The following is a 130,280-nucleotide window of genomic DNA, read 5'->3' as shown; positions in this document are numbered from 1 at the left end:
CAAGCTTCTCCAGACTCTTTGCTGTGCTTTCTCTTGAAGGACAGATCTCAGCTTCCTATCACCTTCTGTGCTCTCTCAGAGCTGAGACAGCTGATTTTTAAAAGTTCCAAGCTTGAAGTCTGCTGGTTGTATACACTCACAAATTTCATCCCTTCTGATTTTCAAAGCCATAAGCTATGAGGATGTCTCTACGCTTTAGAGTCTCCCTGGTGTATTCGTTTCTTTCTGGCCCCTCTGTGACTGTGGTTCCCTCCCTCTGGTGGTCAGAAATATGGGGTTTTGAGCTACAGAGTCCTTGTCCTTCCTACATCTTTGATGTGATTTCCTCTCTCCATTTAGTTGTATAGTTTTGTTGGGAAATCTGAAGGTCCATTTCTGGGTGACTCTGGTGTGAGTGTTATCTAGTTGTATCTGTGGGATGAGGTGAGTTTAGGGTCCTTCTACTCTGCCATCTTCCCCACAATTCAGTTTATTTTGTCTCATAACAAAATTACGACTTCCAACTTTCTTTTCACTTCCATTTGCATGATAAATGGTTTTGTGTCCCCATTCCTTCCAATCTGCTTTATTTTTAGGTCTGAAGTGATTCTCTGGTAGGCAGCATAGAGATGGGTCTTGCTTCCTCTTTACAGTCTATGTTTTCTGATTGGGATATTTAGTCCTTTTTTGTGAAAGCAATCATTGATAAAGTATTTGTATCTCTCTAGTTTACTTCACAAGGAAAAGTGTGACAGGCTTCGCTCTGAGAAGGAGGTCTGCGTGGAACGCCTCTTTCAACTCACGGCTTGTTTCTGGCGGACGGAAGGCTTCTCAAGGGTGTGTACGGAAGCCTAGGGAAAAAGCGCATACACTTCACTCTCCGGGGGGAAAAAAAAGCAAGAACCCAAAAGCATCGGCGAGAAACCGTCTCTCAACGAACACCTTCTTTCTGACGAGACAGAAACATGTTCAACTCTGTGTGTGTGTGTGTGTGTGTGTGTGTGTGTGTGTGTGTGAGCGCACGCGCGTGCGCGACGTGCGTGAGTGAATCAGGAGAGTGCCATGTACTGACCTGGGAAAAGCAAGTCTGCGTATACGGCGACTCGCCACTAGCATCTTCAGGTATCCTGGAGAGAGAAGCATTTCCAAAAGTGGGTGTGGAAGCATCATGAAAGTGCCGTACGCTTTACTACCTTTCCCTGGACCTAACTCCGAGAAATGTCCTCCCTGACGATCGAAAAGAGCTGAGCCATCTCAAGGCTGCGTGTGATCGCACAGGGAGCGTTCCCTGGACCGAACTCCGAGAAACGCGTCGGGGTATAAGGCAGCTTTCAACGGACGTCTTCTTTCGTGAGCCCAGAAGGCGTTTGCATAGTAGGCGTGGAAGCGTCAGGAGAGCGCCGTAGACCGCCCTCTAAGAGGCAACCTCGCTTTTGCGAAGCCGTCTTGCACCTGACATCCTTTGCCTTGGAGACGGGAGCCTTTTATATAGTCGTGGTGGAAGCACAAGGAACGTGCCGTGCCCTGTCCTCATCTCTGAGAAACAAGGCCGCGCGCAATGGGACTTTCAGCCTAGCATATGGACGGGGTCATGAAGTCAGTCGAGATTGCAAGTGTACGTGTGCAGGCATAAGGAGAGTGCCCTATCCTTAACTCCTTGAAAGCATGACGGAGGGAGACCGCCTTTCAAGCCAACCCCTCTCCTGAGGATATATCGAAGCAGTTGAAAAGGGGTTGTGGAAGCACAACGCAAGGGTTCTATACGAACTCGGGAAAGAAGGTGGTGTAGAAGGCAGCTTTCCCCCGCGTCTTGGTTCAGGTTTAGGGAAGGGATACTCACTGCGCTTGTGGAAGCCTAGGGATAGTACCATGGGCTGATGTGTGAAAAGCAAGCCTGCGCAGAACGCAACGTTCAGCGCACATCTTGTTTCACGAAGAGAGAAGCCGTTTCCAATGTTTGCGTGGAAGCCTAAGGCAAAGTGCCCTATATCCTTACCCCCACGGAAAACCGCTGTAGGAAACCCGTCCTTCAACTCACAGCTTCCCTGAGGAAGTTTTTCTAAAGTGCGTGTGGAGGCCCAAGGAAAAGTGTGACAGGCTTCGCTCTGAGAAGGAGGTCTGTGTGGAACGCCTCTTTCAACTCACGGCTTGTTTCTGGCTGACGGAAGGCTTCTCAAGGGTGTGTACGGAAGCCTAGGGAAAAAGCGCATACACTTCACTCTCCGGGCGGAAAAGGGCAAGCACCCAAAAGCATTGGCGAGAAACCGTCTCTCAACGAACACCTCCTTTCCTGACGAGACAGAAACATGTTCAACTCTGTGTGAGTGTGTGTGTGTGTGTGTGTGCGCGTGCGCGCGCGTGCGTGAATAAGGAATGTGCCATGCACTCACCTGGGAAAAGCAAGTCTGCGTATACGGCAACTCTCCACTAACATCTTCAGGTATCCTTGAGAGAGAAGCATTTCCAAAAGTGGGTGTGGAAGCATCATGAAAGTGCCGTACGCTTTACTACCGTTCAACACCCAAACTCAACACCCAAAAAACAAATAACCGAGTCAAGAAATGGGCAGAAGATATGAACAGATATTTCTCCAAAGAAGACACACGAATGGCCAACAGACATATGACAAACGGCTCAACATCACTTGGCATGGGGAAAAAAGAAATCCAAATGACAATGAGATACCACTTCACACAGTCAGAATTGCAAAAATTAACAAGCGAAGAAATAACAAATGTTGGTGAGGAGAAAGGGGAACTCTCTTACACTTCTACGTGGGAATGAAAACTGGTACAGCCACTTTGGAAAACAATATGGAGGTTCCTCAAGAAGTTAAAACAGAGCTCCCTTACAACCCAGCAATTTTATTTACCCCAAAGCTACAAATGTAGTGATCTGAAGGGGCAACTGCACCCCGAATGTTTATAGCAACATTGTCCACAATAGCCAAACTGTGGAAGGAACCAAGACATCCATCGACAGATAAATGGATAAAGAAAAACATGGTATATACATATACAATGGAATAGGACTCAGCCATCAGAAAGGATCCATATTGAGCATATCGATGTGGATGGAACTGGAGGGTATTATGCTGAGCAAAATAAGTCAGTCAGAGAAAAACAATTATTATATGGTTTTACTCATATGTGGAATATAAGGAACAGCACAGAGGATCATAGGGGAAGGGAGGGAAAATGAATGCGAAGAAACCAGAGAGGAAGAAAATCCATGACAGGTTCCTAACTAATGGAAACAAACTGAAGGTTGCTGGAGGAAAGGTGGGTGGGGAGATGGGGTAACTGTGTGATGGGCATTAAGGAATGCACGTGATGTGATGAACACTGGGTGTTATACACAACTGATGAATTGTGGAACGCTACATTTGAAACTACTGGTGTACTCTATGTTGGCTAATTCAATTTAAATTTTAAAAAAGTCTATTTTGTCTGATATAAGTATTGCTACTCTGACTTCTTTTGACATCCACTTGCATGATGAATGTTTCTCCATCTCTTAATTTCCATCTGCAGGTGTCTTTAGGTGTGAAATCGTTTATATATATATATACAAACACTGTCATGCTCTTTTGCTTGGAGCATTTAGTCCATTTACATTCAAACTAATTATCATTAGACATGTATTTATTGATGTTTTGTTACTTGTTTCATAGTTTTTTGTGTCGTTATTCTCTGATCCTTTCTTCTCTTGCTCTCTCTCTCATGGTTTGCTCGTTTTCTTTAATGATATTCTTGGATTTCTTTCCCTTTATCTTTTGCATGTGTATTAGTGGTTTGGGTTTGTGGTTACCCCCTGGATTATATAGAGCCTTTTCAGTCTATATTAAGTTGAATGCTGTTTAAGTTCAAACCCACTGTTGACTCCTCCTCATGTGTTAGGGTATATGTTTTTCATATTTTACATACTTTTATTTTGTGAATCCCTTCACTGATTTTTACAGAAATACTTATTTTTACTGCTTCCTTGATTCATTATTGTCATACTCTCACTTACGATTTTTGTCCACTCATAGTGTCCCCTTCAATATTTTTTGTAGTTAATTTAGTGGTCATGAACTCTTTTAGATTGTGTGGCTAAGAAACTCTTTTTCTCCCCTTCTTTTCTGAAGGATAGGCTTGCTGGATCAATGATTCCTTGCTACAGATTTTTCTCATTCAGCTCTTTCAATATTTAACGCCACTTTCTTCTGTCCTGCATAGTTTCTGCTGAAAACTCAGCTGATAGCTCTATGAGCTTTCCCTTGCATGTTAACTGTCTTTTTTATCTTGCTACTTTAAATGTTTTTTCTTTATCACTACCTTTTCCCATTTTGATTACTATGTGTCTTGATGTGGACCTCCTTAGGTTGATTTTGTGGGAGCGGATCTCTATGCCTTATGGATTTGTATAGGTTTCCTTCACCAGATTAGGTTAAGTTTTCAGCTCTTCTTTGCTCAAATAGATTTTTCTGCCCCTTTGACCCCTTTTCGCCTTCTGGGATCCCTCTAATGTGGGTGTTGTTACACTGGATGGAGTCACTGAATTCCCTAAGTCTCTTCTCATTTTTGCATACTTCTTTTTCCTCTCATTTTTTCCGCTTGATTACTTTCCATTACTGTCTTCTAGTTCATTAATTTGTTCCCTGCTTCGTCCATCCTGCTAATTATTCTATCTAGTATATTCTTCATTTCATTTATTGTGTTCCGCATCTCTGATTATTTCTTTAATATCTCTTTGTAAGAGTCTCAATGATGTTCCCCCTTCTGATGTCCTCCTCTTTTCATTTCCCCAGTGAGTATCTTTATAATGGTTATCTTAAATTTTCTGTCAGGCATGTTCCTTATATCCATTTTGTTTAGGTCTCTTGCTGTGGCTTTGTCCTCTTCTTTCATTTAGGACATTGTCCTCTGCCTGCTCATTTTGCCTACTTCTCAGAGAATATCTCTCTGTTAGGAAGGTCAGATATATTGCTTGTTCTTGAAAATACTGGGCAGAACATACATTTTTAACTTGGTGATGCTGGTTCTCCTCTGAAGGTAATGCATAGCAACAACAGAGACTGGATCTGGACTGTGTCATTGTGCACAACACATGGGGTGTGCTGTTTTCACAAGATGCGTGCGTGTTCTGTAGGTGATGGGGAGACATATTGTTGTCAAGGATTGTGTGGGTCTTCTCAGGGAGGGTATCCAAAGCACTGGGACTGAAGCAGGTCTGGTAGCTGTGGGGATGGGCCATGGTTTATGCAAGTTAGTGATTGCTAGATTGTGCTTGGTCTTGCAGGTAGGTGTGTGTTTCTAATGAGGGGCCGTAGAGGGAAATGGCACCTGCCAGCTCCTTTGTTCCTGGACAAGTCCCTTAGCAAACTCTGAGTTCAGTAACTATGTCTCCCTTGTTTAATCCTCAAGCACCTTTCAACCTGCTTCACCCAAGCTTCTCCAGACTCTTTGCTGTGCTTTCTCTTGAAGGACAGATCTCAGCTTCCTATCACCTTCTGTGCTCTCTCAGAGCTGAGACAGCTGATTTTTAAAAGTCCCAAGCTTGAAGTCTGCTGGTTGTATACACTCACAAATTTCATCCCTTCTGATTTTCAAAGCCATAAGCTATGAAGAAGTCTCTACGCTTTAGAGGCTCCCTGGTGTAGTCGTTTGCTTCTGGCCCCTCTGTGACTGTGGTTCCCTCCCTCTGGTGGTCAGAAATATGGGGTTTAGATTCCTACAGAGTCCTTGTCCTTCCTACCATCTTTGATGTGATTTCCTCTCTCCATTTAGTTGTATAGTTTTGTTGGGAAATCTGAAGGTCCATTTCTGGGTGACTCTGGTGTGAGTGTTATCTAGTTGTATCTGTGGGATGAGGTGAGTTTAGGGTCCTTCTACTCTGCCATCTTCCCACAATTCAGTTTATTTTGTCTCATAACAAAATTACGACTCCAACTTTCTTTTCACTTCCATTTGCATGATAAATGGTTTTGTGTCCCATTCCTTCCAATCTGCTCTTATTTTTAGGTCTGAAGTGATTCTCTGGTAGGCAGCATAGAGATGGGTCTTGCTTCCTCTTTACAGTCTATGTTTTCTGATTGGGATATTTAGTCCTTTTTTGTTAAAGCAATCATTGATAAAGTATTTGTATCTCTCTAGTTTACTTCACAAGGAAAAGTGTGACAGGCTTCGCTCTGAGAAGGAGGTCTGCGTGGAACGCCTCTTTCAACTCACGGCTTGTTTCTGGCGGACGGAAGGCTTCTCAAGGGTGTGTACGGAAGCCTAGGGAAAAAGCGCATACACTTCACTCTCCGGGGGGAAAAAAAGCAAGAACCCAAAAGCATCGGCGAGAAACCGTCTCTCAACGAACACCTTCTTTCCTGACGAGACAGAAACATGTTCAACTCTGTGTGTGTGTGTGTGTGTGTGTGTGTGTGTGTGTGTGTGTGATAGCGCACTCGCGCAGCGCGCGTGCGTGAGTGAATCAGGAGAGTGCCATGTACTGACCTGGGAAAAGCAAGTCTGCGTATACGGCGACTCGCCACTAGCATCTTCAGGTATCCTGGAGAGAGAAGCATTTCCAAAAGTGGGTGTGGAAGCATCATGAAAGTGCCGTACGCTTTACTACCTTTCCCTGGACCTAACTCCGAGAAATGTCCTCCCTTACGATCGAAAAGAGCTGAGCCATCTCAAGGCTGCGTGTGATCGCACAGGGAGCGTTCCCTGGACCGAACTCCGAGAAACGCGTCGGGGTATAAGGCAGCTTTCAACGGACGTCTTCTTTCGTGAGCCCAGAAGTGTTTGCATATGTAGGCGTGGAAGCGTCAGGAGAGCGCCGTAGACCGCCCTCTAAGAGGCAACCTCGCTTTTGCGAAGCCGTCTTGCACCTGACATCCTTTGCCTTGGAGACGGGAGCCTTTTATATAGTCGTGGTGGAAGCACAAGGAACGTGCCGTGCCCTGTCCTCATCTCTGAGAAACAAGGCCGCGCGCAATGGGACTTTCAGCCTAGCATATGGACGGGGTCATGAAGTCAGTCGAGATTGCAAGTGTACGTGTGCAGGCATAAGGAGAGTGCCCTATCCTTAACTCCTTGAAAGCATGACGGAGGGAGACCGCCTTTCAAGCCAACCCCTCTCCTGAGGATATATCGAAAGCAGTGGCAAAAGGGGTTGTGGAAGCACAACGCAAGGGTTCTATACGAAACTCGGAAAAGAAGGTGGTGTAGAAGGCAGCTTTCCCCCGCGTCTTGGTTCAGGTTTAGGGAAGGGATACTCACTGCGCTTGTGGAAGCCTAGGGATAGTACCATGGGCTGATGTGTGAAAAGCAAGCCTGCGCAGAACGCAACGTTCAGCGCACATCTTGTTCACGAAGAGAGAAGCCGTTTCCAATGTGTGCGTGGAAGCCTAAGGCAAAGTGCCCTATATCCTTACCCCCACGGAAAACCGCTGTAGGAAACCCGTCCTTCAACTGACAGCTTCCCTGAGGAAGTTTTTCTAAAGTGCGTGTGGAGGCCCAAGGAAAAGTGTGACAGGCTTCGCTCTGAGAAGGAGGTCTGTGTGGAAGGCCTCTTTCAACTCACGGCTTGTTTCTGGCTGACGGAAGGCTTCTCAAGGGTGTGTACGGAAGCCTAGGGAAAAAGCGCATACACTTCTCTCTCCGGGCGGAAAAGGGCAAGCACCCAAAAGCATTGGCAAGAAACCGTCTCTCAACGAACACCTCCTTTCCCGACGAGACAGAAACATGTTCAACTCTGTGTGAGTGTGTGTGTGTGTGTGTGTCTGCGCGAGCGCGCGCGTGCGTGAATAAGGAATGTGCCATGCACTCACCTGGGAAAAGCAAGTCTGCGTATACGGCAACTCTCCACTAACATCTTCAGGTATCCTGGAGAGAGAAGCATTTCCAAAGTGGGTGTGGAAGCATCATGAAAGTGCCGTACGCTTTACTACCGTTCAACACCCAAACTCAACACCCCAAAAACAAATAACCGAGTCAAGAAATGGGCAGAAGATATGAACAGAATTTTCTCCAAAGAAGACACACGAATGGCCAACAGACATATGACAAACTGCTCAACATCACTTGGCATGGGGAAAAAGAAATCCAAATGACCATGAGATACCACTTCACACCAGTCAGAATTGCAAAAATTAACAAGCGAAGAAATAACAAATGTTTGTGAGGAGAAAGGGGAACTCTCCTACACTTCTACGTGGGAATGAAAACTGGTACAGCCACTTTGGAAAACAATATGGAGGTTCCTCAAGAAGTTAAAAGTGAGCTCCCTTACAACCCAGCAATTTTATTTACCCCAAAGCTACAAATGTAGTGATCTGAAGGGGCAACTGCACCCCGAATATTTATAGGAATATTGTCCACAATAGCCAAACTGTGGAAGGAACCAAGACATCCATCGACAGATAAATGGATAAAGAAAACATGGTATATACATATACAATGGAATAAGACTCAGCCATCAGAAAGGATCAATATTGAGCATATCGATGTGGATGGAACTGGAGGGTATTATGCTGAGCAAAATCAGTCAGTCAGAGAAAAACAATTATTATATGGTTTTACTCATATGTTGAATATAAGGAACAGCACAGAGGATCATAGGGCAAGGGAGGGAAAAAGGAATGGCGAAGAAACCAGAGAGGAAGAAAATCCATGACAGGTTCCTAACTAATGGAAACAAACTGAAGGTTGCTGGAGGAAAGGTGGGTGGGGAGATGGGGTAACTGTGTGATGGGCATTAAGGAATGCACGTGATGTGATGAACACTGGGTGTTATACACAACTGATGAATTGTGGAACGCTACATTTGAAACTACTGGTGTACTCTATGTTGGCTAATTCAATTTAAATTTTAAAAAAGTCTATTTTGTCTGATATAAGTATTGCTACTCTGACTTCTTTTGACATCCGCTTGCATGATGAATGTTTCTCCATCTCTTAATTTCCATCTGCAGGTGTCTTTAGGTGTGAAATCGTTTATATATATATATATATATACAAACACTGTCATGCTCTTTTGCTTGGAGCATTTAGTCCATTTACATTCAAACTAATTATCATTAGACATGTATTTATTGATGTTTTGTTACTTGTTTCATAGTTTTTTGTGTAGTTTTTCTCTGATCCTTTCTTCTCTTGCTCTCTCTCTCATGGTTTGCTCGTTTTCTTTAATGATATTCTTGGATTTCTTTCCCTTTATCTTTTGCATGTGTATTAGTGGTTTGGGTTTGTGGTTACCCCCTGGATTATATATAGCCTTTTCAATCTATATTAAGTTGAATGCTGTTTAAGTTCCAACCCACTGTTGACTCCTCCTCATGTGTTAGGGTATATGTTTTCATATTTTACATACTTTTATTTTGTGAATCCCTTCACTGATTTTTACAGAAATACTTATTTTTACTGCTTCCTTGATTCATTATTGTCATACTCTCACTTACGATTTTTGTCCACTCATAGTGTCCCCTTCAATATTTTTTGTAGTTAATTTAGTGGTCATGAACTCTTTTAGATTGTGTGGCTAAGAAACTCTTTTTCTCCCCTTCTTTCTGAAGGATAGGCTTGCTGGATCCATGATTCCTTGCTGCAGATTTTTCTCATTCAGCTCTTTGAATATTTAACGCCACTTTCTTCTGTCCTGCATAGTTTCTGCTGAAAACTCAGCTGATAGCTCTATGAGCTTTCCCTTGCATGTTAACTGTCTTTTTTATCTTGCTACTTTAAATGTTTTTTTCTTTATCACTACCTTTTCCCATTTTGATTACTATGTGTCTTGATGTGGACCTCCTTAGGTTGATTTTGTGGGAGCGGATCTCTATGCCTTATGGATTTGTATAGGTTTCCTTCACCAGATTAGGTTAAGTTTTCAGCTCTTCTTTGCTCAAAAAGATTTTCTGCCCCCTTTGACCCCTTTTCGCCTTCTGGGATCCCTCTAATGTGGGTGTTGTTACACTGGATGGAGTCACTGAATTCCCTAAGTCTCTTCTCATTTTTGCATACTTCTTTTTCCTCTCATTTTTTCCGCTTGATTACTTTCCATTACTGTCTTCTAGTTCATTAATTTGTTCCTCTGCTTCGTCCATCCTGCTAATTATTCTATCTAGTATATTCTTCATTTCATTTATTGTGTTCCGCATCTCTGATTATTTCTTTAATATCTCTTTGTTAAGAGTCTCAATGATGTTCCCCCTTCTGATGTCCTCCCTCTTTTCATTTCCCAGTGAGTATCTTTATAATGGTTATCTTAAATTTTCTGTCAGGCATGTTCCTTATATCCATTTTGTTTAGGTCTCTTGCTGTGGCTTTGTCCTCTTCTTTCATTTAGGACATTGTCCTCTGCCTGCTCATTTTGCCTACTTCTCAGAGAATATCTCTCTGTTAGGAAGGTCAGATATATTGCTTGTTCTTGAAAATACTGGGCAGAACATACATTTTTAACTTGGTGATGCTGGTTCTCCTCTGAAGGTAATGCATAGCAACAACAGAGACTGGATCTGGACTGTGTCATTGTGCACAACACATGGGGTGTGCTGTTTTCACAAGATGCGTGCGTGTTCTGTAGGTGATGGGGAGACATATTGTTGTCAAGGATTGTGTGGGTCTTCTCAGGGAGGGTATCCAAAGCACTGGGACTGAAGCAGGTCTGGTAGCTGTGGGGATGGGCCATGGTTTATGCAAGTTAGTGATTGCTAGATTGTGCTTGGTCTTGCAGGTAGGTGTGTGTTTATAATGAGGGGCCGTAGAGGGAAATGGCACCTGCCAGCTCCTTTGTTCCTGGACAAGTCCCTTAGCAAACTCTGAGTTCAGTAACTATGTCTCCCTTGTTTAATCCTCAAGCACCTTTCAACCTGCTTCACCCAAGCTTCTCCAGACTCTTTGCTGTGCTTTCTCTTGAAGGACAGATCTCAGCTTCCTATCACCTTCTGTGCTCTCTCAGAGCTGAGACAGCTGATTTTTAAAAGTCCCAAGCTTGAAGTCTGCTGGTTGTATACACTCACAAATTTCATCCCTTCTGATTTTCAAAGCCATAAGCTATGAGGAAGTCTCTACGCTTTAGAGGCTCCCTGGTGTAGTCGTTTGCTTCTGGCCCCTCTGTGACTGTGGTTCCCTCCCTCTGGTGGTCAGAAATATGGGGTTTAGATTCCTACAGAGTCCTTGTCCTTCCTACCATCTTTGATGTGATTTCCTCTCTCCATTTAGTTGTATAGTTTTGTTGGGAAATCTGAAGGTCCATTTCTGGGTGACTCTGGTGTGAGTGTTATCTAGTTGTATCTGTGGGATGAGGTGAGTTTAGGGTCCTTCTACTCTGCCATCTTCCCCACAATTCAGTTTATTTTGTCTCATAACAATATTACGACTCCAACTTTCTTTTCACTTCCATTTGCATGATAAATGGTTTTGTGTCCCATTCCTTCCAATCTGCTTTTATTTTTAGGTCTGAAGTGATTCTCTGGTAGGCAGCATAGAGATGGGTCTTGCTTCCTCTTTACAGTCTATGTTTTCTGATTGGGATATTTAGTCCTTTTTTGTTAAAGCAATCATTGATAAAGTATTTGTATCTCTCTAGTTTACTTCACAAGGAAAAGTGTGACAGGCTTCGCTCTGAGAAGGAGGTCTGCGTGGAACGCCTCTTTCAACTCACGGCTTGTTTCTGGCGGACGGAAGGCTTCTCAAGGGTGTGTACGGAAGCCTAGGGAAAAAGCGCATACACTTCACTCTCCGGGGGGAAAAAAAGCAAGAACCCAAAAGCATCGGCGAGAAACCGTCTCTCAACGAACACCTTCTTTCCTGACGAGACAGAAACATGTTCAACTCTGTGTGTGTGTGTGTGTGTGTGTGTGTGTGTGTGTGTGAGCGCACGCGCGCGCGCGCGTGCGTGAGTGAATCAGGAGAGTGCCATGTACTGACCTGGGAAAAGCAAGTCTGCGTATACGGCGACTCGCCACTAGCATCTTCAGGTATCCTGGAGAGAGAAGCATTTCCAAAAGTGGGTGTGGAAGCATCATGAAAGTGCCGTACGCTTTAGTACCTTTCCCTGGACCTAACTCCGAGAAATGTCCTCCCTGACGATCGAAAAGAGCTGAGCCATCTCAAGGCTGCGTGTGATCGCACAGGGAGCGTTCCCTGGACCGAACTCCGAGAAACGCGTCGGGGTAGAAGGCAGCTTTCAACGGACGTCTTCTTTCGTGAGCCCAGAAGCGTTTGCATATGTAGGCGTGGAAGCGTCAGGAGAGCGCCGTAGACCGCCCTCTAAGAGGCAACCTCGCTTTTGCGAAGCCGTCTTGCACCTGACATCCTTTGCCTTGGAGACGGGAGCCTTTTATATAGTCGTGGTGGAAGCACAAGGAACGTGCCGTGCCCTGTCCTCATCTCTGAGAAACAAGGCCGCGCGCAATGGGACTTTCAGCCTAGCATATGGACGGGGTCATGAAGTCAGTCGAGATTGCAAGTGTACGTGTGCAGGCATAAGGAGAGTGCCCTATCCTTAACTCCTTGAAAGCATGACGGAGGGAGACCGCCTTTCAAGCCAACCCCTCTCCTGAGGATATATCGAAGCAGTGGCAAAAGGGGTTGTGGAAGCAGAACACAAGGGTTCTATACGAAACTCGGAAAAGAAGGTGGTGTAGAAGGCAGCTTTCCCCCGCGTCTTGGTTCAGGTTTAGGGAAGGGATACTCACTGCGCTTGTGGAAGCCTAGGGAAAGTACCATGTGCTGATGTGTGAAAAGCAAGCCTGCGCAGAACGCAACGTTCAGCGCACATCTTGTTTCACGAAGAGAGAAGCCGTTTCCAATGTGTGCGTGGAAGCCTAAGGCAAAGTGCCCTATATCCTTACCCCCACGGAAAACCGCTGTAGGAAACCCGTCCTTCAACTCACAGCTTCCCTGAGGAAGTTTTTCTAAAGTGCGTGTGGAGGCCCAAGGAAAAGTGTGACAGGCTTCGCTCTGAGAAGGAGGTCTCTGTGGAAGGCCTCTTTCATCTCACGGCTTGTTTCTGGCTGACGGAAGGCTTCTCACGGGTGTGTACGGAAGCCTAGGGAAAAAGCGCATACACTTCACTCTCCGGGCGGAATAGGGCAAGCACCCAAAAGCATTGGCAAGAAACCGTCTCTCAACGAACACCTCCTTTCCTGACGAGACAGAAACATGTTCAACTCTGTGTGAGTGTGTGTGTGTGTGTGTGTGCGCGCGCGCGCGCGTGCGTGAATAAGGAATGTGCCATGCACTCACCTGGGAAAAGCAAGTCTGCGTATACGGCAACTCTCCACTAACATCTTCAGGTATCCTTGAGAGAGAAGCATTTCCAAAAGTGGGTGTGGAAGCATCATGAAAGTGCCGTACGCTTTACTACCGTTCAACACCCAAACTCAACACCCAAAAAACAAATAACCGAGTCAAGAAATGGGCAGAAGATATGAACAGATATTTCTCCAAAGAAGACACACGAATGGCCAACAGACATATGACAAACTGCTCAACATCACTTGGCATGGGGAAAAAGAAATCCAAATGACCATGAGATACCACTTCACACCAGTCAGAATTGCAAAAATTAACAAGCGAAGAAATAACAAATGTTGGTGAGGAGAAAGGGGAACTCTCTTACACTTCTACGTGGGAATGAAAACTGGTACAGCCACTTTGGAAAACAATATGGAGGTTCCTCAAGAAGTTAAAAGAGAGCTCCCCTACAACCCAGCAATTTTATTTACCCCAAAGCTACAAATGTAGTGATCTGAAGGGGCAACTGCACCCCGAATGTTTATAGCAACATTGTCCACAATAGCCAAACTGTGGAAGGAACCAAGACATCCATCGACAGATAAATGGATAAAGAAAACATGGTATATACATATACAATGGAATAGGACTCAGCCATCAGAAAGGATCAATATTGAGCATATCGATGTGGATGGAACTGGAGGGTATTATGCTGAGCAAAATCAGTCAGTCAGAGAAAAACAATTATTATATGGTTTTACTCATATGTGGAATATAAGGAACAGCACAGAGGATCATAGGGGAAGGGAGGGAAAATGAATGCGAAGAAACCAGAGAGGAAGAAAATCCATGACAGGTTCCTAACTAATGGAAACAAACTGAAGGTTGCTGGAGGAAAGGTGGGTGGGGAGATGGGGTAACTGTGTGATGGGCATTAAGGAATGCACGTGATGTGATGAACACTGGGTGTTATACACAACTGATGAATTGTGGAACGCTACTTTTGAAACTCCTGGTGTACTCTATGTTGGCTAATTCAATTTAAATTTTAAAAAAGTCTATTTTGTCTGATATAAGTATTGCTACTCTGACTTCTTTTGACATCCACTTGCATGATGAATGTTTCTCCATCTCTTAATTTCCATCTGCAGGTGTCTTTAGGTGTGAAATCGTTTATATATATATATACAAACACTGTCATGCTCTTTTGCTTGGAGCATTTAGTCCATTTACATTCAAACTAATTATCATTAGACATGTATTTATTGATGTTTTGTTACTTGTTTCATAGTTTTTTGTGTCGTTTTTCTCTGATCCTTTCTTCTCTTGCTCTCTCTCTCATGGTTTGCTCGTTTTCTTTAATGATATTCTTGGATTTCTTTCCCTTTATCTTTTGCATGTGTATTAGTGGTTTGGGTTTGTGGTTACCCCCTGGATTATATAGAGCCTTTTCAGTCTATATTAAGTTGAATGCTGTTTAAGTTCAAACCCACTGTTGACTCCTCCTCATGTGTTAGGGTCTATGTTTTCATATTTTACATACTTTTATTTTGTGAATCCCTTCACTGATTTTTACAGAAATACTTATTTTTACTGCTTCCTTGATTCATTATTGTCATACTCTCACTTACGATTTTTGTCCACTCATAGTGTCCCCTTCAATATTTTTTGTAGTTAATTTAGTGGTCATGAACTCTTTTAGATTGTGTGGCTAAGAAACTCTTTTTCTCCCCTTCTTTTCTGAAGGATAGGCTTGCTGGATCCATGATTCCTTGCTGCAGATTTTTCTCATTCAGCTCTTTCAATATTTAACGCCACTTTCTTCTGTCCTGCATAGTTTCTGCTGAAAACTCAGCTGATAGCTCTATGAGCTTTCCCTTGCATGTTAACTGTCTTTTTTTATCTTGCTACTTTAAATGTTTTTTCTTTATCACTACCTTTTCCCATTTTGATTACTATGTGTCTTGATGTGGACCTCCTTAGTTTGATTTTGTGGGAGCGGATCTCTATGCCTTATGGATTTGTATAGGTTTCCTTCACCAGATTAGGTTAAGTTTTCAGCTCTTCTTTGCTCAAAAAGATTTTCTGCCCCCTTTGACCCCTTTTCGCCTTCTGGGATCCCTCTAATGTGGGTGTTGTTACACTGGATGGAGTCACTGAATTCCCTAAGTCTCTTCTCATTTTTGCATACTTCTTTTTCCTCTCATTTTTTCCGCTTGATTACTTTCCATTACTGTCTTCTAGTTCATTAATTTGTTCCTCTGCTTCGTCCATCCTGCTAATTATTCTATCTACTATATTCTTCATTTCATTTATTGTGTTCCGCATCTCTGATTATTTCTTTAATATCTCTTTGTTAAGAGTCTCAATGATGTTCCCCCTTCTGATGTCCTCCCTCTTTTCATTTCCCCAGTGAGTATCTTTACAATGGTTATCTTAAATTTTCTGTCAGCCATGTTCCTTATATCCATTTTGTTTAGGTCTCTTGCTGTGGCTTTGTCCTCTTCTTTCATTAGGACATTGTCCTCTGCCTGCTCATTTTGCCTACTTCTCAGAGAATATCTCTCTGTTAGGAAGGTCAGATATATTGCTTGTTCTTGAAAATACTGGGCAGAACATACATTTTTAACCATGTGATGCTGGTTCTCCTCTGAAGGTAATGCATAGCAACAACAGAGACTGGATCTGGACTGTGTCATTGTGCACAACACATGGGGTGTGCTGTTTTAACAAGATGCGTGCGTGTTCTGTAAGTCATGGGGAGACATATTGTTGTCAAGGATTGTGTGGGTCTTCTCAGAGAGGGTATCCAAAGCACTGGGACTGAAGCAGGTCTGGTAGCTGTGGGGATGGGCCATGGTTTATGCAAGTTAGTGATTGCTAGATTGTGCTTGGTCTTGCAGGTAGGTGTGTGTTTATAATGAGGGGCCGTAGAGGGAAATGGCACCTGCCAGCTCCTTTGTTCCTGGACAAGTCCCTTAGCAAACTCTGAGTTCGGTAACTATGTCTCCCTTGTTTAATCCTCAAGCACCTTTCAACCTGCTTCACGAAGCTTCTCCAGACTCTTTGCTGTGCTTTCTCTTGAAGGACAGATCTCAGCTTCCTATCACCTTCTGTGCTCTCTCAGAGCTGAGACAGCTGATTTTTAAAAGTTCCAAGCTTGAAGTCTGCTGGTTGTATACACTCACAAATTTCATCCCTTCTGATTTTCAAAGCCATAAGCTATGAGGATGTCTCTACGCTTTAGAGTCTCCCTGGTGTATTCGTTTCTTTCTGGCCCCTCTGTGACTGTGGTTCCCTCCCTCTGGTGGTCAGAAATATGGGGTTTAGATTCCTACAGAGTCCTTGTCCTTCCTACCATCTTTGATGTGATTTCCTCTCTCCATTTAGTTGTATAGTTTTGTTGAGAAATCTGAAGGTCCATTTCTGGGTGACTCTGGTGTGAGTGTTATCTAGTTGTATCTGTGGGATGAGGTGAGTTTAGGGTCCTTCTACTCTGCCATCTTCCCCACAATTCAGTTTATTTTGTCTCATAACAATATTACGACTCCAAACTTTCTTTTCACTTCCATTTGCATGATAAATGGTTTTGTGTCCCATTCCTTCCAATCTGCTTTTATTTTTAGGTCTGAAGTGATTCTCTGGTAGGCAGCATAGAGATGGGTCTTGCTTCCTCTTTACAGTCTATGTTTTCTGATTGGGATATTTAGTCCTTTTTTGTTAAAGCAATCATTGATAAGTATTTGTATCTCTCTAGTTTACTTCACAAGGAAAAGTGTGACAGGCTTTGCTCTGAGAAGGAGGTCTGCGTGGAACGCCTCTTTCAACTCACGGCTTGTTTCTGGCGGACGGAAGGCTTCTCAAGGGTGTGTACGGAAGCCTAGGGAAAAAGCGCATACACTTCACTCTCCGGGGGGAAAAAAAGCAAGAACCCAAAGCATCGGCGAGAAACCGTCTCTCAACGAACACCTTCTTTCCTGACGAGACAGAAACATGTTCAACTCTGTGTGTGTGTGTGGTGTGTGTGTGTGTGTGTGTGTGTGAGCGCACGCGCGCACGCGCGTGCGTGAGTGAATCAGGAGAGTGCCATGTACTGACCTGGGAAAAGCAAGTCTGCGTATACGGCGACTCGCCACTAGCATCTTCAGGTATCCTGGAGAGAGAAGCATTTCCAAAAGTGGGTGTGGAAGCATCATGAAAGTGCCGTACGCTTTAGTACCTTTCCCTGGACCTAACTCCGAGAAATGTCCTCCCTGACGATCGAAAGAGCTGAGCCATCTCAAGGCTGCGTGTGATCGCACAGGGAGCGTTCCCTGGACCGAACTCCGAGAAACGCGTCGGGGTAGAAGGCAGCTTTCAACGGACGTCTTCTTTCGTGAGCCCAGAAGCGTTTGCATATGTAGGCGTGGAAGCGTCAGGAGAGCGCCGTAGACCGCCCTCTAAGAGGCAACCTCGCTTTTGCGAAGCCGTCTTGCACCTGACATCCTTTGCCTTGGAGACGGGAGCCTTTTATATAGTCGTGGTGGAAGCACAAGGAACGTGCCGTGCCCTGTCCTCATCTCTGAGAAACAAGGCCGCGCGCAATGGGACTTTCAGCCTAGCATATGGACGGGGTCATGAAGTCAGTCGAGATTGCAAGTGTACGTGTGCAGGCATAAGGAGAGTGCCCTATCCTTAACTCCTTGAAAGCATGACGGAGGGAGACCGCCTTTCAAGCCAACCCCTCTCCTGAGGATATATCGAAGCAGTGGCAAAAGGGGTTGTGGAAGCACAACGCAAGGGTTCTATACGAAACTCGGAAAAGAAGGTGGTGTAGAAGGCAGCTTTCCCCCGCGTCTTGGTTCAGGTTTAGGGAAGGGATACTCACTGCGCTTGTGGAAGCCTAGGGAAAGCACCATGGGCTGATGTGTGAAAAGCAAGCCTGCGCAGAACGCAACGTTCAGCGCACATCTTGTTTCACGAAGAGAGAAGCCGTTTCCAATGTGTGCGTGGAAGCCTAAGGCAAAGTGCCCTATATCCTTACCCCCACGGAAAACCGCTGTAGGAAACCCGTCCTTCAACTCACAGCTTCCCTGAGGAAGTTTTTCTAAAGTGCGTGTGGAGGCCCAAGGAAAAGTGTGACAGGCTTCGCTCTGAGAAGGAGGTCTGTGTGGAACGCCTCTTTCAACTCACGGCTTGTTTCTGGCTGACGGAAGGCTTCTCAAGGGTGTGTACGGAAGCCTAGGGAAAAAGCGCATACACTTCACTCTCCGGGCGGAAAAGGGCAAGCACCCAAAAGCATTGGCGAGAAACCGTCTCTCAACGAACACCTCCTTTCCTGACGAGACAGAAACATGTTCAACTCTGTGTGAGTGTGTGTGTGTGTGTGTGTGTGTGTGCGCGCGCGCGCGCGTGCGTGAATAAGGAATGTGCCATGCACTCACCTGGGAAAAGCAAGTCTGCGTATACGGCAACTCTCCACTAACATCTTCAGGTATCCTTGAGAGAGAAGCATTTCCAAAAGTGGGTGTGGAAGCATCATGAAAGTGCCGTACGCTTTACTACCGTTCAACACCCAAACTCAACACCCAAAAAACAAATAACCGAGTCAAGAAATGGGCAGAAGATATGAACAGATATTTCTCCAAAGAAGACACACGACTGGCCAACAGACATATGACAAACTGCTCAACATCACTTGGCATGGGGAAAAAGAAATCCAAATGACCATGAGATACCACTTCACACCAGTCAGAATTGCAAAAATTAACAAGCGAAGAAATAACAAATGTTGGTGAGGAGAAAGGGGAACTCTCTTACACTTCTACGTGGGAATGAAAACTGGTACAGCCACTTTGGAAAACAATATGGAGGTTCCTCAAGAAGTTTAAAACAGAGCTCCCTTACAACCCAGCAATTTTATTTACCCCAAAGCTACAAATGTAGTGATCTGAAGGGGCAACTGCACCCCGAATGTTTATAGCAACATTGTCCACAATAGCCAAACTGTGGAAGGAACCAAGACATCCATCGACAGATAAATGGATAAAGAAAACATGGTATATACATATACAATGGAATAGGACTCAGCCATCAGAAAGGATCAATATTGAGCATATCGATGTGGATGGAACTGGAGGGTATTATGCTGAGCAAAATCAGTCAGTCAGAGAAAAACAATTATTATATGGTTTTACTCATATGTGGACTATAAGGAACAGCACAGAGGATCATAGGGGAAGGGAGGGAAAATGAATGCGGAGAAACCAGAGAGGAAGAAAATCCATGACAGATTCCTAACTATTGGAAACAAACTGAAGGTTGCTGGAGGAAAGGTGGGTGGGGAGATGGGGGTAACTGTGTGATGGGCATTAAGGAATGCACGTGATGTGATGAACACTGGGTGTTATACACAACTGATGAATTGTGGAACGCTACATTTGAAACTACTGGTGTACTCTGTGTTGGGTAATTCAATTTAAATTTTAAAAAAGTCAATTTTGTCTGATATAAGTATTGCTACTCTGACTTCTTTTGACATCCACTTGCATGATTAATGTTTCTCCATCTCTTAATTTCCATCTGCAGGTGTCTTTAGGTGTGAAATCGTATATATATATATATATACAAACACTGTCATGCTCTTTTGCTTGGAGCATTTAGTCCATTTACATTCAAACTAATTATCATTAGACATGTATTTATTGATGTTTTGTTACTTGTTTCATAGATTTTTGTGTAGTTTTTCTCTGATCCTTTCTTCTCTTGCTCTCTCTCTCATGGTTTGCTCGTTTTCTTTAATGATATTCTTGGATTTCTTTCCCTTTATCTTTTGCATGTGTATTAGTGGTTTGGGTTTGTGGTTACCCCCTGGATTATATATAGCCTTTTCAGTCTATATTAAGTTGAATGCTGTTTAAGTTCAAACCCACTGTTGACTCCTCCTCATGTGTTAGGGTATATGTTTTCATATTTTACATACTTTTATTTTGTGAATCCCTTCACTGATTTTTACAGAAATACTTATTTTTACTGCTTCCTTGATTCATTATTGTCATACTCTCACTTACGATTTTTGTCCACTCATAGTGTCCCCTTCAATATTTTTTGTAGTTAATTTAGTGGTCATGAACTCTTTTAGATTGTGTGGCTAAGAAACTCTTTTTCTCCCCTTCTTTTCTGAAGGATAGGCTTGCTGGATCCATGATTCCTTGCTGCAGATTTTTCTCATTCAGCTCTTTGAATATTTAACGCCACTTTCTTCTGTCCTGCATAGTTTCTGCTGAAAACTCAGCTGATAGCTCTATGAGCTTTCCCTTGCATGTTAACTGTCTTTTTTATCTTGCTACTTTAAATGTTTTTTCTTTATCACTACCTTTTCCCATTTTGATTACTATGTGTCTTGATGTGGACCTCCTTAGGTTGATTTTGTGGGAGCGGATCTCTATGCCTTATGGATTTGTATAGGTTTCCTTCACCAGATTAGGTTAAGTTTTCAGCTCTTCTTTGCTCAAAAAGATTTTCTGCCCCCTTTGACCCCTTTTCGCCTTCTGGGATCCCTCTAATGTGGGTGTTGTTACACTGGATGGAGTCACTGAATTCCCTAAGTCTCTTCTCATTTTTGCATACTTCTTTTTCCTCTCATTTTTTCCGCTTGATTACTTTCCATTACTGTCTTCTAGTTCATTAATTTGTTCCTCTGCTTCGTCCATCCTGCTAATTATTCTATCTAGTATATTCTTCATTTCATTTATTGTGTTCCGCATCTCTGATCATTTCTTTAATATCTCTTTGTTAAGAGTCTCAATGATGTTCCCCCTTCTGATGTCCTCCCTCTTTTCATTTCCCCAGTGAGTATCTTTATAATGGTTATCTTAAATTTTCTGTCAGGCATGTTCCTTATATCCATTTTGTTTAGGTCTCTTGCTGTGGCTTTGTCCTCTTCTTTCATTTAGGACATTGTCCTCTGCCTGCTCATTTTGCCTACTTCTCAGAGAATATCTCTCTGTTAGGAAGGTCAGATATATTGCTTGTTCTTGAAAATACTGGGCAGAACATACATTTTTAACTTGGTGATGCTGGTTCTCCTCTGAAGGTAATGCATAGCAACAACAGAGACTGGATCTGGACTGTGTCATTGTGCACAACACATGGGGTGTGCTGTTTTCACAAGATGCGTGCGTGTTCTGTAGGTGATGGGGAGACATATTGTTGTCAAGGATTGTGTGGGTCTTCTCAGGGAGGGTATCCACAGCACTGGGACTGAAGCAGGTCTGGTAGCTGTGGGGATGGGCCATGGTTTATGCAAGTTAGTGATTGCTAGATTGTGCTTGGTCTTGCAGGTAGGTGTGTGTTTCTAATGAGGGGCCGTAGAGGGAAATGGCACCTGCCAGCTCCTTTGTTCCTGGACAAGTCCCTTAGCAAACTCTGAGTTCAGTAACTATGTCTCCCTTGTTTAATCCTCAAGCACCTTTCAACCTGCTTCACCCAAGCTTCTCCAGACTCTTTGCTGTGCTTTCTCTTGAAGGACAGATCTCAGCTTCCTATCACCTTCTGTGCTCTCTCAGAGCTGAGACAGCTGATTTTTAAAAGTTCCAAGCTTGAAGTCTGCTGGTTGTATACACTCACAAATTTCATCCCTTCTGATTTTCAAAGCCATAAGCTATGAGGATGTCTCTACGCATTAGAGTCTCCCTGGTGTATTCGTTTCTTTCTGGCCCCTCTGTGACTGTGGTTCCCTCCCTCTGGTGGTCAGAAATATGGGGTTTAGATTCCTACAGAGTCCTTGTCCTTCCTACCATCTTTGATGTGATTTCCTCTCTCCATTTAGTTGTATAGTTTTGTTGAGAAATCTGAAGGTCCATTTCTGGGTGACTCTGGTGTGAGTGTTATCTAGTTGTATCTGTGGGATGAGGTGAGTTTAGGGTCCTTCTACTCTGCCATCTTCCCCACAATTCAGTTTATTTTGTCTCATAACAATATTACGACTCCAACTTTCTTTTCACTTCCATTTGCATGATAAATGGTTTTGTGTCCCATTCCTTCCAATCTGCTTTTATTTTTAGGTCTGAAGTGATTCTCTGGTAGGCAGCATAGAGATGGGTCTTGCTTCCTCTTTACAGTCTATGTTTTCTGATTGGGATATTTAGTCCTTTTTTGTGAAAGCAATCATTGATAAAGTATTTGTATCTCTCTAGTTTACTTCACAAGGAAAAGTGTGACAGGCTTCGCTCTGAGAAGGAGGTCTGCGTGGAACGCCTCTTTCAACTCACGGCTTGTTTCTGGCGGACGGAAGGCTTCTCAAGGGTGTGTACGGAAGCCTAGGGAAAAAGCGCATACACTTCACTCTCCGGGGGGAAAAAAAGCAAGAACCCAAAAGCATCGGCGAGAAACCGTCTCTCAACGAACACCTTCTTTCCTGACGAGACAGAAACATGTTCAACTCTGTGTGTGTGTGTGTGTGTGTGTGTGTGAGCGCACGCGCGCGCGCGCGTGCGTGAGTGAATCAGGAGAGTGCCATGTACTGACCTGGGAAAAGCAAGTCTGCGTATACGGCGACTCGCCACTAGCATCTTCAGGTATCCTGGAGAGAGAAGCATTTCCAAAAGTGGGTGTGGAAGCATCATGAAAGTGCCGGACGCTTTACTACCTTTCCCTGGACCTAACTCCGAGAAATGTCCTCCCTGACGATCGAAAAGAGCTGAGCCATCTCAAGGCTGCGTGTGATCGCACAGGGAGCGTTCCCTGGACCGAACTCCGAGAAACGCGTCGGGGTAGAAGGCAGCTTTCAACGGACGTCTTCTTTCGTGAGCCCAGAAGCGTTTGCATATGTAGGCGTGGAAGCGTCAGGAGAGCGCCGTAGACCGCCCTCTAAGAGGCAACCTCGCTTTTGCGAAGCCGTCTTGCACCTGACATCCTTTGCCTTGGAGACGGGAGCCTTTTATATAGTCGTGGTGGAAGCACAAGGAACGTGCCGTGCCCTGTCCTCATCTCTGAGAAACAAGGCCGCGCGCAATGGGACTTTCAGCCTAGCATATGGACGGGGTCATGAAGTCAGTCGAGATTGCAAGTGTACGTGTGCAGGCATAAGGAGAGTGCCCTATCCTTAACTCCTTGAAAGCATGACGGAGGGAGACCGCCTTTCAAGCCAACCCCTCTCCTGAGGATATATCGAAGCAGTGGCAAAAGGGGTTGTGGAAGCACAACGCAAGGGTTCTATACGAAACTCGGAAAAGAAGGTGGTGTAGAAGGCAGCTTTCCCCCGCGTCTTGGTTCAGGTTTAGGGAAGGGATACTCACTGCGCTTGTGGAAGCCTAGGGAAAGCACCATGGGCTGATGTGTGAAAAGCAAGCCTGCGCAGAACGCAACGTTCAGCGCACATCTTGTTTCACGAAGAGAGAAGCCGTTTCCAATGTGTGCGTGGAAGCCTAAGGCAAAGTGCCCTATATCCTTACCCCCACGGAAAACCGCTGTAGGAAACCCGTCCTTCAACTCACAGCTTCCCTGAGGAAGTTTTTCTAAAGTGCGTGTGGAGGCCCAAGGAAAAGTGTGACAGGCTTCGCTCTGAGAAGGAGGTCTGTGTGGAAGGCCTCTTTCAACTCACGGCTTGTTTCTGGCTGACGGAAGGCTTCTCAAGGGTGTGTACGGAAGCCTAGGGAAAAAGCGCATACACTTCACTCTCCGGGCGGAAAAGGGCAAGCACCCAAAAGCATTGGCGTGAAACCGTCTCTCAACGAACACCTCCTTTCCTGACGAGACAGAAACATGTTCAACTCTGTGTGAGTGTGTGTGTGTGTGTGTGTGTGTGCGCGCGCGCGCGTGCGTGAATAAGGAATGTGCCATGCACTCACCTGGGAAAAGCAAGTCTGCGTATACGGCAACTCTCCACTAACATCTTCAGGTATCCTTGAGAGAGAAGCATTTCCAAAAGTGGGTGTGGAAGCATCATGAAAGTGCCGTACGCTTTACTACCGTTCAACACCCAAACTCAACACCCAAAAAACAAATAACCGAGTCAAGAAATGGGCAGAAGACATGAACAGATATTTCTCCAAAGAAGACACACGAATGGCCAACAGACATATGACAAACTGCTCAACATCACTTGGCATGGGGAAAAAGAAATCCAAATGACCATGAGATACCACTTCACACCAGTCAGAATTGCAAAAATTAACAAGCGAAGAAATAACAAATTTTGGTGAGGAGAAAGGGGAACTCTCTTACACTTCTACGTGGGAATGAAAACTGGTACAGCCACTTTGGAAAACAATATGGAGGTTCCTCAAGAAGTAAAAACAGAGCTACCTTACAACCCAGCAATTTTATTTACCCCAAAGCTACAAATGTAGAGATCTGAAGGGGCAACTGCACCCCGAATGTTTATAGCAACAATGTCCACAATAGCCAAACTGTGGAAGGAACCAAGACATCCATCGACAGATAAATGGATAAAGAAAACATGGTATATACATATACAATGGAATAGGACTCAGCCATCAGAAAGGATGAATATTTAGCATATCGATGTGGATGGAACTGGAGGGTATTATGCTGAGCAAAATAAGTCAGTCAGAGAAAAACAATTATTATATGGTTTTACTCATATGTGGAATATAAGGAACAGCGCAGAGGATCATAGGGGAAGGGAGGGAAAATGAATGCGAAGAAACCAGAGAGGAAGAAAATCCATGACAGGTTCCAAACTATTGGAAACAAACTGAAGGTTGCTGGAGGAAAGGTGGGTGGGGAGATGGGGTAACTGTGTGATGGGCATTAAGGAATGCATGTGATGTGATGAACACTGGGTGTTATACACAACTGATGAATTGTGGAACGCTACATTTGAAACTACTGGTGTACTCTATGTTGGCTAATTCAATTTCAATTTTAAAAAAGTCTATTTTGTCTGATATAAGTATTGCTACTCTGACTTCTTTTGACATCCATTTGCATGATTAATGTTTCTCCATCTCTTATTTTCCATCTGCAGGTGTCTTTAAGTGTGAAATCTTTTATATATATATACAAACTCTGTCATGCTCTTTTGCTTGGAGCTTTTAGTCCATTTACATTCAAACTAATTATCATTAGACATGTATTTATTGATGTTTTGTTACTTGTTTCATAGTTTTTTGTGTAGTTTTTCTCTGATCCTTTCTTCTCTTGCTCTCTCTCTCATGGTTTGCTCGTTTTCTTTAATGATATTCTTGGATTTCTTTCCCTTTATCTTTTGCATGTGTATTCGTGGTTTGGGTTTGTGGTTACCCCCTGGATTATATATAGCCTTTTCAGTCTATATTAAGTTGAATGCTGTTTAAGTTCAAACCCACTGTTGACTCCTCCTCATGTGTTAGGGTATATGTTTTCATATTTTACATACTTTTATTTTGTGAATCCCTTCACTGATTTTTACAGAAATACTTATTTTTACTGCTTCCTTGATTCATTATTGTCATACTCTCACTTATGATTTTATTCCACTCATAGTGTCCCCTTCAGTATTTTTTGTAGTTAATTTAGTGGTCATGAACTCTTTTAGTTTGTGTGGCTAAGAAACTCTTTTTCTCCCCTTCTTTTCCAAATGATAGGCTTGCTGGGTAAATTATTCCTTGCTGCAGATTTTTCTCATTCAGCACTTTGAATATATAACGCCACTTTCTTCTGTCCTGCATAGTTTCTGCTGAAAACTCAGCTGATAGCTTTATGGGCTTTCCCTTGCATGTTAACTGTCTTCTTTTATCTTGCTGCTTTAAATGTATTTTCTTTATCACTACTTTTTCCCATTTTGATTAGTATGTGTCTTGATGTGGACCTTCTTAATTGATTTTGTGGGAGGGGATCTCTATGCCTTATGGATTTGTATAGGTTTCCTTCACCAGATTAGGTTAAGTTTTCAGCTCTTCTTTGCTCAAATAGATTTTCTGCCCCCTTTTCCCCCTTGTCACCTTCTGGGATCCTTATAATGTGGGTATTGTTACACTGCATGAATTCCCTAAGTCTCTTCTCATTTTTGCATACTTCTTTTTTCTCTCATTTGTTCCGCTTGATTACTTTCCATTACTGTCTTCTAGTTCATTAATTTGTTCCTCTGCTTCGTCCATCCTGCGAATTATTCTATCTAGTATATTCTTAATTTCATTTATTGTGTTCCACATGTCTGATTATTTCTTTAATATCTCTTTGTTAAGAGTCTCAAGGATGTTCCCCCTTCTGATGCCCTCCCTCTTTTAATTTCCCCAGTGAGTATCTTTATAATTGTTATCTTAAATTTTCTGTCAGGCATGTTCCTTATATCCATTTTGTTTAGGTCTCTTGCTGTGGCTTTGTCCTCTTCTTTCATTTAGGACATAGTCCTCTGTCTCCTCATTTTGCCTACTTCTCAGAGAATATCTCTCTGTTAGGAAGGTCAGAAATATTTCTTGTTCTTGAAAATACTGGGCAGAACATACATTTTTAACTTGTGATGCTGGTTGTCCTCTGAAGGTAATGCATAGCAACAACAGAGACTGGATCTGGACTGTGTCATTGTGCACAACACATGGGGTGTGCTGTTTTAACAAGATGCGTGCGTGTTCTGTAGGTGATGGGCAGACATATTGGTGTCAAGGATTGTGTGGGTCTTATCACGGAGGGTATCCACAGCATTGGGACTGAAGCAGGTCTGGTAGGTTTGGGGATGGGCCATGGTTTATGCAAGTTAGTGATTGCTAGATTGTGCTTGGTCTTGCAGTTAGGTGTGTGTTTATAATGAGGGCAGTAGAAGGAAATGGCACCTGCCAGCTCCTTTGTTCCTGGACAAGTCCCTTAGGAAACTCTGAGTTCAGTAACTATGTCTCCCTTGTTTAATCCTCAAGCACCTTTCAACCTGCTTCACCCAAGCTTCTCCAGAATGTTTGCTGTGATTTCTCTTTAAGGACAGATCTCAGCTTCCTATCACCTTCTGTGCTCTCTCAGAGCTGAGACAGCTGATTTTTAAAAGTTCCAATCTTTAAGTCTGCTGGTTGTATACACTCACAAATTTCATCCTTTCTGATTTTCAAAGCCATAAGGGTGAGGATGTCTCTACCCTTTAGAGGCTCCCTGGTGTAGTAGTTTGTTTCTGGCCCCTCTGTGACTGTCGTTCCCTCCCTCTGGTGGTCAGAAATATGGGGTTTAGATTCCTACATATTCCTTGTCCTTCCTAACATCTTTGATGTGATTTCCTCTCTACATTTAGTTGTATACATTTGTTGGGAAATCTGAAGTTCCATTTCTGGGTTACTCTGGTGTGAGTGTTATCTAGTGGTATCTGTGGGATGAGGTGAGTTTAGGGTCCTTCTACTCTGCCATCTTCCACAGAATTCAGTTTATTTTTTCTCATAAAAATATTACGACTCCAACTTTCTTTTCACTTCCATTTGCATGATAAATGGTTTTGTGTCCCATTACTTCCAATCTGCTTTTATTTTTAGGTCTGAAGTGATTCTCTGGTAGGCAGCATAGAGATGGTCTTGCTTCCTCTTTACAGTCTATGTTTTCTGATTGGGATATTTAGTCCTTTTTTGTTAAAACAATCATTGATAAACTATTTGTATCTCTCTAGTTTACTTCAAAAGCAAAAGTGTGACAGGCTTCGTTCTGAGAAGGAGGTCTGCGTCGAACGCCTCTTTCAACTCCTGGCTTGTTCCTGGCTGACGGAAGGCTTCTCAAGTGTGTGTACAGAAGCCTAGGGTAAAAGCGCGTACACTTCACTCTCCGGGGGGAAAAAAAGCAAGAACCCAAAAGCATCGGCGAGAAACCGTCTCTCAACGAACACCTTCTTTGCTGACGAGTCAGAAACATGTTCAACTCTGTGTGTGTGTGTGTGTGTGGGCACGCGCGCGCGCGCGTGCATGAGTGAATACGGAGAGTGCCATGTACTCACCTGGGAAAAGCAAGTCTGCGTATACGGCAACTCGCCACTAACATCTTCAGGTATCCTGGAGAGAGAAGCATTTCCAAAAGTGGGTGTGGAAGCATCATGAAAGTGCCGTACACTTTACTAGCGTTCCCTGGACCTAACGCCGAGAAACGTCCTCGCTGACGATAGAAAAGAGCTGAGCCATCTCAAGGCTGCGTGTGATCGCACAGGGACCGTTCCCTGGACCGAACTCCGAGAAACGCGTCGGGTTACAAGGCAGCTTTCAACTGACGTCTTCTTCCGTGAGCCCAGAAGCGTTTGCATATGTAGGCGTGGAAGCGTCAGGAGAGCGCCGTAGACCGCCCTCTAAAAGGCAACCTCGCTTTTCCGAAGCCGTCTTGCACCTCACATCCTTTGCCTTGGAGACGGGAGCTTTTTATATAGTCGTGGTGGAAGCACAAGGAACGTGTCCTGCCCTGTACTCATCTCTTAGAAACAAGGCAGCACGCAATGGGTCTTTCAGCCTAGCATATGGACGGGGTCATGAGTCAGTAGAGATTGCAAGTGTACGTGTGCAGGCATAAGGAGAGTGCCCTATCCTTAACTCCGAGAAAGCATGACGGAGGGAGACCGTCTTTCAAGCGAACCCCTCTCCTGAGGATATATCGAAGCAGTGGCAAAAGGTGTGGTGGAAGCACAACGCAAGGGTTCTATACGAAACTCGGAAAACTAGGTGGTGTAGAAGGCAGCTTTCCCCCGCGTCTTGGTTCAGGTTTAGGGAAGGGATACTCACTGCGCTTGTGGAAGCCTAGGGAAAGTACCATGGGCTGATGTGTGAAAAGCAAGCCTGCGCAGAACGCAACGTTCAGCGCACATCTTGTTTCACGAAGAGAGAAGCCGTTTCCAATGTGTGCGTGGAAGCCTAAGGCCAAGTGCCATATATCCTTACCCCCACGAAAAACCGCTGTACGAAACCCGTCCTTCAACTCACAGCTTCCCTGAGGAAGTTTTTCTAAAGTGCGTGTGGAGGCCCAAGGAAAAGTGTGACAGGCTTCGCTCTGAGAAGGAGGTCTGTGTGGAACGCCTCTTTCAACTCATGGCTTGTTTCTGTCCTACGGAAGCCTTCTCAAGTGTGTGTACGGAAGCCTAGGGAAAAAGCGCATACACTTCACACTCCGGGCCTAAAAGGGCAAGCACCCAAAAGCATTGGCGAGAAACCGTCTCTCAACGAACACCTTCTTTCCTGACGAGACAGAAACATGTTCAACTCTGTGTCTGTGTGTGTGTGTGTGTGTGTGTGGGCGCGTGCGCGGGCGCGCGGGCTTGAGTAAATAAGGAAAGTGCCATGCACTCACCTGGGAAAAGCAAGTCTGCGTATACGGCAACTCTCCACTAACATCTTCAGGTATCCTGGAGAGAGAAGCATTTCCAAAAGTGGGTGTGGAAGCATCATGAAAGTGCCGTACGCTTTACTACCGTTCAACACCCAAACTCAACACCCAAAAAACAAATAACCGAGTCAAGAAATGGGCAGAAGATATGAACAGATATTTCTCCAAAGAAGACACACAAATGGCCAACAGACATATGACAAACTGCTCAACATCACTTGGCATGGGGAAATACAAATCCAAATGACCATGAGATACCACTTCACACCAGTCAGAATTGCAAAAATTAACAAGAGAAGAAATAACAAATGTTGGTGAGGAGAAAGGGGAACTCTCTTACACTTCTAAGTGGGAATGAAAACTGGTACAGCCACTTTGGAAAACAATATGGAGGTTCCTCAAGAAGTTAAAACAGAGCTACCTTACAACCCAGCAATTTTATTTACCCCAAAGCTCCAAATGTAGTGATCTGAAGGGGCAAATGCACCCCGAATGTTTATAGCAACATTGTCCACAATAGCCAAACTGTGGAAGGAACCAAGACATCCGTTGACAGATAAATGGATAAAGAAAACATGGTATATACATATACAATTGAATATGACTCAGCCATCAGAAAGGGTGAATATTTAGCATATCGATGTGGATGGAACTGGAGGGTATTATGCTGAGCAAAATAAGTCAGTCAGAGAAAAACAAACATTATATGGTTTTACTCATATGTGGACTATAAGGAACAGCACAGAGGATCATAGGGGAAGGGAGGGAAAATGAATGCGAAGAAACAAGAGAGGAAGAAAATCCATGACAGGTTCCTAACTATTGGAAACAAACTGAGGGTTGCTGGAGGAAAGGTGGCTGGGGAGATGGGGTAACTGTGTGATGGGCATTAAGGAATGCACGTGATGCGATGAACACTGGGTGTTATACACAACTGATGAATTGTGGAACGCTACTTTTGAAACTACTGGTGTACTCTATGTTGGCTAATTCAATTTCAATTTTAAAAAAGTCTATTTTGTCTGATATAAGTATTGCTACTCTGACTTCTTTTGACATCCACTTGCATGATTAATGTTTCTCCATCTCTTAATTTCCACATGCAGGTGTCTTTAGGTGTGAAATCTTTTACATATATATACAAACACTGTCATGCTCTTTTGCTTGGAGCATTTAGTCCATTTACATTCAAACTAATTATCATTAGACATGTATTTATTGATGTTTTGTTACTTGTTTCATAGTTTTTTGTGTAGTTTTTCTCTGATCCTTTCTTCTCTTGCTCTCTCTCTCATGGTTTGCTCGTTTTCTTTAATGATATACTTGGATTTCTTTCCCTTTATCTTTTGCATGTGTATTAGTGGTTTGGGTTTGTGGTTACCCCCTGGATTATATATAGCATTTTCAGTCTATATTAAGTTGAATGTTGTTTAAGTTCAAACCCACTGTTGACTCCTCCTCATGAGTTAGGGTATATGTTTTCATATTTTACATACTTTTATTTTGTGAATCCCTTAACTGATTTTTACAGAAATACTTATTTTTACTGCTTCCTTGATTCATTGTCAACGTCTAGTGCGTTGGGGTCCCTGGGTAAGGGTCGCGAAATCACCGGGACACAGGGGATGCAGAGCAAATGCAGCACTTGCAACTGCATGCTGTCGTTTATTTTCCACACAGCTATATACTTGCAGCAATCAGGTAAGCATAACAATATGTACTTTCACACATAATGGGATTAAACGAACATCCTTGAAGAAAGATACATTAAAGAATTCTCTCAGCCACCCTTCCTCTGGAGACAGCATGTTGTTGTCCTAAGGAGGGACGCCTCTAATCTAGGCAAGAGCCACTTCTTGCAGATCCAGGCATTCAGAACTTGCAACATGAGATAAGGGGAAGAGAACATTTTCTCCTCCTTGCTCAGGTTTGCCTGGCTTTCCTAACTCTCACTGCAGTCCTTGAATTACCCTGGCTCGCAAGGGGCCTGCAAGCCTATGCCATCTCATTTCCCCCTTTTTTCTTTTTTTTTAATAAAATTGCCTTCCAGAGGGTGGCCATAGAATTCTGGGACGGTTTTATATAGCAGAAATGTAGCAGCGTAAAGCATAAGATAACAACTAGCAACACAATGCCCATTCCTCCAGCAGTATGCCCTAAACTCTGAATGATACCTTTTGGGTCTAATCCCTCAAGTTGTTTAAGGAATATTCTGGCTTAAATTCTATAGAACTATTAAAACAAGAGTATAATCGGCATTTGATACAGTTAATTCCTTTATCAAAGCTAAAATTCCCAACCAGAAATAGATATGGTAAAGGCACACAAGCAGTTACATTCATTTCTTTAGAAATAGTGAAATTATAAGTTGATGCAGAGTTCGCTGTGCCAGAAAAAGTTCCATTGTAAATTCTAACAGTCTTAAGCGCGGCTGCAATTTTCCATAAGTGTGTTTGAATATGATCAGGAAATTTCTGATGTGATATACGAGGATCTGCAATGTCGCCATCTCCCCAGGCCATCAATTGATGATTTACCATTGGCTCACTCCAGTTGTTCTGCGGTGGTATCCTATAAGTTAAAGATAAATCACAATGTGTTTTATTCCATTCTGAGCAATTCCGAAGAAATTGACCATATGGCCCCCACATAAGCAAATTCTTGTAAAATTTTGCAAACTTTCCAACACATTCCTGCCATACAAACGGCTTATAGGCCAGTCTTATGTATGTGAAGTCAGGACAGACAGGAAATGAGGGGAACTTATCAAATGTAACATTTTCCCATGTCATGTTAAGAGACCATGCCTCAAACCTTTGTAAATGAGTTCGGGATCCATTAGACATATCGCCGGGTAGGATCCAGTTTTGCCAGTTCATTTCGGCACAGGGAGAGGGGCCAAGACAAATGTAAGGACCATCCCCTTTATGTAGAAAATCAAATAGGGAGCCATCATCTTGATTAAGGTAAGTAAGATTTTTCCAAGGGGGTGAAAGTATCACTGGGGAAGTATAAATAGGAATATCCACACTTCCCCAGGGTGCAGGTTCCATCATAGGTGGGTTGGGTATATAGGCCCAATAGCTTACATCTGTCGCTTCAGTGGAGGATGATACAGTAAGTAAAGCGCCCATGGCCAAAAACAAATTTTCGGGTGTGCAAGCCTTCCCTGTCCGCTGCAAGATTTTTTACCCTTCCCCACCAAGCCTTTTAATTTGTCCCCAGGTAGGCAAAACAGTAGCAAATGTTTGCCGACGGCGACGTCGTCCCCCCAAATTTAGGTGTGCCATGGCCTGTATTGGAAGTTCATCGTGGTCTGGATTCCTTGTTCGTCGCCTGACAGGATACGGTGCCGTTCGAATTGGTACTTGGCTGGATCCACCTCGCGGGGAGCCAGGAACAGGTCCGTCCATCCTCTGTGGAGACATAAGCATAACCCTTCCCTCTAAAAAGTAATAGCCCTGGTTGCCATTCTGCATCTGCAGCCGGTTTAAACCATATTTTTTCATTTAACGGAGGAGGAGCAGCCTCTCCCTCTATGAAATGCTTTTCTGCTCGGGAAAGAATATCTCCTTGCGGAAGATTCAAGAAATTGAGTGTAAATAGTGCCTGTATCAAAATAGAACGCGCATTAGATTGAGTAAATGATAATATATGATCCTTTTTCCTCCTTTTTAATTTTTTAATTTGCAACTTTAAAGTACTATGCGCACGTTCCACAATAGCCTGTCCTTGGGGGTTGTACTCAATGCCTGTTTTATGCATTATACTATATTGTTTACAAAAGGTTTGGAATTTTTTGCTGCTATATGCAGGGCCATTGTCTGTCTTAATGATAGATGGTAGGCCCATCACAGCGAAAGTTTCTAATAGATGGGTGATGACATGTTGTGCAGTTTCACCAACTTGTGCCGTAGCCCACATGAAATGAGAATAAGTATCTATTACTACGTGCACATAAGAGAATCGGCCAAACTGCGCCACATGAGTAACATCCATTTGCCAAAGTTCATTGGCATATGTGCCTCGGGGGTTTACCCCAGCTTTTGTAGTGCGCAGATGTAAAGGTCTACAGATTGGACATTGCTTTACAATATGTTTTGCCTGACGGTATGGAATTTTATATTGAACATGTAACCTTCCGGCATTGGTATGCAATAAATTATGTTCTTCCTCCGCAGATGCAAATGACACCAAAGCGTCCACTTGAGCATTACCATGTGTCAATGAACCAGGAAGATTAGTATGGGAACGAATATGAGTCACATAAATACGAGCATTCCGGCTTCTAAGCAAAGTTTGCAAAAGTAAAAATAGGTTAAGTAAACTAGACTTATGTGAATGCACCACAGCAGTGTATATATTTTTAAGGACTCCTACAGCATAAGCAGAATCAGCGATAATATTTACAGCGGAGAGAAAATCCTTTAACACCTGAGTAATGGCGAACAATTCATTTTGCTGGACTGAATTAAAGTCTGTATACTGAACCCAATATTTAGTAGGGGTCCAGTAAGCACTTTTAGTTTTGGAGCCATCGGTAAAGACCGTGGGTGCATCAATTAGGGGCTGATCACTGATGATATCCTGAATAACAAACTCTTGTTTACGAAAACAGTCCCATAATTTTCCTTTGGGAAAATGATAATTAATTTGACCAACATACCCTGCAAGAGCAATTTGTAGTTCTTCCATATTTCGTAACAAAAATTAAAATTGATCCTTGGACAGGGGGATAATAATGTCCATAATATCACAACCAGTTATGGTTATAGCCCTGTCTCGAGCTTGTTCTATCAGATATGTTATTTGAATACCATAGGGCATAATATTTTTTGAAAAATGATGTTTAGTATAGATCCATTCAATGGGTAACTCATTTTGACCTAGTATAGCCGTGGGATATTGCCATGTATGAAGAATATACAATTTTAGAGGCAAGGAGGGATCAATTCGGGTTAAGAAAGCAGATTTAAGTTTTTCCTTTACAAACTGTAGTTCAATTTCGGCTTCAGTAGTAAGTTGTCTGGGGCTATTGATATCAGGGTTTCCCTGTAGGGTTTCAAATAAGTTATGCAATCGGTAAGTAGGGATACCTAGAGAGGGTCGCAACCAATTAATATCCCCTAATAGTTTTTGGAAATCATTTAAAGTTCTCAAGTTATCCCTACGAATAGCCATCTTCTGTGGCCTAATTGCATTTCTTTCTATCACATATCCCAGATAATTGATGATATTTCCTTTTTGAATTTTCTCTGGGGCAATTATTAAGCCAAAAGGAGCAAAGTACTCAGGTAATAATTTTAAAATTTCATCCAATTCATTTTGATGAGGGCTAGCGAACAGGATGTCATCCATATAATGAGATATGTATACATGGGACCACCTTTGCCGTACAGGGCGCAAAGCAGCATCAACATAAAGCTGGCACATAGTAGGAGAGTTCATCATGCCTTGAGGTAAAACTTTCCATTGGAACCTTTGATGAGGTCCCTGTCTATTTATAGGGGGAAGGGAAAAGGCAAAGCGTTTTTTATCATCTTTATGCACAGGGATAGTGAAGAAACAGTCTTGCAGATCAATAACTACAGTATGCCAACCTTTTGGTAAGACAGCTGGCGAAGGTATACCAGGCTGAAGGGCCCCCATAGGGAACATGGAGTTGTTAACCCCACGTAGATCAGTAAGTAGACGCCATTTACCTGAGGTCTTCTTTATAACAAAAATTGGAGAATTCCACGGGGAAGTGGAATGCTCAATATGTTGCTTTTGCAATTGTTCTTGAACCAATTGATGGGCAGCAGTAAGTTTTTCCTTAGTTAAAGGCCATTGTTCAATCCACAAAGGATCTTCAGATTTCCATAAAATTTTGATGGGTTCCATCTACCATTAGAATTCGAGATGAGCTCCCCACTGCTCTAGGACATCGCGGCCCAAAATATTTAAAGGAACATCTAAAATATATGGTTTTAGGACAGCCATCTGACCATCCTGGGAAGTAAATGTCACGAACTGAGTAGCTAGGCCGATACTGTGAACGGGAGTATTGCCAACTCCTTTTATGTGACAAGGCACGATAGTATAGGGGAGCTTCTCAGGCCAATCAGCAGTCTTAATAATAGTGATGTCTGATCCAGTATCTAGTAAAACAGTAATATCTTTAGTATTCAATTTAACTTTCATCAAGAGCTGCATATGAGTTATCTGTGTAGTCCAAAAAACATTTTTTGTGTCTGTACTACCGAATCCCCCATGTCTAATAACAGTAGACTGACCGACAGAAAGGTAAGGTAATAACAATAATTGGGCAATGCGTTCTCCTGCTTCAAAAGATATATCAACTAGGGAAGACATAATAATTTGGATTTCTCCCATATAATCAGCATCAATTATGCCTAAATGAACTGTTACTCCCTTTGATGTCAGGCTTGAGCGTCCAGTTAATAAAGCAAAGGTGCCAGTTGGCAAAGGTCCATAAATGCCAGTGGGCACTCTCTGCGGTTTGTCCCCTCCTTTTAAAGTAAATGATTTTATGGCTGGTATATCCACTGCGGCGCTGTGTTGGGTGGCTGGGCTAAGGGAGAATATAGTTGGTTTCCCCTGTTCGTTTGTCCTGGGCCCGGGGTAGGGCCCGAAATGGAGTTTCCCTGGTGCTTCTCTGCAAAACTGGTATTTAGTTTAGCACGACATTCTCGAGCCCAATGCTTTCCCTTTTTACATCGTGGACAAATTCTAGGCCCACGCCCTTTATCAAGTTTCTTCCCTTTATAATTCTTTCTCAAATGTCCTGGTTTCCCGCAGCCAAAACATTTCATCTTATCTAGTTGTTTGGACTGCAAGGAATGCCAAGTAGTGGCCATAGTTTCAGCAAACAGCTGCATCTTTCGACTTTCTGATGTTACATCCTTACAGGCCTTCATAAAAGTGTTAATGTCTCCTGTATCCTTAATAGGTAATATAACTCTCTTACAATCCTCATTAGCATTCTCATATGCTAGTAACCTCAACAATTGTTGTCTAGCTTCCTCTCCAATAACAGTTCTTTCTAAAGTTAATTTTAATCGTGATAAGAACTCAACATAAGGTTCATTAGTCTTTTGAATAACTTTAGTCCATGACCCATAGTGCTCCCCTGTCGGCCGAATACGTTCCCAAGCCTCTAAACCTATCTCCCGCAATTGCTCATGAATTTCTTCAGGGGTATTAACCTGAGCAGCAATATCAGAATATTGACCTATCCCTGCCAACATTTGATAACTTATAACCTGTATACGAGGGTTAGGACTTAATGCATTCTGGCGAGCCCGATCCATACATAGTTCAGAAAACCACATCTGTCATTGCAGATATTCGGGCTCTTTCAGGAGGGCTCTACAGAGGACCCTCCAATCTTCAGGAGAGAAATTATTATAATGTCGAGCTAATCCATTAAGTAGCTCCTTCACATAATGTGACTGTGATCCATATACAGACACTGCCTTTTTCAAGCGACCGATATCCTCTATTCCGATACCTTCATAATATGGTGCTTGTGCTACTCCCTGGACCGGGGGAGGCCTGATAACAGGAAAAGCAAAGACAGAATTATCAGCCTCGCTCTCATCATCGCTATCTCCTAGCGCATCAAGCTCAGCCAAGGCAGCAGAAAGGAAAGGATTCTTAAGAGAAAGACCTGGTGCGGGTGGCAGAGGTGGAGCGGAGGGTTTTTTAGGGGGCTTCTTAGATCCCTCTGCTATAGCTAGAACCCACTGGAGAATCTTTTGTAAGTGCTCCGTCCCGGAATCGGATTTTACTTTTGGTTTTGTTTCAATGTGGCCACACTCACTCGGTTCCTGAGACGGTGCAAGCCCAAAAGTATCTCTTATTACCGCCTTTAAGCACATCTCAATATCAGTAGAAGCAACCGTAATGCCAAAGACAGCAAGTGAATGCTTCAGCATTCGAACATAGGGAGTAGAAGTTTCTTGTCCCATAACCCTGTTATTTTAAGTTACTCACCCTTCCTGTACGTCCTTCAGAGTCCCTGTTCGGGCGCCAATTGTCAACGTCTAGTGCGTTGGGATCCCTGGGTAAGGGTCGCGAAATCACCGGGACACAGGGGATGCAGAGCAAAGGCAGCACTTGCAACTGCATGCTGTCGTTTATTTTCCACACAGCTATATACTTGCAGCAATCAGGTAAGCATAACAATATGTACTTTCACACATAATGGGATTAAACGAACATCCTTGAAGAAAGATACATTAAAGAATTCTCTCAGCCACCCTTCCTCTGGAGACAGCATGTTGTTGTCCTAAGGAGGGACGCCTCTAATCTAGGCAAGAGCCACTTCTTGCAGATCCAGGCATTCAGAACTTGCAACATGAGATAAGGGGAAGAGAACATTTTCTCCTCCTTGCTCAGGTTTGCCTGGCTTTCCTAACTCTCATTGCAGGCCTTGAATGACCCTGGCTCGCAAGGGGCCTGCAAGCCTATGCCATCTCAATTCATTATTGTCAAACTCTCACTTATGATTTTTTTCCACTCATAGTGTCCCCTTCAGTATTTTTGTAGTTAATTTAGTGGTCATGAACTCTTTTAGTTTGTGTGGCTAAGAAACTCTTTTTCTCCCCTTCTTTTCTGAATGATAGGCTTGCTGGATAAATTATTCCTTTCTGCAGATTTTTCTCATTCAGCACTTTGAATTTATAACGCCACTTTCTTCTGTCCTGCATAGTTTCTGCTGAAAACTCAGCTGATAGCTTTATGGGCTTTCCCTTGCATGTTAACTGCCTTCTTTTATCTTGCCGCTTTAAATGTTTTTTCTTTATCACTACTTTTTCCCATTTTGATTACTATGTGTCTTGATGTGGAACTCCTTAGGTTGATTTTGTGGGAGGGGATCTCTATGCCTTATGGATTTAAATATGTTTCCTTCACCAGATTAGGTTAAGTTTTCAGCTCTTATTTGCTCAAATAGATTTTCTGCCCCCTTTTCCCCCTTTTCACCTTCTGGGATCCCTATAATGTGGCTGTTGTTACACTGGAAGGAGTCACTGAATGGCCTAAGTCTCCTCTCATTTTTGCATACTTCTTTTTTCTCTCATTTGTTCCGCTTGATTACTTTCCCTTACTGTCTTCTAGTTCATTAATTTGTTCCTCTGATTCGTCCATCCTGCTGATTATTCTATCTAGTATATTCTTAATTTCATTTATTGTGTTCCACATCTCTGATTATTTCTTTAATATCTCTTTGTTAAGAGTCTCAATGATGTTCCCCCTTCTGATGTCCTCCATCTTTTCATTTCCCCAGTGAGTATCTTTATACTTGTTATCTTAAATTTTCTGTCAGGCATGTTCCTTATATCCATTTTGTTTAGGTCTCTTGCTGTGGCTTTGTCCTCTTCTTTCATTTAGGACATAGTCCTCTGTCTCCTCATTTTACCTACTTCTCAGAGAATATCTCTCTGTTAGGAAGGTCAGATATATTTCTTGTTCTTGAAAATACTGGGCAGAACATACATTTTTAACTTGGTGATGTTGGTTCTCCTCTGAAGGGAATGCATGGCAACAACAGAGACTGCATCTGGACTGTGTCATTGTGCACAACACATGGGGTGTGCTGTTTTAACAAGATGCATGCGTGTTCTGTAGGTGATGGAGAGACATATTGTTGTCAAGGATTGTGTGGGTCTTCTCAGGGAGGGTATCCACAGCACTGGGACTGAAGCAGGTCTGGTAGGTGTGGGGATGGGCTATGCTTTATGCAAGTTAGTGATTGCTAGATTGTGCTTGGTCCTGCAGGTAGGTGTGTGTTTATAATGAGGGGCAGTACAGGAAAATGGCACCTACCAGCTCCTTTGTTCCTGGACAAGTCCCTTAGCAAACTCTGAGTTCAGTAACTATGTCTCCCTTGCTTAATCTTCAAGCACCTTTCAACCTGCTTCACCCAAGCTTCTCCAGACTGTTTGCTATGCTTTCCCTTTAAGGACAGATCTCAGCTTCCTATCACCTTCTGTGCTCTCTCAGAGCTGAGACAGCTGATTTTTAAAAGTTCCAATCTTTAAGTCGGCTGGTTGTATACACTCACAAATTTCATCCCTTCTGATTTTCAAAGCCATAAGCTATGAGGATGTCTCTACCCTTTATAGGCTCCCTGGTGTAGTAGTTTGTTTCTGGCCCCTCTGTGACTGTGGTTCCCTCCCTCTGGTGGTCAGAAATATGGGGTTTAGATTCCTACAGAGTCCTTGTCCTTCCTACCATCTTTGATGTGATTTCCTCTCTCCATTAAGTTGTATAGTTTTGTTGGGAAATCTGAAGGTCCATTTCTGGGTTACTCTGGTGTGAGTGTTATCCAGTTGTATCTGTGGGATGAGGTGAGTTTAGGGTCCTTCTACTCTGCCATCTTCCCCACAATTCAGTTTATTTTGTCTCATAAAAATATTACTACTCCAACTTTCTTTTCACTTCCATTTGCATGATAAATGGTTTTGTGTCCCATGACTTCCAATCTGCTTTTATTTTTAGGTCTGAAGTGATTCTCTGGTAGGCAGCATAGAGATGGGTCTTGCTTCCTCTTTACAGTCTAGGTTTTCTGATTGGGATATTTAGTCCTTCTTTGTTAAAGTAAGCATTGATAATGTATTTGTATCACTCTAGTTTACTTCACAAGGAAAAGTGTGACAGGCTTCGCTCTGAGAAGGAGGTCTGCGTGGAACGCCTCTTTCAACTCACGGCTTGTTTCTGGCTGACGGAAGGGTTCTCAAGTGTGTGTACGGAAGCCTAGGGAAAAAGCGCATACACTTCACTCTCCGGGGGGGGGGAAGCAAGAACCCAAAATCATCGGCGAGAAACCGTCTCTCAACGAACACCTTCTTTCCTGACGAGACAGAATCATGTTCAACTCTGTGTTTGTGTGTGTGTGCGCGCGCGCGCGCGTGCGTAACTGAATAAGGAAAGTGCCATGTACTCACCTGGGAAAAGCAAGTCTGCGTATACGGCAACTCGCCACTAACATCTTCAGGTATCCTGGAGAGAGAAGCATTTCCAAAAGTGGGTGTGGAAGCATCATGAAAGTGCCGTATGCTTTACTACCGTTCCCTGGACCTAACTCCGAGAAATGTCCTCCCTGACGATAGAAAAGAGCTGAGCCATCTCAAGCCTGCGTGTGATCGCACAGGGACCGTTCCCTGGACTCACTCCGAGAAACGCGTCGGGGTACAAGGCAGCTTTCAACTGACGTCTTCTTTCGTGAGCCCAGAAGGGTTTGCATATGTAGGCGTGGAAGCGTCAGGAGAGTGCCGTAGACCGCCCTCTAAGAGGCAACCTCGCTTTTGCGAAGCCGTCTTGCACCTGACATCCTTTGCCTTAGAGACGGGAGCCTTTTATATAGTCGTGGTGGAAGCACAAGGAACGTGCCGTGCCCTGTCCTCATCTCTGAGAAACAAGGCCGCGCTCAATGGGTCTTTCAGGCTAGCATATGGACGGGGTCATGAAGTCAGTATAGATTGCAAGTGTACGTGTGCAGGCATAAGGAGAGTGCCCTATCCTTAACTCCGAGAAAGCATGACGGAGGGAGACCGTGTTTCAAGCGAACCCCTCTCCTGAGGATATATCGAAGCAGGGGCAAAAGGGGTTGTGGAAACACAACGCAAGGGTTCTATACGAAACTCGGAAAACAAGGTGGTGTAGAAGGCAGCTTTCCCCCGCGTCTTGATTCAGGTTTAGGGAAGGGATACTCACTCTGCGTGTGGAAGCCTAGGGAAAATACCATGGGCTGATGAATGAAAAGCAAGCCTGCGCAGAACGCAACGTTCAGCGCACATCTTGTTTCACGAAGAGAGAAGCCGTTTCCAATGTGTGCGTGGAAGCCTAAGGCCAAGTGCCATATATCCTTACCCCCACGGAAAACCGCTGTAGGAAACCCGTCCTTCAACTCACAGCTTCCCTGAGGAAGTTTTTCTAAAGTGCGTGTGGAGCCCCAAGGACAAGTGTGACAGGCTTCGCTCTGAGAAGGAGGTCTGTGTGGAACGCCTCTTTCAACTCACGGCTTGTTTCTGGCTTATGGAAGCCTTCTCAAGGGTGTGTACGGAAGCCTAGGGAAAAAGCGCATACACTTCACTCTCCGGGGGGAAAAAGGGCAAGCACCCAAAAGCATTGGCGAGAAACCGTCTCTCAACGAACACCTTCTTTCCTGACGAGACAGAAACATGTTCAACTCTGTGTGTGTGTGTGTGTGTGTGTGTGTGTGTGTGCGCGCGCGTGCGTGAGTGAATAAGGAAAGTGCCATGCACTGACCTGGGAAAAGCAAGTCTGTGTATACGGGAAATCTCCACTAACATCTTCAGGTATCCTGGAGAGAGAAGCATTTCCAAAAGTGGGTGTGGAAGCATCATGAAAGTGCCGTACGCTTTACTACCGTTCAACACCCAAACTCAGCACCCAAAAAACAAATAACCGAGTCAAGAAATGGGCAGAAGACATGAACAGATATTTCTCCACAGAAGACACACAAATGGCCAACAGACATATGACAAACTGCTCAACATCACTTGGCATTGGGGAAATACAAATCCAAATGACAATGAGATAACACTTCACACCAGTCAGAATTGCAAAAATTAACAAGAGAGGAATTAACAAATGTTGGTGAGGAGAAAGGGGAACTCTCTTACACTTCTAAGTGGGAATGAAACCTGGTACAGCCACTTTGGAAAACAATATGGAGGTTCCTCAAGACGTTAAAACAGAGCTACCTTACAACCCAGCAATTTTATTTACCTCAAAGGTACAAATGTAGTGATCTGAAGGGGCTACTGCACCCCGAATGTTTATAGCAACAATGTCCACAATAGGCAAACTGTGGAAGGAACCAAGACATCCATTGACAGATAAATGGATAAAGAAAACATGGTATATACATATACAATGGAATATGACTCAGCCATCAGAAAGGATGAATATTTACCATATCGATGTGGATGGAACTGGAGGGTGTTATGCTGAGCAAAATAAGTCAGTCAGAGAAAAACAATTATTATATGGTTTTACTCATATGTGGAATATAAGGAACAGCACAGAGGATCATAGGGGAAGGGAGGGAAAATGAATGCGAAGAAACAAGAGAGGAAGAAAATTCATGACAGGTTCCTAACTATTGGAAACAAACTGAGGGTTGCTGGCGGAAAGGTGGGTGGGGAGATGGGGTAACTGTGTGATGGGCATTAAGGAATGCACGTGATGTGATGAACACTGGGTGTTATACACAACTGATGAATTGTGGAACGCTACATTTGAAACTACTGGTGTACTCTATGTTGGCTAATTCAATTTAAATTTTAAAAAAGTCTATTTTGTCTGATATAAGTATTGCTACTCTGACTTATTTTGACATCCATTTGCATGACTAATGTTTCTCCATCTCTTAATTTCCATCTGCAGGTGTCTTTAGGTGTGAAATCTTTTATATATATATACAAACTCTGTCATGCTCTTTTGCTTGGAGCATTTAGTCCATTTACATTCAAACTAATTATCATTAGACATGTATTTATTGATGTTTTGTTACTTGTTTCATAGTTTTTTGTGTAGTTTTTCTCTGATCCTTTCTTCTCTTGCTCTCTCTCTCATGGTTTGCTCGTTTTCTTTAATGATATTCTTGGATTTCTTTCCCTTTATCTTTTGCATGTGTATTAGTGGTTTGGGTTTGTGGTTACCCCCTGGATTATATATAGCCTTTTCAGTCTATATTAAGTTGAATGCTGTTTAAGTTCAAACCCACTGTTGACTCCTCCTCATGTGTTAGGGTATATGTTTTCATATTTTACATACTTTTATTTTGTGAATCCCTTAACTGATTTTTACAGAAATACTTATTTTTCCTGCTTCCTTGATTCATTATTGTCACACTCTCACTTATGATTTTTTTCCACTCATACTGTCCCCTTCAGTATTTTTTGTAGTTAATTTAGTGGTCATGAACTCTTTTAGTTTGTGTGGCTAAGAAACTCTTTTTCTCCCCTTCTTTTCTGAATGATAGGCTTGCTTGATAAATTATTCTTTGCTGCAGATTTTTCTCATTCAGCACTTTGACTATATAACGCCACTTTCTTCTGTCCTGCATAGTTTCTGCTGAAAACTCAGCTGATAGCTTTATGGGCTTTCCCTTGCATGTTAACTGTCTTCTTTTATCTTGCTGCTTTAAATGTTTTTTCTTTATCACTACTTTTTCCCATTTTGATTACTATGTGTCTTGATGTGGACCTCCTTAAGTTGATTTTGTGGGAGGGGATCTCTATGCCTTATGGATTTGGGTATGTTTCCTTCACCAGATTAGGTTAAGTTTTCAACTCTTATTTGCTCAAATAGATTTTCTGCCCCCTTTTCCCCCTTTTCACCTTCTGGGATCCCTCTAATGTGGGTGTTGTTACACTGCATGGAGTCACTGAATTCCCTAAGTCTCCTCTCATTTTTGCGTACTTCTTTTTTCTCTCATTTGTTCCGCTTGATTACTTTCCATTACTGTCTTCTAGTTCATTAATTTGTTCTTCTGCTTCGTCCATCCTGCTAATTATTCTAACTAGTATATTCTTAATTTCATTTATTGTGTTCCACATCTCTGATTATTTCTTTAAGATCTCTTTGTTAAGAGTCTCAATGATGTTCCCCCTTCTGATGTCCTCCCTCTTTTCATTTCCCCAGTGAGTATCTTTATAATTGTTATCTTAAATTTTCTGTTCGGCATGTTCCTTATATCCATTTTGTTTAGGTCTCTTGCTGTGGCTTTGTCCTCTTCTTTCATTTAGGACATAGTCCTCTGCCTGCTCATTTTGCCTACTTCTCAGAGAATATCTCTCTGTTAGGAAGGTCAGATATATTGCTTGTTCTTGAAAATACTGGGCAGAACATACATTTTTAACTTGGTGATGCTGGTTGTCCTCTGAAGGTGATGCATAGCAACAACAGAGACTGGATCTGGACTGTGTCATTGTGCACAACACATGGGGTGTGCTGTTTTAACAAGATGCATGCGTGTTCTGTAGGTGATGGGGAGACATATTGTTGTCAAGGATTGTGTGGGTCTTATCAGGGAGGGTATCCACAGCACTGGGACTGAAGCAGGTCTGGTAGGGGTGGGGATGGGCCATGGTTTTTGCAAGTTAGTGATTGCTAGATTGTGCTTGGTCTTGCAGGTAGTTGTGTGTTTATATTGAGGGGCAGTAGAGGGAAAGGGCACCTGCCAGCTCCTTTGTTCCTGGACAAGTCCCTTAGCAAACTCTGAGTTCAGTAACTATGTCTCCCTTGTTTAATCCTCAAGCACCTTTCAACCTGCTTCACCCAAGCTTCTCCAGACTCTTTGCTGTGCTTTCTCTTGAAGGACAGATCTCAGCTTCCTATCACCTTCTGTGCTCTCTCAGAGCTGAGACAGCTGATTTTTAAAAGTTCCAAGCTTGAAGTCTGCTGGTTGTATACACTCACAAATTTCATCATTTCTGATTTTCAAAGCCATAAGCTATGAGGATGTCTCTACCCTTTAGAGGCTCCCTGGTGTAGTCGTTTGTTTCTGGCCCCTCTGTGACTGTGGTTCCCTCCCTCTGGTGGTCAGAAATATGGGGTTTAGATTCCTACAGTGTCCTTGTCCTTCCTACCATCTTTGATGTGATTTCCTCTCTACATTGAGTTGTATAGTTTTGTTGGGAAATCTGAAGGTCCATTTCTGGGTTACTCTGGTGTGAGTGTTATCTAGTTGTATCTGTGGGATGAGGTGAGTTTAGGGTCCTTCTACTCTGCCATCTTCCCCAGAATTCAGTTTATTTTGTCTCATAAAATGATTACTACTCCAACTTTCTTTTCACTTCCATTTGCATGATAAATGGTTTTGTGTCCCATTACTTCCAGTCTGCTTTTATTTTTAGGTCTGAAGTGATTCTCTGGTAGGCAGCATAGAGATGGGTCTTGCTTCCTCTTTACAGTCTATGTTTTTTGATTGGGATATTTAGTCCTTTTTTGTTAAAGTAATCATTGATAAAGTATTTGTATCTCTCGAGTTTACTTCACAAGGAAAAGTGTGACAGGCTTCGCTCTGAGAAGGAGGTCTGCGTGGAACGCCTCTTTCAACTCACGGCTCGTTTCTGGCTTACGGAAGGCTTCTCAAGGGTGTGTATGGAAGCCTAGGGAAAAAGCGCATACACTTCACACTCCGGAGGGAAAAAAAGCAAGAACCCAAAAGCATCGGCGAGAAACCGTCTCTCAACGAACACCTTCTTTCATGACGAGACAGAAACATGTTCAACTCTGTGTGTGTGTGTGTGTGTGTGTGTGTGTGCGCACGTACGTGAGTGAATAAGGAAAGTGCCATGTACTCACCTGGGAAAAGCAAGTCTGCGTATACGGCAACTCTCCACTAACATCTTCAGGTATCCTGGAGAGTGAAGCATTTCCAAAATTGCGTGTGGATGCATCATGAAAGGGCCGTACGCTTTACTCGGAGCAACAAGGCTCTGTAGACTGGATCATCCACCTCACGTCTTGTTCCAGGAAGTCCGAAGAGCTTTCCAATATATCCTTTTGGAGGCATAAGGAAGTGCCCTGGACTTAACCAAAAGACACAACCCTTTAGAGAAACAGCCTCACAACTAACCTCTCTCCGGACGCTACAGGCAATTTCAAAACTGCGTGTGAGAGCTTCAGGAAGGTGCCCTGTACCGAACTCCGAGAAACAAGCCCGGCTAGAAGGCAATCTCCCCTAACAACTGGGTTCACGAAGGTAGACGCTGGGTTTGGGACACCGGGGCTACGCCAGGCTGATGCGGCAAGAACGGAGAGGAAACCCTGTGACTTGCAGTCCCTGGGATGGTGCCGGAGACCATGATCCTCGTGAACAACCCACCACACCCCAGGACCACGAGGAGCATCTCCCCGAGGCCGACGCGGAAGCCAGACGTTCCCCCTACGGCTTGCCCTCCACGCAACCCTCAGGGCGCGCCTCCGCACGACCAATGGTTAGGGGGCCTACCCTATCGCGGAGTCTCACCCTTGCGAGAGGCATGGTTCTGGCCCTACTGGGGCCTGCCGACTAAGTCTGCGGCTCGACGGTAAGCGGGGTACGTCCTCCAGGGGCAGGGACGCAAGCAGTGCCACCGGCAGGCACTGCGATGAACACGATGGCAGGATTCTAGCGAAAACCTGGCCCTCGAAAGCACGGTGTGCCCACTTAGTCCCGGAATGTAGCCCGCAACCCTGGCTTTCACACTATCGCTCGACCTCAACTCAGGCGTCTGTCAGGACAGCCATCCACGCTGCCATCCGTTAGGCTCCTACCATCTCCCGGACCCCGTAACCTTAAACCCTAGCCCCGGCTGCGGGACTTACTCTGCCCGGACCCTCGTCCGGAGGGCACAGTGGATCTGGGTCCCCTGACCGAGACCAGACTATGAACAGTCAAGAACCCAGAGGGAAACCATGCCGCTTCCTCCCTGACGATAGAAAAGAGCTGAGCCATCTCAAGGCTGCGTGTGATCGCACAGGGACCGTTCCCTGGACCTAACTCCGAGAAACGCGTCGGGGTACAAGGCAGCTTTCAACTGACGTCTTCTTTCGTGAGCCCAGAAGCGTTTGCATATGTAGGCGTGGAAGCGTCAGGAGAGCGCTGTAGACCGCCCTCTAAGAGGCAACCTCGCTTTTGCGAAGCCGTCTTGCACCTGACATCCTTTGCCTTGGAGACGGGAGGCTTTTGAATAGTCGTGGTGGAAGCACAAGGAACGTGCTGTGCCCTGTACTCATCTCTGAGAAACAAGTCCGTGCGCAATGGGTCTTTCAGCCTAGCATAGGGACGGGGTCATGAAGTCAGTAGAGATTGCAAGTGTACGTGTGCAGGCATAAGGAGAGTGCCCTATCCTTAACTCGGAGAAAAGGGCATGACGGAGGGAGACCGTCTTTCAAGCGAACCCCTCTCCTGAGGATATATCGAAGCAGTTGCAAAAGGGGGTGTGGAAGCACAACGCAAGGGTTCTATAGGAAACTCGGAAAACAAGGTGGTGAAGAATGCAGCTTTCCCTCGCGTCTTGGTTCATGTTTAGGGAAGGGATACCCACTGTGCGTGTGGAAGCCTAGGGAAAGTACCATGGGCTGAAGTGTGAAAAGCAAGACTGCGCAGAACGCAACGTTCAGCGCACATCTTGTTTCACGAAGAGAGATGCCTTTTCCAATGTGTGTGTGGAAGCCTATCGCCAAATGCCATATGTACTTACCCCCACGAAACACCGCTGTAGGAAAGCCGTCGTTCAACTCACAGCTTTCCTGAGGAAGTTTGTCTAAAGTGCGTGTGGAGGCCCAAGGAAAAGTGTGACAGGCTTCGTTCTGAGAAGGAGGTCTGCGTGGAATGCCTCTTTCAACTCACGACTTGTTCTGGCTTACGGAAGGCTTCTCAAGGGTGTGTACGGAAGCCTAGGGAAAAAGCGCATACAGTTCACTCTCCGGAGGGAAAAAAATTAAGAACCCAAAAGCATCAGCGAGAAACCATCTCTTAACGAACACCTTCTTTCCTGACGAGACAGAAACATGTTCAACTGTGTGTGTGTGTGTGCATGTGTGTGTGTGTGTGCGCGTGCGTGAGTGAATAAGGAAAGTGCCATGTACTCACCTGGGAAAAGCAAGTCTGCGTATACGGCAACTCTCCACTAACATCTTCAGGTATCCCAGAGAGAGAATCATTTCCAAAAGTGGGTGTGGAAGCATTATGAAAGTGCCTTACGCTTTACTCGGAGCAACAAGGCTCTGTAGACTGGATCATCCACCTCACGTCTTGTTCCAGGAAGTCCGAAGAGTTTTCCAATGTATCCGTTTGGAGGCATAAGGAAAGTGGCCTGGACTTAACCCCAAGACACAACCCTTTAGAGAAACAGCCTGACAACTAACCTCTCTCCGGCAGCTACAGGTAATTTCAAAACTGCGTGTGAGGGCTTCAGGAAGGTACCCTATACCGAACTCCGAGAAACAAGCCCGGCTAGAAGGCAACCTCCCCTCCCCTTAGAACTTGGTTCAAGAAGGTAGACACTTTTCCCAAGTGTGGAATCATAAGGAATGTGCTAAGATACCACCCTGTCGTGACACCGGGTTTCTGCGACCATCATTCATCTGAAGGGAGAAGGATTTTTAGAATGTTTTATATTTATGCAAACGGAACTGTCCCATACTGATGGAAGCCCGAGCTTCCCCCTACTGCTAGCCTTCCACTCAGCCCTCAGGATACTCTGGCGCCCCCCTGCCGCCACAGCCTCAGGGGCCCCTGAGGTCTTCAAGCCTGTAAGCTTTGCAAACGCTAAGCCCTGGATGTGGCCCAAGCATGCCCCCCAACGCCGGTTGTGAGGCCAAAATTTATTTGGGGCACCTGGGCCCTCCTGGCTATTCAGGCAAGAACAGAGAAGGGAGCCGTTCGACTTGCACGCCCTGGGATGTTTCTGGAGATCATGAATCTAGTCAACGAGCCACACCTCAGGAACACAAGGAGCAATCTCCTGAGTCCAAGCCCGACTCACCCTACTGTTCGCTCTCTGCTCAGCCTTCACGGTGGGACACGGCCCTGCCGTGTACTTGGTCCCAAAAGTCTTGAGGACTACACCCGCAACCCCTAGCCCTGGATGTGGCCCCGACCAGACCCCAGCCCTAGGTGTGAGGCCAAAATGGATTCTGGACACCTGGGCAAAGCCAGGCTAATCAGGGAAGAACAGAGGAAGCCGTGCGAATCGAAACCCCTGGCATTGTGCTGGACACCGTGATTCTGGTGAAAAGCCTCCACTTCAGGAGCACAGGGAGCATCTCTCAGAGGCCAAATCGGAAGCCAGAGGCTCACCCTAATGTTAGCCCTCCACTCGGCTCTCAGGGCACTTCTCCACACCCACATTGACTCAGGGCCGACCGTCTTCCCGGAGTCTCACCCTAACCCTAGGCATGGCTCTGGCCCTCCCTAGGCCCGCCTGCTAAGTCAGAGGCACTACCGGACTGGGGACTCAAGTCCGGCGCCGGACAAGCCCTCCGGGAACACAGAAGCACAAGCCACGCCCCGGGCCGTCCCCACGCTGGAGCCGATAGCAGGATTCTAGCGAAAAACGGGACCCTCGACAACACACAGTGCCTAGTCCCAGAAAGCAGTCCCGAAGCCTGAGCTTCACCTTGTCTTATCACTCGACCTCCATTCGGGTCTCCCGGCAGGTGTCCACACTGCCATCCTATCGACTCCTACCACCTCCCGGACCGTAACCCTAGCCCTAGCCCTAGCCCTAGCCCTAGCCCTAGCCCTAGCCCTGGCTGTGGAAATAACTGTGCCTGGGCCCTAGTTCTGAGAGCGCAATGGGTCTGGCTCACCTGCCCGATGCCAGCCTAATGGTTCAGGAACACAGGAGGGGACTGTGCCCCGCACAGCCCCTGGCTGGTGCAGGACACCGAGATTCTAGTCCGAGAGCCAAAACCCAGCAACACTAGGGGTAGAGCCCTGAGGCCAAACCCGAAGCCCGGGCCTCACCCTATGGCTAGCCCTCCACTCACCTTTCAGGATAGGACGCTGCCCTGCCATGGAATTGGTCCCTGACATCTTGAGGACTATACCCGTAACCCTTAGCCCTGGATGTGGCCCCGACCAGACCCCAGCCCTAGGTGTGAGGCCAAAATGGATTCCGGACACCTGGGCAATGCCAGGCTAATCGGGGAAGAACGGAGGGAGCCGTGCGAATCGAAACCCCTGGCATAGTGCTGGACACCACGAACACTGGGAGCATCTCCCTGAGGCCAGGTCGGAAGCCAGGGGCTCACCCTAGTGCTTAGCCCTCCCCTCGGCTCTCAGGCCACTTCCCTGCACCCCCATCAAATAGGTGCCTCCCTTCTCCCAGATTCTTACCCTTTACCCTAGGCATGGCTCTGGCCCTACCTCGGCCTGCCTGCTACGCCTGAGACACGACAGGAGTTGGGACTCAAGTCTGGTGCTGGACAAATCCTCCAGGAGCACAGCAGCAAGCCGTGCTGTGGGCAGCCACCACGGTGGAGCTGACAGCGGGATTCTAGGGGAAAACCGACCCTCGGCCCCACAATGTGGCTCGTCCCGGAAAGCAATCCTTAGCCCTGAGCCTCACCCTATCACTCGAGCTCAGCTCAGGCCTCAGGGCAAGGTGTCCACACTGCCATCTGAGAGACTCTTAACCATCTCCCCGGACCGTAACCGTAACCCAAGCCCTGGCTGTGGAATTGACTGTGCCGAACCCTGGTCCGGAGGACACGCAATGGAGTTGGGTCACCTGACCGATGCCAGACTAATCAGCCAGGAACACAGGAGGAGACCGTGCCCCTTGCAGCCTCCAGCTGGTGCTGTCGCCCCATGATTCTAGCCAAAAAGCTGAAACTCAGCAACACTAGGAGCATCCCCCTGAGGCCAAGCCCGAAGCCCGAGCCCCACTCTACGGCTAGCCCTCCCCCCAGACCTCAGGATAGGCCTCCACCCCGCACTGACTTAGCCCCTAAGGTCTTCAGGAATATAACCCAAACCCTAGGCCAGGATGTGGCCCCACCACACCCCCAATCCTAGGTGAGAGGCTACAATGGATTTGGGACACCTGTCCCATGCCAGCCTAATCAGGCAAGAACAGAGGAGAAACCGTGCGACTTGCAAACCCTGGGATGTGGCTGGAGATTCTCGCGAACAAACGACACCCCAGAAACTCAGGGAGCATTTCCCGGAGGCCACCTCGGAAGCCAGGCACTCACCCTAATGTGGGCCCTCTGCTCGGCAATCAGGGCACTTCTGCGAACCGCCGTCTCATCTCAGAGGTGCCTACCATCTCCCCAGGATGCACCCCAGCCCTAGGCATGACTCGGGCCCTGCTGGAGACCGCCTGCTAAACCTGAGGCATTATGGGATTTGGGGACACAACCCTGGCGCAGGACAAGTCCTCCAAGAACACAGAAGCTAGCCATGCCACAGGCAACCACCATGATGGGGCTGATAGCAAGATTCTAGCGAAAACCTGACCCTCACAAACACAGTGTGTCTAGGCCCGGAAAACAACCCCTAACCCTGACTTCCGCACTGTCGCTCCACCTCAACTCGGGCCTCAGGACAGGTGTCCACGCTGCCACCCTGTAGACTCTTATGATCTCCCGGACCATCACCCTAACCCTTCCCCTGGCATTCAGGCAGTTTTTCATTCAGGCAGCTCTGCTGCTTCACTAGTTTTGGGCACTGGGAACACTGTCCTAAGTGCAGCCTCCCTTCACTCATCACTGAGATGGGGAAGAAACACCAGCTCACATGTGAAGCTATCATGAGGAGAGGTTTGCCAAGTACTGAGAGCTCAGGGCTCAGTACAGGGCCTCTGCTCCCAAATGTCAAAATTCTGGTCCCTCCTCAACAATCCTTAGGCTCACCCACCTCCAGATAGTTCCCCATTGCAATGTCCAGCAACACCAGGTCAGTGAGGAAAGTGCCAAGGAAGGGACGAACCCTGTGTCATGGGGGTGGGGGTAGGATGAGTTCACAGCGACTCTCCCCTGAAAATGTTTCAGCCTCCTGGCCCACCCCAGGTTCCCACGTGGAACACGTAGTACTCTTAGCAGCCTCCCCTCACCCTCCAAGAACATCAGACTCCTCTTAGTCACTGCCAAGGCCTGCTTTTAGAAAATCACACCATTATGTAGCCCTGAGCCCCTCCCCATCCACAAGTCCATTCTCTATCATGCTTTATGGACCCTCATCCTGATCACTTTGAAATAATTTTAGAAGCTGTCGCAACAGGAGGTGGAGATGAAGTCGGAAGGTCCCACCTGTCTTGATTTAGAGGCTTCCAGTTGTCAGGGAGGAGCCCCTCTCTTTTGACTTTGGAGGCCCTGTACCTTAGGACCTGTACCTCAGGATGTCTTCTTCAGCCTCTTCTGGGCTCTCTGGTGGTCCATCACCAGGGTGGCAAATTTAGATGGCTGTTCCTGCAGGGCCAGAGGCAAGTTCCTTGAGACCATAATACCCTCATCCCATCTCCCCCCACCGTCTTTGACTTCAGATTTTATAAAAGGAATTGATAAGAAGTTGGTTGAAAAAAGAAAAGAGGATTTAAAAAACAAAAGGAGAGAATGTGGTCAGGCAGGAGACTGGAACAAAGCCATACACTAGAGATTTAGGGTATATTTTGGTCTGTTAGAAAAAACTGTATCCCAAAATTTTAGAGAGAAAACTTGTACATATATATATATATATATATATATATATATATATATATATATATACCAAAAATAAGATTAACTATTATGAAGGGATAGAATATGACTCTATAAATGAAAACTAAAAAAGATTTTTTTAAAACAGGTATTGATAAGATGTTGGTTGAAAAAGGGAAAAAGAAAACTGCAAAAAAAAAAAGAAAGAAAGTAAAAAAAATTAACTTGAAAGACTAAAGAATCAAGGGGGAAAAAGCCATGCATTCTATATGCAGTATTCCCCTAGCGCTGGAGTTCTGCCATTTTCATTGATCAGTAAACTTTGTCTTGGCTGGCTGTTCTTGCTGATCTTCTGGGGGAGGGGCCTGTTGCTGTGGTTTCCAAACGTCTTTGCCGGAGGCGGAATTGCCCCGCCCTGCCTGGTCCAGGGTAAGTAATCTGCTCGGGTTTGCTCCCGGGAGCTTTTGTTCCCTGCAAGCTTTCCCTACAGCTTTGGAGGACAAGAGTGAAAATGGCGGCCTCCCAATCTCTGCCCCAGAGGACCCGAGAACTCGGGGCCCGACTCCTCAGTGAGCCGCCAGAGAAAAGCAGTCGGTCACTCCCATATCCCCAGTCTCTGGCCGCACTCCGTGCTCACCCGGCCTGTGACCAAGCGTTTCTATCTCTGGCACCCGACCCCATGGGGTCTCCAAGCTCAGCAGATCCCTGTGGTGCACTCCCTCACCGCTCCTCCCAGGGGAGAAAGAGGAGTCTCCCCGTATCTGCCACTTGTTGGGTCCCTGCTGGAGGAGCAGTGGACCGACTGTGCATGGATCAGGGTTTATGGCAACCCCGAGCTGAGAGCCCACTCCTCGGCTCCATCTCCGCAGCCACCTTCCCCGCTCCAATACCTGGGAGCTCTGCCGCACTCAGGCACCCCCGGTCTTTCTGTGACCCCGAGGGTCCTGAGACCACATTGTCCCAGCGAGTGTTCCACGCCCCGCTTAACCACTGGAGCAACGTCCCTCAGCAGAGCCTAAAATTTGTTCTGCTCCCTCAGCAGAGCCTAAAATGACTTCTAAAATTTCCGATTTTATGCTCTGCTGCTCTATCACTCGCCAGTAGCGGCTGACGGAAGTCCCCTCCCCCGCCGTCTATCTTCCCAAATATCCCCTCGGATTCACTTCTCCACATGTCCTACCTTCCAGAAAGTGGTCGCTTTTCTGTTCAGAGAGTTGCTGCTATTCTTTTCTTCCATCTCCTGTTGAATTCGTAGGTATTCAGAATAGTTTGATTCCTACATAGCTGAATTCCTGGGTACAGATGAAATTTAGGTTTCTTGCTCCTCCACCATCTTGCTCCCCCCCATCATGTTTTTACTTGGTCTTACAGTCCACCATAATGGTCCAAATATGGGTGAATCCATTCATACCATGGAGGCCATGAAGATGTCATATCTAACAAACTATGGACATGGGTGCTCATCATGTGTAGAGTGACTGTCTGACCCTCTGACTAGAACTGAGACCCAGATATTGTATCTACATTATTCATTGAATTATCTTAGTGATTATAAAGTGCCTGCATTACTATGCTTAATAGATATTACCGAATAAATGAATCCCAACCAGTACTTTCCAAATACTGAGCGGACCTTGGGCTGCTCTGCCTGCCCCCAGTGACCCCTAATCTTCTCACGTGAGGGACAAGTACCAGGACCAGCTAGATGGAATCTCAGAAGTCCTTTGCAAACAGAAAAACTGCCTGCTTTCCATCTGCTTTTTAAGCCAGGAGGGTTGAGGTTGAGAGCTTCTTCACTTGAGAAAGAGAACTATTGAACATAAAGATGCCCAGCATGTCCAGCAGCCCTTTCCACAGAGCCAGGTACCAGATAATCCCATGCCATGTTTTCTCCCATGATTTCCTACAGTAACCCTATGAAGTTCATCTTCTTACAACCCCACTTTTCAGAAGAGGAAAGTGAAGCTCAGAGAGGTACAGTGACATTCCCAAGACATACAACTAGAAGATGGGAGCCTCACCCCTGCACTTTGCATGGGGTGGGCACTCACCTATTGAACTGCTGACCCAGGACCTGTTGGGCTGTGGTGAACACCTGGTATATGCAGGAAATGGTTGTGATGTTTGAGATGTTTCTATCCTGGAAGGATGGTACCAGGGTCTGTATGAAATTCTCCATTGTGCCTTCCTTGAGTGTCAGCATCTTGTAGAAGCCTCTTCCAGAGACAGTGTTGATTCCCTTTTCATACCATGTAGACAAGGGGGGGCAATGTAGTCAGCTTCAACACCATGAGCCACCAGAAAGATCAGGATCCGTTGCTCAGACCAGAGACTCCCATCCCCTAGGGAACTTGTGCAAGAAAAAGGACTTGACTACCCACACAGAAAAAGGTTCTAGGCTTAAAAGTACAACTGGTTTTTGGGGTGAAATGATAAACCATTGGTAAGTTCAATGCATTCTGTTAGCTGAGCAACAATTGTATTTCTATTAATAGCCTTTCTCTATTAATAACCTCTATTAATATTCCTAACTCATAGCCTTTATTAAGAGCAGTATGCCATTGAGTCATCAGTAAACATCCCCACTGTAGATAGGAGAAAACAGAGGGTTAGAATCTCAAATGCTGCTCAAGATCATGTACATTGGGCCTGAGAACTTTCCAAAGCATGGGCTGCATGGCAATTCTCCTAAGCTGATGAGGCTTGGTTTGTTCCTGAAATGGGGAGAAAGGTTCAGGGGGAAACCACCTGCTTCAGCAGGCCCTGGGGGAGCCAGTTGTTTCTAGTCTGGGTTCTGGACTTGCCTTGACCATCTCTGGGCCCTGAGATAAACATGAATCTGTCCATTCTCACCCCAGACAAGCACTTGATGTTTTTGGTGGCCTGATGCATCTTCTGCTTGTCGAGGGAGATGGAGTAGCTGAACCCTTGGAGCAGCTCATCAAAGATTTCCTGGGTGGAATTCTGAAAGGACGGAGCCAGCTACCTGGGCCAGAAGGCATCAGAGACCTTCCACCTGATCTGTGGTTCTACGTTATGGCAGATCTAGCAATTAAAACAGTCTATTAAGACACTTAAGGTTTTTCTTGCAGCACTGCTGAAATGGCAAAAGAATTGAATCATGTCAAGTTCCAACAGCCTTGAAAGGCTGAATCACTGTGACAGACAACCTCCTGTATGGAGTATTATGAAGACATATAAGGACACAGCTTGTGACCTGGTGAACCTACAACGAGATGATCTGACCTACAATGTTCTTTTTTTTTTTTTAAAGATTTTATTTATTTATTTGACAGAGAGAGAGAGAGCACAAGTAGGCAGAAAGACAAGCAGAGAGGCAGGCAGAGGGAGAGGGAGAAGCAGGCTCTCTGCTGAGCAGGGAGCCCGATGCGGGGCTCAATCCCAGGACCCCGGGATCATGACCTGAGCCGAAGGTAGCCGCTTAACCAGCTGAGCCACCCAGGAGCCCCTGACCTACAATGTTCTGAGAGATGACAAATTACAGAGAAACATATAGAATGGCTTCACTCCACCCTTCCTTTTGTGTTAAATCACCCTATTTAGTGTGATGATTTATAAGGGCTTGAAGAAGTTCTGCAAGGACAGTAGAGCTGGGTTCTACACAGGATATCTGGGGTGAGTAGGTAAAATAATAAAAACAGTATAAAATGCAAAGATACTCATGGCTTTGTGAAAAGTAAAAAACAAAAAATAAAAGAACATAAAAAACAAGCCCCCCTAAAAAAACATTAAATATGTTCTCTACTATTCCAACACACGTGAAGAATGTCTTCCTAACTTATCATGTAGTTGGTGGTGGAGGTGTGAAGGTTCAGATTACTTTGTGGTTGGGACACTCATATGGAAACACTATGGGAGGGCCCCAGGTTTGTCCCCATATTTGTGTGGGAGCCCTAAGTGTGGAGAACCCTCTTCCCATTCTCACCTCAGAGCAGCACTGATCTTTGGCAAACTGGTGCACCTGACACTTGTCTAGGGCGTTGGAGTAGTTGAAGCCAAAGACCAGCTCCTCAAAGATCTCCTGGGTGCAGCTCTGCAAATACAGTGCCCCATATATACAAGGCCAATAGGCATTAGGGTCCTCCCTGGACATTGCCACAAGGAAACCCCACCCCCCCATTAGAAGTTGTATTCTCCAATTCAGCCTAAGTGGGGCAGCTGAAAAGACATCCAGCAAGGAGGAAGCCAGATGAAACTCTAGGGCTCATTTGAAGTTGACCTTCATCCCCAGCACTCATCTTCTCATCCTGCCTCCTATGACCTGGTGTATGAACATGAAAGATGTGCCAGGCTTCCACACCTGGCAGCTTGCTTCTACCCAGGAAGGACATGTCCCTCATCCTCTGTCCCCTCCTGTATGCACACACACACCATGAGAGGCAAGAGGTGTGGGCCTGCTGAGGTGGGATCACAGTTTTGGTGTGCTCTCCAGTGGGGTGCCCTGAACTGCCTTGTGTTACCTGTTGGTGTCTCCCACCACTTGACCAGAATCTTTGGAGAAGTGGACTGAGCCGATGTGTACAGTGACATAAAAATCTCTCACTCTGGACTTTCTTCAGGCCAGAGCCTCTGAAGGTAGGAATACAGCAGTAGAACATCTTGTTCTTTTGAACATCTCTGGTGAAGTGATCTGGAAAACAGGCTGTCTCTAGAATGTGGGTGCAACGAGAGTTCTAAGTTCAGTTGGAGTGTATCACCAACGACGTGAGGTCACTTTTTCAAGATTCCAGCACCTAGGCTCCTTTGTTCATTTAGACCTATCCAGAGCCCCTTCTTGACAGTTGACTTCTTACCTTCTCCCCCATGTCATCTCCTTAACTGTAAAAAATGAGCCAAAAGTGCCAAAGCCACAACTCTATGGAAATGTAACTAAAGTCCTAACTTCGAGGAGACACAGATGAATTCAGACCTTTGTTTTCCCAGCTCTTTGTCCTAACTCATTTTGTCTCTCACGTATTCTCGTTTGCCAACCTGAATAGTGGAGATCAGGTTAGAATCTACTTCCTAGGGACATCATCAGTGTATGTGGGTAATATTTATAACGTGTGGGATGGTATCATGTGTATCTGAGGCACAAATTTAAGGATGGAAGAATTACAAGAAAGGGTGGGACTTGAGGCTTAGGTTCCAGCAGTGTAATATTGGAACAGTCACTTTCCCTTTTGGCTTCATTTGATTTTTTTATTATATTATGTTAGTCACCATATAGCATATCATTAGTTTTTGATGTAGTGTTCCATGATTCATTATTTGTGTATAACACCCAGTGCTCATTGCAACATGTGCCCTCCCTAATACCCATCACAGGGCTACCCCACCCCACCCCCCTTCTCTCTGAAACCCTCAAATTATTTCCGGAGTCCATAGTCTCTCATGGTTTGTCTCCCCCTCTGATTTCCCCCCCCTTCAATTTTCCCTTCCTTCCTTTAATGTCCTCTGTGCTATCCCTTATGTTTCACATATGAATGAAACCATATGATAATTGACTTTTGCCTGCTTGACTTATTTCACTTAGCATAATCCCCTCCAGTCCCATCCATGTCAATGATCTTTCCTGATGGCTAATATTCCATTGTATATATAAATCACATCTTCTTTATCCATTCATCTGTTGTAAGGCAACTTGGCTCCTTCCACAGTTTGGCTATTGTGGACATTGCTGCTATGAACATTGGGGTGCATGTGCCCCTTCTTTTCACTACATCTGTATCTTTGGGGCAAATACCTAGTAGTGCAATTGCTGGGTCATAGGGTAGCTCTATTCTTAACTTTTTGAGGAACCTCCATACTGTTTTCCAAAATGGCTGTACCAACTTGCATTCCTCTCCAACATTTGTTGTTTCCTGCCTCGTTAATTATGGCCATTTTAAATGGTGTAAGGTGGTATCTCGATGTGGTTTTGATTTGAATTTCCCTGATGGCTAATAAAGTTGAACATTTTGCTTATATCCATATCAATTAGCTCTGTGGCAGAGAACATTGCCTCTGGTTCCTTCCTTTGTTGTGACTTCCTCTTTCTAATTCTGCCCAAGGAAGAATAGGTGAGTGAATTAACAGAGTCCAAAATATCAACCATGACCCAAGCAAAATGCAGCCTAGAAAAAATCTGAAGTTGTTGGGAGCCATCACCGAAAAGCAAACAAAGCCAATAGGGAACAAAACAGTAAAAAATGGTTGGGGGGGAGGGAAGAGAGACTATAATCTCACAGGGTGGACAAAGCAGGATGATCTACTTGTACCTAATTGAATTTAGGTCTCTGTGTTAGAAGACCCTACATCCAAAAAATGCAAAGAAAACAGTTTATATATATATAAAATTGAATAGAATGAAAAAAGGACTAGATGAGGCATAAATCTATAAAACGTAGATGTGAAAAAAGGTTAAAAAGTGACTTAAAAACATAAATTTGTAAAATAAGAATCTAGTTGCAATGGGAAAGAGGTTTAAAAAATGTAAAATTTTAGACTGAAGGAAAACAAGAGCCCCTAATGTCATTGCTCCCAGGTCACAGCTGGGTGCCACCCATCTGCCCTTTCTGGGGCTACCACCACCCCAAGAGCTGTTGCACAGTCATGGGCACAGCTGTTTCATTTCTCCCAAGGGATGTTAAATGGCCCAAACATTCCAGTCCTCTTCAGGGTGCTCAGGCAAAGTGCTGTCTCTCTACCAGCCCAGCTTGTGGTTTATGGCAACCAGAGCTGAGAGTCCCTTCTGGGCTCACTGACTTTAACCAGTTTCCCCACTCCACTGCTTGGGCACTGTATCAGATTAGACACCCCTGTTCTTTCCGTGTCTCCTGGGATTCTGAGTCCACAATGACCCACCTAGAATTCTGCCCTTTTCATCCCCTGTGCCGCTTTCAGAAAGGGATGTCTCTCAGTGGAGCAGATTTCTAAGGGTTCCAGTTTTGCAGTCTGGCATTATATGACTTTCCAGTAGCCAGCTGATGGAGGCTCCCTCTCCCCTCCTTTTAGCCTCCAATATTTCCCCAGAGATTCTTGATTCAGCACCTCCTATTTTGCAAAAAACACTCATTTTTCTGCTTGTAGAGTCCAGATATGTTTTCTTACATCAAGGCTGAATTCATGTGTTCAGAAAGGTTTGATAGATACCAGCTAAATTCAAGGGACCAGATAAAATGAGGTTCCCTATTCTGCCACCATCTTGCCTTCCCTCCCAACCTATGTTTCTGCTTTTGTACATTAAGGACCTGTTGTTCTGAGCTGCTCCCAGGATTTTCTGTTTGTCTCTGAATTTGCAAGCTTCACTAATATGTTGGGGTGTTGACTTATATTTTATTGATTTTGAGGGAGGTTCTCTGTGCCTCTTGTACTTGAATGCCTGTTTCCTTTCCCAGATTAGGGAAGTTCTAAGCTATAATTTGCTCAAATAAACCTTCTACCCCTCTCTCTTTCCTGATCTTCTGGGACCCTTAATATTCTGATATTATTGTGCTTTATGGTATCAGTGATTTCTTGAAGTCTCCCCTCATGATCCAGTGGTTGTTTTTCTTTTTCTTTTTCTCAGCTTCCTTATTTTCCATCATTTTGTTTCCTATATCACTGACTCTCTCATCTGCCTCTTTTATCCTAGCATATAGGGCCTCCACTTTTTTACTGCATCTCAATAATAGCAGCTTTAATACTGACCTGATTAAATTTTAGTTATTTTATTTCTACAGCTTTTTTCAAGTCCAGCTAGTATCTTTATAATTGTTTTGAATTCTACTTCTAACATCTTACTTATATCCATATTGATTATATGCTTGACAGAGTACTACCTCCTGTTCTTTCTTTGGCTGTGAATTTCTCCTAGTCATTGTGTCCAGAAAAGAAAGGAAGAAAGAAAAAGAATAAAAGGAATAACAGCAATAATAACAACAACAACTTCAGGACATAATTCTGGTACATGTTGTGTACACTCTGTTGTGTTTCAGCTGCTCTTTCCCACTTACCCTTAATCTACAGAGTTCCTCCTTGCTTGTATGGGGAGTGTTTGGGCCTTAAGTAGGTATATTTTGATTTGTGGAGTTAAGCCAGAAGCTAATGTTTTGGATCTTTCTTTAATCAGTTGATTTGGTAGATGCCAGGGCCTATATGGTCTTCTGAGGGAAAGTCCTCCTGGGTTGGCTCACAAGCTGACTTTTCCTTGTAAAGATGCTCCTGCTAGGTCGGGGGGTGGGGGGAGGGGTGGGGGGGTTTAGTGTAGGGGACTCCAGCCTCCACTGGAGGCACTGCATCTCTCTGGAGTCAGACTGTGGTGGTAGGCAGGAGGAGGCTGGGGAGGTGGAGGAGGTAGAATATGGTGTCACCTTGCCCTCTTGTCCCTGGGGAACAGAACTCCTGGGAGCTGCTGTTCAGGAGGCCCCCTTAGAAAAGGAAGCAATCTCCTGTGACCCAGGCCCTCGTCAGCTGCCTACCCTAACCCATCTGTGCCCAGGTCTTTGGCACACCCAGAGCCACAGATCTCCTGTACTTTATCTCTGGCCAGTGGCTGGGATTCAAAACTCCAAGTTTTAAAGGGCCTGCTAAGGTGTGTGCCCACTTCTGTGCCCCCAGCAGGGAGGCTTAGGGAGGCTTGGGTTGTGCCCAGCGCTGTCCTGTCTCCAAAAACTGTCACACAGTGTGCACGCAGAGACTAGAGTTTAACACTCAGTGACAAGGTGGAGCCAGGTTATCAGTCAATCTGCACTAGACTCAGTCTCCTATTCCCCTTTGTCCCAGAAAAACTGTCACAGAGGCTTGGATATATTGTGGCAGGCAGCAAAATGTAGTGGCCAGGTTATCCGCAATCTGTTCCAGTCTCTACACTCTGCTCAGTTCAGCCCCAGAAAAGTGGCTGCTTGGCACACATACGAGGTTTAAGCCTATTATAGCAGACAGCAAAAAGTTGAGTTTTTTTGCCCTCTGCACATCCCTCTGACCCTGCTACTGAGTTCCACTCAGTGACTCCCCAGCTGACCTTTTGTCTTTAGAGAGGCTAAAAACACTCTTCCAAATGCCTCCAGAAAGGGAAGCAATCTCTCCCTGAGCGACCCAGGGGATCTCCTCACTGTGGCGCCCTGTGAAGTTGCAACCCGCTGGGCTATTTCCAGCTTTTTCCCTCTTCCTAACTTTGCTTTGTGAACCAGGCTTCCTCCCCTTCCTGGCCACACAGCTTCCCAATCCCCCAATCCAGGGCTCTGAATCTTGCCTCTGCCAAATTCTCTTGCTCAAACTGTGCAGACTGTTTCCTTACTCCTCCGATCCTCTTCCTGGTTGTTCAAAATAGTTGAATGTTGTATTCGAAGGATGTGGCAAGTTCAGGGTCCCCCTAGTACTCTGCCATGTTAATTTGTCCCCCATTTTGAGTTTATTTTTGTGTGTGATGTAAGAAAGCGGTCCAGTTTCATTTTTCTGCATGTTGTTTAGTCTTTGTTTTATTTTTTTCAGGAATTGTCTTTTTTATCCTTTAACTTTTATATTTATATATACATTATATATACATATGTTTTAAATTTTTGGTTTCCTTTCATTGTATTTTATTTTTGTATATATATTTCTTCCTTTCCATTTTTGGATCTAGTTTCCTTTAAAAGCAGACCAAAATAAACCCAGGATGTAGTTTTTTGTTTTTTTCCCCTGTTTTGTTTCTTCTTTGATTTTTTTTTTATTATTTTGGTTTTTTTCTTTTTCTGTTTTTGTTGTTATTGTTCTCTTTTTCTGCTGTTCTGTCCTGGACAAAATAATGAAACAGGGAAATTCACCCCAAAAGAAAGAACAGGTTAAATCAGATTAAATCAATTGACAGGGATTTAATCAACATGTATATAACTAAGATGTCTGAACTAGAATTTAATGATTATAAAGATACTAGCTGGACTTGAAAAAAAGCACAGAAAACACTAGAGAATCACATAGTATAGAGATAAAAGAACTAAAATCTAATCAGGCTGAAATTAAAAAGGCTATTACTGAGATGCAGTCCCAAATGGAGGCTCTAAAAGCATGGATAAACAAGGCAGAAGAGAGTCACTGATATAGAAAATGATGGGAGGGGCGCCTAGGTGGCTCAGTCATTAAGCATCTGCCTTCAGCTCAGGTCATGATCCCAGGATCCTGAGATTGAGCCCCGCATTGGGATGCCTGCTCCACAGGAATCTGATTCTCCCTTTCCCACTCCTCCTGCTTGTGTTTCCACTCTTGCTGTCTCTCTCTCTGCCAAATAAATAAAATCTTTTTTAAAAAGTCTCTCTAAAAAAAAAAAGAAAGAAAATGATGGGAAATAAGGAAGCTGAAAAGAAAGAAAGAAAGACAACTACTGGATCAGGAAGGGAGACTTTGAGAACTCAGTGAGTCCATAAAGCAAAATAATATTCAAATAATAGGGATCCCAAAAGATGAAGGGAGGGCAGAAGGTTTATTTGAACAAATTATAGCTGAAAATTTCCCTAATCTGGGAAAGGAAACAGACACTCAAGTCGAGGAAGCACAGAGAACCCCCCTCAAAATCAATAAAAATAAGTCAACACCTCAACTTATAATAGTGAAGCTTGCAAATTTCAGAGACAAACAAAACCCTGAGAGCAGCTCAGGACAACAGGTCCTTAACCTACAAGGGTAGAAACATAAGGCTGGCAGCAGACCTGTCCACAGAGACCTGGAAGGCCAGAAAGGACTGGCAAAATATATTCAACACACTAAAGGGGAAAAATAAGTGGCCAAGAATACTTTATTTTACTCTATTCAGAATAGAAGGAGAGATAGTCTCCAGGACAAACAAAAACTAAAGGAATTTGTGAACACTAAACCAGCCCTGCAAAAAATATTTAAGGGGATCCTTTGAACAAAGAGAGAGCCCAAAAGTAACAAAGACCAGAAAGGAACAGAGACAATCTATAGGAACAGTGACTTTACAGGTAATACAATGGCACTCACTTCATATCATTCAATAATTACTCTGAATGTAAATGGACTAAATGCTCAATTGAAAGACACAGGGTATCAGAATGGATAAAAACAAAACAAGACCCATCAATATGCTGCTTACAAGAGACTCATATGTGGAATTTAAGAAACAGATAAACAAGGGAAGGAAGGGAAACAAAATAAGATGAAAATAGAGAGGGAGGCATACCATAAGAGACAATGAGGTCTAGGAAACAAACTAGGATTGCTGGAGGCGAGGTGGGTGGGGGAAAGAGGTAATTGGGCATTTAAGTAGGACACTTGATGTAATGACGTTATATGGTGTTATATGCAAATGACAAATCACTAAATTCTACCCTGGTAACTAATAATACAGCATATGTTAACTAAATTAAATTTAAAGAATTTTTTTAAATAAGTAGATAATAAAAAAAACCACAATGGGATTCCACCTCTCACCTGTCAGAATGGCTAAAATTAACAACTCAGGAAGCAACAAATGTTGGTGAGGATGCAGAGAAAGGTGCAACCACTCTGGAAAACAATGCAGGGCTCAATCTCAGGATCCTGGGATCATGACCTGAGCCGAAGGCAGATGTTTAATGACTGAGCCATACTTATACTGTTGGTGGGAATGCAAACTGGTACAGCCATTCTGGAAAACAGTATGGAGGTCCCCTTTTTGTAACTCAAAAAGTTAAAAGTAGAACTATCCTATGACCCAGCAGTTGCACTACTTGATATTTATCCAAAGAATACAAACACAGTGATTGGAAAGGGCACATGCACCCCAATGTTCATAGCAATGATGTCCACAATAGCCAAAGTGTCCAACAACAGATGAATGGATAAAGAAGATGTGGTGTAGAAATACAATTGAATATTAGTCATCAAAAAGAATGAAATCTTGCTATTTGCAATGACATGGATAGAACTAGAGAGTATTATGCTAAGAGAAGTAAGTAAGAGAAAGACAAATACCATTCGATTTCACTCATATGTGGAATTTAGAAACAAAACAGATAAACATAGGGGAAGGGAAGGAAAAAATAAGATAAAAACGGAGAGGGAGACAAACCATAGGAGACTTTTGACTATAGAGAACAAGCAGATTTGCTGCAGGGGAGGTGGGTGGGAGGATGGTGTAAATAGGTGATGGACATTAAGAAGGGCACTTATTGTGATGAGCACTGGGTGTTATATGTAAGTGATGAGTGACTAAATTCTACTCCTGAAACTAATACTACACTATATGTTAACTAACTTGAATTTAAATAAATCTAGGAAGGAAAAAGTTAAAATAAAAATAGCAAACACTTGGGAAGCCTGGGTGGCTCATTTGGTTAAGCAGCTGACTCTTGATTTCAGCTCAGGGCACGATCTCAGGGTCCTGGGATTGAGCCTCACATTGGGCTCTGTGTTCAGCAAGGAGTCTCTTGAGGATTGTCTCTCTCCCTCTTCCTCTATCCCCCCCCGTTCTCACTCTCCTCTCTCTAAAATATGAATCATTGAACACTACATCAAAAACTAATTATATACTATATGTTGGCTAATTGAACATAATATAAAAAAAGAAAGTTGCATTCTACACACACACACAAAATGAAAATAAAATGCTTGGACTTTGGGGAGGGTATGTACTATGGTGAGCACTGTGAATTGTGTAAGACTGATGAATCACAGACCTGTACACCTGAAACAAATAATACATTATATGTTAATTAAAAAAATAAAATGCTTATCAGTTAAAAAAATAAAATGAAAAATCTAACACACAACAAGGACAAAGGACATCATAAGAAATTCACAGAAGAAAAATGAATGGTCAATAAACATGGAAAGAAGCTCAACTGTCTTAATCTGTAAAGATCAAATTTAATCCAGATTTTTCAGAATGAAAAAAGTTAAAACTTGAAAATTGGTGTTACTAACCCTTTGTCAGATATGTCATTTGCAAGGGTAGTAGCCAAAATAAATAAAGAAGTTATAAAACTCAACACCCCAAAAACAATCCAGTTTGAAAATGGGCAGAAGACATGAATAGACATTTTCCCAAAGAAGATATACAGATGGCTAACAGACACATGAAAAGATGCTCAACATCACTCATCATCAGGAAAATACAAATCAAAACTACAATGAGGTATCACCTCACACTTGTCAGAATGCTAAAATTAACAACATAGCAAACAATATAGGTTGGCAAGGATGTAGGGAAAGTTTGTTGGTGGGAATGCAAACTGGTGCAACCACTCTGGAAAACAATGTGGAGGTTCCTTGAAAAGTTAAACATAGAAATACCCTACAATCCAGCAATTGCACTACCAGGTATTTATGCAAAGGATACAAAAATACTGATTCAAAGGGATACACACACCCCAATGTTTATAGCAGCATTATCAACAATAGCCAAATTATAAAAAGTGTCCAAATGTCCATCAACTGATGAATGGATAAAGAAGTTCAGGTATATATGCAAAATGCAAAAGCATTTTACTCAGCCATAAAAAAGAACGAAATCTTGCCATTTGCAATGACGTGGAGGGAGCTACAGAGTACTATGCTAAGTAAAGTAAGTCAAAGAAAGACAAATACCATATTATTTCACTCATATGTGGAATTTAAGGGAAAAAAAACAGACGAACATAGGGGAAAAAAGAGGGGCAAACCAGAAAACAGACTCTTAAATATAGAGAACAAACCAAGGGTTGCTGGAGGGGAAGTGGGTGGGGGGAATGGGTTAAATGGGTGATAGGCATTAAGGAGGGCACTTGTAATGAGCATTGGTTGTTGAATGTAAGTGACAAATCACTCAATTATACACCTGAAACTAATACCACATTGTATGTTAAATGGAATTTAAAATTTGGGGGAAAAAGAAGCCTAGGGGGCACCTGGGTGGCTCAGTCTGTTAAGCATCTGACCCAATCTCAGCTCAGGTCTTGATCTCAGGGTCATGAGTTCAAGCTCCATGGTGGACTCCATTGCTGGACATGGAGCCTACTTAAAAAAAAAAAAAAAAAAGCAGCAGCCTAACAAGTTACTGGTGTTAATTGGAGTCAATTTAGTACTAGTATCTAGTGCTATTTTTAGATACCCATGCCCTTGACCTAATTTCATTTCTCAGTACCTACAGAAATATTTATACATGCACAAAAATATGTCTAAGGGTAGTGATTCACTCTGCATTTCTTTTTTTATTGTTATGTTAATCACCATATATTACATCATTAGTTTTTGGTGCAGTGTTCCATGATTCATTGTTTGTTCATAACACCCAGTGCTCCATGCATTTCTTAAATACTGAAGAAATTGAAGTAGCCCTTAACATAAATCACCAATATGGGAATCTAAAAAATATATGTATTTATGGAATTAAATGCAATTTTTCCAAGAATATTTTCTAAGACATTAAGTGAATAACTTATTATGTAAAAATTATATATGTGATATATGTATGCAAATGCACAGAAAACAGCCTAGTGACATACACACCTTGTACTGCACTGAATAGTGTCCCACAAAAATTCATGTCTTTCTAGAACCCTAGAACATGAACTTATTTGGAAATAGAGTCTTCACAGATATAATTAACCAAGTAAAAATGAAGTCACAGTGGATTAGGGTGGGACCTAAATTCAATGACTAGTATACTTTATATAAAGGTCATATGAAGACATACAGGGAAGAAGGTCATGTGAAGATGGAGACAGTGTGACATTAGCTACAAGCCAATGACAAGGACTGCTGGTAACCACCAGAAACTAGGAGAGAAGCATGGAACAGCTTCTCCCTCAGACGCTCCAGAAGGAACCAACCTTGCCAACACCTTACTTTGAACTTCTGACCTCCTTGTACTGTGAGAGAGAAAAATTTGTTATTTTAAGCCACCCATTTTGTGATAATTTGTTGTGGCAGTGCTAGGAAGCTAATTTACACCTGTTTAACAATGGTTAGCTCTAAGGAAGAGATTCTATATATATTCTATATAGAATATTATATATTATATTTTATTTCTATATTGTGAGAATTTATTATTCGATGGCTAATTTTTTTGCCAATAAAATTATCCACATTTTATGTTGGAAGTTTTGACTCTGCCCCTTATTAAGTATGAAATCTTGAGCAAGTTATTAAACATATGAATGTCTCAATTGTTTTTTGTAAAATGGGGATAGTAACATCTACCCTCCTCACCTTCCAAGGTGGTAGTGGAGTCCTCCTGGACCCTTTTTCTCTCACTGTCCACATCCATCCTTCCTCCAAAATGGCTCTAGTGACTATGAACACTTTTCCATTTACATTACCATCTCTGTCTCTAATTCATGTTGCCAGCCCCAGCAGATTCATTTTACCAAAAACACCACTAAATGTTCCTTTTATTTTGAAACCCTTCAACAGTTCCTCATTACCTATTAAATTAGATCCAAACTTCTTAGTAGTTCAAGACCTTCTACATTCTGAGCGCCACCTACCATCCAGCCTTATCAATCTCCACTGCTTCCTTGGTAGAGGGAAGCCAGGTTTGTGGATAATCTTTGAACCTTGAGCCTTGCCTTTCTCAGCCATGCCATTGTGTATGCTTACCCATGTAAATGGACTGTTCTCCATCCTAACCCCCTTTCCAGCTTTATGGTTTCTCCATGGCCCCACAATAGAAGTATTTCACTGTCCTTTAATTCCTGTAGCACAAACCCTCAGTATTTTATGTATTTTAATCACCCTCCATTAAACTGCAAACTACTTTTGAGAAAAAAAACTTTATTCACGATGGTGCCTACCACACTATCTTATTTGTCACATAAATGAATAACAGTGACAAAACACTTGACTTTTACAGAACTGATATGGGTTCTAAAATTGTTTTAAATTAAAGAAAAATCATATTCTGCCAGTACATATCATACCGTCATACTGGCTGTAAAATACTGAAATACTTCCCTACCAATGCTCCTTGCCACCTGAATGCCTCCCACTACCATTGTTGGCCTGATTTCTCCTCCCCTAGGAACACCTGGGCTCCTGCACTCCCCTAACTAAAGAATTAATGTCTTCCACAGCGGAGAGCACTCAGGTCCCTGCCGCAGCCATATGGCCAGGATCCACGTGGAAGTGTCTATTCTGACTGATCAAAACCCCTGCAAAGTTACTGTTAAATATTTTGATAATTACCCCTTATTATAAATAGTTTGACTACACAATTTGAAAATGAGCCTTCTTCTCACTGCAAAATCTCTTGCAAGAGTAGCAGATCCAGGGATAGAAAGGAAAATGAAACACTGTCAGTCTCTGAAGGTTTAGGAAACATCCATTAGGACTCAATCTTCATGTAAACCAGAAGATAAGCAGTTTCTCTCCTAGAAAGAAAAAAAAATGCAACAGCATAACGGAAATGAAACATTCATAGTTAACTGACATATTAATTCATGATAGGACAAACATCAGGAAAGTTTCTGGTTGTTAGATCAAGTCTTCATCTATGCATCACCTCAGAGGGAAAAAAAAATGGGTAACCTGGGAAAATAGCCACTAAGCTTCTATTAGTTGACATCTGTATCAGGGGTTGACAAACTATCAGCCCACAAGCCAAATCTAACCCTGTTTTTGCAAATAAATTTAACCAGAACACAGCTACACTCATTCATTCACGTAGTGTCTGTGGCTGTTTTTGTGCTACAAGAGCAGAGCTGAGTGGTTGCAACAGAGACTGTATGGCTCATAAGGCCTAAAATATTTACTCTCTGGCCCTTTACAGAAACAGTTTGCCAAACACTGATTTAAATAATGGAAGAATCACTGACAACCAGAAAGTGACATAGAATGATCATCTAAGGGAGATGTTCAGGAGAAAGAAAAGACAAAGATAAGATTGTAAGAGGATTTCAAACACAAATTTTAGCTACTTCATTATTTTTCAAGTGATCAGGCCTACTCCTGCAGCTAAAATCATTTCAAATATCACCTCTTGTATACAATGTCACCCCTAATCCAGAAACTCAACTGGAAAAACTTACAAAGTCTCTCTGCTTTAACTTCATCTGGAGGCACAGAGGTAAGATGGCAGAGGAGTGGGACCCTAATTTCATCTGGTCCTTGGAGTTCAGCTATATAGCTATCAAATCATTCTTTTTTTAAAATTTAAATTCAATTAGCCAAGGTGTGGTACATCATTGGTTTTTGAAATAATGTTCAATGATTCATCAGATCAGTATAACACCCAGTGCTCATTGCATCATTCTGAACACCTGTGAACTCAACTGGAGATCTAAGAAAAGAATTGCTGCAATTCTACAAATAGAAAAGTGACCACTTTTTGCAAGGTAGGAGGTGTGGAGAAATGAATCTGAGGTGATATATGGGAAGATAAACCTCAGGGGGAGGGAGCCTCTGTAGCTGGCCACCAGAAAGTGATATTAGCAGCGGAGTGTAAAATCAGAATTTTTAGAACTCTGTTACAGTGGGGGACATCCCTGCTTGAAAGGCACTCACGTGGCAAAGCAGGGCAGAATCCCAGGTGGGACGATATGGTCTCAGGATCCCCAGGGTCACAGAAATAACAGGGTGCCTGAGTGTGGCAGAGTTCCCAAGCAGCAGGGAACCCGGCTGCAAACAGCGAGCCCAGGAGTGGGTTTTCTGCTTGGTGTTGCCATAAACCTTGGACCGCTGTATGGTTGGGGGACCACTCTCGAAGCAGGGGCCCAGAAAAAGGCAAAACTGAGGCAAGACGCCCCTCCCCCTGGGAGGAGTGGTACAGTGTGCACCACAGGAGTCTAAAATTTGGAGACTCAAAAGGGGGTCACATGCCTAAGATAAAAGTGCTCCATCACAGGCTAGGTGAGCACTGCAGATGGAAACCAGGGAGACAAGAGTGATTGACTGCTTTTCCCTGAGGGCACACTGGGTAGTGGGGGGGGGGTGCAAGCTTTTAGCTCTAAGGCTGGAGATCGAGTCACTGCGATTTTCATTTTCATCCCCCAAATCAGTGCTGAAGCCTTCAGGGAACAAAACCCACGTAGAGCAATCCAGAGCCATTTATACTGAGCTTAGCCCCCTTGGCAAGGGGGTGCAATACCACCCAAGCAAAGACACGTTAGAATCAATGCAACAGGCCCCTCCCCCCAGAATATCAGCAAGAACATCTGGCTAGTACCAAGTTTACTGACCATACAGGACTGCAAAACTCCAGCGTTAGGAGAAAACCATATGTAGAATTCATGGGTCTTTCTCATGATTCTTTAGTCTTTCACTTTTAAATTTTTTCCTTTTCACCTAATTTCTTATTTTATCAACTCTTTTTTAGGTCTTTTTTAATTTATATTTTTACATTTACATCTTACATATATTTACCATTTTTGGATTGCTTTCATTGTATTCAATTTTATTTTTGTGTGTATATATATATATGTTTTCTTTCTTTACAATTTGGGATCTAGTTTCTTCTGATGAACAGACCAAAATACACCCAGGATCTAGTTTATTATTCTGTTTTGTTCATCTTCTGTTTTATTCTATTTCTTTTTTTTTCTTTTTTGGCTTCTGATCTCTTCTGATTTGTTTATTGTATATTTGTCAGTGTATATTTAGAAAAATATTTTCCTATTTTTATCTTTTCTGCTCTCTTTCATCTATTCTTCTCTGGACACAATGACAATGCAGAAGAACTCAACCAAAAAAGAGAACAAGAGGCAGTACTCACTGCCAGGGATTTAATCAATATGGATATAAGTAAGATGTCAGAACTAGAATTTGATAATAAAACAGAACTAGAACAATAATAAAGATACCAGAGGACTTGAAAAAAGCATAGAAGACATCAAAAAATCTCTTTCTGGAGAAACAAAAGAATTAAAATCTAATCAGGTTGAAATCAAAAAAGGTATTACCGAGATGCAATCCAAAATGGAGGCTCTAACTGCTGGGATAAATGATATAGTGATATAGAAAACAAAATGATGAAGAATAAAAAAGCTGTGAAAAAGAGAGATAAACAACTATTGGATCATGAGGGAAGAATTCTAGAGATAAGTGATACCATAGAGCAAAACAATATTACAATAATTGGGGTCCCAGGGGAAGAAAAGACAGACAGGGGGCAGAAGGTTTATTTGAGCAAAATATAGAAGAGAACCTCCCTAATCTGTGAAAGGAAGCAGGCATTCAATTCCAGGAGGTCCAGAGAACCCCCTCAAAATCAACAAAAATAGTTCAATACCTCAACATATAATAGTGAAGTTTGCCCATTTCAGAGACAAACAGAAAACCCTGAAAGCAGCTCAGGACAACAGGTCCTTAATCTACAAGGGTAGAAACATAAGGCTGGCAGCAGACCTATCCACAGACCTGGCAGGCCAAAAAGGAGGGGCATGATATATTCAACATGCTAAAGGGGAAAAATATGCAGCCAAGAATACTTTATCCAGCAAGGCTGTCATTCAGAATGGAAGGAGAGATAAAGAGCTTCCAGGACAAACAGAAACTAAAAGAATTTGTGATCATTAAACCAGACCTGAAAGAAATATTAAAGGGGATCCTTTAAGCGAAGAGAGAGCCCAAAAGTAACAAAGTCAGAAAGAAAAGATAATCTAGAGAAACAGCAACTTTATAGGTAATACAATGGCACTTCATATCTTTCAATAATTACTCTGAATGTAAATGGACTAAATGCTCCAATCAAGACAGAGGGTATCAGAAAGGATAAAAACACAAGACCCATTGAAATGCTATCTATAAGAGACTTATTTTAGACCCAAAGACACCTCCAGATTAAAAGTGAGGAAGTGGAGAATCATTTATCATGCTAATGGATATCCAAAGAAAGCTGGAGTAGCAATCCTTATATCAGACAAAATAGATTTTAGACCAAAGACTGTAATAAGTGATGAAGAAGGGCACTCTATCATAATTAAAGGGTCTATCCAACAAGAAGATCTAGCAATTGTAAATCTTTATGCCCCTAGCCTGGAGCAGCCAATTAATAGGCCAATTAATAACAAAATTAAAGAAACACATTGATAATAATACAATAATAAGGGACTTTAACACCACACTCACAGCAATGGGCATATAATCTAAGCAGAATATCAACAAGGACACAAGAGCTTTGAATGACACTCTGGACCAGATGAATGTCACAGATATATACAGAGCATTCCATCTTAAAGCAACAGAATACATATTCTGGAACATTCTCCAGAAGAGATCACACACTGGATCACAAATCAGGTTTCAACCAGCATCAAAAGATTGGGATTATTCCCTGCATATTTTCAGACCACAGTGCTTTAAAACTTGAACTCCATCACAAGAGAAAATTTGGAAAGAACACAAGTACATGGAAGTCAAAGAACATCCTACTAAAGATTATGAATCGTTCAACCAGGAAATTAAAGAAGAATTTTTAAAAATTCATGGAAACAAATGAAAATGAAAATACAACTGCTCAAAATCTTTGGGATGCAGGAAAGACAATCCTAGAGGGAAGTACATAACAATACAGACCTTTCTCAAGGAACAAGTCTCACGTATACAAGCTAAACTTACACCTAAAGGAGCTAGAGAAAGAAGAGCAAATAAAGCCTAAAACCAGCAGGAGAAGAGAAATAATAAAGATTAGAGCAGAAATCAATGATATAGAAATAAAAGAAAACAGTAGGACAGATCAGGGAAATCAGGAGTTGATCTTTAAAAGAATTAATAAGATTGATAAACCTATAGCCAGACTTAACAAAAAAGAGAGAGAGAGAGAGAGAGAGAGGAGAAAGGCCCCAAATTAATAAAATCATGAATGAAAGAGGAGAGATCACAACCTACACTAAAGAAACACAAACAATTACAAGACTATAGAGCAACAATATACCAACAAATTAAGCAATCTAGAGAAAAGGATGCATTCCTAGGAACATATAAACTACCAAAACTGAAACAGGAAGAAATAGAAAACCTGATCAGACCCACAGCCAGCAAGGAAATTGATGCAGTAATGAAAAAAACCTTCCAAATAACAAAGTCCAGGCAGGGCTGGATGGCTTCCCAGGTGAATTCTACCAAACATTTAAAGAAGAAATCATACCTATTTTCTGTGCCAAAATATAGAAATGGAAGGAAAACTTCCAAACTCATCATAAGAGGCCAGGATTACCTTGATCCCCAAACCAAAGACCCCATCAAAAAGGAGAATTACAGACCAATATCCCTGACAAACATGGATGCAAAAATTTTCACCAAGATACTAGCCAATAGGATCCAATATTCAAAGGATTATTCACCAGGACCAAGAGGGATTTATTCCTGGGCTGCAAGGATGGTTCAACATCTGTAAATCAATCAATGTGATACACCACATTAATAAAGGAAAGAACAAGAACCATATGATTCTCTCAATTGATGCAGAAAATGCATTTGACAAAGTACAGCATCCTTTCTTGATTAAAGCTCTCTACAATGTAGGGATAAAGGGAAATTACCTCAAGATCACAAAAGCCATATACAAAAAGCCCACAGTGAATATCATTCTCAGTGGGGAAAAACTGAGAGCTTTTCCCGTAAGGTCAGGAACATAACAGGGATGTCCACTCTCATCACTGTTGTTCAACATAGTACTAGAAGTCCTAGCCTCAGCAATCAGACAACAAAAACAAATAAAAGGCATCCAAATCGGCAATGAAGTCAAACTTTCACTCTTCACAGATGACATCATACTCTATGTGGAAAACCCAAAAGACTCCACCAAAAAAACTGCTAGAACTGATAGAGGAATTCAGCAAAGCGGCAGGATATAAAATCAATGCATAAAAGTCCGTTGCATTTCTATACAGTAGCAATGAGGCAATAGAAAGGGAAACCAAGGAATCGATCCCATTTCCAATTGCACCAAAACCTATAAATACCTAGGAATAAACCTAACCAAAGAGATAAAAGATCTGTACTCTGAAAACTATAGGACACTTATGAAAGAAATTGAGGAAGACACAAAGACATGGAAAAACGTTCCGTGCTCATGGACTGGAAGAACAAATATTGTTAAAATGTCTATGTTCCCCAGAGCAATCCATCCATTCAATGGGTGCAAACCCTATCAAAATACCATCAACATTTATCTCAGTGTTGGAAGAAATAATCCTAAAATGTGTATGGAACCAGAAAAGACCCCGAATAGCCAGAGGAATCTTGAAAAAGAAAAGCAAAGCTGGTGGCATCACAATTCCGGACTTCAAGCTCTATTACAAAGCTGTAATCAAGACAGTATGGTATTGGCACAAAAACAGACAGATAGATCAGGGGAACAGAATAAAGAGCCCAGAAATGGACCCTCATGTCTATGGTCAACTAATCTGCGACAAAGCAGGAAAGAATGTCCAGTGGAAAAAAAGAGTCTCTTCAACAAATGGTGCTGGGAACACTGGACAGCCACACGCAGAAGAATAATACTGGACCATTCTCTTACACCATACACAAAGATAAACTCAAGGTGGATGGAAGACCTAATGTGAGACAGGAATTCATCAAAATCCTGCAGCAGAACACAGGCAGGATACTCTTGGACCTCAGCCCAGCAACTTCTTGCTAGACACATCTCCAAAGGCAAGAGAAACAAAGGCAAAAATTACTTTTGGGACTTCATCAAGATAAAAAGCTTCTGCACAGCAAAGGAAACAATCAACAAAGCTAAGAGGCAACCCACAGAATGGGAGAAGATATTTGCACATGTCTTATCAAATAAAGGGCTGGTATCCAAGATCTATAAAGAACTTCTCAAACTCAACACCCCCCAAAAAATAATCTAGTCAAAAAATGGACACACAACCTGAACAAACCTTCTCCAAAGAAGACATACAAATGGCTAACAGACACATGAAAAAATATTCAACATCACTAGCCATCAGGGAAATACAAATCAAAACTACAATGAGATATAACCTTACACCATTTAGAATGGCCAAAATTAACAAGGCAGGAAACAACAAATGTTGGCGGGGATGTGGAGAAAGAGGAACCCTCCTACCCTGTTGGTGGGAATGCAAGCTGGTGCAGCCACTCTGGAAAACAGTATGGGGGTTCCTCAAGATGTTCAAAATAGAGCTACACTATGATCCAGCAATTGCACTACTAGGTATTTACCCCAAAGATACAGATGTAGTAAAAGGGAGGGGCACATGCACCCCAACGTTCATAGCAGCAATGTCCATAATAGCCAAACTGTGGAAGGAGCCAAGATGCCCTTCAACAGATGAATGGATAAAGAAGATGCGGTTCTTATATACAATGGAATATTATTCAGCCATCAGAAAGGATGAATACCCACCATTTGCATCGACATGGATGGAACTGGAGGGGGTTATGCTAAGTGAAATAAGTCAAGCAGAGAGACAATTATCATATGGTTTCACTCATATGTGGAACATAAGGAATAGAGTGGAGGACCATAGGGGAAGGGAGGAAAAACTGAAGGGGAAGAAATCAGAGAGGGAGAGAAACCATGAGAGACTCTGGACTCCAGGAAACAATCTGAGAGTTTCAGAGGGGAGGGGGATGGGGGCTGGGGCAGCCAAGTGATGGGTACTAAGGAGGGCACATGCTGTGATGAGCGTTGGGTGTTATATGCAACTAAGGAATAGCTGAACACTACATCAAAAACTAATGATGCACTATACAATGGTTAACAGAACAATTTTTTCTTTAAAAAATGAAATAAATAAATAAATAAATAAACCCTTCATCCTGAGGCACCTGTGTGTCTCAGTCAGTTAAGTGTCTGCCTTCAGCTCATGTCATGATCCCAGTGTCCTGAGATCGAGTCCCGCATCAGACTCCATGCTCAGTGGGGAGTCTGCTTCTCCCTCTCCCTCTCCCTCTGCCTGCCACTCCCCCTGCTTGTGCTCTCTCTCTCTCTCAAATAAATTTTAAAAAAATCTTTAAAAAAAACCCTTCATCTGGCTTCTCTAGCTGCCCCCCTGTAGTTGTTGATTTTTAAAAACATATTTATAGCTATTTACTAAATGCAAGCCACTGTACCGGACAAAGAAAAAGAATGATCCTTTATCCCAAATAGCTCATGGTCTAATATAAAAGAAAGTTATATATGCAAACAATTACAAATAGGGTGGTCCTTGCTATAAAGGACGTATGCTTAAAGTGCCCGGCAAGCATATGAGAAGCCCCTACAAATCTTCCAGCGTCAATCAGTGCAGGCTTTACAGAGTAGGAAAAGCCATGAGCAGAGATATAAAAGCATGAGTGGGTGTTTGCCTCAAAAATAAATTAGGAGAGGAGAAACAAACCAGGAACTGCATGTGCAAGCTATGGAGATATGATGTTTGGGGAGTAGTTATACTTTAGTATTATTGGCATCTAAATTGTGAAAAATGCATGGTACGGTGAGATGTGTAATGAGAGATGAGGCTGAACAGCTAGTCACTGGGGAGTTACCCAAATACAAGTGGCAGCTGAATCCATGGGAGTTTCATACAGCAATAAGAACCCTGTGTAAACTCATTGGGTTTCCATCACTCAAACACTTACCAGCGGTAGTTATGATTTCCATAAGTACACTGGATGTCTTCCCAGGATACCTAGAAGTACATAAATAGATGAAGTGAAGCATCGAGCTGACATCTGTTAAGCACCCAGAGAGTATGGGGTACTACAATTTACCCCACCTCACTCATCCAGACAAACCCACCCCTGTACCTCTCAAGACCTGGATCATCCAGTGATAGGATGCCATGTTTATGAAGCCTCTTTTAGTACCCTGTTTCCTCTATTTAAACTTGATTGTGCTTGGTTCTAACTTACATATATCTAACTCTTCTTGCTTTCTGTAAGTTTCCCACAGACAGAAGACACCAACAAACCTAGACACTGAGCTAAGTGAACTCTCACAGGGCTATACATCAGATGGGGACTTCATGCAGAAAAGGACTTTAAGCAGAATCAGATCTATAAACAGAACAAACAGATGGTTGCCAGAGGGGAGGCGGGGATGGGCAAAATGGGTGAAGAAGAGTGAAAGATACAGGCTTCCAGTTATGGAATGAGTAAGTCACAAGAATAAAATGCACAACGTAGGGCACCTGTGTTGCTCAGTCAGTTAAGCATTCGACTCTTGATTTCAGCCCAGGTCATGATCTCAGGGTTGTGAGATCAAGCCCCACATGAGGCCTCTGCGTGGAGCCTGCTTGGGATTCTCTCCCTATGCCTCACCCCCGCTTGTTCTCTCTCTCTCTCTCTTTCTCAAAAAGAAAAAGGCACAGCGTAAGGAATATAGTCAGTGATACCGTGATAGCATTGTACAGTGACAGATGGTAGCTACACTTGCAGAGAGCACAGCATAAATGTATACACATGTTGAATCACTATATTGTACACCTGGAACCAATGTAACATCGTGTAAACTATACTTGAATTTAAAAAAGCTTTTTATAAAGGAAAGGACTGTTTACAGTCCCCCCATACACACACACACAGAGAAGTGGCCCACAATGTGTCCTGACCTTGAGGACCCATCTAGTCCTGGGTTCAGAATCTATTAGAGGTGGCCAATCCAGGACAAGAGGAAATTTTGGACAATGTTCTCACCCAAGAAACATTGGAATCGTTGAAGCAGAACCATTTTCCATCCACAGAGTTCTGGATATAGGCACAGTAATGACCAAAGTCAGCTGCCCCCACATGGGCAACCACAGCAAAGAGCTCGTACTGTCTTCCAAGCTGGAAGGACACAAGGCACAAAATTATTCCCCCATCATCCCTCCTTTTCTAACCATAGTCTAGAATAAAGAAACATTATTTCATCACATATTTATTTAGTGCCCACTCTGTACCAAGCACTGGTACTTCAAGGGGGCTAGAAAATAGTCCTTGAACTCAAGAATCTCACAATTAATTAAGTCACAATTATAATGCCATGCCCCCCAAAAGGAGAAGGAATAATTATCTGAGAAAACCTCCCCAGAGAAGACATGTCTGAATTGATCTTGAAGGATGAACAAGACTAGGTAGGGAGTATACTCGAATGGACCCCAAAATTGCAAAGACTTGGCAGCATAGCCGAACAGAGCATGTTGAGGAAATGGGAGTCCGGGAGGGTGCTGGGAAGTCACAAGATATGTGGCTACAAAGGTTAAGTCAAGAATTAGAACTTTAGGGGCACCTAGGTGGTCCAGTCGATTAAGTGTCTGCCTTTGGCTTGGGTCACGATCCGGGGGTCCTGGGATCATGCCCCGTGTCAGGCTCCCTGCTCAGTGGGGAGCATGTTTCTCCCTCTGCCCCTCTCCCTGCCCATGCTTTCTCTCTCTCAAGTAAATAAATAAAATCTTTAAAAAAAAGAATTAGAACTTTATTTCTTTATAGTTTCAAGTTTTTAATTTAAATTTCAGTTAGTCACACTGAAAGGATATGGAGAAGGAACAGTAAATAAAGCCTAAACCAAGCAGGAGAAGACAAATAAAGATTAGAGCAGAAATCAATGAAATAGAAACTAGAAGAACAATAGAACAGATCAACGAAACTAGAAGCTGGTTCTTTGAAAGAAGTGATAAGATCAATAAATGTCTGGCCACACTTATCCAAAAGAAAAGAGAAAGGACCCAAATAATAAAATCATGAATTAAAGAGGAGAAATCAGCAGCTATATGCCAACAAACTAGGGAATCTGGAAGAAATGGATGCATTCCTGGACACTGACAAACTACCAAGACTAAAACAGGAAGGAAGAGACAATCTGAACAGAGCAATAACCAGCAAGGAAATTGAAACAGTCATCAAAAATCTCCCAAAAAATAAGAGCCTAAGGCCAGATGGCTTCCCAGGGGAATTCTACCAAACATTTAAAGAAGAAATCATACCTGTTCTTCTGAAGCTGTTCCAAAAAAATAGAAATGGAAGGAAAACTTCCAAACTCATTCTATGAGGCCAGCATTACCTGATCCCCAAAAGAGACAAAGACCCTATTGAAAAGGAGAATTACAGACCAATATCCCTGATGAACATGGATGCCATAATATTCACCAAGATCCTAGCCAACAGGATCCAAGAGTACATGAAAAGGATTATTGACCACGACCAGGTGGGATTTATTCCTGGGATGCAAGGGTGGTTCAACATTCACCAAACAATCAACGTGATAGATCACATTAACAAGAGACAAGAACCACATGATCCTCTCAATTGATGCATAATAAGCATTTCACAAAATACAGCATCCTTTCCTGATTAAAACTGTTCAAATACAGGGATAGAGGGAACATACCTCAATATCATAGAGCCATCTTTGAAAAGCCCACCGCATATATCATTCTCAATGGGGGAAAACTGAGACTTTTTCCCTTAAGGTCAGAAACATGACAGGGATGCCCACTGTCACCACTTTTGTTCAACACAGTACTAGAAGTCCTAGCCTCAACAATCAGACAACAAAAAGAAATAAAATGCACTCAAATAGGCAAAGAAGGGGGGCGCCTGAGTGGCTCAGATCGTTAAGCGTCTGCCTTCGGCTCGGGTCATGATCCCAGGATCCTAGGATTGAGCCCCACATTGGGCTCCTGGCTCAGCGAGGAGCCTGCTTCTTCCTCTCCCTCTCTCCCTGCTCAAGCTTTCTCTCTCTCTCTATCTCTGTGTCTCAAATGAATAAATAAAATCTTAAAAAAAATTGGCAAAGACGAAGTCAAACTCTCTCTCTTCGCAGACGACATGATAATGTGGAAAACCCAAAAGACTCCACCCCAAAATTACTAGAACTCATACAGCAATTCAGCAATGTGACAGTATACAAAACCAATGCACAGATCAGTTGCATTTCTATACACTAACAATGTGACTGAAAGAAGAGAAATTAAGGAATCGATTCCATTTACAATAGCACCAAAAACTGTAAGTTACCTAGGAATAAACCTAACCGAAGAGGTAAAGGATCTATACTCCAAAAACTACAGAACACTTATGAAAGAAACTGAGGAAGACACAAAGAGATGGAAAAAACATCCCATGCTCATGGATTGGAAGAATAAACATTGTGAAAATGTCTATGCTGCCCAGAGCAATCTACACATTCAATGCAATCCCTATTAAAATCCCACTGAGAGGGGAGGAGAAAGATGGCAGAGGAGTAGGAGACCTAAATTTCGTCTGGTCCCAGGAATTCAGGTATATAGTTATCAAACCATTCAGAACATCTACAAACTCAACAGGAGATCAAAGAAAAGAATAGCAGCAACTCTATGAACAGAAAAGCGACCACTTTCTGGAAGTTAGGAAGTGTGGAGAAGTGAATCTGAGGCGATATTCAGGAGGATAGATGGCAGGGGAGGGGGCCTCCGTTGGCCACTTCTGGCAAGTGATAGAGCAGCAGAGCACAAAATCGTAACTTTTAGAGGTCTGCTCTGCTGAGGGATGTCGCTCCAGTGGCTAAGCCAGGGGTAGAACCCTTGCTGGGACAGTGTGGTCTCAGGACCAGGGATGCCTGAGTGCGGCAGAGCTCCTAGGTATCAGAGCAGGGAAGCTGGCTGCAGAGATGGAGCCGAGGAGCAGGCTCTCAGCTCGGGGTTGCCATAAGCCGTGATCTGCAGCACAGTCAGGCCACTGCTCTTCCAGCAGGGACCCAACAAGTGGCAGATCTGAGGAGACTCCCCTCCACCCCTGGGAAGAGCGGTGCAGGAGTGCACCACAGGGATCTGCTGGGTTTGAAGACTCCACACAGGGCCATGTGCCAGAGATAGAAATGCTCGGTCACAGGCTGGGTGAGCACGGAGTGTGGCCAGAGACCGGGGAGATGGGAGTGACTGACTGCTTTTCTCTGGGGAGTCACTGAGGAGTGGGGGCCCAAGTTCTCAGCTCCTCCGGGGTGGAGATTGGGAGGCTGCCATTTTTTTTTCTCATCCTCCAAAGTTGTGCGGGAAGCTTTCAGGGAACAAAAGCTCCCAAGAGCAAACCCGAGCAGATTACTTAGACTGGCCCCCAGCAAGGGCAGGGCAATTGCACCTCTGGCAAAGACATTTGAGAACCACGGCAACAGGCCCCTCCCCCAGATCAGCAAGAAGAGCCAGCCAAGACCAAGTTTACCGATCAATGAGAACAGCAGAACTCCAGTGCTAGGGGAATACTGCACATAGAATTCATGGCTTTTTTCCCATGATGCTTTAGTCTTTCAAAGTTAATTTTTTAAATTTTATTTCTTCTTTTTCTGATTTTTTAGTTGAATTTTTCTTCTTTCCTTTTTCAACCAACATCTTATCAATTCCTTTCTTAAAATTTTTTAATTATTCATTTTTACAGTCATATTCTATCTCTTCATTGTATTTAACCTTATTTTTTGTACATATATGTTTTCCTTTCTTTAAAATTTGGGATACAGTTTCTTCTAACAGACCAAAATATACCCTAAATCTAGTGTATGACATTGTCCTAGTCTCCCGCCTGATCACATTTTTAAAAATTTTTTTTCATTCTTTTTTCAACCAACTTATCTTACCAATTCCTTTTCTAAAATCTTTTTTTAATTTTCATCTTTACAGTCATATTCCATCCCTTCATTGTATTTACCCTTATTTTTGTATATATATATATGTTTTCCTTTATTTAAAATTTTGGGAGGCAATTTCTTCTAACGACCAAAATACACCCAAAAACTAGTGTGTGGCTGTTATATTCACCAGCCTGATCATATTCTTTCTTTTTTTCCCCCCTCTTTCTCCGTCCCCCCCCCATTTCGGGTCTCTTCTGATTTGTTTAGCATATATAGAATTTTCTGGGGTCATTGTTACCCTTTTAGTATTTTTTTTACATTTTGTTCTCTCATTCTTCTATTCTCCTCTGGACAAAATGACAAGACGGAAAAAAATCACCTCAAAAAAAAAAAAAAAGAACAAGAGGCAGTACCAACTGCCAGGGACCTAATCAATACAGACATTAGTAAGATGTCGGACTAGAGTTCAGAATGACGATTATAAAGATATTAGCTGGGCTTGAAAAAAGCATAGAAGATACTAGAGAATCCCTTTCTGGAGAAATAAAAGAACTAAAATCTAACAAAGTCGAAATCAAAAAGGCTATTAATGAAGTGCAATCAAAAATGGAGGCTCTAACTGCTAGGATAAATGAGGCAGAAGAGAGAATTAGTGATATAGAAGACCAAACGATGGAGAATAAAGAAGCTGAGAAAAAGATATAGACAACTACGGTATCATGAGATGAGAATTCAAGAGGTAAGTGATACCATAAAGCAAAACAACATTAGAATAATTGGGATCCCAGAAGAAGAAGAAGAGAAGAGAGGGGCAGAAGGCATATTGGAGCAAATTATAGCACAGAACTTCCCTAATTTGGGGAAGGAAGGCATCAAAATCCAGGAGGCACAGAGAAGCCCCCTCAAAATCAATAAAAATAGGTCAACACCCCGACATCTAATTGTAAAACTCACAAGTCTCAAGAGACAAAGAGAAAATCCTGAGAGCAGCTCAGGACAAGAGGTCTGTAACCTACAATGGTAGAAACATTGGATTGGCAGCAGACCTATCCACAGAGACCTGGCAGGCCAGAAAGGACTGGCATGATATATTCAGGGCACTAAATGAGAAAAATATGCAGCCAAGAATACTGTATCCCACTAGGCTATCACTGAAAATAGAAGGAGAGATGGGGCACCTGGGTGGCTCAGTTGATAAGCATCTGCCATTGGCTCAAGTCATGATCCCAGGGTCCTGGGATGGAGCCCCACATCAGGCTCCCTGCTCAGCAGAGAGCCTGCTTCTCCCTCTCCCACTCCTCCCTGCTTGTGTTCCCTCTCTCGCTGTGTCTCTCTCTGTCAAATAAATAAATAAATAAAAATTTAAAAAAAAGATTTTAAGAAAATAAATGAGAGATAAAAAGCTTCCAGGACAAACAAAAACTAAAAGAACTTGCAAACACCAAACCAGTCCTACAAGAAACATTGAAAGGGGTCCTCTAAGCAAAGAAAGAGCCTAAAAGTAACATAGACCAGAAAGGAACACAGACAATATACAGTAACAGTCACCTTACAGGCAATACAATGGCATTAAATTCATATCTTTCAGTAGTTACCCTGAATGTAAATGGGCTAAATGCCCCAATCAAAAGACACAGGGTATCAGATTGGATAAAAAAACAAGACCCATCGATATGCTGTCTGCAAGAGACTCATTTTAGACCCAAAGACACCTCCAGATTGAAAGTGAGGGGGTGGAAAACCATTTACCATGCTAATGGACACCAAAAGAAAGCTGGGGTGGCAATCCTTATATCAGACAAATTAGATTTTAAACCAAAGACTATAATAAGAGATGAGGAAGGACACTACATCATACTTAAAGGGTCTATCCAACAAGAAGATCTAACAATTTAAAATATCTATGCCCCTAACATGGGAGTAGCCAATTAATAACAAAGTCAAAGAAACACATAGAAAACAATATAATAATATTGTCATATATATATATATATATATATATATATATATATATATATATATATATATACACACACACACACTAGGGGACTTTAACACACCCTCAATGAAATGGACAGATCATGTAAGCAAAAGATCAACAGGGAAATAAAGGCTTTAATGACACACTAGACCAGATGGACTTCACAGATATAGTCAGAACATTCCATCCCAAAACAACAGAATATGCTTTCTTCTCTAGTGCCCATGGAACATTCTCCAGAATAGATCGCATCCTGGGTCACAAATAAGGTCTCAACTGGTACCAAAAGATTGGTATCATTCCCTGCATATTTTCAGACCACAATGCTTTGAAACTAGGACTCAATCACAAGAGGAAGGTTGGAAAGAGCTCAAATGCATGGAGGCTAAAGAGCATCCTACTAAAGAATGAATGGGTCAACCAGGAAATTAAAGAAGAATTTAAAAAATTCATGGAAACAAAAGAAAATGAAAACACAACTATTCAAAATGTTTGGGATGCAACAATGGTGGACCTAAGAGGAAAGTATATAGCAATACAAGCCTTTCTCAAGAAACAAGAAAGGTCTCAAATACACAACCTAACCCTACACCCTAAAGGAGCTGGAGAAAGAATAGCAAATAAAGCCTAAACCCAGCAGGAGAAGAGAAATAATAAAGATCAGAGCAGAAATCAATGAATTAGAAACCAAAAGAACAGTAGAACAGATCAACGAAACTAGGAGATGGTTCTTTGAAAGAATTAATAAGATTGATAAACCCCAGGCAAGACTTATCAAAAAGAAAAGAGAAATGACCCAAATAAATAAAATCATGAATGAAAGAGGAGAGATTACAACCAACACCAAAGAAACACAAACAATTATAAGAACATATTATGAGCAACTATATGCCAGCAAATTAGATAATCTGGAAGAAATAGATGCATTCCAAGAGACATATAAAGTACCAAAACTGAACCAGGAAGAAACAGAAAACCTGAACAGACCCATACACCACTAAGGAAATTGAAGCAGTCATCAAAAATCTCCCAACAAACAAGAGCCCAGGGCCAGATGGCTTCCCAGGGGAATTCTACCAAACATTTAAAGAAGAATTAATACCTATTCTTCTAAAGCTGTTTCAAAGTATACAAATGGAAGGAAAACTTCTAAACTCATTTTATGAGGCCAGCACTACCTTGATCCCAAAACCAGACAAAGACTACATCAAAAAGGAGAACCACAGACCAATATCCCTGATGAATATGGATGCAAAAATTCTCACCAAAATACTAGCCAATAGGATCCAACAGTACATTAAAAGGATTATTCACCACGACCAAGTGGGATTTATTCCTGGGCTGCAAGGTTGGTTCAACATCCGCAAATCAATCAATGTGATACAATACATTAATAAAAGAAAGAACAAGAAACATATGATCCTCTCAATAGATGCAGAAAAAGCATTTGACAAAGTACAGCATCCTTTCTTGATTAAAACTCTTCACAGTGTAGGGATAGAGGGTACATACTTCAATATCATAAAAGCCATCTATGAAAAACCCACAGCAAATATCATACTTAATGGGGAAAAACTGAGAGCTTTTCCCCTAAGGCAGGAACACGGCAGGGATGTCCACTATCACCACTGCTGTTCAGCATAGTACTAAAAGTCCTAGCCTCAGCAATCAAACAACAAAAAGAAATAAAAGGCATCTGAATAGGCAAAGAAGAAGTCAAACTCTCACTTTTTGCAGATAATGATACTTTATGTGGAAAACCCAAAAGACTCCACCCCAGAACTGTTAGAACTCATATAGGAATTTAGTAAAGTGGAAGGATATAAAATCAATGCACAGAAATCAGTGGCATTTCTATACACCAACAACAAGACAAAAGAAAGAGAAATTAAGGAATCAATCCCATTTACAATTGCACCCAAAACCATAAGATACCTAGGAATAAATCTAACCAGAGGCAAAGGATCTGTACTCAGAAAACTAGAAAATACTCATGAAAGAAATTGAGGAAGACACAAAGAAATGGAAAAACATTCCATGCTCATGGATTGGAAGAACAAATATTGTGAAAATGTCTATGCTACCTAGAGCAATCTGCACATTTAATGCAATCCCTATCAAAATACCATCCACTTTTTTTCAAAGAAATGGAACAAATAATCCTAAAATTTGTATGGAACCAGAAAAGACACCAAACAGCCGGAGAAATGTTGAAAAAGAAAAGCAAAGCTGGTGGCATAACAATTCTGGACTTCAAGCTCTATTACAAAGCTGTAATCATTAAGACAGTGTGGTACTGGCACAAACACAGACACATAGATCAATGGAACATAAGAGAGAGCCCAGAAATGGGCCCTCAACTCTATGGTCAACTAATCTTTGACAGAGCAGGAAAAAATATGCAATGGAAAAAAGACAGTCTCTTCAACAAATGGCATTGGGAAAATTGAACAGCCACATGCAGAAGAATGAAACTGGACCATTTCCTTACACCACACACAAAAATAGTCTCAAAATGGATGAAAGTCCTAAATGTGAGACAGGAATCCATTAAAATCCTTGAGGAGAACACAGGCAGCAACCTCTTTGACCTCAGCAGCAGAAACATCGCCAAAGGCAAGGGAAGCAAGGGCAAAAATGAACTATTGGGACCTCATCAAGATAAAAAAACTTTTGCACAGCAAAAGAAACAGTCAACAAAACCAAAAGACAACAGACAGAATGGGAGAAAATATTTGCAAATGACATATCAGATAAAGGGCTAGTATCCAAAATATATAAAGAACTTATCAAACTCAACACCCAAAGAACAAATAATCCAATCAAGAAATGGGCAGAAGACATGAGCAGACATTTCTGCAAAGAAGACATGCAAGTGGCCAAAAGACACATGAAAAAGTGCTCAACATCACTTGGCATCAGGGAAATCCAAATCAAAACCTCAATGATATACCACCCCACACCAGTCAGAATGGCTAAAATTAACAAGTCAGTAAATGACAGATGTTGACGAGGATGCAGAGAACGGGGAACCCTCCTACACTGTTGGAACCCTCCTACACTGTACCAACTGCAAGCTGGTGCACCCACTCTGGAAAACAGTATGGAAGTTCCTCAAAAATTTAAAAATAGAGCTACCCTATGATCCAGCAATTGCACTACTGGATATTTACCCTAAAGATACAAATGTAGTGATCTGAAGGGGTACATGCACCCCAATGTTTATAGCAGCAATGTCCACAATAGCCAAACTATGGAAAGAGCCTAGATGTCCAACAAGAGATGAATGGATAAAGAAGATGTGGTATATATAGACAATGGAATATTATACACACATCAAAAAATGAAATCTTGCCATTTGCAATGATGTGGATGGAACTAGAGGGTATTATGCTAAGCGAAATAAGTCAATCAGAGAAAGACATGTATCATATGATCTCACTGATATGAGGAATTTGAGAAACAAGACAGAGGATCATAGTGAAAGGGAAGAAAAAATGAAACAAGATGAAACCAGAGAGGGAGACAAACCATAAGAGACTCTTAATCTCAGGAAACAAACTGAGGGTTGCTGGAGTGGAAAGGGGTGGGAGGGATGGGGTGGCTGGGTGATGGACATTGGGGAGGGTATGTACTATGGTGAGCACTGTGAATTGTGTAAAACTGATGAATCACAGATCTGTACCCCTGAAACAAATAATACATTATATGTTAATAAAAAAAATTTTTAAGGTAAAAAAAAAAATCCCATCGACATTTTTCACAGAAGTGGAACAAATAATCGTAAAATTTGTATGGAACCAGAAAAGATCCCAAATCACCAGTGCTGGGGGCATCATGATGCCTGACTTCAAGCTATATTACAAAGCTGTGATAACCAAGACAGCATGGTATTGGCACAAAGACAGACACATAGATCAATGGAACAGAATAGAGAATCCAGAAACGGACCTTCTCTACGGTCAACTAATCTTCGACAAAGTAGGAAAGAATATCCAATGGAAAAAAGACAATCTCTTCAACAATGGTGGTGGGAAAATTGGACATCCACATGCAGAAGAATGAAACTGGACCATTCTCTACACCATACACAAAGATAAACTCAAAATGGATGAAAGATCTAATGTGAAACAGGAATCCATCAAAATCCTAGAGGAGAACATAGGCAGCAACCTCTTCGACATCAGTCACAGCAACTTCTTTCAAGACACATCTCCAAAGCCAAGGGAAACAAAGGCAAAAATTAACTTTTGGGACTTCATCAAGATAAAAAGCTTCTGCACAGCAAAGGAAACAGTCAACAAAACTAAGAGGCAATCCACAGAATGGGAGAAGATATTTGCAAATGACATTACAGATAAAGGGCTGGTATCCAAGATCTATAAAGAACTTCTCAAACTCAACACCCAAAAAACAAATAATCTAGTCAAAAAATGGACAGAAAACCTGAACAAACCCTTCTCCAAAGAAGACATACAAATGGCTAACAGACACATGAAAAAAATGTTCAACATCACTAGCCATCAGGGAAATACAAATCAAAACCACAATGAGATACCACCTTATGCCAGTTAGAATGGCCAAAATTAAGAAGACAGGAAACAACAAATGTTGGCAAGGATGTGGAGAAAGGGGAACCCTCCTACACTGTTGGTGGGAATGCAAGCTAGTACAGTAACTCTGGAAAACAGTATGGAAGTTCCTCAAGATGTTCAAAATAGAGCTACCCTATGACCCAGCTACTGTAGTACTAGATATTTACCCCAAAGATACAGATGTAGTAAAAAGGAGGGGCACATGCACCCCAATGTTCATAGCAGCAATGTCCACAATAGCCAAACTGTGGAAGGAGCCAAGATGCCCTTCAACAGATGAATGGATAAAGAAGATGCGGTTCTTATATACAATGGAATATTACTCAGCCATCAGAAAGGATGAATACCCACCATTTGCATCGACATGGATGGAACTGGAGGGGATTATGCTAAGTGAAATAAGTCAAGCAGAGAAAGACAATTATCATATGGTTTCACTCATATGTGGAACATAAGGAATAGAGCAGAGGACCATAGGGGAAGGGAGGAAAAACTGAAGGGGAAGAAATCAGAGAGTGAGAGGAACCATGAGAGATTCTGGACTCCAAACTGAGGGTTAAAGAAGGGATGGGGGATGGGGTAACAGGGTGATGGGTATTAAGGAGGGCACATGATGTGATGACCACTGGGTATTATACGCAACTAATGAGTCATTGAGCACTACATCAAAAACTAATGATGTACTGTATGTTGGCTAATTGAACATAATAAAAAAATTATAAAATAAAATAAAAATAAATAAATTAAAAAAAATAAATTCCAGTTAGTTGACATACGTGTAATATTAGTTTCAGGAGTAGAATTTAGTCATAAGAATTAGAGTGATTGGGAGCCATCAGAAGGGTTTAATAAGAGAAGGAACATCATCAGATTTATGTTTGAGAAAAACACTGAAATAATGTGGTTTGAAAAATGGAATGAGAGGTCAAGTGAGATAGAAGCCAATGAGATAAGTTAGGACACCAAAATAGTGCAAAGAATGGTGATAGCCTAGATAGTTACCATCAGTAGTAGTCACTAAAATGATAATAATCATTCTTAACATAGTAATTATTAGCTAACTTTTGACATTCACTATGCATTTAGCTAAGTCTTTACATGAATTATTTCATTCAATATTCACAACAATCATGTAACCTGGGTGCCAATATAAATCTTATTTTACAAAGGTGGAATCTACATTCAGGGAGGTAAAGTAATTTACCCAAAGGTAAGAGCTTATAAATAGAAGAGGCAGGATTCCAACCCAGGCCTCTCTGACTTCAAAGTCCAAGCTCTTAATGCCCACGCTATACTAAGAAAATGAGAATAAAAGTGGAGATGAGGGGACATATTTGTGCAAAATTAGGGATTAATCACCAAAGATACTTTCTAATGACTGGATGTTGGGGAGGGAGCAAGTAGGAGGGATCTCTGGCCTGGAAATTAAGAAAATATTGGTGCTATAAAGTTAAATATGGAAAAGAACTGTTTGGGAATGAAAATAAAGAATTTGTGGACTGTGTGACAACATTTGGTAGGAGGTGAATACACTGGTTTGGAGCTCAAGTTGAAGACCTGGACAGGAGATACAGATTTGGAAGTCTTCAGTTTGAGATCATTGTTGAAACCACAAGAATTAATGAGATAAAATTTGGAAAATGGAGAAGAGAAGAAATGGAATTAAAACTAAATACTAATAAAAGGATGGGCAGGAAAGGATCCAACAATGGAGAAAGGAACCCTAGGAGGAAAGTGTAGATTTTGAAGGAAAGTAGGATCAATAACAGGATATTACAAAAAGATCAAGTAAGGGAAGGACCAAAAAGTATCCATTAGATTTGGCAAATCTTCCTCAAATCTTAGAAACTGAAGACAGGAGAGAATTTTTGGTGAAAAGGAAATAGTGGTGGGAGAGACAGAATTTTGACTGATTGTGAGCAGGATCTCCCACATTAGTCAGGAACACCTTATTCTTTTATCTTAACACAGCCAAATATTGTCCCCGACCTGAGACTTTGAAGTACAATCAATGAAGGAGACAGGGGTGAGGGTAGTGCAAATGAAGCTAAGTTACCCAAAAGGGAGAGCTTGAATTGTTCTCTATTTTCATTTGGGGACTTTATGCTAGATTTTTAAAATGCAGGGAAGAAATACAAGGATAAAGGTACATATTAAATAAATAACACCAACCAGCAAATTCTGGATATATATAAAAACCTTCAACCAAGTAAATTGCAAGGACAAGAAAAGGAAGGGAAAGAAACCTAATGTAAAAGAAGAAGAAAGAAAGGGAGGAAGAGAAGGAAGGAGGGAAAGAGGAGGAAGGATGGAAACTTAAGCAAATGCACATGTTGGGATCTAGATTCAAAGAAATCTAAATATTGACTGGGCATCAATGATATTAAGAAATTATGAGATGCACTGTTGGTGGGAGTGAAAACTGGTACATCCACTGTGGAAAACAGTATGGAGGTTCCCCCAAAAAATTAAAAACGGAACTACTCTATGATCCAATAATCACATTACTGGGTATTCAAAATACAAAAACATACAAAATACAAAAAAAAAAAAAAAAAACCACACACACACAAAAACACTAATTCAAAGGGATATATGCCCCCCACCCCCCAATGTTTATAGCAACACTGTTTGCAATAGCCAAGATATAAAGCAGCCCAAGTGTCCATCAATTGGTGAATGGATAAAGAAGATGTGGTGAACAAATGAACAAAGGGGAAAAAAGGGAAGAGACAAACCAAAAAAGACTCTTGGGGCACCTGGGTGGCTCAGTCATTAAGCATCTGCCTTCAGCTCAGGTCAGGATCCCAGGGTCCTGGGATCGAGCCCCGCATCGGGCTCCCTGGTCAGCGGGAAACCTGCTTCTCCCTCTCCCACTCCCCCTGCTTGTGTTCCCTCTCTCACTGTCTCTCTCTGTCAAATAAATAAATAAAATCTTAAAAAAAAAAAAAAACAAAGAAAGAAAGAAATAGACTCTTAACCGTGGAGAACAAACATATGGTTATGGGGGGGTGGGTGGGAAATGTGTGAAATAAGTGATGGGGATTAAGAGTACACTTACCAAAAAAATTTTTTAAAGAGTACACATATCATGATGAGCACTGAATAATGTACAGAATTGTTAAATGACTATATCATACAACTGAAATTAACATAATACTGTATGGTAACTACACTGGAATGAAAATTAAAAACAATAAAAAAGAAATTATGAGATAGAATTGGTTACATTTAGAAAAGGAGAGCTTATTCTTTGGAAAGGCATAATGAAATACTTCAAATGAAAAGGCATAGTGTCTGGGACTTGCTTCAGAATCATCCAGCAGGAGGTTGGAGAAAGAAGAGGATGAGGGTGTTGGTAAAGCAAGACTGGCCGTGGGTTTTGATAACTGTTTAAGCTGCTTGATGGACATGGGGATTCACTGTATAACTCCTCACTCCTTTGGTATATATTTGAGATTTTCAATACCAATGTCTTTTTAAGTGGAAAAAAATTTTTATTTAAATTCAATTAGGTATAGTACATCATTATTTTTTGATATTATGTTCAATGATTCATTAGTTGAAAATTTTAAGATATTCTGTTTTGTTTCTTAAATTCCACATATGAGTGAAATCACATGGCATTTGGCTTTCTCTGACTTATTTTGCTTAGCAAAATACCCTCTTGTTCCATCCAGATGAACACAGGGGAAGGGAAAGAAAATAAGATGAAAATAGGGAGGCAAACCATAAGAGACAATAATTCCAGGAAACAAATGGACGGTTGCTGGAGGGGAGATAGGTGGTGGGGGAGGGGTCATTGGGTGATGGGCATTAAGGAGGGCACTTGATATAATGAGCACTGGGTGTTATATGCTACTGATGAATCACTAAATTCTACCTCTGAAACTAATAATACAGTATATGTAAACTACATTGCATTTATTTTTTTACTACATTGAATTTAAATAAAGAATTTTTTAAAAGATATTATTTCATTATGATATACTTCATAGTGCACAAGTAGAAATAAGGAAAACTCAAACAACAAAAAATGAGAATCTTAGGAAACGTATATGCACTAAATAGGTAAAGAGACCATGTTAATATAGGAGCTATTATATTATTAGGTCTCAATTTTTATTTTTTATTTTTTCAATTTAAATTTTTTATTATGTTCAGTTAGCCAATATATATAGTACATCATTAGTTTCTGATGTAGTGAAAATTTTTAAATTTAAACTGATACATATATATATCACATCTTCTTTATCCATCCCTCTATTGATGGACATCTAGGCTCTTTCCATAGTTTGGTTATTGTGGACATTGCTGTTATAAACATTGCGGTGCAGGTGCCCCTTCAGATCACTATGTTTGTGTCCTTTGGGTAAATACCTAGTAGCGCAATTGCTGGGCCATAGGGTAGCTCTATTTTTAACTTTTTGGAGAACCTCCATACTGTCTTCCAGAGTGGCTGCACCAGCTTGCATTCCCACTAACTGCAAGAGGGTTCCCCTTCTCTGCATCCTCGCCAAAACCTGCTGTTTCCTGACTTGTTAATTTCAGCCTTTCTGACTGATGTGAGGTGGTATCTCATTGTGGTTTTGATTTGGATTTCCCTGATGCTGAGTGATGTTGCGCATTTTTTCATGTGTCTGTTGTAGGCCTCATTTTTAAAATACTATGATTCTAGAGCATGAATAGTAAACAGAGCATGAAAAAAATGGACAGTCCATGTAAGGACACGTATATATGTAGCAATATAGAATTTACTAAATGTAGCATTTCAAACCTAAGAAAAGATATTTATGTCATATTTTTTCTCAGAATTTCCCAATAAGTTATTAGCTCAGGATAACTGAATTCAACTTTACTTTGATTAAATTTGGCCCAATGAACTGGCTCTTTTGTTACTATCCTCAAAGTAGGCATAAGCTGTTTTAAGAAGAAAGCTAGGTTGGTACTATATTTAGAACCCAAGGTCTTGTGCTTACCTATGTATATATAAGTATTATATATCTTATTTAAGTGGAAGGTCCTGAAATACGGGTTCCATGCCTTCCTTAGTGCTGTGAGGGATATGAATAAAGTCCAATACTTAGAAATAATGTGTTCTGAATCTTTTTTATTTAAAGTCAATTAATTAACATATAGTATGTTATTAGTTTCAGAGGTAGAGTTCAGTGATTCATCAGTTGTATATAATACCTAGTGCTCATTACATACATGCCCTCTTTAATGTCCATCATCCAGTTACTCATCCACCCACCCCCCTCTCCTCCAGCAACCTTCAGTTTATTTCCTATGGTTAAGAGTCTCTTATGCTTTGTCTCCCTCTCTGATTATGTCTTGTTTTATTTTTCCCTCCCTTCCTCTATGCTCCTGTTTTGTTTCTTAAATTCCACATATGAGTGAAATCATAAAATTGTCTTTCTGATTGACTTTTTTCGCTTAGCATAATACCTTCTAGTTCCATCCATATCATTGCAAATGGCAAGATTTCATATTTTTTGATGGCTAAGTAATATTGCATTGTATATGTATACCACATCTTCTTTATCTATTCATCTGGCACCTGCACCCCAATGTTTATAGCAACAATGTCCACAATAGCCAAACTATGGAAAGAGTCCAGATGTCCATCGACAGAAGCTTTTTGAATCTTAAAAGAAAAACAACTACAAACAGCAAATGTTGGTGATAGTAGTATGGTAATAACAACCCATCATTGTTATTTAAGAACACACAGGTTTCCATCATTAAAATACTGTTCTAAAAAATAAATGTTTCTTGAACATATGAATATGTTTCTATGAATCACACCAAGCCACTGCTGGTGAGTTTTCCTCCCTTTGTGTGCCCCGAGCATGGCCAGCAGAGCCATGATTTATGAGATGCAATAATAGGACAGATGAGATGAACAATAATGCTGTATCTATTCAGTGGGTGACTTCAAGCACCTTAGGGGAGGAAAGGCAAAATCATGCAGACAAGGGATCTGAAGAGATGGAGGATGGAAGGGAATTAGGGGCTTCTCACTTGTTCCTCAGCATTGCAGAGGTCTTCTTCAATCACAAGGACCTGACTTAAATCCAAGCTCTGGGGGAAATCGAGTGAGTGGCAGATCTTTTCTGTCTGAGAATTCCTGATGGAGAACCGCAAGAGGTGGATTGTCAAGGTCTGGGGCAAATGGGTCAGCTTCAAGACCTGAAAAAGCAAAATTACCAAGGAGATGAAGTCCTAAGGCACTTGAAACAGGTAGATGTAGAGAAATACCAGGGCCAGTGGTGTGTTCTTCTTCCCCAAAAGGGATCAGAATGATATAATACAGATTTAAGGGCTCCCATCTGCTGAACCTGTTGAGCTCTCCACAGAAGGCATGAGCAGCGCTAGGGTTCTGCACAGGAACTAGAGACCAGGGGATCTAGAGAGTCTGCTCTAAAGAGCTAGTCTAACCCTGCATGGAAAACTCTGCCTGCTGCTCTTGGACCTTCTCTTCTCTCTCTCTTTTTAAAAGATTTTATTTCTTTATTTTGTCAGAGAGAGAAAGAGAGCCCAAGCAGGGGGGGCAGCAGGCAAAGGGAGCTCTGAGCAGGGTGAGCAGCGGCAAGGGAGAAGCAGACTCACCGCTGAGCAGGGAGCCTAATGTGATGTGGGACTCAATCCCACTCTGGGGGGAATCTGGGATCATGACCTGGGATCATGACCTGGGCTGAAGGCAGATGCTTAACTGACTGAGCCACCCAGGCGTCCCTTCCCTTATCTTTTAAAAGACTCTGCCTTCTCAGTGATGGGCCTCTGAAAATCAGAAGCCCAAGATCCCAGATACTAGCCAGATATGGATTCCTTCCCTCAAACAACATATGGTACCCTCAAGGCCTCTATGAAGACTCTATTAGGAAATCCACTAAAGACAACCCCAAACTAGGAAAGCTTCTGGTTTCAGAGAGTACCTGTTTCCCACAAGTCTTCTTCCCACATTTCTCACAGAAGCATTTGCTTTTGCCTGATAACTCCCTGGGCTGGAAGAAACATTGAAGGGCATCCTCCTGTGTCAGGAGATCAAAGAAAAAGGAGAGTTAGTATTTACCACCCTACAGATGAGGATTTAAGTTTTCCTTCTGGTTCTCTCCATGTCCCCCATCAACACCCGGCCCAGTGTGGGTGCATGTGACAGGATCTCCAAAAGTACCTACTGACTGGATGGAAAAATAGGAGGGAGCACTTGTTAAGGTAGCAGTGGGACAAAAGGAAGTAAAAGGAAACAATTTTTTTTTTCACCAAATCAAAGGAGAAACTTAGAACTGTGCAAAGGAAATAGAAATTACTTTTTAAAAGGCAGCAGTGGATTAAAGAAGGGCACATGGGCAGCACTCGGTTTATGCATACAGCAAATTAACCAAAAGAAATCCCTCACCAGTGTTTTCAGGGGTTTTGAGTCCATATCAAAAAGAGGAAGGGGGAGGGTCAACATGCTACTGTTTCTGCTCTTCTCCACAGTACATTCAAGGCAAACCAAGGACTCCTTCACCTGGATTGTATACAGGGCCTGCAGCCTCTCTACCTGTAAGAGAGAGGAGGTAAGAGGAAAGAAGGGTACAAAGCCATAAATAAAACAGGTCAAGTCAATTTCCAGAAATTATAGCCACCAGATAGAAGCTCCATTGATGCTCTCTGTTCTTCAAAAGGTGCAAAATAATAACAGTAATAATATTATGGAATTGTGATAAGCATTTTATGTGGATTTCTCTTTTAATCCTCTCTATACATTATATTAATGATTACTGAATGAGCTAAATGAGCAGCATCTTAAACTTCTGAGTTCTCTGGTTCTAGGATCTCACCAAGTCCACATCTGTGATTTGGTCCTTAATTAGGTTCCAGACTGTGAGGTAGAGTTGAGCAGCATCATGCTGGACAAACACTGGACAAAGAGAAAAGTAACAGCCCGATCAGTGAGGTCACCAGGGACATTTCTCATGCGTGCCCTTGTGCCCTAGCTACCTAGATGTACATGAACACTCATCATTTTGTCCTCTCCTAGCCTTCACCATCACCATCACCCCCTGCTTTAATTAGGTACTAAAAATGAAAAACAAGCTTGTTATTTATTTTTGAGAACTCCTCTTAAAACTTAAAATCCAGGGGCGCCTGGGTGGCTCAGTCATTAAGTGTCTGCCTTCAGCTCAGGTCATGGTCCCAGCATCCTGGAATGGAGCCCCAAGTCGGGGCTCCCTGCTCAGCAGGGAGCCTTCTTCTCCCTCTCCCTTTGCCCCTCCCCCTGCTTGTGTTCCCTCTCTCACTGTCTGTCAAATAAATAAATAAAATCCTAAAAAATAAAAACCAGTTAAAATCCAGTCCAGCTGCATCACAGAAGTTTCCTTTCCTCTGACTAGTCACCCACGCCTACTGGCCTCTACTGGGGGACCCAGCCAGATAAAATCAATATCCAATAGTGGGTTCTCTCCTATTTCCAAGCCAAGCCAACACCCTAATTAGATTTTAATGGCCATTCATTTCTCTGTACTTTTATTTAATTTGTCATTTCCCAGAAATTGAGCAGTTTCCCAAATACTCATATGTGACCCAGGTCTTCCCCAAAGCTATCTAGGAGAACAAGAAAGGAAAGAACCATCTCAGTGTTAGATGATGCTGGCTAAGAGGAAACAGGAATTAAGCAGTAAATTCTCCATATGTTATATAAGAAGCCTAAAAGACAGATATAAATGAATTTCTGTTCTTTAAAAGAAACCTAGGAATACAAAGAACAAGAAAAATACACTGAGGACTATTTTACAAAAGAATATATGTCTGCCAACATGCAAAGACATTGCAAGAAAAGGTAGTTATTGTAAATGTATTAAATACTCGTATCAGCTATCTCAACACCATTTTATTTCTTTCATGATACCACAGTTTGTACTTAACATTTTTGGATTTCATTTTCTTTTGTTTTACTTTTGTTTTGGCCTGTCTGTTCTCTAGATTGTAAGCTCCATGGAGGCAAAGACTCTATCAGTCTTATTCCCTTATCTACAGCACCAGCACAATACCAGTCACGTAATAGATGAACCCTATATATATGAGCTGAATGAATTAATTAATCCATATTTTAAGGTAATAACCCCAAAACCTAAAGACAAACAGAGTGGAACTAGGGTTGAACTATGCTGTCTCCAGGGAATTATTTACAGAAGGCTGCCTGCCATGAAGCCAACATTGGACATAAAGTTAGATCACCTTGCCATGTAAAGACATTTGCCTCATCTGACCATACCAGAGCCAAGAGTCCTGATTCATCTAAAAAATACAGGGATATTTGCCCAACCCATAATTTACTTAACACCTGCTATGTGCAAGGCATTGCACATGCTAGAGGAAGTTCCTATCCCCAAGAAACCTATATTCTAGTGGAGGACAAGAATGTCCCTTATCATCACTCCGTTTCAATGTGGTATTGGAAGTCCTAGCGAATGCAGTAAGATAAGGAGAGGAAATAAAGGTATACTGATTGGAAAAAAAATAAGAATGTCCTTATTTGCAGGTGACATGATCATCTATGTAGAAAATTCAAAAGAATCAACAAAAAACTCCTGGAACTAGGAGTTGGATACAACTGGAACTAACTTGGATACAAGGTAAACAAAGTTATGGACCTTATAGAAGTCCTATATACTTTCCTATATATCAGCAATGAACAAGGGGAATTTTCTTCTTTTTTTTATTATTATATTAAACTATCCAACATATATTACATCATTAGTTTTTGATTAAGGGGAATTTTAAATTAAAAGCATAATATTATTTAAATTAGAAACCATGAAAATAAAATATTTAGGTATAAATCTAACCAGATATGTACAAGATCTATATGAGAAAAACTATGAACTCTGATGACAGAAATCAGAAGAACTACAAAAATGGAGAGATATTCCATGTTCATGGATAGGAGGACTCAACATTGTCAAGATGCCAGTTCTTCCCAACTTGATCTATAGACTCAATGCAATTTCAGTCAAGATCCCAGCAAGTTATCCTGAGAATACTGACAAAGTGATTCTAAAGTCTATTTGGAGAGGCAAAGACCTAGAATATACAACACAATATTGAGGGGGAAAAATCAAAGAACTAATTCTGAACTTACTATAAAGTGTCAGTAATCAAAACAATGTGGTATTATAAAAGAACATAAAAATAGATCAATGGAATGAAACAGATCCCAGGAATATACCAACATAAACAACATCAACTGCTCTTTGACAAAGTAGCAAAGGCAATACAACAGAACAAAGACAGTCTTTTTGTCAAATGGTGCTGTAATCCTGAGTATCCACATGCAAACAAATGAATCTATACACAGACCTTAAATCCCTTAAGAAAACAAATTCAAAATGTATAACAGACTTAAATGTAAAATGCAAAACTATAAAAGTCCTAAATATAATAAAGGAGAAAATCTAGAATACCTTGTGTTTGGTGATTACTTTTTAGATGCAACTCCAATGTACAAGCAATAAAAGGAAGAAGTGATATACTGGACCTCATTAAAAATAAAAATTTCTGCTCTGTGAAAGATACTATCAAGAGCATAAGAAGACAAGCCACATCCTGAGAGAAAATATTTGCAAAAGGTTTATCTTATAAAGGACTGTTATCCAAAATATACGAAAAAATTCTTCAAACTCAACAATAGGACAAAAAAAAATCTGATTAAAAAATGGATAAGAGGGGGGCGGAGCAAGATGGCGGAGGAGTAGGAGACCTAGATTTCATCTGGTCTCAGGAATTCAGCTGAATAGGGATCAAACCATTTTGAACACCTACGAACTCAACAGGATATCGAAGAGGAGAGTAGCAACAACTCTCTGAACAGAGAAGCGACCACTTACTGGAAGATAGGACGTGCGGAGAAGTGAATCCGAGGCGATATTCGGGAGGATAGACGGCGGGGAAGGGGCCTCCGCCGGCCGCTTCTGGCAAGTGATAGAGCCGCAGAGCACAAAATCGGAACTTTCAGAAGTCGGCTCAGCTGAGGGATGTCGCTGCAGTGGCTAAGCAGGGGGTGGAATCCTCCCGGGACAGTGTGGTCTCAGGACCCTCAGGGTCACAGAAAGACCGGGGGTGCCTGAGTGCGGCAGAGCTCCCAGGTATCGGAGCAGGGAAGCCGGCTGCAGAGACGGAGCCGAGGCGCGGGCTCTCAGCTCGGGGTTGCCATAAACTGTGATCCGCGGCCCAGTCGGGCCACTGCTCCTCCAGCAGGGACCCAACAAGCGGCAGAGCTGGGGAGACTCCCCTTCCTTCCCGGGGAGGAGAGGCGCGGGAACGCACCACAGGGATCTGCTGGGTTTGGAGACTCCACACGGGGTTGGGTGCTGGAGATAGCAACGCTCGGTCACAGGCCAGGTGAGCACAGAGTGCGGCCAGAGACCAGGGAGACGGGAGTGACTGCTTTTCTCTGGGGGCACACTGAGGAGCGGGGCCCCGAGTTCTCGGCTCCTCTGGGTGGAGATTGGGAGGCCACCATTTTTGCCCTGGTCCTCCAAAGCTGTACCGAGAGCTTGCAGGGAACAAAAGCTCCTGAGAGCAAACCCGAGCAGCTTCCTTAGCCCGGACCGACAAGGGCGGGGCAATTCAGCCTCCGGCAAAGACATTTGGAAACCACAGCAACAGGCCCCTCCCCCAGAAGATCAGCATGAACAGCCAGCAAGCCAAGACCAAGTTTACCAATCAAGGAGAACGGGAGAACTCCAGCGCTAGGGGAATACTGCACATAGAATTCATGCTTTTTTACCATGATTCATTAGTTCATCAAAGTTAATTTTTGTTAACAGTTTTTTTTTATTTTTCATTTTTAGAGTCATATTTTATCCCTTCATAGTAGTTACCCTTATTTTTGGCATATATATATATAAGTTGTTCTCTCTTTAAAATTTTGAGATACAGTTTCTTCTAACAGATCAAAATATACCCTAAATCACTAGTGTATGGCTTTGTTCTAGTCTCCTGCCTGATCACATTCTCTCCCTTTTTCCTTTTTTTTTCTTAAATCTTCTTTCTTTTTTCAAACAACTTCTTATCTTATCAAGTCCTTTTATAAAATCTTCTATAATTTTCATCTTTACAGTCATCTTCCATCCCTTCATTGTATCAACCCTTATTTTGTACATATATGTCTTTCTTCCTTTAAAATTTTAGGAGGCACTTTTTTCTAACAGACCAAAATACGCCCAAAATCTAGTGTGTGGCACTGATCTATGCACTAGCCTGATCATATTAGATCATATTCTGCTTTTTTTGTATTGTTCTGTTTTTGTTTTTATCTTTTTTTTCTTTTTTTTCTCTTTCTTTTTTCTTTCTTTCCCTTTCTTTTCCCTGGTTTCAGGTCTTTTCTGATTTGTATACAGTATATTTGCTGGGGACGTTGTAAACCTGTTAGCATTTTGTTCTCTCATTCATCTATTCTCCTCTGGACAAAATGACAAGATGAAAAAAATCACCTCAGCAAAAAGAACAAGAGGTAGTACTGTCAGCCAGGGACCTACTCAATACGGACATTAGTACGATGTTGGACCTAGAGTTCAGAATCATGACTTTAAAGATACTAGCTGAGCTTGAAAAAAGCGTGGAAGTTATTAGAGAAACCTTTCTGGAGAAATAAAAGAACTAAAATCTAACCAAGTCGAAATCAAAAAGGCTATTGATGAGGTGCAATCAAAAATGGGGGCACTAACTGCGAGGATAAATGAGGCAGAAGAGAGAATCAGTGATATAGAAGACCAAATGATGGAAAATAAAGAGGCTGAGAAAAAGAGAGAGAAACAACTACAGGATCACGAGGGCAGAATTCGAGAGATAAGTGATACGATAAGACGAAACAACATTAGAATAATTGGGATCCCAGAAGAAGAAGAAGAGAGAGAGAGGGGCAGAAGGTATATTGGAGCAAATAATAGCAGAGAACTTCCCTAATGTGACGAAGGAAACAGGCATCAAAATCCAGGAGGCACAGAGAACCCCTCTCAAAATCAATAATAAAAGGTCAACACCCCGACATCCAATAGTAAAACTTACGAGTCTCAGAGACAAAGAGAAAATCCTGAAAGCAGCTCGGGAGAAGAGATATGTAACCTACAATGGTAGAAACATTAGATTGGTAACAGACCTATCCACAGAGACCTGGCAGGCCAGAAAGGACTGGCAAGATATCTTCAGAGCACTAAACGAGAAAAATATGCAGCCAAGAATACTATATCCAGCTAGGCTGTCATTGAAAATAGAAGGAGAGATAAAAAGCTTCCAGAACAAACAAAAACTAAAGGAATTTGCAAACACGAAACCAGCCCTCCAAGAAATATTGAAAGGGGTCCTCTAAGCAAAGACAGAGCCTAAAAGCAGCAAAGATCAGAAAGGAACACAGACAACATACAGTTAACAGTCACCTTACAGGCAATACAAGCACTAAATTCATACCTTTCAATAGTGACCCTGAATGTAAATGGGCTAAATGCCCCAATCAAAAGACACAGGCTATCAGATTGGATTAAAAAACAAGACCCATCCATATGCTGTCTGCAAGAGACTCATTTTAGACCCAAATACACCTCCAGATTGAAAGTGAGGGGGTGGAAAACCATTTACCATGCTAATGGACACCAAAAGAAAGCTGGGGTGGCAATCCTTATATCAGACAAACTAGATTTTAAAACAAAGACTGTAATAAGAGATGAGGAAGGACACTATATCCTACTTAAAGGGTCTATCCAACAAGAAGATCTAACAATTGTAAATATCTATGCCCCGAACATGGGATCAGCCAATTATATAAGGCAATTAATAACAAAAGCAAAGAAACACATTGACAACAATACAATAATAGTGGGGGACTTTAACACCCCCCTGACTGAAATGGACAGATCATCTAAGCAAAAGATCAACAAGGAAATAAAGACTTTAAATGACACACTGGAACAAATGGACTTCACAGACATATTCAGAACATTCCATCCCAAAGCAACAGAATACACATTCTTCTCTAGTGCCCATGGAAAATTCTCCAGAATTGATCACATCCTAGGTCACAAATCAGGTCTCAACCGGTACCAAAAGATTGGGATCATTCCCTGCATATTTTCAGACCACAATGCTTTGAAACTAGAACTCAATCACAAGAGGAAAGTCGGAAAGAACTCAAATACATGGAGGCTAAAGAGCATCCTACTAAAGAATGAATGGGTCAACCAGGAAATTAAAGAAGAATTAAAAAAATTCATGGAAACCAATGAAAATGAAAACACAACTGTCCAAAATCTTTGGGATACAGCAAAGGCAGTCCTGAAAGGAAAGTATATAGCAATACAAGCCTTTCTCAAGAAACAAGAAAGGTCTCAAATACACAACCTAACCCTACACCTAAAGGAGCTGGAGAAAGAACAGCAAATAAAGCCTAAACCCAGCAGGAGAAGAGAAATCATAAAGATCAGAGCAGAAATCAATGAATTAGAAACCAAAAGAACAGTAGAACAGATCAACGAAACTAGGAGCTGGTTCTTTGAAAGAATTAACAAGATTGATAAACCCCTGGCCAGACTGATCAAAAAGAAAAGAGAAATGACCCAAATCAACAAAATCATGAATGAAAGAGGAGAGATCACAACCAACACCAAAGAAATAAAAACAATTATAAGAACATATTATGAGCAACTCTATGCCAGCAAATTAGATAACCTGGAAGAAATGGGTGCATTCCTAGAGATGTATCAACTACCAAAATTGAACCAGGAAGAAATAGAAAACCTGAACAGACCTATAACCACTAAGGAAATTGAAGCAGTCATCAAAAATCTCCCAAGAAACAAAAGCCCAGGGCCAGATGGCTTCCCAGGGGAATTCTATCAGACATTTAAAGAAGAATTAATACCTATTCTTCTGAAACTGTTCCAAAAAATAGAAATGGAAGGAAAACTTCCGATCTCATTTTATGAGGCCAGCATTACCTTGATCCCAAAACCAGACAAAGACCCCATCAAAAAGGAGAATTACAGACCAATATCCTTGATGAACATGGATGCAAAAATTCTCACCAAAATACTAGCCAATAGGACCCAACAGTACATTAAAAGGATTATTCACCACGACCAAGTGGGATTTATCCCTGGGCTGCAAGGCTGGTTCAACATCCGCAAATCAATCAACGTGATACAATACATTAACAAAAGAAAGAACAAGAATCATATGATCCTCTCAATAGATGCAGAAAAAGCATTTGACAAAGTACAGCATCCTTTCTTGATCAAAACTCTTCAGAGTTTAGGGTTAGAGGGTACATACCTCAATATCATAAAAGCTCTATGAAAAACCTACAGCGAATATCATTCTCAATGGGGAAAGGCTGAGAGCTTTTCCCCTAAGGTCAGGAACGCAGCAGGGATGTCCACTCTCACCACTGCTATTCAACATAGTATTAGAAGTCCTAGCCACAGCAATCAGACAACAAAAAGAAATCAAAGGCATCCAAATCGGCAAAGAGGAAGTCAAACTCTCACTCTTTGCAGATGATATGATACTGTATGTGGAAAATCCAAAAGACTCCACCCCAAAACTGCTAGAACTCATACAGGAATTCAGTAAAGTAGCAGGATATAAAATCAATGCACAGAAATCAGTGGCATTCCTATACACCAACAACAAGACAGAAGAGAGACAAATCAAGGAGTCGATCCCATTTACAATTGCACCCAAAACCATTAGATACCTAGGAATAAATTTAACCAAAGAGGCAAAGGATCTGTACTCAGAAAACTAGAAAATACTCATGAAAGAAATTGAAGAAGACACAAAGAAATGGAAAAACGTTCCATGCTCATGGATTGGGAGAATCAACATTGTGAAGATGTCAATGCTACCTAGAGCAATCTACACATTCAATGCAATCCCCATCAAAATACCATCCACTTTTTTCAAAGAAATGGAACAAATAATCCTAAAATTTGTATGGAACCAGAAGAGACCCCGAATAGCCAGAGGAATATTGAAAAAGAAAAGCAAAGCTGGCGGCATCACAATTCCAGACTTCCAGCTCTATTACAAAGCTGTCATCATCAAGACAGTATGGTACTGGCACAAAAACAGACACATAGATCAATGGAACAGAATCGAGAGCCCAGAAATGGACCCTCAACTCTATGGTCAACTTATCTTTGACAAAGCAGGAAAGAATGTCCAATGGAAAAAAGACAGTCTCTTCAACAAATGGTGTTGGGAAAATTGGACAGCCACATGCAGAAGAATGAAACTGGACCATTTCCTTACACCACACACAAAAATAGACTCCAAATGGTTGAAAGACCTAAACGTGAGACAGGAGTCCATCCAAATCCTAAAGGAGAACACAGGCAGCAACCTCTTCGACCTCAGCCGCAGCAACTTCTTCCTAGAAACATCGCCAAAGGCACGGGAAGCCAGGGCAAAAATGAACTATTGGGATTTCATCAAGATAAAAAGCTTTTGCACAGCAAAAGAAACAGTCCACAAAACCAAAAGACAACAGACAGAATGGGAGAAAATATTTGCAAATGACAGATCAGATAAAGGGCTAGTATCCAAAATCTATAAAGAACTTCTTAAGCTCAACACCCAAAGAACAAATAATCCAATCAAGAAATGGGCAGAAGACGTGAACAGACATTTTTCCAAAGAAGACATCCAAATGGCCAACAGACACATGAAAAAGTGCTCAACATTGTTCGGCATCAGGGAAATCCAAATCAAAACCTCAATGAGATATCACCTCACACCAGTCAGAATGGCTAAAATTAACAAGTCAGGAAATGACAGATGTTGGTGGGGATGCAGAGAAAGGGGAACCCTCCTCCACTGTTGGTGGGAATACAAGCTGGTGCAGCCACTCTGGAAAACAGTATGGAGGTTCCTCAAAAAGTTGAATATAGAGCTACCATACAATCCAGCAATTGCACTACTGGGTATTTACCACAAAGATACAAATGTAGGGATCCGAAGGGGTTCGTGCACCCCAATGTTTATAGCAGCAATGTCCACAGTAGCCAAACTGTGGAAAGAGCCAAGATGCCCATCGACAGATGAATGGATAAAGAAGATGTGGTATATATATATATATATATACAATGGAATATTATGCAGCTATCAAAAGGAATGAGATCTTGCCATTTGCAATGACATGGATGGAACTGGAGGGTGTTATGCTGAGTGAAATAAGTCAATCAGAGAAAGACATGTATCATATGACCTCACTGATATGAGGAATTCTTAATCTCAGGAAACAGTGAGGGTTGCTGGAGTGGTGGGGCTGGGAGGGATGGGGTGGCTGGGTGATAGACATTGGGAAGGGTATGTGCTATGGTGAGCACTGTGAATTGTGCAAGACTGTTAAATCACAGATCTGTACCTCTGAAACAAATAATAAAATATATGTTAAAAAAAAAAAGAAGACAGCAGGAGGGGAAGAATGAAGGGGGAGAAATCGGAGAGGGAGACGAACCAGGGGAGACAAACCATGAGAGACGATGGACTCTGAAAAACAAACTGAGGGTTCTAGAGGGGAGGGGGGTGGGAGGATGGGTTAGCCCGGTGATGGGTATTAAAGAGGGCACGTTCTGTGTGGAGCACTGGGTGTTATACACAAACAATGAATCATGGAACACTACATCAAAAACTAATGATGTAAGGTATGGTGATTAACATAACAATAAAAATTAAAAAAAAAAAAACTCCCAACAAACAAGAGTCCAGAGCCGAATGGCCTCCCAGTGGAATTCTACCAAACATTTAAAGAAGAATTAATACCTATTTTTCTGAAGCTGGTTCAAAATATAGAAATGGACGGAAAACTTCCAAACTCATTATAAGAGGCCAGCATTACCTTGATCCCCAAACCAAAGACCCCACCAAAAAGGAGAATTACAGACCAATATCCCTGATGAACACGGACGCAAAAATTCTCACCAAAATACTAGCCAATAGGATCCAACAAAGATTATTCACCAGGACCAAGTGGGATTTATTCCTGAGCTGCAAGGGTGGTTCAACATCCATAAATCAATGTGATACACCACATTAATAAAGGAAAGAACAAGAACCATATGATTCTCTCAATAGATGCAGAAAAAGCATTTGACAAACTACAGCATTCTTTCTTGATTAAAACTCTCTACAATGTAGGGATAAAGGAAAATTACCTCAAGATCATAAAAGCCATACACAAAAAGCACACAGCAAATATCATTCTCAATGGGGGAAAACTGAGAGCTTTTCCCTTAAGATCAGGAACATGACAGGGATGCCCACTCTCACCACTGTTGTTCAACATAGTACTAGAAGTCCTAGCCTCAGCAATCAGACAACAAAAACAAATAAAAGGCATCTAAACTGGCAAAGAAGAAGTAAAACTCTCATTCTTTGCAGATGACATGATACTCTATGTGAAAAATCCAAAAACTCCACACCAAAATTGCTAGAACTCATACAAGAATTCAGTAAAGTGGCAGGATATAAAATCAATGCACAGAAATCAGTTGCATTTCTATACACTAATGAGGCAGAAGAAAGAGATATTAAGGAATCAATCCCATTTCCAATTGCACCAAAAAACACAAGATACCTAGGAATAAACCTAACCAAAGACATAAAGGATCTGTACTCTGAAAACTATAGAACACTCATGAAAGAAATTGAGGAAGACACAAAGACATGGAAAAACATTCCATGCTCATGGATTGGAAGAACAAATATTGTTAAAATGTCTATGATTCCCAGAGCAATCTATACATCAAATGCAATCCCTATCAAAATACCATCAACATTTTTCACAGTGTTGGAAGAAATAATCCTAAAATGTGTATGGAACCAGGAAAGACCCCAAGTAGCCAGAGGAATGTTGAAAAAGAAAACCAAAGCTGGTGGCATCACAATGCCAGACTTCAAACTATATTACAAAGCTGTAATCATCAAGACAGTGTGGTACTGGCACAAAAACAGACACAGAGATCAGTGGAACAGAATGTCTATGGTCAACTAATCTTCGACAAAGCAGGAAAGAATAGCCAATGGAAAGAAAACAGTCTCTTCAATAAATGGTGCTGTAAAAACCGGACAGCCACATGCAGAAGAGTGAATCTGGACCATTTTCTTATACCATACACAAAAATAAACTCAAAATGGATGAAAGACTTCAATGTAAGACAGGAATCTATCAAAATCCTAGAAGAGAACACAAGGCAGTAACCTCTTCGACATCGGCCCCAGCAACTTCTTGCTAGACACATCTCCAAACACAAGGGAAACAAAAGCAAAAATGAGCCATTGGAACTTCATCAAGATAAAGAGCTTTTGAACAGCGAACAAAACAGTTAACTAAACAAAAGACAAAATACAGAATGGGAGAAGATACTTGCAAATGTTTTATCAGATAAAGGGTTAGTATCCAAAAATCTATAAAGAGCTTATCAAGCTCAACACCCAAGAACAAGAAATCCAGTCAAGAAATGGGCAGAAGATATGAACAGACATTTTTCCAAAGAAGACATACAAATGGCCAACAGACACATGAAAAAATGCTCAACATATTTGGCATCAAGGAAATACAAATCAAACCACAATGAGATACCATCTCATACCAGTCAGAATGGCTAAAATTAACAAGTCAGGAAACAACAAATGTTGGTGAGGATACAGAGAATGGGGAACCATCTTACACTACTGGTGGGAATGCAAGCTGGTGCAGCCACTCTGGATAATAGTATGGAGGCTCCTCAAAAAGTTATAAATGGGGATGCCTGGATGGCTCAGTTGTTAAGCGTTTGCCTTCAGCTCAGGTAATGATCCTGGGATCATGGTCCTGGGATCGAGCCCCACAATGGGCTCCCTGCTCAGCGGGAAGCCTGCTTCTCCCTCTCCCTCTCCCCCTGCTTGTGTTCCCTCTCTCACTGTCCCTCTGTCAAATAAATAAATAAAATCTTTAAAAAACTTGTAACTAGAGTTACCCTTCAACCCAGCAATTGCACTACTATCCAAGGATACAAACATAGTGATACAAAGGGGCACCTGCACCCCAATGTTTATAACAGCAATGTCCACAATAACCAAACTATGAAAAGAGCCATGTCCATCGACAGATGCATGGATATATATATACACAATGGAATATTACTCAGCCATCAAAAAAATGAAATCTTACCAATTGCAAGGACATGGATAGAACTAGAGAGTATTATGCTCAGCTATAAATAAGTCAATCAGAGAAAGACAATTATCATATGATTTCACACATATGTGGATTTTAAGAAATAAAATGAAGGAGCATATCAGAAGGGAGAGGAAAATAAAACGAGATGAAATCAGAAAGGGAGATAACCATAAGAGTCTTAACTATAGGAAACAAACTGAGGGTTGCTGGGGGCGGGGAGGGTTGCTGAATATAATGAGCACATGGATGTTATATACAACTGATGAATCACTGAACTCTACTTTTGAAATTAATAATATACTATATGTTAATTAATTGAATATAAATAAAATTTTAAAAAAAGAGAGAGAGAAATAGTGGCTGAGACTTCCCAAATCTGGGGAGAGATTTAGACATCAAAGTTCATGAAGCTCTTAAGACCCCAAACACATTCAACTCAAGACACATCAATAGTAAAACTTTTAAAAATCAATGACAAGCAACTAATGAATCATTAAACACTATATCAAAAATTAATGATGTACTGAGGGTTCTAGAGGGGAGGGGGCAGGGGGATGGGTTAGCCTGGTGATGGGTATTAAAGAGGGCATGTTCTGCGTGGAGCACTGGGTGTTATGCACAAACAATACATCATGGAACACTACATTAAAAACTAATGATGTAATGTATGGTGATTAACAAAAAATTTTTAAAAAATTAATGATGTACTTACTATATGTTGGCTAATTGAACCTAATAAAAAAATCAATGACAAGGAGAGATCTTAAAATAATTAAGAGAAAGGGAGCTTATCACTTACAAGGGAACTCCCCATAAGGCTATCAGGGGATTTCTCAGCACAACCCTTACATGCCAGGAGACAGTGGAATGACATATTCAAAGTGATAAAAGAAAAAAACTGCCAATCTGGAAAACTTTACTTTAGAAGTGAAAGAGAGATAAAGACTTTCCCAGACAAATGCTAAGGAAGTTCATCACCACTACACTTTCTTACAAAAAATTGCTAAAGGGAGTTCAGTTTTTCAACCTGAAGAAAGAACCCTAACTATAAAAAGGAAAATGATTGAATCAGTCATTTTGAAACTTCCCACAAAGAAAAGCCCAGGTCCAGAATTGGCTTAATTATAAGAAACATTTAAAGAACTAATACTTATCCCTTCAAAAACTCTTCCAAAACAAAAAAGAGGAGGGAACAGCTCCTGACTCATTCTTTGAGGCACTCCCCCCACTTTCCCCTTCCCCAACCTCCTCCTTCTCCCTCTCTTTCAGAGCTGAGAAGGTTATCTTACTTGGAACATTGTACTTCTGGAGACAGTAGGCAAGCTCCATAGGTTGCACTGCTTTCTGCCGGCTGTCCTGCATCCTCTCCAGTAGCAAGAGCAACTGGAAGGGAACACTTCTCCTCTGTTCTTCTGTTCCCCTTGGTACTGTTATCCTGCCAAATAAGAACATCCGTGAACCTCCTTATCCCCACAGTTCTCAATGCTAGATGCATACTGGAATCACTTGGGGAACCTTCCCAAACTCTCCATGTCCAGGCCACTTTGCAGACTAACTAAATCAGAATTTTTTTAAATCAGAATTTCTGATAGTGGAGCCCAGTTATCAGAATTTTTAAGTTTCCCAGATGTTTTAAATGTATAAACAAGGCTGAGAAGTACCATATTAGCAAATTGGCTATAGAGAGTATCCTCTCAAGGCGGGACGGGGAGTGGAAATCAGACAACTCTTGCCTCACCCCTCTCCCCACTCTGCCCAACAATCACACTTAAATGAAGGGCAGATGAAGAGGGTCCCGGGTCCACAGCAAAGTGTCCAGGCTGAAGTACTCCAAAGTGAAAAGGCAAATACTGATCTAGGTCCTGGCAATAAAGGACATGAAAGAATGTCAGTTTATTTTGAAAATGATTTATTTAATTATAGGCATCTCTCATTGCCTGAGCCAATAGGAGGAGGAACACAACTAGTCCCAGGAACACTAGATAACCATCAGATCAACGCAAAAGTTGACCTGAAGACAGAACAAACTCCACAACTAAAGGGAGAGAAGAGGGTGCCTGGATGGCTTAGTTGGTTAAGCAACTGCCTTCCACTCAGGTCATGATCCCAGGGTCCTGGGATCGAGTCCCACATCAGGCTCCCTGCTCAGTGAGGAGCCTGCTTCTCCCTCTTCCAATAACTAAATGTTCTCTTGTTTTCTCTCTTGTTCTCTGTTCTCTCTCTGTGTCAAATAAATAAGTAAAATCTTTTTAAAAAAATAAAATAAAGGGAGAGAAGAGGCCACATTAAAGAATGTAGGAAATGCAGAGATGTGGTTTAGAGGAAAAACAGACTGCAGGTGCTGCAGAGGGGAGGGAGCCATGGTCATGGAGAAGGGGGAGAGAGAGAGAGGAGCACACAGGAGAACACACAAGAAGAACATTTCCCCAAAGCCATTGGCTTAGAAAAGAAGAGGAGTAGAATTTCATGAGTTCTTGTAGTCAGTAGGGCTTAAAGCAGAAACTATAGCCAGAGATCAGAGGGCCAGGGCCAAGATCAGAGGGCTTGACTGGAATAGAGCCTAGAGGTCACTGTGCTGTTCCTGGAGAGAAGGCAGGAAACAACCCGGGGGTCAGATAGCATGGAAACAGGGAACTGAAGTGTGCCTGGGGCATACAGTGGGGAGATTATTTGCTCCTCTCAGAGCACATCCCTGAGAGGGACCATGCACAGGGACCCACTCAGGAATAAGAGAGCCAGGTGGCACCATTTCCCTCCCCCACCCCTCAGCATGAACACAGAGCCAACTGTGGGAAGCAGCACAGTGCCAAAACAGGCTGCCTAACTTACCTACACCAAGCCCCATATCCCTGAGCTCCAGTAAAACAACCCTTCTCAGTCATGCTTGCCTAAGTACCAGTGTGGTGAGCCCCTCCCCCAGAAAACCAACACAAACCCCTGAATTAATGACCTAGACAACAAAATAATGGAAAGCAATGAAGCTGAACAAAAGAGAGAAAGAAGAATTATGCAACATGAGAATAGACTTAGGGAACTCAGGGACTGAGTTATAACTGTAATAACATCCGTATTATAGGAGTCCCAGAAGAAGAAGAGGGAGAACAGGGGACAGAAAATTTATTTGACGAGAAAATAGCTGAAAGAGTTTCCAGGACAAACAAAAACTAAAGGAATCTGTGAACATTAAACCAGCCCTGCAAGAATTATCAAAGGGTATCCCTTGAGTGAACAGAGAGCCCAAAAGTAACAAAACCCAGAAAGGAACAGAGACAATATACAGGAACAGCAACTTTACAGGTAATACAATGGCACTAACTTCAGATCTTTCAATACTTACTCTGAATGCAAATGGACTAAATTCTCCAATCAAAAGACACAGGGTATCAGGAAAGATAAAAACACAAGACCCATCGATATGCTGCTTACAAGACACTCATTTTAGACCCAAAGACACCTCCAGATAGAAAGTGAAGGAGTGGAGGGGCACCTGGGTGGCTCAGTCAGATAAGTGTCTGCCTTCGGCTCAGGTCATGATCCCAGGGTCCTGGGATGGAGCCCCACATCAGGCTCCCTGCTCGGCGGGAGCCTGCTTCTCCCTCTCCTCTCCGCTTGTGCTCTCTCTTGCTATCTCTCTCACTATCTGTCTCTCTCTCAAATAAATAAATAAATAAAATCTTTAAAAAAAAAGAAAGTGAGGGAGTGGGGAACAATTTATCATGCCAATGGACATCTAAAGAAAGCTGAAGTAGCCATCCTTATATCAGAAAAACTAGATTTTAAACCAAAGACTGTAATAAGAGATGAAGAAGGACACTCTATCATAATAAAAGGGCCTATCCAACAAGAAGATCTAGCAATTGTAAATATTTATGCCCCCAAAATGGGAGCAGCCAATTATATAAACCAATTAATAACAAAATTAAAGAAACACATTGATAATAATACATTAATAGTAGGGGACTTTAACAACTCACTCACAGCAATGGATAGATCATCTATGCAAAAGATCAGCAAGGAAATAAGGGCTCTGAATGACACCCTGGACCAGATGGACTTCACAGTTACATTCAGAGGATTTCATCCCAAAGCAGCAGAATGCACTTTCTTCTCAAATGCACATGGAACATTCTCCAGAAGAGATCACATACTGGATCACAAATCAGGTTTCAACCAATACCAAATGACTGAGATTATTCCATGCATATTTTCAGACCACAATGCTTTAAAACTTGAAGTCAACTACAAGGAAAGACCACAAATACATGGAGGTTAAAGAACATCCTACTAAAGAATGAATGGGTCAACTAGGAAATTAAAGAATTAAAAAATACATGGAAACAAATAAAATAAAAATGAAAACAGTTGTTCAGAAACTTTGGGATGCAGCAAAGATGGTCCTAAGAGGGAAGTATATAGCAACACAGGCCTTCCTCAAGAAACAAGAAAAGTCTCAAATACACAACGAACCTTACATCTAAAGGAGCTGGAGAAAAGACAGCAAATAAAGCCTAAATCCAGCAGGAGAAGAGAATTAATACAGATGAGAGCAGAAATCAATGAATTTAATTAATAGAAATTAAAAAAAGGGGGGAACGCCTGGGTGGCTCAGTTGTTAAGCATCTGCCATCAGCTCAGGTCTTGTCCTGGGATTGAGCCCCGCATCAAGCCCTACATCGGGCTCCCTGGTTGGCGGAGAGCCTGCTTCTCCCTCTCCAACTCCCCCTGCTTGTGTTCCCTCTCTTTCTGTCTCTCTGTCAAATAAATATTAAAAAAAAAAAGAAAAAAACAGTAGAACAGAGCAGTGAAACTAGGAGCTGGTTCTCAGAATTACGATCGATAAACCCCTAGCCAGACTTATCAAAAGAAAAGAGAAAGACCCCAAATTAATAAAATCATGAATGAAAGAGATCACAAACAACCCCAAAGAAATACAAACAATTATAAGAACATATTATGAGCAACAATATGCCAACAAATTAGGCAATCTGGATGAAATGGATGCATTCCTAGAAACATATAAACTACCAAAACTGAACCAGGAAGAAATAAAAAACCTGAACAGATCCATAACCAGCAAGGAAATTGACACAGTAATCGAAAATCTCCCCAAAAAACAAGAATCCAGAGCTGGATGGCTTCCCAGGGGAATTCTACCAAACATTTAAAGAAGAACATGATGAGATGAGCACTGGGTGTTATACTGAACTGATGAATCATTGAACATTATATCAAAAAACCAATACTTTGGCTAATTGAATTTAAATTAAAAAATAAAATAAATAAAGAAGAACTAATACCTATTTTTCTGAAGCTGGTTCAAAAAATAGAAACGGAAGGAAAACTTCCAAACTCATTCTTTGAGGCCAGCATTACACTTATCCCCAAACCAGACAAACCAGACAAAGACCCCATCAAAAAGGAGAATTCATACCCATGTCCTAGATGAACATGGATGCAAAAATTCTCACCAAGATACTAGGTAATAGGATCCAACAGTACATTCAAAGGATTATTCACCAGGACCAAGTGGGATTTATTCCTGGGCTGCAAGGGTCATAACAATATCCATAAATCAGTCAATGTGATACACCACATTAATAAAAGAAAGGACAAGAACCACATGATTCTCTCAGATGCAGAAAAAGCATTTGACAAAATACAACAACCCTTCTTGATAAAAACTTTCCACCATGTAGGGATAGAGGGAACATACCTCAAGATCATAAAAGACATATATGAAAACCCACAGAGAATATCATCCTCAATGGAGAAAAACTGAGAGCTTTTCCCCTAAGCTCATGAACAGGACAGGGACAGAACATTCTCACCACTGTTTTTCTACATAGTACTAGAAGTCCTTAGCCTCAGCAATCAGGCAACAAAAAGAAATAAAAGGCATCCAAATAGGCAAAGAAGTCGAACTCTCACACTTCACAGATGACATGATACTCTGTGTGGAAAACCCAAAAGACTCCACCAAAAAACTGCTAGAACTCTTTCTCTTCAACGGGGTGGTCGAGTGGTTTGGTGGCAGCGGCCTTGCGGATTCGCGCCAGATGCAGAGATGCAGATCTTTGTGAAGACCCTGACGGGCAAGACCATCACCCTCGAGGTCGAGCCCAGTGACACCATTGAGAATGTCAAAGCCAAAATCCAAGACAAGGAGGGCATCCCACCTGACCAGCAGCGTCTGATTTTTGCGGGCAAACAGCTGGAAGATGGCCGTACTCTGTCAGACTATAATATCCAGAAAGAGTCCACCCTGCACTTGGTGCTTCGCCTCCCGGGCGGCATCATCGAGCCTTCCCTCCGCTAGCTGGCCCAGAAATACAACTGTGACAAGATGATCTGCCGCAAGTGTTACGCTCGCCTGCACCCCCGTGCTGTCAACTGCCGCAAGAAGTGGAGCCACACCAACATCTTGCGCCCCAAAAAGAAGGTCAAATAAGGCCCCTCCACCGGCTCTTCCTTTGCCCACAGGGCAGCCTCCTGCCCGAGCCCTAAGGGCCTGGGGCCTCAATAAAGTTTTCCTTTCATTGACTGGAAAAAAAAAAACAAACTGCTAGAACTGATACAGGAATTCAGCAGTGGCAGGATATAAAATCAAAGCACAGAAATCAGCTGCATTTCTATACAGTAACAATGAGGCAGAAGAAAGAGGAATCAAGGAATCAATCCTATTTACAATTGCACCAAAAACTGTAAGATACCTACGAATAAACCTAACAAAAGAGGTTATTATCTTAATATTCCATTATATTGTTATCCCATAATATAATGGAATATTACTGGACCATAAAAAAGAATGAATTCTTGCCATTTGCAACAACATGGATGGAGGAGTATTACGCTAAAGTGAAAATAAGTCAGAGAAAGACAATACCACAGGACTGCACTCATTTATGGAATTTAAGAAACAAAACAAATGAGCATAGAGGTAAAAAGAAAGAGAGGGGCCAACTAAGAAACAGATTCTTAACTACAGAGAACAAACTGCTGGTTACTAGAGGGGAGGTGGGCAGGGGGATGGGTAAAATAGGTGATGGGGATGAAGGAGTGCACTTGTGATGAGCACCAGGTGATGTATGGAAGTGCTGAATCACTATATTGTACACCTGAAACTAATATTACACTGTATGGTAACTAACTGGAATTGAAATAAAAAACTTTAAAAAAAGAATTTAGGGGGACGCCCGGGTGGCTCAGTCGGTTATGCATCTGCCTTCAGCACAGGTCATGATCCCAGAGTCCTGGGATCAAGTTCCACATTGGGCTCCTCGCTTGGCAGAGAGCCTGCTTCTCCTTCTTCCTGCTCTGCCTGCCGCTCCCCCTGCTTGTTCTCTCTCTCTCTGACAAAAAAAATAAATAAAATCTTTAAAAAAAATAAAAAAATAAAAAAGAATTTAGGGGCAAGAAAAAAACCTTTCTAAAAAATAAATTAAATTAATAAGTAAACAAACCTTTTTTAAAAAAGAATGTGTGATAAAGTACATACATGTATAAATATATATACATACATATATACACTTTGCGTGTGTGTGTCCTGTTTGAGAGAAACCAATGGAGAGATTCAGGGGCCTAATTGTTGATTTATTCCTCCTCTGATATTTCTGATATTGATCTACTCCCAACATTGTTTTAACCAAATCAGTGGCTGTCAATCCTGGCTGCAGTTTCAAATCAGCTGGGGAGTCTTTAAAAGTGTGGAATTTAAGAAACAAAACAGATTAATATAGGGGAAGGGAAGGAAAAAGAAAATAAGACAAAATCAGAGACGGAGACAAACCATTAGAGACTCTTAACTATAGGAAATAAACTGAGGGTTGCTGGAGGGGAGGTGGATGGGAGGGATGGGGTAATTGGGTGATGGGCATTAAAGGGGGCACTTGATGGAGTGAGCACTGGGTGTTACATGCAACTGATGAATCACTAAATTCTACCTCTGAAATTAATAATACACTATATGTTAATTAAATTGATTTTAAATTTAAAAACAACAAAAACTAATTAATTAAAATAAATTAAAAATAAAAGTACCAGTATCTGAGCCCCACGCTAGACCAACTGAAACCTGGTGATGGAAACAGGCATTCATATTTCTTTCTAAACTTCTTAGGTGATTATTATTCAGAACAAGATCTTTTCTCTGGCAACTGTTCAAAGAAGACTTTTAAAAGTACAAGTCACTGTGAAAAACTGAATATATGAAAATGTACAATAATATACATGTTAGTCTCACCTCTTCAATATCTTGGTGAAGCCCACATTCATAATTAATACCTGAATCAGGGAGTTAAGACAGCAGGTCTGTCCAATGTTGTGTAAACCAACTGGGCCTATACAGGGAAGAGAAGAAAAAATACTGAGGACAAGGGCAAGCTAAGGGACTCAACAAAAATCAGTTTTTCTAAGACCTACTAAGGACATGAAATCCTGCAAAATACTTTCAGAGGTACAAAGACTTCACTAAAGAGCTTGCAAAAAATTGGAGAGGAGAGATAAATCATGGGACTCTGAAAAGCGAAATAGCAGTACATTTTTTTTTTTTTTAAAGCAAGGCAGACTGCCACCTGCAGCGCCTCATTTGGATGTGTCTGGAGTTTCGGAAGCTTGACTACCCTATGTTCTCCTACAAATGGACCTGGAGAGCTTGTTTGGGGGTCCTAGCAGGGGAGCGCAGCTACTGTATACCCTTGACGGAGGAATGGTCCTCCCCTATCAGGGAAGGTCATCCTCTTGGACCAAGCGCGCAGCTTCGGGCGGGGCGCCCGTGGAGTGGTGAGGGAGGAAGGGGACACCTGCCTAGCCAGCCAGATCAGCCGCATCAACCCTGGCAATCAACGGGGTGACAGATGTCGCAGCCAGATCGCCCTCACATCCAGCAGTAAAACTTTTAATAGTTCATTAGGAAAAGAGAGCTGTCACAAGAAAGAGTATTATGCAATGTCAAATGAGCAGTACAAGCAATTGTTACAAGAGCAAAGACAAAGAAACATTACAGAAACCATAACTGGGAGCATTCCTCTCACTTAAGTTGTTCCCTACAGAGTTGAGTCAGAATGGACATCTATGGAGCTCAGAGAAAAGTAATTTCCTAGCTAGTCTATTTCAGACTCCAGCGGAAAGGCCCCTGCCCAGTCCTCACCATGTGGCTGAAGGAAATCGGGGGGGGGGGGAAGCTCTGGGGGAGATTCACTAATCTAAGCTCACCTCCAGAGGCTGGAAGCCAAAAGTAACTTACAAAGATGTGAGAAAGCCAAAAGACAGCATTTCTCTGATGTATTAGCAACCAATCTCTCCTTTCCCAACTTAACTTGGGCTCAGCTGACCCCAACAAGGTGAGTAATTTAAGAGGGAGGAAATACCACTAATCTCAGAGTTCCCGGGGAAAGGACTTTTGCGTATATAAAATAGGGCATTAAGATGGAAAAAAAAATCCAGGGACAGCAAGTAATCACATATTTCGGCTCCTGAATCAGCAGAAGCACCTTGCCTCTAGGACATCCTAGCACACAGGTGTACAGTAAAGACAGAAACTAATGCTGGCTGCTGCTAGAAGCCAAGCATTAATCTAAAGCACTTTCCATAGATTATCTCACTTACCCCTCCCAACAACCCTATGTGCTCAGGACTACGATTATTCCCATTTTACAGATGCAGAAATGGAGGCATAAGAAATCAGGAGTCATTAACCACAAAGCTCTGCTGCTTCAGAGTAATGGGTGAGCAAAGCATTTCTATGCAGCAAAAAGAGAAAGATGTGAGGGATCTAATGACCATGAGGACAGTCCCAGGCACTGAGGCGCTCCTTTAGCTCCTCCTTCTTCCTCTTCATGTTGTTCTCTTCCTTCTTCTCAATGCGTTCTGCTGAGAAATGCTGACACAGCCAGGATGCACTGGCAAATTTCCTCAGGGTCCCCAACACCTGAATCATTAAAGATCATTCCAATCCCTAGGCCACTGGGGCTGCCCGGCCTGTCTTCAGGACTGCACACTTCCAGGAAGAGTTCACATGAGTCAGCTTTGGTGGGAGTTCTGTGAAAACATACCACAGGTAGGTAAGGATAAGGGAAGAGGGAAAGCATATTCATGTGATCAGTTCTGATTCCAAAGAGACAAGTCTTATGTGGATGGAACTAGAGTGTATTATGCTAAGTGAAATAAATCAGAGAAAGACAAATACCATATGATCTCACTTATATGTGGAATTTAAGAAACAAAACAGATGAACATAGGGGAAGCGAAGGAAAAATAAAATAAGATAAAAACAGAGATGGAGGGGCGCCTGGGTGGCTCAGTCGGTTGAGCGTCTGCCTTTGGCTCAGGCCATGATCCCAGTGTCCTGGGATCTGACCCCATATCTGGCTCCCGGCTTGGTGGTGAGCCTTCTTCCTCTTCCTCCGCAGCTGCCCCTGATTGTTCTCTCTCTCTCTCTGTGTCAAATAAATAAATAAAATTTTAAAACAAAAACAGAGAGAGAGGCAAACCATAAGAGACTCTTAACTATAGTAAACAAACAGGGTTGCTGGAGGGGAGGTGGGTGGGGAGATGGGGTAACTGGGTGATGGACATTAAGGAGGGCACTTGATGTAATGAGCACTGGGTATTATATGCAACTGATGAATCACTACATTCTACCCTCAAACTAATAATATACTATATGTTAACTAAATGGAATTTAAATTAAAAATTAAGGAAGGAAAGAAGGAAGGAAGGGAGGGAGGAAGGAAGGGAGGGAGGACTTGTGATGAGCACCGGGTTATATGTAAGTCACTGACTTCTATTCCAGAAACCAATACTGCACTGTATGGTTTTTTTTAAAGAGAAAGAAAGAGTGAGAGAGAGCACAAGAGTGGGGTGAGGGGTAGAGGGAGAAGCAGGCTCCCCGCTGAGCAGGGAGCCTGATGTGGGGCTCGATCCCAGGACTCTAGGATCATGACCTGAGCTGAAGGTAGACACTTAACCGCCTGAGCCACCCAGGTGCCCCTACTGCACTGTATGTTAACTAACATAATTAAAAACAAAACAAAAACAAAAACAGACAAGTCTTAGACTGAAAGAAATGTCTGGTTTATAAAGCTCTAGGGCTAGAAATGACAACTAGGCTAGACACTCCTTACCTTTGTCCCACATGTTTCCATTTTTTTCTTCTTCAGAGCAGACTACCATAAAACTCTTTCCAGCAGGTTCTCTACTCTGGTAAATAGCACAACAGGCACCAAGGGGGTCCAGACCAGAAACTTGGGTGTCTCCTTTCTCCTCACTCCCAGGCCCAAACAATCATTGAGGACTGTCAATTCTACCACCTAAAGGCTGCTCACAAGCACTCTCCTTGCTATCCATACCCTTGACTTCCTGGGAAGCCTGTCCTGGCTCCTCAGGTGAGCCTACATGTTGTCTATTTGTCCGTGCACTTTGTACTCAGAGCTAGTCAAATAACTGGTTGGCTATATTCTACTGTGGAAAATAGCTATCTCTCCACTTGTATAGGATAGTGATGCACTGCACACACTCTTCCTGCAGGACCAACATGATTTCTCAGGCTGAAGGGAGCACTGGTTGACAGGTCCCCACTGAGTCCCTGTCCGGTAATTTACCCTTGAAAAGAAATTTATCCCTATCCAATGACTGGACAATAGCAGGTAGAAAAATCTTACCACCTTGCCTTAAGGTGAAATAGCTCTGAAGGGTCAGCAAGCTCCAGAACTCCCCTTAAGATCAGCTGAGGCCTCTGTTGCATCTATCTGGCAGCTCTTCCCTCTGCCTGTCCGTTTTGCTCACCTCTCCCAGATGTTGTTCCCAAGGGTACTCCCCAGTAACCTCCTGCATACACATCTCAGAGTTTCAGCATTTGACCTGAGACCCTAAACTGTGAGCATCTGGAAGGCAGGGAGTTTGTATCTTCAACTGCTTCCATTACACTTTGCACAGAGCATTTGTGGGCATTCAATAAATAAGCATTGAATGAATGAATGAACACATGAAAGAATAAGGACTTAATGTTTTCAAATACCTAAAAGGCTATCATGTGGAAGAGACATAATTAGATTTACTTAGATTTCTTGTCTTTGGGCATGAGGGTAGGGGAGGTCAAACTACCTACTGTGTGAAAACTAAGAAATAGATTTCATTTCAAAATAAAGAACTTTCGCACAGCCAGCAAGCCAACTCCAGCAGCAGTAATTTGTCTGTAAGCAGAAGCTGGGCTAGCCCTTGAAAGAGAGAGTATACAAAGGAATTGAATGGTGGTTGGAGGGTAAGATCTCTTGTTTACATTCCAAACCTGAAGCCTGTGATTCCTTCTAGATATTCATTTTAATTCAAGTGGAAGCATTCAAATGTGTCCCACTGAATTATGCATTCTGGAGAATTACCGTGGCAGCTGGAAAGAGAAATCACTGCTGTTCCTAGAGAAAACAGTCCCCTTGTACATACACAAATACCCACCAAGGAAAGAAATACATGTATTTTTTTAAGATTTTTATTATAATTTTTAAGGTTGTTATTTTTCAAATAATGCTAACTTATGGAGAATATTTGTAAAATGCAGAAATGTAAAATGAAGAAAATATTAATCACTCATTGTTCCAGGACTTAAGGATAAGCACTACTTGGTACGTATCAATCTTTTTTCCTATATATACATATATATTTTTTTTTTTTGAGAGAGAGAGAGAGAAAGAGAGCAGGGGAATAATAGTGGGAGAGGGAGAGAGAATCCCAAGCAGGCTCCACAGTCAGCACAGAGTTCCACTTCGGGCTCAATCCCACGATCCTGAGATCATGACCTGAGCTGAAATCAGGAAGTGGATGCTTAACCAACTGAGCCACCCAGGTGTAATTTTTCCGAAATATTTTTGACATGGCTGATATTTTACTGTTTTTCTCATTTCACATTATAACATAAATTTTCCCAAGCTCTTTATAAATACCTTTTGATGACTGATGTAGCAATAAAAATTTGTGGATTATTCTCGTTATTTTTCAATTTTTTACAATTGTAACAAATACACTATAGTGAACATTTTTAGGCATAAAACTTTTCTCTACCTATTTGATGTCCCTCATGCAAACTAAAGGTCCATGGACACAACAAAACTTAGCTATAAATAAGGTCATATTAACCACATAAAACAAAATCCCCCTACTCTTTTACTTTCTCCTGACAACACAGACTTCAGCCAACCGTAAATGCTCCAAAGCATATTTTGGAATCTCAGGAGGAGTCTCTCATGTGTTTTGGAACAAGGTGACAATGACTGTACCCTGCCACTACCACTCCAGAGTATCCACTGAGTACCTGCAAGGCAATGCAAGGTAAAACAATCAGTGAATTAAGGTTCCCTCCTATTTCCAGGTAGGGGCTTGATGTGGAAGTGGGATACATGCCCAGCTCCTCCCACTGCCTTGTGCCCTTGGATTTCACTGAATTCTTTCTGAAAGGGCTTCAACTTCTGCCTGCAGCTGCTCTCTGTCCAGAGTTCTCAGTCCTGTGCCCAGGTCTAAGCTGGGAAGCATAAATTATATTGTCTTCTCTATGTCTCCCTTCTCTTCACTCAGGGGCATATATAAAAGATTTCCTCAGTTGTTCCCCCGTCTCCATGCCAATAAATCTGCAGCCCTCTAGTTTATCTGACCATCAGAAAGAACCAGACGTTAAATCAAGCTTTAGGATAGACTCTTAGAAATGTAATTACAATGGGTGATGGGCATTAAGGAGGGCATGTGATGTGACAGCAGTTCTTCATCAGTCAAGAGCACACTACTTGATACCAAAGAGATTTTGGAATTGTTCTGTTGGACTCACATGAGATGTTCAAACACTATGGAACAGTAGACATTATGTGCTTAGAAGTTTAATCACACAAAAAAAGCCTAATGCTATAGTTTACAGAACTTAGTGCCTTTAGTTTGTCCACTGAAAACTACTGAAATAACCAAACTAAAAATCGTCTTGAGAATACAAATATTTCTCATTGATACCTGCTATAAGGTCCTCCCGTCCTTCTATTCCAATGAAGATACTGAAATTGGTGCACATTTAAGTAAAGATGAGGGGCAGATGGCTCAACTGTAACCAAATACTGATTTTAACTCAGCTCTTTAGTGTTCTGCCAAAAGATGCCAAAATGTAGGCAGATGCTGTCATGACTACAAAAATACAACCTCATGTAAAAGTTTTTCCGAATGTATAGTAATTTTCAATGTGTTTTCTCAAATAATGGATACTAAAAGACCAATTATTATTTTGAGGGGGTGGGTCCTGATTTTTTGTTTTGTTAAAATATTGGGAACCACTGGTCTTAAATCTTGCTACTTAGAAAAGCAGGTCTCTGCAGGAGTCCATCAAAATCCTAGGGGAGAACAAGGGCAGCAAATTCTTTGACCTCGGCCCCAGAAACTTCTTGCTAGACACGTCTCCAAAGGCAAGGGAAACAAAAGCAAAAATGAACTTTTGGGACTTCATCAAGATAAAAAGCTTTTGCACAGCGAAGGAAACAGTCAACTAAACTGAAAGACAACATACAGAATGAGAGAACATATTTGCAAATGGCAAATCAGATAAAGGGCTAGTATCCAAAATCTATAAAGAACTTATCAAGCTCAACACCCAAAGAACAAATAATCCAGTCAAGTAACGGGCAGAAGACATGAACATTTCTCCAAAGAAGACATCCCAAGTGGCCAACAGACACATGAAAAAAATGCTCCACATCATTCGGCATCAAGGAAATATAGATTAAAACCACAATGAGATACCACCTAACAGTGGTCAGAATGGCTAAAATTAACAAGTCAGGAAACGACAGATGTTGGCGGGGATGCGGAGAAAGGGGAACCCTCCTACACTGTTGGTGGGAATGCAAGCTGGTGCAACCACTCTGGAAAACAGTATGGAGGTTCCTCAAACAGTTGAAAATAGAGCTACCATACGACCCAGCAATTGCACTACTAGGTATTTACCCAAAGGATACAAACATAGTGATTCGAAAGGGCACATACACCCTGATGTTTATAGCAGCAATGTCCACAATAGCCAAACAATGCAAAGAGCCGAGATGTCCACTGACAGATGAATGGATAAAGAAGTAGTGTATATATATATGCAATGGAATATTACTCAGCCATCAAAAAAGAATACTTTACCATTTACATCAACGTGGAAGGAATTAGTATTATACTAAGCAAAATAAGTCAGTCAGAAAAAGAGAAATACCATATGATTTCACTAATATGTGGAATTTAAGAAACAGAACAAAAGAACATAGGGGAAGGGAAGGAAAAATAAAATAAGATAAAAACAGAGAGGGAGGCAAACCATAAGAGACTCTTAACTCTAGGGCACAAATTGAGGGTGCCGGAGGGGAGGTGGGGGGAAGATGCAGTGATTAGGTGATGAACATTAGGAGGGCACTTAATGTAATGAGCACTGGGTGTTATATGCAACTGATGAATAACTACCTGAAAATAATAATATACTATATATTGAAACTAATAATATACTATATATTAACTAAATTGAATTTAAATTAAAAATTTTTTTAAAAAGAATAGAAAAGCAGGTCTCTGGGCCAGCAGCATCAGCATCACCTGGAAGTCTATTAAAAAGACAGAATATTAGGTCCCACTGCAGACCTACTGAATTGAATCTGCATTTTCACAAGATTCCTGGCTATTCTATATATGCATTAAAGTTTGAGAAGATGTTCTAGACAACAAGTACTAAAGAAGCTTAGGATGTCAAGGGTTGACCAGTGACATACAGGTTTCAATGCAAGACAACAACCTTTAATTAGTTTCGTGAAGAATCTTCTGTATTAGTTTCTAAAAGTGCACGATTTCCTGGTTGCTTTATTTGCATTTAAGGAAGTCATTAGTGAAAACCTTATGTTGCTTATTTATGGAGATATGGAAGATAGAACACTCTTGGTCCAGATCTAGCAGCACCAACCAGCTTTCCATACTTCCACTGCACAAGCATTCCACATGCTGCCACTGGGAGTAAAAGCTGCTATAGCCAGCCCTGACACAAATTTGGCAACATTTATCACAACCTCAACAATGATCATAGTGAACATCTGTCATTTATGCCAGCCCACTGCCCCTCCTTTTGGTAGCAGAATCACATTTTCCTTTTAAAAACTAAGGAATTGTTGAACACTCCATCAAAAACTAACAATGTACCATATGTTGGCTAACTGAATATAATAATAAAAAAAAACTATCTCCACTTTCATACTCTGATACTATCCCAGGACTGTGAGACCATGACCTGAGCTAAAGGCAGACGCTTAACCAACTGAGCCACCCAGATGCCCCTCCTCTGCTGTTTTTAAAATTAGTTGAAAAGGCTTTCCGTCACTTGTAGCTGAAAGAGTACCAATTAATACTAAATTAAGAAAATAATCAATGGGTGAAATAGGTGATGGGGATTAAGGAGTGCACTCGTCATGATGAGCACTGGATGATGTATGGAATGATTGAATCACTATACTGGACACCTGAAATTAATATAAAACACTGTATGTTAACTATACTGGAATTAAAATTAAAACTTAATAAATAAAAAATAATCAGAGATACATATAAAGCTCTATGTAAGAGATTCACTTTTATGGCCTCTTTTCCTTAAGTGTTTTACAAATAAAATGAAATACTGATGAGGAAAAGTGCAGCATTTAGGAAAATGGGGTGAAATCATTCCATTACCATTTTGTCTATTCTTTTAAATATCTTTTTGTTCCTCCTTAATTAACACTAGATGATTTTTCAAAGGGGGATTTTTTTGTTGTTGTCAACTGCCAAAAAATAAAAGGATGATTTCAAATTCAAGAGCTGAAGCACTATTTACAATGGCAAAAAAAAAAAATGGAAATGCAACAATAAAAGATAAGTAAATTATGACACACTCATAAAATGAAATACTATGGTGACATTACAATCATTTTAGAGTAAGAAAGATGGGGAAATGACTATAACATTTCATTGAATAAAAAAAGAAATTATAAAAAAAATCATATGGTATGAACCTAATTTTTTAAAACATAAATATAACTACAGAGAGAGAGAGAGAGAGAAGACTGGGATGAAATATACCAAAAATGTCATTAAAAAGTAACTCTCATTGGTGGGATTACAAATCACTCTTTTCATTGTTTTATTATTTCTCTTAATTTCCAAACTTCTTGTAATTAATATGCAATTTTTAAATAAGCAGTAATTCATTTAGGGGATAGATTTAATATCTCTTAAGGGAACCTTTGTTGGCAATAGTGTTCCTATTTCAAGATCCAAAAAATTAACAAATTAGGGATGAGAAGAACTGTTCGAATTTCTTTTTAATTCTTTTACAAGATATGAAGCAAGGTGAAAATTGGAAGTTGGGAAACACCTAAATATATAAGTGGCATATATTAATAAATTATGTTAAATGACTCAGATAATAACCTCTTTTACTTAGTATTTATTTTCTTTTTTTTTTTAAAGATTTTATTTATTTATTCATGAGAGACAGGGAGAGAGAGAGAGAGAAGCAGAGGGAGAAGCAGGCTCCCCACTGAGCAGGGAGCCCGATGCAGGACTCGATCCCAGGACTCTGGGATCATGACCTGAGCCGAAGGCAGACGCTTAACCATCTGAGCCACCCAGGTGCCCTCTTAGTATTTATTTTCAATAGTCATAAACAGTCTTAATAAATTAAGTAAATAAATAAAAACAATCTCATAGTCTTATGAGGCTCAGCCTGAAAGGTTAAACTAAGAGAGAAATGATGGCAGTCGGCAATTCCATGAGCAAGAAATAGGATTTTAAGATGACACTGAGGGAAATCTGATGAAACAGAATAGAAAAGGGCCAGCCTTGTGTTTTCCAGATACATTGTTCTATACTCTATCAAGACTCAAAACTGGGATGCCTGGGTGGCTCAGTTGGTTAAGCGTCTGCCTTCAGCTTGGGTCATGATCCCAGGGTCCTGGGATCAAGCCCCGCATCTGGCTCCCTGCTCAGCGGGGAGCCTGCTTCTGCCTCTCCCTCTGCCTGCAGCTCTGCCTGCTTGTGCTCTCATGCTCTCTCGTGCCCTCTCTGGCAAATAAATAAAATCTTAAAAAAAAAAAGATCTCAAAACTACTCATGTCAGCCAAATATAGCAGCAGTAAAACCCAGTGGTTTTACTATCATTTACTATCATTTGGGTAGGCTGGCAGGCCAGATTCCAAAAGGAAAATCTTCACAGCTGATCACAAAGGGGAAACAGGTAGGTGTGGCTACAAAAGGAAAGAAAATGAAACCTAGAGATCTGAGAAGGATGGAGAAAGGCGGAGTTGGCAGAGAACATGCAGTTGAGCTAAGCAAGTGGTGATAAGCACACACCAAAGAAAAAAGGATGGTTTTATTCCAGGGAAGCTGAATTTCCAAACTCAAGCCCTGACTCAAAAAACTGGCTCCAAAAGAGAATTTTTAGGGCAATGAAATTCTTCTGTATGATACTATAATGGTGGATACATGTCATTATACATTTGTCAAAACTCATATAATGTACAACACCAAGAGTGAACCCCAAGAGTGAACCCCATTGTAAAGTATGAACTTTTGATGATAATGATTTCTCAGTGTAGGCTCATCAACTGCAGCAAATATACCACTCTGGTGCCAGATATTGATAATGGTTGAGATGAGGGTGGGCGGAGAGATAGGGTATATGAGAACTCTGTACTTCCCCCTCAAATATGCTGTAAACCTAAAATTGCTCTAAAAAATAGTCTATTATTTTTTAAATGCTTTTTGGTTCCAAAGAACTAAACTAACCTAGCTCCCAACCTTCCCCAAATTTTTACCCTTAAAATAAGTAGATGTGAATGATAGAAGCAGGTCTAAGTCCACCATCACTGTAGCGACAGAATCAATCAGGGTCTTTCAAGAAACAGCAAAAAATGTGATGCAGGAAACCTGGGTGGCCTGGGTCGCTAACTGAGCTCTTTACTCACAACTGGACTCTCCATAAAGAAAACTGACTGTCTTTAAATGCCCTAAGAGGAACAAAATTAACATGCCTAGAACATGATACAAACCACCTCACAGTCTTTCAAATCCAACCCATCATGGCAACAACACATTTAGACCTCATCTTTAATCATTTGTTGTATGTTTCTTGAGTAATGTGCTCTGTACATGGATTAGAACATACCAGATGAAACCCCAAATAAGAAGGAATGAATCTTGGGACTACTCTCTCTAAAAGAAGCAGCCCATGTGGAAGGCATTAGGACTTACCTTCTGAGGCTGTGTACATGTTAAGTATTTCCCCCTTTGCAAGCCCCTCATTGTGTAAAAGTGCCAGAAGCACGTGTTGTGATGAGCACTGGGTATTATACGCAACTAATGAATCCTTGAGCACCACATCAAAAACTAATGATATACTACATGTTGGCTAATTGAACATAATAATAAAAAATTAAAAATTTAAAAAAATAGAAGTGCCAAAAGCACAACACATTTTTAATAGTGAAAAAGGAAAAACAAAACAAAAAGTGTTTTTTTTTAGTTCTTTGATAGTGCTCCATAAATAAAGATGGAACTATATACTTATGTTATTCTACCCATTTTGTTCCTATGAACACGTTAGATAGCCTAGATATCTAGTTTTAAACACCCTCCTCCCGCCTCACTCTGCCACTACACAACACTATAAAGAAATGTTTTTAAATGTTTTAAAACATTTGCCTTGTTTAAGGGGCACCTGGGTGGCTCGGTTGGTTAAGTGTCCAACTCTTGATTTTGGCTCAGGTCATGATTGCAGGGTCCTGAGACTGAGCCCCAGGTCAGGCTCTGCGCTGAGCATGGAGCCTGCTTAAGATTCTCTCTCGCTCTCTCTTCCGATGGCCTTCTCCCCCCTCAAAAAAAAAAAAAAAACCTAATAATAATAATAATTGTAATAAAAATAAAATATAAATAATTTGCCTTGTTTTCTGGACCAATTTGGAAATATAACTACCTCAATGCTGTAAAACATGCAGTTACAGCCACTGTTTTAATTTTCAAACACTTCGAACCCAGATTTTCAAGAGTCATAGAATGAAGTTTTATATTTAAACATCTAAATTTAGCTTTCTTCCAGGAAAAAAAAGGAGAGGAGGTTGGAGGGGGATTAAGACTAAAACACTCTGATTTGCACAATTTGACAAAAATCTTTCAAATTTCTTAATATATATGTTCACTGACCTAGCAATTACACTTCTAGGAATTTTTCACAATATATTCACACGAATGTGTACATAAATGTGTAGTGCTGCATCTATACCAGTAAAAACTAGAAACAACATAAATGCCTACGAATTGTTTAAATAAATGATGTACTTGCCATATTATGCACCAATTTTTTAAAAATGAGGTTGACATATCTATATGTTTTGCAATAAAAAGAGGTCCATCACATACTGTTAAGTGGGAAAAGGCAAATTACAAAATAATTTTAATGACTTGTATGAATGAAAATTTCTGGTGAAGTATACAGAAAAATGATACTGAATTGAGGAGCAAAAGACATTTCAGTTTCTACTTATCTGTCTGCATTTTTTCAAAATTTTTTACAAGGTTACAACACTTTTGGAATTTCTTTTTAAATTAAAAACAAAACGCAAGAAATCCAAGTAAATACATCAGGTTGCAAAAAATCATGGGTCCAATATATGTAATGAATATAGACCATTATTATAATTTGCAAAATCCAATAAATTCCTTGAGTGCCCAGGTGGCATCTGAGCAAAGCCCCCTTGGATGTCTTCCCTGGAAAGAAAGCTTCCAGAATTAACACCAAACTTGCCTCAATTTCCACGGAAGCGTCAAACCTCCACTGCGAAGTTCGATGTTAGGGAAACTCAGAGAAAGCTTCTCTAGCCTTGCTGGCACCGAGCTCGGCAGAGAATGCACAGAGGCCGCGAAGGGGCAGCCGGGTCCTCCAGTCATCTGGCCTAGCGCTAGATCGCCTGACGCTCCTCCCCGGGTGGCTCAGGCCCCGCCCACCCACCGCGGCCGCCCAGCTTTCGTTTCCCACTGAAAGGAAAGTGAAACTCAGCGAGAGGCGGGCTGCGCCGCTACCTCCGCGCGGGAAGGAGGAGCGATGCACACCCCCACCCGGGAGTTTGGGAGACCCAGCGAGCCGCGGGGGGGTTTTGGCTTTTAAAGAGGTATGCTATGCTTCTAGTACTTGCGCTTTCCCTACGATTCCGAGAATACATCGGTCTTTTTATCTGGCTCTTTATGATCATGCGTCATTGAGGAGGGCAGGTAATGTGATGAGAACTGGGTGTCATAGAAACTGATAAATTATTGAACACTACACATGAAACTAATGATGTACTATAAGTGGGCTAAGTGAATTTAAATATTAAAAAAAGGATATGTCTTACAGTCGTTTGGTGTTTCATAGTATACATAACATTTTGTCTTTCGTAATTTCTGAAATTGTGTATCTTAAAATCAATGACTTGTAGATTCAATGAAA

General features: G+C 41.9%; 1 protein-coding gene and 1 pseudogene across 5 annotated transcripts; one reads left to right on the top strand and one right to left on the bottom strand.

Moving 5' to 3' along the window:
• Positions 1-68,278: 68,278 nt before the first annotated feature.
• Positions 68,279-129,750, bottom strand: USP18 (ubiquitin specific peptidase 18). 5 transcript variants are annotated; one of them, XM_027592585.1, is made up of 11 exons: positions 129,600-129,749; positions 118,559-118,816; positions 117,021-117,117; positions 110,071-110,216; positions 96,408-96,487; positions 95,981-96,127; positions 95,517-95,612; positions 94,603-94,770; positions 78,120-78,251; positions 77,064-77,113; positions 68,279-68,902 (listed from the first exon to the last, which is right to left on the bottom strand). In XM_027592585.1, the coding sequence occupies exons 2-11, from the start codon at positions 118,713-118,715 to the stop codon at positions 68,857-68,859; spliced, it is 1,119 nt and encodes a 372-aa protein (XP_027448386.1). In that variant the 5' UTR covers positions 118,716-118,816; positions 129,600-129,749; the 3' UTR covers positions 68,279-68,856. The 5 variants fall into 5 exon arrangements, with proteins under 5 accessions (XP_027448386.1, XP_027448387.1, XP_027448389.1 ...); XM_027592586.1 differs by lacking the exon at positions 78,120-78,251 and having other exon boundaries at positions 129,600-129,750; XM_027592588.1 differs by lacking the exon at positions 94,603-94,770 and having other exon boundaries at positions 129,600-129,750.
• On the top strand, positions 114,775-115,229 carry LOC113921671 (annotated as a pseudogene).
• Positions 129,751-130,280: the final 530 nt, after the last annotated feature.

The sequence above is a fragment of the Zalophus californianus genome, chromosome 9 (genome assembly GCF_009762305.2).
Source record: "Zalophus californianus isolate mZalCal1 chromosome 9, mZalCal1.pri.v2, whole genome shotgun sequence".
In the NCBI taxonomy this organism is placed as follows: domain Eukaryota; kingdom Metazoa; phylum Chordata; class Mammalia; order Carnivora; family Otariidae; genus Zalophus; species Zalophus californianus.
This window is presented reverse-complemented; position numbering and strand designations above follow the sequence as displayed.

Bases quoted from the DNA above. Each gene is read 5' to 3' on its own strand.
- USP18 (XM_027592585.1), bottom strand. From the start codon at position 118,715: ATGATTCAGGTGTTGGGGACCCTGAGGAAATTTGCCAGTGCATCCTGG. The intron at 95,613-95,980 runs GTGAGGGATTTC...CTCCTGACACAG, and splicing joins CAAAACCCCTGAAAACACTG to GAGGATGCCCTTCAATGTTT. The intron at 78,252-94,602 runs GTGAGAAGCCCC...GTGTCCTTCCAG, and splicing joins TCTGCAATGCTGAGGAACAA to CTTGGAAGACAGTACGAGCT.